Below are 124560 nucleotides of genomic sequence, written 5' to 3' on the forward strand. Positions count from 1 at the left end.
TAATAAAAGCGCTGGTGACCTAGGGATAAGAACGTGCGACTTTCAAACCAGAGATCGCGGGTTCGAACCTCGGTCGTACCAATGACTTTTCGGAACTTATGTGCGAAATGTCATTTGATATTTGCCAGTTGCTTTTCGGTGAAGGAAAACATCGTGAGGAAACCGGACTAATTCCAAAAAGGCCTAGTTACCCTTTGGGGTTGGAAGGTCAGATGGCAGTCGCTTTCGTAAAGCTAGTGCCTGCGCCAAATCTTGGGATTAGTTGTCACAGCGGACCCCAGGCTCCCATGAGCCGCGGCAAATGCCGGGATAACGCAAGGAGGATGATGATGTGGACCAAATTAAATCACTTTATTTGGCAACAGACAGCAAAGTGTTAATTGTAAACACAAAGTTGCAAAACATGCCTAAGTTGTACCTAGTAGGCAGGTATTGGCCCTTTTCAAAATTGCACGTCGTAAGTAACAATCTTGAGCTCATTTACAATGCAGAAAATCTGAAACTGCAATGTCTACAAAGCTAAAGATAACAAATGTTGCCATTAAAACCAGTTTATTACATTCAGATGATAAAAAGATTACAAGTTTTCGAGTCGAATAGGGATAGTTGTAAAATTTTCTGCAGCATCCATTTATTGTGAGAAGTTATTGCTCCTCCTTCCATTTGTTTCTCATTTACCTTTGCAGCTTTGTTTATTGTTGTATTCTATTATGTTTAGGTTCTAGCTGTTCTTATTTAGCTTATTTAGTTTATATACATAAAATAATTATACCTTTTACACAATGTATAATTCATAATATTGAGGGAAGAGCGGTGCCTCCCAACACAGGCATTTATTTGCTTACCGGGTGGCTCCATCCCCCGTGTATGTACGTTTCACAAATAAATAATTTTTGATATATTTTTTTTTATTCTAATGATCATGTTAGAAATGCAGATTGATAACTTGGCTTTGCATTAATTGCAATGTAATTTGAGAATAAGATTATTCATTTAATTATGAAGGCCCGACCAGAAATATATGACTACGCGCCACTCACTGGCGCTGTTACTGTTGACATAGATTTATGGCTCGAAAGTGACACTTGTCTTAACGCCAATCTACAAGTAATCAATGGCAACAAGGCATTTTTTGTGGCGCCATCTATGTGTGGTGTAGTGTATGATTTAATGTGGGATGGTATGATCTTCTTGTATTTAATCTATGGTTACAGCGATTTAGGTGTGTGCTTTAGACTTGCTGTTTTATAACGAAAGTCTAATCAAACTTAGTTTTTTTAGCGAAAGTTTACTTAACTTTCTATTTTCTCCTCTCCATTCTATTAACTCCACACATCAGTATTGACTATCTACTGTGTCATCAAAAACCGCACACAAATATTTGAACATAATGACTAATTAAAGTTCTATTTTAATATCGCGGTCTATCCACAATAAAAAGTGTCTGTGATTCACCGGAAGCCGTGGAAATAGACCGGCGGTGTGTATGTTTCTTTCTATCCGCAACGTTATTCATAGCGGTTAGAAAGCAAATGGCTCAGACCAGAGAAGATTCGTCAAAAATACTAATCTAGAACTAACTTGGCCTTCAATTTTTTCAGAAACCCAAAAATTAGTTTCTTCAACTTCAAATCATGCAAGTTTTATTTTAGCAATGTGTTGTTTGTACAACGTTCATTATTATTGTTTTACAAATGATTACTGTTTGTTAAGTTTATTGATTTCCCATCACGGTTGTAACTTTGCACCGAAAGTATAGAAACGATCTGATGATCAGCTTGAAAGCTTTCACGAAAAGGGAGTTCTTTTGTCTGCATGCCGGCACTTGCACGGATATAGTCTAAAAATGTTATTTAATTTAATTTAGGTTTAATTTTTGTAATTAAATTTAAATTTAATTTTATAATTTAAATCAAATGTAATTTTATAATTTTAATTTAAATTTAATTTTATTTATTGCTGACATTTCTGACATTTTTATATATTGACTTATAATTATAATATATTTATTTGAATTTTAAGTAGCGTAGGACTATATGTAATTCTAATTTAATCTGTGAGTTTTTATGATTTTATCTTTTAAAATGCTATAATATAAACAGAAAAAAAATGTTAGTTTTTGAAACTACTGGTAAATTATGTATTTTTTATTTTGAACTGTGATTTATTTATTTTAATTGTACTGTTATTTTAATTGGACCATATGTTGTCTGCAATAAACGGATTTATTATTATTATTATAGTCGTTTTTAAAGGATACAAATAACCCGCGTTTACTGATGTATGGAGTTAGAATTTTCCCTTACTTATTTCTCTATGACGCAACGCAAGCCACAGGCGATAGTTCTAGACAAATAGTAGTGATGCGTTTGGACTCACAACCCATTTCACTATTAGCTCTGAATTCTGATAAAACTTTGAGAGCGCTTCATTCGATGAGTTGGCAGCGTTGCACTTTTTTTAAATCACTGATGTGATTACTGGCTTTTGGATATTTAATTCAAAATTTTGATCCGGTTCATTTGAAAGAAGGAAATGATATAAAATGTAATAGTTTCATATTACATTTTATATCATTTCCTTCTTTCAAATGAACCGGATTAAAAATTTTAATTAATGCATATTTTATCTTTTACAAAGCAGACACATCTGCAAATGATATAACCACAGAACTTAATTTAGATAGAAGAAACAAATTCATAATATTTGTATAGGGGCCGAGCGTGTCAAATTTTGTACTGAAGTTGATTCTTACCTGTAATTTTAAATATGTCTCAGGCTCTTGATTGTTCATAATTTTTGTGTTGTTGCAATTGAATATCACGTAACGAGGCATTTTTTATGTTTTGGTTGACTTCAACTTACAAAAATTGACGCCCGAAAGCTGCAAGCTGCGAGTAAAGACGGACAACTCAGTGGATTTCACTGAGTTCATTTGACACGCTAAGTAGATACGTTTGCTTGATCTATGGTATATATGACATCTGTGGATATAACGAAAGCCTGGAACGATATTTTTTTGCTGGAATTTATTTTCTAAAATAAGAACACCGTTGAACTTTTATTCAACTTTTAATAAAATTTTAAAACATTAATATATAGGTAATTTGCTGCCATATTTTTGACATATCGAATCGAAAAAATAAAACATATTTTTTTATAATTGCAAACTTCGACAAGCGGGCGATATGAACATCAAACGAATTTATGAAATCTCTATTTGTCTCGAGAGTACATAATATAAGTATAATTATTTGCTTTAGTTAAGTCTAAGCTTTGCTTCTAAGACTGAGTCTTTGAAGCTTAAGAACTTGTTCCATAACTTTCATACTTGTCAAGTTTGAAAGTTGGCTTTAAAATTCTACCAAAACTTAGACTTAGACGCAATTTCCGTTTTTAAATTTTGAGATTTTTTTATTTTTATTTCGATACGATGAAGGAAGTGAATCTTAAGCAGCTACGTGTAGCTCATATAACCCAGCAACCCTAAAATCAAGGGTAAACAGGCACCTTCTGGGCGAGTCTGTGTCCATGAGTAAGCTCATTTATAATAATAAGAAAGGTAACGTTCGGATGCCAAATTCAGTATTACTGGTATGAGATCAATGATGTAGCTTTGAAGCGGACGCATTATTTGAAATCTTAAAATTTTGATTTATACTTTCACGTTTTTTACACATATTAAAATTTAAAACGAAGCAGGCTAACGCCACGGGGACAATGCCGTACTTGAAACGTCGGAAGTAGGTTTAAAAGCATAATTTTACGCGATTAAGTCCGGTTTTTAATTTTAATATCTAAAAAATTGTTTGATGGAGTGACATTTGAACCTGCAATGTTTCTTAATATTGTTATGACATTAAGGCCCACTTGCACTGTCACCACACTTATCTAAGAGATATGCCCGGCTGTTGACATAATACCTAGGGTTCGGGAAAGAATAAAGAAACACCAGTATTTTATACAAAATTCTTTATTATGTACACCCTAAATAAAATCTAACTCAGTAACTTGGTAGAGCAAGATTTGGTTCGTTAAACTGTTATTTACATCAAGTTCAGTTCGATCATAAAACCTAGGAAAAACACAGATCCTATGTGTAACACCATCCATAGATCAAACTAATTTTAAGATAAACCTAATATATAGATTAAACCACCACCAAACAAATTGTTGTAAACAAAAATTATTACTCAGTAAATGTGTGACTCTTAATGCTATACCTAGAACTGAAACTAAAACTGGATCTGGCAAATGTTGCAATCATGAGATAGGCTTTCAAGTATTCATTTTATGGTTATTAACTTTTGAATAGAAAGGTTTTAAATTAAGATTTTAACTGTAAAAAGAAACAAACCAAAAGGAAAAACCAAAAACCAACACAATAGGTACCTGCTATCGCTGAAGTCCCCGAAGAAACACTCCGTTCCCGGCCCCGGATTCATTAGTGAAGTATGAACATTCTCCTCCCCTAGTCCCCTACAATAGAAATAGAATAATAAGAACCACGTTTATAAGCTAAATAATTTCCCTACTTCTTCTAAGATTGAACTACGGTAAGACTTACCGGAAAATACTTCAGCAGACCAGCATTAAAATCATTAGGTCTCGGCACAACCACCGAAACGCCAACGCATCTCAGCAACAGCTGTAGTGCCGGTAGTCTGAGGACCTATTGCTCCTGTCCTCGATGTTGGAACTATGCATTTCCAAAACACCAAATTAAAACTTTTCCTTATTATGCACCTATAAACTTCCTCGAGATGCATATGCCAATAAACATCATTATTATATTATAAAATTAATTTCTGTACATATTTAGTAAGAAAACGCCTTTTCTTCACGTCCAGAATTTTCCATCTCCCTTTATTTGTTCTTTCTCTATCCAAATTCAAATTCCCCACCATAGAGGTAACTAGCCAAAAAGTCCTGAATAAACTAGATGAACAAAACCTTTATGCTGAAACTATAAAATAGACTGAAAGTATAGGAATGTAATTTTATTAATTTAACTAGAACATATTATTTATTTATTAGAAAAATAAAATCATAAAAGTACAAAATTACATACCACGTTAGTAACACTGATACTCACTAGGTGTCGCTACGTGACAGCACCAACCACTTAACTCAGGGTTAGTGGGCTGTCATCTGTCAAATTCCATATAAAATGGTGGGTTAACCCTCGGGTTAACTCTTCTTTTTCGTTGGTGCTTTTTGGTTGGTGTGGTGAGGGTTAACCCACCATTGTATATGGAATTTGACAGATTACAGCCCACTAACCCTGAGTTAAGTGGTTGGTGCAAGTGGGACTTAGACAAATACTTGGCATCAACATTATGTCAAATATTGTAAGTTACCTACTTATCATGTAGGTACATGAATTAGCGGGAGTGAAACGCTTAGGTGAATTATAACAAAATTGTCTTTTATTTACTTATAGACATATGAAGTCATAATATCAAATCTCAAGAATTTATCAAGATAAGATCTATATCAGTATGCTAAAACGGCATCGGATCTTCATTCTATTTCAAGTTATATCTCGAGTTTAGCTTATTATTAAATGCACACATGTCCCAGATGCATTTGTGCCCATTATAGAGAGATAAAAGATGTACACCGCGCTATAAATGTTTTATTGCATGTAATATTTGTGTTGAGATTTGGTTACTAGTGGTACTGATCTAGTTTAAAGATTAAGTTCTTAGTTTTGAGTTATATGATAGTAAAATTAAGGTACTATAAGTATTTCAATATTAAATGTATCCTTTGTGAGTAATTGTTTGTAATGTAAATATTTTTATGATATCGGAGGCAAACGAACAGACAGATCGCTTGATGGTTGACATAATATATCGTTAGCTTTGAACACCTGTTTAGTTATAATAAAAGCGTTATATTCATATTTATTTCTATTATTTGTTGTCTATGATTTGTTAATACAAAATGTTTTCTTCTCTTTAAGCATATACAGACTTATTTACTGTATTTTCATTCAATCCATTTAATGTTTTAGATTTTAATGTTTTAAAAATGTTTATTTATTTATGCTGTTGTATTTTGTTAACTTATTCTAAATTTTAATTTCCTTTGTAATGTGTATACTTTCCGAGGTATCATTCGGTATGGCCCTGACGGAAGATCAGCGTTGGCCACCCAGGCTAACACCATGCTGAGTGTGTGAGTGTGTGTGTGTGTAAATAATTCTCTGTTGTTGATCTGTATTTGTGTGTCTTTTTTGTATTATTTTGCCATGAATAAAAATATTTCTATTTCTATTTTCTATTTCTAATACGTGTTTGTTTAACGGTCTCTTTAGCATTCTGGCTAACTCATTCTGTTAAGCACAACCATGATAGTTTTGTCTTTGTATCATAATAAACTGTCTGATGAGATCATTTGTTTTTGTTACAAGCATTTGTTTAAACCCAAGCCTAATAAAGACTACGTAAACGTAATGAACTCGTCTGAAACTGAACCAAACATTGTAGAACAGACAAACAATCCTTAATATTAGTAATATTCGGAGCGGACGCAGACGCCCGGTCTATATTTACACCGACGCGTGCGCATCGTCACACAAACATCTCACAAAATTGTGAAAGAGGGCCGGAACGCACGTCTGGTGATACTGATACCAGTGATTCAGTGATTGTCTAGCCAGTTAATGTGCTAGAAAGTAAACATATTAGTGACATTTGAAGTAAAGCAAAAAGTAGGACCTAAGGAGATTTAAAAGTGGAATGTGAATCTTTTGGAGATAACAAAAATATACGTGACATATTTGAAAGTAAGCATAAAGAAGCATACTCAAGAAAATATCAAAAAGTGTCTGAAGAGCTTAGTTGAGTAAAAAGTTCAAAGTTTTGTGTTTTTTTCTGAGTTTTAATGGATCTGAAACGGAGACAGAAAAGTGGGTCGTTCGGGATTTAAAAACGCGCAAATTTAGACTGCGGAAGTGAGACGTCTTTACCAAAATGTGTTTTTGTGAAACGTGAAGGAAAAATTTTCAAGGATGATGTGATAGTGAAACTAAGCAATAGATAAACTAGTTTGATATAAAGTGTAAAGTTTGTGATGAAAATAATATGTTCGGAAATCTCAAACTACCCTTGATAAAACAGAAGGGGAGCAAGGAGGAACCCCTGTATTGTTACAGGAGTGTGAAGACGAAACCGCCAAAGACACCAACTTTGCGCTCGAAGAGACATCAAAGACGTAAGTTAATCATATTGATAGAATGAGACCTTGATTACGCGTTATTCTTTGTACTTTTGAGTATTTAAAACGAAGAGTTACATTTGTCGGTTAACCAACCAAATACAGAAACCAAGCGGATATGTCACTTAGCGTACTAACATTAACCTTTTTATTTTGTTGTGTATTGTTTTCGTCGTTACCCTTAACTGGCATAACGAGCCTTTTGATGGTATATTTTGTTTACCTATAAGCAAAATAATTGCAATATCTTTTTTCTTCAACAACTATACCTTATTGAAGACGATTTTTTTATCGTTTCCGTTATCGAACACAATTGTTGACGTTTGTTCTTCGTATAGCTTTATCAGTTTATCACTTATCTCAGTGTTATTTTTTGAGAAACCTTTATTATTTATTTATTATTAATTATCTATCACATACGAATTCTTTTTTGAAAACATGAACATCCAACAGGAGACAGCAATCGAAGCTACAAAATCCTTCTTCATTTCCTGTAGTAAGTATAATATTTTTAATGCATTACCAAGTCAAAGATTTAAGAACATTGCACCCGGTTATTCTGTAGTAGGCAAATTCTATTTACGAAAACAAAATTGTATTACTTATTCTAATGCATGCATGACCATACCAACCCCTCTCAAATATTCTCAAATTCGCATAATCTGTTCAAACTACGCTCACATTCAACGCATCTCATCAAATTTTCATCAAGGTTGACGGCTCTAAATAAGACCTGAATCACAAAGTTTGCTTTAAACTTCCACCAGTATAACTTGACCTTGAGTATCATATCAAATAATATTATACAATCGAAGATCATACTAGAAGTGGAAACTGTAGCATTGCATTGAGAATTAACATTTTACTTACCTTTGTAGAGAGACAAACTCCTTGTAAGTTTATCATTGATATGTGAATTATATTCTGTTCAGAAGAAAGTTCATATCGCAATATTTCGTGTAGTTGCAAAAGACACCTTTGGAGACTACCTCCTTATAGTTCATCTGTGAATTATAATTATCCTGTTCAGAACAAGGTTTATATCGCTTTCATGTACAGTCAATATCAAAAGTAGGCAATCAAACAACGCTTCAGATGTAGAGTGCTTTGCGGTAATTTCGGAGTACAGAAGTGCTCAGGTTATTTCTAAAGGGGAATTTTGACGTGTGATTTTTATGTGACTTTCGAATTTAGACGACTTTCAAAAATGCCCCAATGCACCCTAATTAGCATTTTGTAACCGCTAATCAAAAAGAGCTCATATAACCCGGCAACCTTCAAATCAGGGTGAACAGGCATCTGGGCGAGCTCACTCCATCGTAGGCCACGTCTTTGCTTTTGGCTAGTCTGTGGCCAGACTAAGCCCATTTATAATAATAATAAAAAAAGTTGTTTGAATGATGAACCGCGAACTGCACAGATTTATTGATATTTAGAAAAGTTATTCAGGATGTCAGATATTTTTGGTGCCATGTTTAATCCGCTACTGATGCTGACTGTAGTCATAGATTCACATAGATTGACTGTAGTCATGGATTTTTAATTGGTCCGAAATAAACAATTTTTTTTTTTTATAGATGAAAATAAATATAAGAAGATCATACCATCGCCTAAGAACGCGCATTAACTACACCACACATAGATGGCGCCACAAAAAAAATGCGTGTACCATCGATTACTTGTAGATTGGCGTTCTGAGTACCCACAACACAAGCCTTCTTGAGCTTACCGTGGGCCTCAAGTCAATCTGTGTAAGAATGTCCTATAATATTTATTTATTTTTATTTATTTATTTATTTAAGTGTCACTTTCGAGCCATAAATCTATGTCAAAAGTAACACTTAACGCCATCTCGCCATCTATGTGTGGTGTAATGTATGCACGTTCTTAGGCGGTCGCATTTTAATGTATGGGATGGTATGATCTTATATTTAATCTATGCTGTTATAGTATGAATTTTCTGAGATGAACGTTTCGCTTTTGCCGTAATCTGTTAAACAAAGGCCTTTGTTTCTATTATTCACTGCGGCTAGCTCCCGTTTCCACAGCACGTGCTAAAGTCTCAGTATAGTTAAAAAGCAACTATCATGATAGCAATAAGGTTCAAATTTATTAAACAGTTTGCAGTATGCAAGTAACTTTTTTTGAAGATGACAAAACGTGTTATCTCCGAAAGGGCTTGAACCTTATTACTATCATGATAGTTACTTTTTAACTACACTGAGACTATAGCACGTGCCGTTTAAACGGAAGCTAGCCGCCGTGAACAATAGACACAAAGGCCTTTGTTTAAGAGCGCTATGACAAAAAAAGGCGATATATTGTAAAATGCGCAATATTTATCGACAAAATTGTACACTTTACTCATACTAAAAGACAGAGAAAGTACTTGTTTCAGTTAGAACATCTTATTAACTGTCGGTTAAATAAAAAACATATAAAAAATAAAGCTTTTTCAATTAGTAATGATTGTTTTTCTGATGCTCGTTTAGGAAAAACCGCGTGAAGCACAGAATTCGGAGCTCTTATTATGTACAATTTGATAAGATCACTCTCATAAATGAGGTAAATTTAAGTTCCAAATATCTTGTACTTAAGGCCCATTAAACAATATTTATCATTTAATCCTTTGAAATTGAGAAATTGAAAGTAAAACGAACTCAATTTTGTCTTGAAAATACATCGAAACAAGTGATCATTTCTCCGAAAATCTACATGTTATCGAAGTTATTTTAGTATATAAATAATCTGCACAATGTGCTTAAACTGCTGTTATCCATTTGTCGTTATAATATTTTATCATGATTTTTTGCCAATTTTTTGAAAACTAGCCTTCCTGTCGCTATTTTACCGGCGACGGACGCCTGCGATTTCAGTGCCGCGCCGGAGCTCGAGCAGGTAAGACGTATGTCGCTTTGGTCTCCGAGTTTTCATCGCAAACGTCGAGAATATTTATTGTTGTGTGGGTCGGACGCCTTGTTTCTACACGGGCTATCCTCGCATTGTGTGTGTGTAAACAGCGACCAACGAATTTGATCCTAGATCCGTAAATATTTGCTTTTGTAATACTTTGTTATGTTTGAATGTTAAAGTATTACAACGTTGTGATGATAAAAATGTGAAAATTACAATACGGTCAAGATGATAAGACACATCAAGATGGTACTCGGGATCTGATGATGGAGCCAGAAGGTGGTCACCAGTACCAGTGAACCATGTAAGTAAACGACTTCGTGTTTAGGCTCGTTGGGTTCGTCTCAACAAGACCTTTGACAAGAGGTGGTACTCAGGGTCTGATGATGGAGCCAGATGGTGGTCACCAGTACCAATGAACCATATAACTAAACCCAGAGATGGGGAAATCGTAATCGATTCCGGATTACACGATTACTTGATTTTACTTTGTAATCTGACACTACTGGGTGTCAGATTACTTGTAATGTAATCAAGTGAAACGGTAAATTACCATTACATGTAAAGGAATCACTAATCATCTATACAATCATTACTATTACCAATAACTCGGAATCATAGTCGATTCAAAATAACTGAAATTATTGACTTGATTACTTTCAGATTACGAATATGTAGTACCTCAGATTGCCGACTGTCACTTTGACACAAAAGTCATCATGGGTGTCGTAAAATAGGTTTTAGGGGGTGCTGATTCCAAAATTAATGACCAATATGGAATCTGACATTGCTGACTGTCACTTTGACACAAAAGTCGTCATGAGTGTCGTAAAATAGGTTTTAGGGGGTGCTGATTCCAAAATTAATGACCAATGTTCAATCTGACATTGCTGACTGTCACTCTGACACAAAAGTCGTCATGGGTGTCGTAAAATAGGTTTTAGGGGGTGCTGATTACAAAATGAATGACCAATTTGGAATCTGACAGTGCTGACTGTCACTTTGACACAAAAGTCGTCATGGGTGTCGTAAAATAGGTTTTAGGGGGTGCTGATTCCAAAATTAACGACCAATGTGGAATCTGACATTGCTGACTGTCACTTTGACACAAAAGTCGTCATGAGTGTCGTAAAATAGGTTTTAGGAGGTGCTGATTCCAAAATTAATGACCAATGTTCAATCTGACATTGCTGACTGTCACTCTGACACAAAAGTCGTCATGGGTGTCGTAAAATAGGTTTTAGGGGGTGCTGATTCCAAAATTAATGACCAATGGGAATCTGACATTGCTGACTGTCACTTTGACACAAAAGTCGTCATGGGTGTCGTAAAATAGGTTTTAGGGGGTGCTGATTCCAAAATTAATGACCAATGTTCAATCTGACATTGCTGACTGTCACTCTGACACAAAAGTCGTCATGGGTGTCGTAAAATAGGTTTTAGGGGGTGCTGATTCCAAAATTAATGACCAATGTTCAATCTGACATTTCTGACTGTCACTTTGACACAAAAGTCGTCATGGGTGTCGTAAAATAGGTTTTAGGGGGTGCTGATTCCAAAATTAGTGACCAATTTGGAATCTGACATTGCTGAATGTCACTTTGACACAAAAGTCGTCATGGGTGTCGTCAAATAGGTATCCGGAGGTGTTTGAAAACTAATGACCAATTTGGAATCTGACACTGTTGACTGTCACTTTGACACAAAAGTGATCATGGGTGTCTTCAAATAGGTTTTCATGGGTACTGATCTCAATATTAATGATCGATTTGGAATCTGACATTGCTGACTGTCACTTTGACATAAAAGTCGTTATGGGTGTCGTCAAATAGGTTTCCAGGGGTACTGTGCAATGTCAGGTTCCAAATCGGTCATAACTTTTTAAATCATTTCATTAATTTTGGAATCAGTACCCCTAAAAACTATTTGACTACACCCATGATTCCTTTTGTGTCAAAATGACAATTAGCACTGTGAGATTCCAAAATAGTCGTTAATTTTGGAATCAGCACCCCGGAAACCTTTTTGACGACACCCATGACGACTTTTGTGTCAAAGTGACAGTCAGCAATGTCAAGATTCCAAATCGGTCATTAATTTTCAAATCAGCACCTCCGGAAACCTATTTGACGACACCCATGATGACTTTTGTGTCAAAGTGACAGTCAGCAATGTTAGATTCCACATTAGTCATTATTTTTGGAATCAGCACCCCCTAAAACCTATTTTACGACACCCATGATGACTTTTGTGTCAAAGTGGCAGTCAGCAATGTCAGATTTCACATTGTTCATTAATTTTGGAATCAGCACCCCCTAAAACCTATTTTACGACACCCATGACGACTTTTGTGTCAAAGTGACAGTCAGAGATTCCACATTGTTCATTAATTTTGGAATCAGCACCCCCGCAAACCTATTTGACGACACCCATGACGACTTTTGTGTCAAAGTGACAGTCAGCAATGTCAGATTCCACATTGGTCATTAATTTTGGAATCAGCACCCCCTAAAACCAATTTTACGACACCCATGACGACTTTTGTGTCAAAGTGACAGTCATCAATGTCAGATTCCACATTGTTCATTAATTTTGGAATCAGCACCCCCGCAAACCTATTTGACGACACCCATGACGACTTTTGTGTCAAAGTGACAGTCAGCAATGTCAGATTCCACATTGGTCATTAATTTTGGAATCAGCACCCCCTAAAACCAATTTTACGACACCCATGACGACTTTCGTGTCAAAGTGACAGTCAGCAATGTCAGATTCTACATTGTTCATTAATTTTGGAATCAGCACCCCCGCAAACATATTTGACGACACCCATGACGACTTTTGTGTCAAAGTGACAGTCAGCAATGTCAGATTCGACATTGGTCATTAATTTTGGAATCAGCACCCCCTAAAACCTATTTTACGACACCCATGATGACTTTTGTGTCAAAGTGACAGTCAGCAATGTCAGATTCCAAATCGGTCATTAATTTTTAAATCAGCACACCCGAAAACCTATACTCGTGGTATATGCACTTGAAATGTGAAAGTGAAAATGCTAGAATGACATGTAAACCACGAAGTTGTATAGTCATATTGTTCATTGGTATTGGTGACCACCATCTGGCTCCATCATCAGACCCTGAGCACCACCTTGAAGTAATTAGAATTGTATTTGTCTTATTTTATCATCATATTAATATATACTTTACTCTAATACTTATCATATAACAAAAGCAAATATTTGGGATAGGATCTACTTTTATAATTATTACTTTAATTTTTTAAATAAATTTTAACATAATTGATATTATTTCGCGCTATATTCTCGTATTTTCGTACAAAATAATGTTTATTAGAAACCAAAAGTTTATATCGAGATAGTAGATTGTGGTTGTTATCAAAATTCCATAGAAAGGATCAAGATTGTTTTGTCCATTATTGTAGTGCGAGCGAGTGATAAGACGTGCTAGAAAGGGTCGGCATATTGGGCTCGCGCGGCGGGTAAAATACCTAATTTCGCCCGACGCCGAAATGTTATAACGCTCTTAACACATTACGGCTAAAGCGAAAAGTTTATCTCAGAAAATTCATACTATAGCTGTAGTTGCAAAAGACAAAGTTCCTAAAGGGAGTTCAAATCCGTGTTTGTAATCTAAACGGTATTTCTCTTGGCAACTAATTTTGAGGCAACGACAAATATACGGCTCATTAAGTTGTTTATATTTGCGAAGGAACTACTTGCGTTGATTGGCTGAGAGCAAATAAAAGTTGATAAACTCCAGGCTTGAGTCTGGTTTGATGGCTCATGAAACTGTAAATAGTTATAGACTATGAGAATGTCTGGTATTACAGTCAGGAGCTGCCGAGAGGCTCAAAAATATATAAACATACTTTTTCCCCTCACTAGCTCGGAAACACGTGTTTTGTCCTTTAATACCAGTGGGTAAAAACGCAATTTATCCACTAGAGGGTAAAGTAATTTGACCTTGAATAAAGTCAAATTAACTGCTTTAAAATTGATAAAAGTAGGTGAATCTAGTAATAAAGATGATTTACCACCTGTGGAACTACTGGAAGTATAACACTTTAAGTTCTCGCGCTTTGTACACAAACACATATTTAAAGTCACACACAGGTCGAACGCGATTAATTAACATTATTTTTACCTTTTTTAAAATAATGTTAATTAATCGCGTTCGACCTGTGTGTGACTTTAAATACTGGAAGTAGTGTTAAAAACGCATTTTTTGCGTTATAGTTTCCTCGCTATACTTAGTGAGGGGAAAAGTTTTGTGTTACACTCGGGTGCAAATGTATTTTACTTCTCGTGTGTTAAAAAACTCGCAAGTTCAGGGGAATCCTTTCACTTGCTCGTTTTTCAATTCCACACTCGGCGTTAAAATACAACTTTGCCCCCTTGTACAACAAATAACTATTAACGGATTGTTAATAGACGTGTGATATTTGTTAGTTAGTCGGATGTTTTTATGTGTGTGTGTTTTTATTAGGGTTCCGTAGTGAAATGAAATGAAACGAAATGAAATATTTATTTTTCAAGTAGGCATATTACAATGCGCATATGAACGTCAAATAAAGCTACTAGGAACCCTTATAGTTTCGCCATGTCTGTCTGTCCGTCCGTCCGTCCGTCCGTCCGTCCGTTCGTCCGTCCGTCCGCGGATAATCTCAGTAACCGTTAGCACTAGAAAGCTGAAATTTGGTACCAATATGTATATAAATCACGCCAACAAAGTGCAAAAATACAAAGTGGAAAAAAATGTTTTATTAGGGTACCCCCCTACATGTAAAGTGGGGGCTGATATTTTTTTTCATTCCAACCCCAACATGTGATATATTGTTGGATAGGTATTTAAAATGAATAAGGGTTTACTAAGATCGTTTTTTGATAATATTAATATTTTCGGAAATAATCGCTCCTAAAGGAAAAAAAAGTGCGTCCCCCCCCTCTAACTTTTGAACCATATGTTTAAAAAATATGAAAAAAATTACAAAAGTAGAACTTTATAAAGACTTTCTAGGAAAATTGTTTTGAACTTGATAGGTTCAGTAGTTTTTGAGAAAAATACGGAAAACTACGGAACCCTACACTGAGCGTGGCCCGACACGCTCTTGGCCGGTTTTATTACATAATATCGTTGTCTGAATACCCACAATACAAGCCTCACCGTGGGCACATCTCGGACACCGGCGGTCAAATATAATATGAAAGAGGCGCGTTCCTAGCACACATTCTAAGCTTCGTGTAGGTGAACGCGTACCATGCTTGTATGAGTGAGATATGACAGGTCGACTGTTCGCGTTTTTGACGGGCGGAAACTGTGAGCGATAGTGACCATACTGTACGATAGTACTATTTATGTGTGCGTGATGAATGTCTGAGGTTCAGTGAGATGATGGATGTAATGTTCGTCCTTCTTCTGTGCCATATTATTTTTTGACGTCCGGTCTGGCGCAGTCGGTAGTGACCCTGCCTGCTACGCCGTGGTCCCGGGTTCGAATCCCGGTAAGGGCATTTATTTGTGTGACGAGCACAGATATTTGTTCCTGAGTCACGGATGTTTTCTATGTATATACGTATTTGTATATTATATACATATATCGTTGTCTGAGTACCCACAACACAAGCCTTCTTGAGCTTACCGTGGGGCTCAGTCAATCTGTGTAAGAATGTCCTATAATATTTATTTATTTATGTATTTATTATTTATTTATTATATTAGTATTTATTGTATGTTTACTTTTTCCCGTTATGTATATAGGGGTTATTTATGTATTTTCACAGTGCTTTGGTTTATCTGTCATGCTGTGTTAATTATTATGAATTACAAAAAAATATACAGCTGTTCCGTGGGACTTAGTGACGAATCTGTGTAAAATGTCCTAATATTGAATATACTACCTGTTATCACTTTTAAAAAATCAGAGTCGTTAATGCGCATGTTACCTATGTAGTGCAAGCGTCTATATACTACAAAGACAGCTTACCGGCAGTGAAGCTTGTTTTATTTCGAAAAAAAATCTGTGTGTGTGTGTGTGTGTGGCCCTGAAGCTTTAGTAGTTTCATGTGCTCTGCCTACCCCTTTATGGGATACAGGCGTGATTGTATGTATGTATGTATGTATGTAAAAAATCTGTACATTTTACTTGTTTACGATATTGTGAATCTGAGTGGTCACGATCCATATTTGAAGTTCGGTTTGAATTCGTAATAGGTACTTTCAGTATTGGCAGTAAAACCGACGTGCCGTTCAAACACACATGATATGATTGCACTCTTATCTGTGGCGTTACATACTTAAAGGGTTCTTAATATGTATGTAAACTTTACACGATATAGAAAAGAATAGAATAGAAATTAATTTTATATGTAGGTACATTGTTTACCCATTATTATTGCAAATTAAGACGATACGGTAGGAGTCAATTCTCCATACAAACGCTCTCGACTATTTCCTCCCTGGTTTTTGAAGATAGAGCAATGATTTTTTCAACACAGACTGTTATTATTTTTATCTGTGTCGGACCGTTTTGATTTTTTTGATATTCTGCCTTTTAAAGATTCTAGAGCCAATCAAAAATTTCCAAAAACGGCCTTTTTCATTGTGGCGCAAAAAAAGGTGTGATACTCAAGATTGGTAACAATTAACCAAAAAAGCTAAACGGTCCGACATAGATTATTTCATTGTTATTCAGATTCTCAAATTTCATTCCGATTGATTAAGTTTTGAAGGAGGAAAGAGTCGAGAGCGGAACCTCGATTTTAAAGATTTTTTTGAAATATCTTTTGACTGAGTTGTTCTTAATGGACAATTTTTTTTCGATAAATCTAGTAATAACACTTGTATATTTAACTAAAATTCCCAAGTTGAAAGGGGGGCTCCTTTCCATTTTAGCATTTTCGCTACCGTATCCTCTTAAATCTTACGCGCAAAATTAAATCATCCTAGATTCTGAATTTTCACAAATTCGCGATTTTCTGGACAAATAACCAGACCAGTTAAATAATATTTAAAAATAACAAAAAAAATAAAAATAAAAAAAAAAAAAACATTCAGTCGAATTGAGAACCTCCTCCTTTTTTGAAGTCGGTTAATAAAATAATAAAGTACCACGAAATGGCGCTGGTCTCCGATGAGACCATTAAGTGAGAAAAATCACGGAGGGCAACAAACAGGCAAAAAAAATTACACTTTTATACAAAACAATATACCTGACTATGCACACACAATCACGTCTGTATCCCATAAAGGGGTAGGCAGAGCACATGAAACTACAAGTTTAGTTTCAGTGCTACTCTTAGCAATAAAGGGGTTGAAAGAAAATTGTGACATTGGAGTGACAGGTTGCCAGCCTCCCGCTTACGCCATAATTTACCATTTAACGCAAAATTTACCTACACTATATTTACCCAAAAATCACCCTCAAATTGAACACACACAAGTTACGAACATCGAGTTACCTCAGTTTAAATTCCGTTAAACGCAAAGACAATACGGCAATCAGGCAATTACCATACTTCATTACCCTTCTTGTATAATTTAACCCGGTACTTGCTACGTATTTTCTAACATTTCACTGGGTAAAATTACCCAGTAAATTTTAAGTAATAAACAATGAAATAAATACTTCATTATCATTTTTCATTATTACTACATATTTGTATAATAATTAAACCCGGTACGCGAAGGGTATTTTAAAATAACCCGTTCACTGGGTAAAAACTACCCAGTGACCTAAAATATATTTTTTCAATGTAAAACTTATGTAAACCCAATTTATGTTAATATTGACGATTAATGTGTCATATCAATATGTTTTTAAATTATAAAAGTATGGAAGTAGGAGGCATGTGAGGTAAACAAATGCTTTAAATAATAATCAATCTCTACATTTTCCAAAACGAGGGCTGTTTCGTGTATATAACGAAATACATATACTGATAAACTATGTTTTATTTTTTAACATTCAACATTTGCTGTTATCACTTTTGCGTTCAAAATCACGTCTTTAACCGTATTTGTACCTCTTTCGCTACAAGTGTTTTGCGCTGGCCGCCTTTATACATCAATGAAGATATTTAAATAACATGATCAAAGTAAGTACTAAGTCATCTGCCCTTATCCAAAGTACCTACATGGGGTCGGCGTATCATATTATTTTTCTTCCATACCTCTTTATCAAACGTCATCTCATCATTCACTTGCATTCGTTTCATATTATCTCTCACACAGTCCATCCACCTTTCATGAACAAAATACCAAGTGTGGGGTAAATTTTACCCAGTAGCGCTGCGGTCATGCACGGGTTAAAGACCAAACTCCCGGTACGAATATAACAAAAACGACATTAAGACAATTACCTCATTCCCAGTCCTGTGATTACGAACTTTACGTGCAAAAAAATAAACTTGGAATCCACAATTCAGAGAGACAATTGATCTACTTACTTGCTATGAGTTCTTGACGATTTATAATACGTTATTCGATAGCATAAACGTCACAGAAAATGTATTCATCAGAAAATCAAACCCACGATTACAAGACAGATACCGCTTAAAGGAAATATTCCAAATTTTCAGCGTAAAATATAACATATATCTTGGCTACATATATTTTGATACTTGTCAGTAGGCTATGGTAAAGGTCTATCTATCTATTTATCTATAGCAGCCTTTAAAGCGCCCGTCTTCGGACATAGGCCTCCTCTCCAGTTCTCCACGCTTGTCGGTTCATTGCCATCCGCATCTAGTTCTCGCCAGCCAGTTGGCAGATGTCCATCGTAGGCCTCGTCTTTGCCTTTAGCTAGGCTGTGCCCAAGAGTAAGCCCATTTATAATTTAAAATAAAATTTGTATGGGGATAATGAAAAGTGCTCCTAACCGTTATTTACTACATCCATCCAAGACTTAACTTATTAACTCCGTATGGACAGACAAAGTTGAAGAAAAAAACGTACCTTGGAACCATCAAGGAAAATATAGGTGGCGCTATACTTTTACTCGCCTTCGGCTCATGTCGATATGTCAAAGGAATCGTCGGAGTAATGACATACTTCTCGCACTAGTAACGAATTGTACTGCTTAAGTTATCTACTGAAAAGTGACTTCGATTTGTGAAAATACGTGTCTACTATGTACTTACTAAGTCTACGCAATCCGCTTAAAAAACTGAAGAGGATTTACTGATAGTTTTCTATAGAGGTCAGGCTTAAGCTACTTAGCTTAATTAATTTAATATTCGTTTAGCTTCAAAAGTGCAGTTAAGAAGTAAAAAAGTTTTATGAGTGAGCTAAAACGATTTATTTTATTTCGTTTGTTATACCTACTGCAGTGTAAAAAGGTTCACACACTTTTATTATACACTTTTAGTATGTAGTATATAATGTGCGAGTATTAATGTTGCAAATGTATTATTTCATACATATTTGCAATTAATTACAGCTTTCGTATAAACAAAATTTTTAATTAGGTACGAATTTTAAACTACGCTTTTTGAACTATTACTGTTATTTGCTACTTAATTCCTGTAAAATATGAACTAACTAAATAAATAAATATTTGAGCCTATATACGTCTCACTGCTGGGTAAATGCATACGAGTCCTAAACACAGTATAATGAAGAGTACTATCGTACAGTATGGCCACTCCCGCTCCCCGCTAAAAGTGCCTCCCACCCCCTCTCGGTTACCTCACAGTTACCGCCTGTCAAAACGCGAACAGTCGACCTGTCATATCTCACTCACATAAGCATAGTATAGTCACCGGCATAAAGAAGTGATGATTTATGTACCTTGTCGCTTTTAATCGTTTGACAATTTCGTATGTTTCCAATCCAACAAGACGTTAAGATGACAAGGTACATAAATCATAATTTCTTTATGCCGGTGACTGTACGCGTTCACCTACAGAAGCTTAGAATATGTGCTATGAACGCGCCTCCTTCATATACATATTTGATCGCCAGTGTTCGAGATGTGGCCTAAGCTAGACCAATGCGGATTGAGGACTTCACACTTTTAAATTTCTTCGCAGTAGAACGTACTATTATTATAGCTAAAATTTTATAGAAAAGAAATAAAATTATCTCTATGGGCCCAAAAACTAAAGGTGTTGATCCGCAAAACTCGGCGGACCATAAAATCAGCTGGAAAAAGTTATTGAAGCTTGTTTAGGGTCGTCACATTTTTGGAGGGATTCCAATATTCTGCCGAGGCGAACGACTTTGTCAACTGCCGGCCTAACCGAAACAGGTGTTGACGCCAGACGCCGATCGAAAGAGTCTGGCTCTGTCGCGCCAATATGGAAGAGCAACAGAGATAGGATATATATTATCGTAAACGTTTCTGCTTTTGACTACGTACCCTGGGGAGTTAGCCAAAATGACCATCCTTGATAGAAAACGACAGTCGACATTTATATTTCGTAAGTATAGCAATATTGAAATTTTCGTAGTATTCCTCGTCCGGATATTTTTTTGCTTGGTGTTTGTTGATATACGACGGTCAGGATGGCTACTATTGGTTGGCTCCTCGATTTATGAAGTCAAATTAGTTATGAAAGCAGTTAATTATTGTTAAAGGTCCCATACAAGAGTTTTAAAGTTCCAATTCGATCTTCATAAAACGTTCACTAGTTTCACTACCATCCGGGTTGGCAGAGTTTGATGAAACAGGCATTTAATTAGTTTTTTTAAATTAAATGGCTTTAGTCCATTATTGGGACTATTTCGCAAGTGTCAAGGTGATATGAGCTAATATTAATTAGTGATTTTTGTACGGTAAGTACGACAATGTACGGTGAGTTAGCAATTGTAAATTGATAGTTTGACCATTCACATTGTATAGTTTGACCAGTGATTACTCAGGGAGTACATCTGATAGCTAGATTTTACAAGAGCACGTGGACTACCGGCCGTTGACGACAAAAAAGAGGCTAAACGCTCTCACTACAACATTAGTATACAGCATGATAAGCTATCGATATTACATTTTAAACAGCATAAATGAGCATAGAAATTATTCACGACACGAGACCGCTAAGATGGCGCTCGAACCGGAAGTCCAAAAAAAATAGGCATTTAGGATTTTTGATCTCATTCCATACGTCATGTCTTGTCATTTAATGTAATTTTCATAAAAGTCTATTCTTTTATAAAAAGGTCACGGTTACAACTGGTCACCTAGGCATTAGTTATTCTGGTTATCTTTGACGCTTGGTGGCATTTGGAATAGAGAAACGTCTTGAAGCACGTTACTCACGGGCCAGGGACATTTTTGGATGGATAGGCGGAATAAGGGTGATATGAACGCAGTGGCCGTAAAAGAGGCGTCAAGCGGCCCGGTTCGAACCCAGACACGTTGTAAATTAACTCACACTTTCATTTATAAATTACTAGCTTTTGCCCGCGACTTCGCTCGCGTGAAATTCGAAAATTACGAAATGCTCCATACAAACGTCCACCCCCCAGTTTAGGTAAGTGGGGGGTTAGAAAGAGACAAAAAGTAGCCTATGTCACTCTCCATCCCTTCAACTATCTCCACTTAAAAAATCAAGTTAACTCGTCGCTCCGTTTTGCCGTGAAAGACGGACAAACAAAGAGACACACACTTTCCCATTTATAATATCCCATTTATAATATTAGTTGTCATGTTGTCCTTAATACAGTTAGCCACGACCACATAATTATCTAAAACAGACGTGACTTACGCCGTTTTCACATTATCCGATCCGATATCGGATGTCGGAAGGATTTCCATAGAAAAAATCCAAGATGACGCCTGTAATGTATGGGATATCGGTCCGACATCCGATATCGGATCGGATAATGTGAAAACGCACTTACGATGGCGAGTTTGCCCAGAAGGTGCCTGTTCACCCTTGATTTGAATGTACAATAGGACAGTGTTATGGAATAAGCGATCAAGCGACAGTTAGTTGAAATCGAGAAAATGAGCTAGAAAGATTTGAAATTTGAATCAGTTGTTGTAAGTTCATTTATAAAGTAAAAAAGTTAATTTTGACATTGAACCTATAAAAGTGTTCATAATTTAAATAGATAAAAAAAATTACACCATACCTATTCAAGTTTCGAAGTTATTAACGTTTTTCCGCTTGATTCTTTATTGAACTAATACTGGGATGAGGTTAATTTATTTCGCCGTAGCGTACTATGAGACATATTTTGTCGCTTGATTCTTTAATGCAAATTGTTAGAGGTAAAGTGAATACTGGAATAAAATAAAATTCCATATATTTGAGTAAATAGTGCTATTGTAAATAAATCAACAACAATGTTTTCCTCCACAATGATTAGGACTAATCCGTCTAACAATTTAGTTTTGTTCTCCAATCAACTTTTTTTAATAAATGTCAAAAAAATCAGCATATATGGCAAAATTGGCATTGTAACTAAAAATAATTCATTAGTACTAGCCAGGATTACACATATAAGATATTATGATATAACAAAACCTCTTGTTACTTAGTTCTCATTAAGCGAAATATCCTGCAATTTCAAATATGTAACAACGAATTAAACGACACTATTAGGGCGGTTAAATCGATATTGCGTTTATAAATCATCAAAACTTTAAACCAAAACGAATTAATAACATTTTTATGGCGTTTAACTCGATTTTGCGATTTAGAATATACGCTTATTATAATTTGTAAAAGTAAATTTGGCGTTCAATTGGTTTTTACGTAACGACTTAGTACACAGGGCCATACAAATTTTAACGTGTCGCTTGATTCTACCCCTTAAAATAAGGCTGTGAGCATGATTTTTCAACAAAGAAATAGTCAATACTATAGATTATCACATTTATATCCGAACTGCATTCATAACTTTTTTTTCGGATTTTGGCGCTTAGTTCGCTATTCCATAACACCGTCCAATAGATGCTGGGTTATATGACCTGGGAAATATAGACGCCAGCAAGGAATAAAATTCCCCTCCTTGGCAGTGCGTATAAGAAATACAGCAAAGCGCTTCCTGTGAATTGGTAGAATACCAATTCACGTGAGAGGGTGGAAACCACACCTCGGACACTGGCGATTAAATAAATATATGAAAGAGGCGCGTTCCTAGCACACAGTCTAAGCTCGTGTAGGTGAACGCGTACTATGCTTGTATGAGTGAAATATGACTGGTCGACTGTTCGCGTTTTTGACGGGCGGTAACTGAGAGGTAACCGAGAGCGGGTGGGCGACACTTTCAGCGAGGAGCGGGAGTGGCCATACTGTACGATAGCACTCTTTATTATACTGTGGTGGAAACCGACCCTGCGTCTAAAAGTCCGATGGTAGAATTAGGTCTTCGAATATACCATTATCAATAAGAGTTAGATTATCGTTATCCAATGGATATTTTCCCGTTGAGCCCCTGTTATCCACTTCCTGCGGTACGTTTACGTCGCATGGCCCCTGTCCAAAGTATCCATAATTAAGGTCAGCTATACTTTACGCAAGGGCTATATTTAAAAGCTCTCAGACGACGGGCAACATAATAAATAAAAAAATATATCACAATACTAGTGTAAATGTAAAATTGTGGGTGTTAATATTATAAAAAAATTGACCAAAAGTGCATATAATAATGCATTTAGGTGTGATTCAGGTGATATTTTTTTATAGACAGGTAAAAATAGTACATTACGATACAAGTGCGTAAAAAAGGAAGTTCGAAACGAGTGGCGATAAATTAAAACACGACCGAAGGGAGTGTTTTAAATCGACACGAGTTACGAATTTCCTTTTCGCACGTGTATCGTACGACGTTTTTCAGTACAGATGGCCCTCCGAAGTTTCGACCTGACATATAATGAACCACTTCTCGCACTAGTGCGTAAAAAAACACCATCTGTACTGAAAAATATGTTTTTAACCCCTGACGCAAAAACGACGGAGTGTTATAAGTTTGACGTGTCTGTCTGTGTGTGTGTCTGTCTGTCTGTCTGTCTGTCTGTTTGTCTGTTTGTCTGTCTGTCTGTGTGTGTGTCTGTCTGTGGCATCGTATCTCCCGAACGGATGAACCGATTTAGATTTCGTTTTTTTGTCTGAAAGCTGAGTTAGTCGGGAGTGTTCTTAGCCATGTTTCATGAAAATCGGTCTACTATGTCACAGTCGGGGGTTTTTTCAAAATTTTAATTTTGTGGTTAGGTTATATATGTCACCGTAAAATTGTAAAAACCGTTAGTTTATAATTTCACTAGCGAGATTATGAACTAACGAAATATTGTGAACCGTAAGGTACAGTTCACAATTTGACGGATTATTTTTACGTTAGATTATAATCTAACGAAGCGAACCCGTCAAATTGTAAACTGTCATGGCGTCGGAACGAAGCTAGCGCTCTGATTGGTCGGTTTTATTGTAGATCGTTCTGTGCCCATAGAGTGACACAAATAGACACTGCAATCACAGATGCCAATCAAAAACCTTAATTAAACTTTTACTATCAAAATTCGATATATTGTTTAAGGAAACGGTCGAACTTGCCAAAGGAACAAAATTGACATTTATTTTGCTTGTTATGTGGCGGCTTAATTTGTATATTTCTTGTGGTTTAATATTCAGTTTTAGAAAGAAGTCGTTAGTATATAATCTGACTAGTAAGATTATGAACTGACGAGTTATTGTCAACCGTACCGTTCACAATTTAACGGATTATTTTTCGTTAGATTATAATCTGACGTAGTGAAACCGTCAAATTGTAAACTGTCATATGCGTCAAAAGCTAGCGCTCTGAAGGATCAGTTTATTGTTAGATCGTTCTGTGCCCATAGAGTACTTAACATAAGTAGACATGAAAAGGAAATTCGTAAATACGATTTTCCTTTTTGCACGTGTATCGTACGACGTTTTTCAGTACAGATGGCCCTCCGAAGTTTCGACCTGACATATAATGAACCACTTCTCGCATTAGTGCGTAAAAAAAGACCATCTGTACTGAAACAGTACATTACGATATAAGTGCGTAAAAAAGGAAGTTTTCGCACGTGTATCGTACGACGTTTTTCAGTACAGATGGCCCTCCGAAGTTTCGACCTGACATATAATGAACCACTTCTCGCACTAGTGCGTAAAAAAAACACCATCTGTACTGAAATAGTACATTACGATACAAGTGCGTAAAAAAGGAAGTTCGAAACGAGTGGCGATAAATTAAAACACGACCGAAGGGAGTGTTTTAAATCGACAAGAGTTCGCACGTGTATCGTACGACGTTTTTCAGTGCAGATGGCCCTCCGAAGTTTCGGCCTGACGTATAATGACCCACTTCTCGTACTAGTGCGTAAAAAAAACACCATGTGTACTGAAAAGTATATTTCAGTACAGATGGTGCGATTTTATGGCACTAGTCCGAAATGTGGTTCATTATGTGCCTATGTTGAAACTTTAAAGGGCCATATGTAAGTACTGAAAAACGTCGAACAATACAAGTGTGAAAAAGAGGAAGTTTGAAACGAGTGTCGATGTATCAAAACAATACCGCAAGAAGAGTAATGTACTTATTAATTGACATCTGTGATTGTAGTGTCTGTTCTCTGTTTATGTAAAGTACTTTATGGGAACAGAACGATCTAACCTTACGATTCACAATAACTCGTCAGTTCATAATCTCACTAGTCAGATTATAAACTAACGACTTTTTTTCTAAAACTGAATCACAACACAATCAAGAAATATACGAATTAAGCCGCCACATAACGAGCAAAATAACTGTCAATTTTGTTTCTTTGGAAAGTTCGACCGTTTTTGATTGGCATCTGTGATTGCAGTGTCTATTTGTGTCACTCTATGGGCACAGAATGATCTACTATAAAACCGACCAATCAGAGCGCTAGCTTCGTTCCGACGCCATGACAGTTTACAATTTGAGGGGTTCGCTTCGTTAGATTATAATCTAACGTAAAAATAATCCGTCAAATTGTGAACTGTACGTTACGGTTCACAATATTTCGTTAGTTCATAATCTCGCTAGTGAAATTATAAACTAACGGTTTTTACAATTTTACGGTGACATATACATATTAAAGTCTGATGATAAAGCGTTGTCGTACCTTTTACGTACTGCGCTGGCTCAGCGACCCGAAGTGGATCTTGGCCTCCGACACTGGACAATTTTTTTTTATTTTTTTTTTGCGATCCTCGTTCTGGGTCGTATCTGGTCCAACAGGTCTCCATTGCAGTTCAGCGGGGAAACGCAGCGGGAATAATGGGGACTTTTGAGCCAGGTACGATCCTGGGGGGCTTTAGGTTTTGTTGTGTTTTGTATTATTTACTTATTTATTTATTTTTATTATCTTGTATTAATGACCCACTTGACATTTGTATACTATGACGAAGCCTGCGCTGAGGATTTATTTTGTATGTATTTTTTTCAAAGTTGTCCACTCCACTTTTTTTGGATTTGGAAAGGTTTATGTAGTTTCCACTCAGAATCGCGAGGCCTTTCAATCCTTATAGGAGAAAAAAAGTGTCCCAAGGTTTTTTTCCCATTCCGTTACCATTTTTTCATACATTTTGTATGGCGTTAACGGAATGGAAGGTTTGAAAAATGTATGGAAATCTTGGGACATTTTTTTTCTCCTATCAGTATTGAAAAACCTCGCGATTCTGAGTATGAATTGCGTAAAAAATACCCATGTTACAAAAAAAGATCAGGTCCTGTATGATCTCATGCCATTCAGTCGCTTTTAGGTCACACAGATCTTTCTTTAATAATTTCCTATATTATTTATTCGTAAAGTAAATGATACAGAATGAAATGATTTAATCCCACGGGTACAATTAACCCTTTCACTGCCATTTACGTTTAAAGATGTCGCGAGAACTGACTTCGTCCAGTTCCCGAGGAACAAATTAACGAAGGCCTTCTGGGATACTTAAGTACTTATTGCTGGAAAACTCGTTACGAGGGATTACGGTGTCAAAAGAATTTAGGTACACCTGATCTGTGTCCGCTGGAATTTAAATTTAGCCCAAAAGAGTTTTATCGCTATTGTAAATGTTATAATTACGCTTCATGAGGTAGGGAACCACACCAGCGGATGCTATTTTAGATTGAAATACATCCACTTTATAGAAAACCACAGGTAAAAAATATGCGAACTTTTTAGTCGCACCTGATGGAAAGTGACGACAACGCCGAAGTTGTAGCTCACTGGTTCAGTAATAGCCTATTCACTCTTGACTTGAAATACACCCAGATTTTATTCGGCCGGGAATACAGACCAAACCAAATTATCTACCAAATTGGGGAAATATTGCAAAAAGGCCAGGTTAGATGTACTCGAAACCGAAGAGCATGTATGAGGAACGTTATGAAAGTGCGTGAAGCGACAGTGATTTGTCAGGAAATTCGTGATCTCTGTATACCCTTCTGGGAAACAAGCGTGAGTGTATAATTGTATGTATGAAATTAAAAAAATATGCAGCCAAAAAACTTCCAGACCCAGGCCTAAATAGGTACTCATACTATTCTATTTTCTTGCCGGTACAAAACTCGTAAAGGCATTCTTACAGAGGTTGACTGAGTCCCACGTAAAAACGCTAAATAAATGCCCCTTTCGATATTCTAACCCCGAACCATCGGCTTACCTTCCTCGTGGCCAATATCAAATAATACTGCGTTAAGAAATTTATTTTCAACCATCATTTAAATTTCATCCCAATCTTTTCCCAAAAAAATATTACAATATCCAATTTAAAAGATTACCCAAACCAAAACAATAATGCTACGCCCCTAATTCCTCATAAAGAATGAAACTCACGTATACTCCAACGAATTTCGTTTATTAAATGTATTAAAAATTCTACTTGACGCTCAATTCTCACCTACTGTAATGGACTGGCGAATACGGGTAGAATAAAAACGCAATTTAGGCGGAGTTCGCCGGGGCATGAATTTATTTTGCTTATTTCCGAGGCTGGAGTTAACATTGTCGCGTCGGAGATCAGCTGGTTGGATACAGAACTAGGTATTTTTGTAATATATTTCTGTATTAAATCTTCAATCCAAGAATAATGGTCTTAATAACAAATGTAACTCTTTGGTTGTCATATAATTGACAAATTTATAGAAGTGGTTATATTGTTAAATCAAATTTATTATAATCATCCTGGTCACGGCAACAAATTAACATAACAAATTAAGTAAAAAACGTACAGACCTTTAATAGTATATTATGTACATATGATTTAAGCTAATGAGCAAGCAACATGACGTTATTATGTTCAATTTGGAACATAATTATCCGTAGCTTCAACATTTGCTGGCGTTTCGATGTTTTATACTGATAGGTTGTTTTATTATGCTAATATTTGTTCTTATATGAACGGTCTTTATTTGAATTGTAATGTATTTACATCAAAACATTGTTTTTTATATTTTTCGCCGAGGTGTCGCGCTGCGTGTATCCTGAACAGCCTTGTAAATCTTGTAAATCATTATGTTGGAGTGTTATTCAGACACGTGTGTCAGATGCTTATAACCACGACCGTCTACATGAAAACTCAAATGACGCGATCACTTGTCCCTTTCGGCTGTGTAATGTTAACTAACCTAACCACAAAATTAAAATTTTGAAAAAAACTCCGACCGGGACATAGTAGACTGATTTTCATAAAACATGGCTAAGAACACTCCCGATTAACTCAGCTTTCAGACAAAAAAAAATCTAAATAGGTTCATCCGTTCGGGAGCAGACAGACACACACACAGACAGACAGACAAACAGACAGACAGACACAGACAGACACAGACAGACAGACAGACAGACAGACGGACGGACGGACGGACGGACGGACGGACGGACGGACGGACGGACGGACGGACGGACGGACGGACGGACGGACGGACGGACGGGAGCAGACAGACACACACACACACAGACAGACAAACAGACAGACAGACAGACAGACAGACAGACAGACAGACAGACAGACAGACAGACAGACAGACAGACAGACAGGCAGACAGACAGACAGACACGTCAAACTTATAACACCCCGTCGTTTTTGCGTCGGGGGTTAAAAAGTGACGCTACACACGCTGATTTATTTCCCCGTTTCAACGTCAACAGAAACGCAACAAAACCCAAACGGAACCTTAACCCAGCTTACGGTTTTCGTCTGACGAAATATTTCTTTTGATTTACCCGGACACTCCGCGATGCCACTGTAAATGGATTATTCATTCGATTATTGGAGCAGTGTGGAAGGAATTCAATTTTGGATTCAGCGGAATGAAATTTCTGAAAGCTCCTTTCTGTACAAAATAAATTTATAGCTTGAAAATAGGTTAGTGCTGGAACGAGTTAAGACTTTCAATTCAAGTGGTGTCCGGTTATATTGTTTGGTGAAAAATAGAAATAAAATGCCTTTCTTTTCCATACAACAAATCAAATGACTGATAAAACGTTATTTTAATCATTAAATAAAACACTAAAAATGTCTGGAAAAGATCAAATTCGAAACAAATTCTGGTGATAAATTATAACATAACCACAAAATTTACCCCCGACATAGTAGACCGATTTCCATCAAACATGGCTAAAACACTCCCGACTAATTCAGCTTTCAAACAAAAAAAAAACTAAATTTAAATCGGTTCATCCGTTCGGGAGCTACGATGCCACACAGGGTGTCCTGCCGTTTCGCCAAAAAACGTTTCGTCAAATTTCATTTCCCAATAATCATATCGCAATAGTTTCATTTCCCAAAGTATTGTTTGGCAAAGGTATGTTTCGCAATGAATTTGTTTGGTCAAATTATCATTTGGCACAATTTTACTTAGTCAAATTTTATTTAGACAAAACTTTATTTCGCAAACGTTTTTAATGGCTAAACTTATATCCCAAAAACATGTTTGGTCAAAATTTCACATCGCAAATTTCGAAAATATTTAGGCATTTGCATTTTCATTTCTACGGGATTAATTTAATTTACCGAAGATTTTTTGCCAAATTTAACTTAAAATTGTCAAATGATAATTTCAGTTTTATTCCCAAGGCTTCAGTTGGACAAGAAAAGTTTGCTCAACTTTATTTTTGTCAAATTAATTACTGGACAAAATTATTTTGTCAACAATTTTTTTGTCAATAAATGTTTCTACAAATTACACCATGCAAAACCACGTTTGACAATAAATAATACAAGGCATAAATGTAATGTAATAATTTTATTAGTATTGTAACAGAAAACTCGTGTGCGACAGGGTCAGTTTAGGTGCGACGACGAGCGAAGCAAGGAGGAGCGTGTTAGGTTGACAGTGAGCAAACTGGAAATGGCTTTTTAAAGTAATTAAAAATTAATAGAACATAATGGCCTTGAAAACATAAGGTTTCTTTTTAATAAAATGTATCCGGACATGTAAGTGAAAATGTCATCCTTGACATTTGCAGCAGGAGGAAAAAAAGTACGACATACACATTATTTCACACAAATCTTGGACACAATACTTTGTGTATAAAATCAACAAACAAATTTCTAGTGCGCCATTTAATTACAATATATTGGGAAATGGAAATTTTGCCTAAGAATACCTTTGACTAAATAATATTTGGTAAAATGAAATTTGACCAAGTAAATATTTTGGGAAACAAATACTTGCCAAAAAAAGTTTTGCTAAATGTCAATTTGCGATAAGTTGTTTTGCCAAACGTTTATTTGGGAAATGATAATTTGGGAATAATAGTTTGGGATGTGAAACTTTGGGAAACGTTTTTTGGCGAATCGTCAGTAAACCGCCACACAGACATTATATACGTCAAACTTATAAAACCCCGTCGTTTTTGCGTCGGGGGTTAAAAACACGACTCTTCAAGAAATTCCCTCTTCGCACATTTATCGTACGACGTTTCACAGTGCACGTAATATACTATAAATTACCTAAAAGAGGTACAAAGAAATTAAGGTTAGTATATTTATATGACACTAGTAACTTGGTTTCTTGACTGATACCACATTCGCTTCACTTACTTTCATAACCTTCCTCGTAATTGCTAGCCGGAGTTTCGGGTACTTCGGACTTAGCCTTTGCAATATTTCGCCGAGAAAAATTCGCCTAGGTTCTTCCCTTTCAATTGATCCACAGTTTTTATATACTCTCCTCTTCGTTAATTTTTTATTTTTGCACTTTGTTGGCGCGATTGATATACATATTGGTACCAAATTTCAGCTTTCTAGTGCTTACGGTTACTGAGATTATCCGCGGACGGACGGACGGACGGACGGACGGACGGACGGACAGACAGACATGGCGAAACTATAAGGGTTCCTAGTTGACTACGGAACCCTAAAAACGACAAGGCCCACTGGTGGCCGAGGTGGCTTACGCAGCTTATGATATCTATTTAAATGTATAATTTATATAATTATAGTAGTGTGACAACTTGAAAAAAGAACAAATCGAAAAATATTCAATAAAATAATTTGATTTGTTCCCTAGTTGCACATTAATTTTGTTTAAATAAATTTTCAAAAAAGAACCCCGCCATAGTAGGCAGATTTCCATCAAGCACAGCTAAGAACACTTACAAATTAAAAAAAACTATAAACTATCTAAAGCGATCTATTCGTTCGGGAGCTACGATATGCTACAGAGAGTACGATATGCTAGAGAGAGAGTAAGTTTTGACATAATTACCTAGTTTAAGAAAATGTTTGCAACACCCTACTAGGGTCCATGAGAAACTTATATGTTTTACATTGTAACAACTTTTAAACCATGGTGCAATAAACGATATTATGATGATTATGATTATGAGAGACACACACACAAGCAAACAGATAGACAGACACGTCAAATGTCACGTTTTTGCGTCGGGGGTTAAAAATGAGATTTGCCCGGCCAATTCCCAGCCTCTTTACAATCTGTAACAGACATAATTATGTAGGGTTGCAAATAGAAAAAAAAAAACAAATGTTTTTTTTTTTTTTCAGAATTGTGAAATAAAAACATGAAAAAAAACCCAGCACCAAGGTTTTTTTTTGTAAATATGGTTTTTTTTTTCAGATGAACAAATAATTCGACAATTACGGTTTTTCGTGAATTGTAACGCGTTTCAATAACAATAACGTACATTTTAATTCGATTAACATTCAGTATAAGTACAAACGTTTATTGGGGAATCCCCGATGCGGCGTGCAACGTGGAGAGGCGGTGGTGTTGCCAACAGAAAATAGTGATAACTACCAACTACAGATTTTTTATAAGACCAGAAATTAAAGTTATTTCAATTCGTTTAAATAGTTAACATTAGGTCTAAAAAACCGTATAAAAGTATTAACTGTTTTGCAAATTTTGAGATTTCGTACATTAGAAAAAAAACATACTCCAGAAAAAAAACTGTTTTTATTCACGGTTTTTTTTTTCATGTTTTATTTTTTTTCAAGCCAGAAAAAAAAAACCGTTTTTTTGCAACCCTAACTGTAACGAAGTGTTCGAAGCTCGATGCATATGTTGCATGCAAGTATTAACTGTTTTGCAAATTTTGAGATTTCGTACATTAGAAAAAAAACGGACGGACGGACGGACGGACAGACAGACATGGCGAAACTATAAGGGTTCCTAGTTGACTACGGAACCCTAAAAACGAGAATTAAAACTGGGGTAAGCTCCCCAGCGCACGTTTTCAGCATAATAACTGGAATACCATCAGGCCCATTGGACTTATTGACACCGAAGGCAAAAAGTGCACGCCTAACTACACTTTGAATGAAGCGAACCTCAAATGAGAGTATTGAGAACTTTTTTCTTGGATGAATGATGCTGGATGAATCTACTCTTAGAAAGTATTTTTGGGGAAGTGGGAAGACTCATGAGGAAAAGGGGTCTGAATCCTCGCTGTAGGGCCTTCCTGATGCACATCCATCGCGGTTCAACACGGTAACGCAGCAAGAACACGGGTAGGTACTTTTGCATCGGGATGTTCGTAATTAGGTTAGAGTTGGCTATTATTTTTTATTTATTTAGACGCCATATTAATGTAATTTAATTTAGCTTTGTGCTCTTTTGTCAAATAAATATTTTGGTATAAGGTCCACCGATAAGTTGGCAATGTTCGTCACACCGAACATGCAACCCTGGAATTCAAACACTGCGTAGCTGGCGGTGTTCGCCACACCGAACATGCAACAAACCTACTATTTCACTGTGAAGATGGCAGTGTTCGGTACCACGAACATGACATTTTAAGTGCCATTGTCACTAAATTAAAACTTACACTAAACTAGAAACTCTTTAGTACGATTAATTACCTCATTGGTAACCGATAAATGTCGTTTTTATTAATGTGACAAAATAAAAATCTAATATAATGTCATAAATAACTTGATGATACTTCGCGGTTGCCGTCTTGCTGGGATTTTGCGTGCACTGCTGACATACGAATATTGTGACAGTAGTGAAATAATTTTCTACCAATTAAAACAATACAAAGCTACAATTTGAGTCGAAAGAGACATAAACAAAGATGAAAATGTGACCAGTAGATTTTTTTGAAATGTATGTTCGCCACAGCGAACACTGTCCAATTAAGGGTTAGGGTTGCAAAAAAACGTTTTTTTTTCTGGCTTGAAAAAAAATAAAACATGAAAAAAAAAAACCGTGAATAAAAACAGTTTTTTTTCTATACCTACATGTTATAGTAACTATTCTCTATTAAGTATTTCGTAAGCTTCTTGTTGAATGAATGTTGTATGTAGAAAAATGTTGGTGTGAATTTACAACATATTTCCTGTATATCACTCGGGTAGATTGTACATTACGATACGAGTGCGGAAAGGAGGAAGTTCGGGACGAGTGGCAAACCGAAGGGAGTGTTTTGAATCGACACGAGTTACGAATTTCCTCTTCGCACGTTTATCGTACGACGTCGTTAGCTAAGGTTGTAGTCGGTGAAACATCCTCACAAAAATATCCATTTCCGAGGAAATTGTGACGTTGCTTTACGTGGACCTTGGGGAGAACTAGGTGAGTTGTGACAGAGGACAGTGGTGACAATGTCGATCTTTGGGAACGTACACCTTTAGCAAGCTCGCAACAGCGCAAGTTAACGCGCGACATTGGAAACTTGCTGATAAGTTAATACTCCTCAAAAGTCGACGTTGTAAGAATTAGCCTCTGTCACAACTCCCTACCTCAGATCGACTCGTGTAACCAATGGTAACACAATGTGGACCAATTGGTAACGAGGTTCAGTGCCATATGTCATTTCCATTTAAAACGTGCATGATTTTCAGACGATCAGCTTTACAGTTTCTAAAGATAATAATTTAGGCCTTTCTTAAAAGTAGAATCTAGCCGTAATCCTGAGAAGAGAATTTCAATCTATTTTTTTGGCGTAATGGGAACGTTAGGAGAGGGAAAATAAACGGCGAGTCCCACACATCGTGCGTAACTGCATTCCCACTCCGTCAAGAGAATTTCAATCCTGCCATGTTAGAGGAAACTCCGGCCAAGCTCGACTCGCATAACCAATGGTAACACAACGGACCAATGGTAACACAATGTGGACCAATGGTAACAGGGGTTCAGTGCCACGTCATTTCCATTTAAAACGCGCACGATTTTCAGACGGATTACTATTCATTGCCCCGCCACGCTCGACGTATCGTGAAACGAAACTCGACGGTAATTTAAGGACACATTTTTAAATATTGGGGTTTTTGCTAGTTTAAACGTGAAACTTTACGACGCGTAATTTTTGTGTAGTTTCACTTTCGGGAGTGAGATGAAGATTCGATTTTACTCGCCATCCCGTCTCAAATAAAATCACCTATAACGCCTTTTTTTTCTTATAGGTACAGTCTCGGTAGCTATCAAATATAGATGCGAAACCTAAACGAACGAACCTAAACTTATAGCTCGTATAAGCAATAAAGTCGTGTATACATATGTTTTACACTTTGTCCGCATGTAAATTCCTTGACTGAACCTATTTATTAAGAACTACGAGCATCCCAACAAGATATCGATGATCTTGAATTTATCAATTTTACCAGATACATATCATACAAATCTAAACCACTAGAAATAAATCGTAAAACCTCTTACTTAATTTTGGCAAACTAATTTATGAAATTGAACATTTAAATCGTCGGCATGCGTAGTTTACACGATAAATTTAACATAATTGTACCTAAATCTAAAACCAATTTTACATCCGGCCGAACATCCACTCGACTATTGCCTGAGACAAGCCTTACATTCCAAACATGCTATTCTGATCGCTAGCAAGCCTTCGTTTTTGCTGAATTTGTGATAATTTAACTAAAGTTTATTTGATCCAAAATTTTTAAGTAAAGGTTAGGTTAGATTAATTCACACCTTTACCAGGACTCAAACCTGCGACCTACTGCATTAGTGCAGCCAATCTGAGTCTATTATCGCACGGCAACGCACCTCCAACACTTCTGGCGTTTCGGGTATCCATGGGCGGCAGTGATCGCTTACCATCAGGCGACCTGTCTGCTCGTTTACCTCCTATCCCATAAAATATATACAGGGTGGAAAAATCGAATGCCACATGGATGGCAACTACCTTAAATATTGTAAATAGCACATTTTGTGTAAGGGAGACTTTCCTTTGTTTTTAAAAACAATAAATTCTGCATTTAAGGATTTAAAAATGAAAAATCGCTTGCCTCAGTCGGGACTCGAACCGGTCAAATGTGACAAAAAATAACATGCCAAATAATGTGCCAAATTTTCATGGCCTTCCGTTATTCTGATTGTATTTGTTATTTAGAGAAAAATGAACCTTATCAGTAACCCTTTCAATCTGCATCATAAAATACGGCACGTTATTTTTTGTCACATTTGACCGGTTCGAGTCCCGACTGAGGCAAGCGATTTTTCATAAATCCTTAAATGCAGAATTTATTGTTTTTAAAAACAAAGGAAAGTCTCCCTTACACAAAATGTGCTATTTACAATATTTAAGGTAGTTGCCATCCATGTGGCATTCGATTTTTCCACCCTGTATACATTATATATACCGGTAGTGTCTATTGCACAGAACTGACTTTTTTGTAAAACTTTTGGACTGTTCATTATTATTGAGTATCAATTACTGATGTGCTGACGGAAAGTTTCCAAAATTCTGAAATTTTCACATAGGAAAACTTCGGAAACTTTCCATACTTTGTATGGACAATTGTATGGATGGAAACTTTACATTTCATAAATTTAAATTCCTTTTATTTTTCGTGAAAGTTTCGTGAATTTTTCAAGAAATTTAAGATTTTTTTGGAAAGTTTCCGCAACTTGCACATCATTAGTATCAATACATGGTATTTGTGGCTGAACACTAGTGAACACACAAATGGCATGCAAAATTATATCTTACTAGCTGTTTATCGCGGCTTCGCTCGCATTAGAAAGAGACAAAAAGTAGCCTATGTAACTCTCCATACCTTCAAATATCTCCACTTAAAAAATCACGTCAATTCGTTGCTCCGTATTGCCGTGAAAGACGGACAAACAAACAGACACACACACTTTCCCATTTATAATATTTGTATGGATACCTACAGTAAACAATAAAACTAAAGTAAACACTTGGTGCAGTACCTATTGTCGAGTTAAAGGAATTGTTGATTGGAATTAGTAACAGTAAAGTGAGCTTTAATTAATCATCTATCTAGTAACACATGTATGTGTAATGTTATTTCTACCATGCTGCACCGCAATTGCTGGAAAAGTTACGATGTCTGCTGATGAAGCATACGTTGCTTTTCATTAAAATAAGAAACTGCATCAGTTTCATGCAATTTTCAGATACCATATATAAGGAGAATCTCACCTAAAATCCGTTAATAATGGAGGAAGGGTCATTCCACTGCCCGTCTTGATTGGGTCCACTATTTACGATAATTAGGGGACAGTTCTGTACCAAACTAACGGTAATACCAGTAGTTACGTTAACGTAAGATCTCTAGAACCATGCTTTTACACAGAACAGAACAGTAGTTCTATTTAAATGATATCAAAGAGAAATGAGGAAAAAATTCGCCTGATGGTGAGATATGATTGTCGCATAATATGGATCCGGCAACACCTAACGGGTTGCCAGTGCTTTAGGTAGTACAGTTTTTTTAGATTACTTTAAGCAGGAAATCTGTGGAGAAACTTCCTAAGTATAGAGGACTCGACCACCTAAGTTGTGAATTGTAAATGTTACAGCAAAGCTTTTACTAAGCTCTTAAGGAGCAATCTTCACTGTAGAAAGGAATTTTGATAAAATATGCGGCTACTGATATGTGTCTACCAAATGCTGGAACAATCTGCCACCACATCCATAGGCTGTCCCGTACATACAAACTCATACTATACTAGGACCCTGCACCTACTTGATCTTTCGGTTTAGCCCATGGTTGACTGGTAGAGAATGCCATCTGGCATTAAGTCCGCCATTTGTACTTTTTTGTATTGTGCAATAAAGTTTAAATAAATAAATAAACTCATAAAATTTTGTGTGTTGTGATTTTTTTCCGATTTCGAAGCAGGCGATCGCTTTATGCACAATATTGTAGATAAAGATCCTCTTACACCAGCCAATTTTCAGAAAAAACACTTTTGTATGGGCAACGGTAGAATATTTCATGGAATGCTACTTTTGCTGGAACAACTATATATTACTAGATTTATTTTAGTACCTCTAGATTCCTCAATGGATTATGTTTATTGTGTGTATCATACGATGCTATAGCATACCGAGTCAAATCTTATACTTTTAAACGAGCAATTCTTGTATATTTATTTATTTATTTATATATACATTTATTTACACTGACGATCTCGGAAACCGCTCTAACGATTTCGCAGAAATTTGTTATGTGGGGGTTTTTGGGGGTGAAAAATCGGTCTAACTTATCCTTAGGTCCCGGAAAACGCGAATTTTCGAGTTTTCATGTGTTTTTCTTCGCGCGCCATCTCGTGTGCAGTAGTTGTACTGTTAAGACAGAATTCTTTCGGTTGATGTAAGTACTATTTATTGCAAACACTAGATGGCGACACAGGTCAAGGCTAAAACGAATAGAAAAATACACTATAAATTTGAGTTTTTGTGGCGAAATGCGCGCCATCTCGTGTGGAGTAGTTGTGTTGTTAAGGCTGAGAATTCTTTCGCTCGATGTAGGTACTATTCATTTTTGAACTAGATGGCGACACATGTCAGGGATACGAAACAGAACCGAGCGAAGCTCGGTTGCCCAGATATTGTGATCTTAAATGACATCGTATGCTATAGCATACGGTCCATAGATGGTGACACAGCAGATTCATTCTGTAGAATCATATCAAAATAAACATTTAGTGTATAATAAAACATAATTATGTGACGTTATCTGGGTAAATCTGGGACCTTATTGTCGATGGCGCTTACGGCGTTATGAGCGATGATCGTATACAAATACGACGCCGCGGGACGTAAGCGCCATCGACAATAGGTCCCTTTATCCTGATAACGGCACATATTACTTTCTTTCATACAAAACGAGTCTGTGTAACTTTAAATACCATTCGGTTAGAATACTGTTTAATTATTTTACTGTTGTAATGCTTGAGAATCGTTTCGATTAAATGAAGACCATTTGCATCCAAATATCGGATATCGAAGAAAACTAAATGAACTCATTTTGTATAATTTTGCAGTCGACGAAATGTACGTTATAGTTTTCCATTCTATTCCTATAATTTTCAATATTCATTTCATTTTCAAATGAAAACTTTAATATCACAGACAGTGCTTTTGTTCAGTTTGTATATAAAAACTAAGTACCTGTAACAAAGTCAGGATTCTCTGAAACATAATATTATATATGTTACTTAGAAATGTGAAGCTATTGCTTTCATTGTACTTAGTCAAAACAACAATAACAATGTAGAAACAAAAATAATTATTAAAAACAATCCATTATATACATACATACCTAATAGGTACAGTCGAGTTCATAAATATAATAATATGAGCAAATCCAAGGCTCCAAAAATAAATGCGCATAGAAAGGTACATTTTTATTTGAACAGATTAAAAATTCAAAAATATGTGCACAAATCATGTCAAATTAAACTGAGCAACTCTCACAAATATATGTAAGCATCTAAAACCTCATAAATATATGTACTAATATTTTTCAAAATTATTTAAGCCACTGAAAATACACAAATACCACCAGTTTTTTTTCATATAATTCTAAGCATGTATTGCCACAAAAATATCTGTACTAACGTTTTACAATTTTATGTGAACACGTCCGCCGCACCATCTGACACTGTTTGTCATTTACAACTGACATGGTGCGTTTCGATACTGTTAAGTATCATTTATTATTTGTTTATTTACGGATGCAACATCCGCTCGGTGTACCCCTTACATTTCAATAAAGTGGCAAAAGGGTCTCTACGCGTTGGCTTCGGCTCCGACGCCTCCCAAAGGTCCGGAACACCATTGTTCCGTGATGGGAAAGACATAAAAATGAATAAGGTCGCATACACACTGGATCTCTTGAGCGCTTGTAGCCTAGCGGTAAGTACGTGCGACTTTCGTTCCGGAGGTCGCGGGTTCGAACCTCGGCTCGCACCAATGAGTTTTTCAGAATTTACGTGCGAAATGTCGTTTGATATTTGCCAGTAGCTTTTCGGTGAAGGAAAACATCGTGAGGAAACTGGACTAATTCCAATAAAGTCTAGTTTGCCCTTCGGGTTGGAAGGTCAGATGGCAGTCGCTAGTACCTACGCCAAATCTTGGGATTAGTTGTCAAAGCGGACCCAGGCTTCCATGAACCGTGGCAAATGCCGGGATAATGCAAGGAGGATGATGATGACACACTGGATATTCTGAGCGATACAGTACTGTCGTCTAGCATTAGGAATAGTTCACACTGAGCCACTGAATTAAAGATACCACACGTTCTCTCTGAATCGGATGGATACTTTCAAATCTGATACTTATAGTCTTATCGTCTCCTGCCTGCTAGATGGCCACATCTCAAAAAAAAATATTTTTTTCGAGAAATCGCGTGTCAAAATTTTGAAACTTGTATGTGCGTCAGTAAAATAGGTGTAATTGGTTTAATCATGTTATATTTAGGCTAGGTTTGTTACTAGAGATATTCTATGGAATAAATTATAATATAACGACGCGGTCCCGGGTTCGAATCCCGGTAAGGGCATTTATTTCTGTGATGAGCACAGATATTTGTTCCTGAGTCATGGATGTTTTCTATGTATATAAGTATTTATATATTATATATATCGTTGTCTGAGTACCCACAACACAAGCCTTCTTGAGCTTACCGTGGGCCTCAGTCAATCTGTGTAAGAATGTCCTATAATATTTATTTATTTATTTTTATTTAATATACCTGGGTCATTATAAAAGTTTCTGCAATACGGCCAAAATTAAAAACTAACAGAAAATAAGCTGACAATTTTTGTGCATATTCCAAAAAGGCTGTAAACGACACTTTTTTTTTCGGATTAAGGTCGTAACTTGAATGATTCTGAACTGTAAAAATCTCAAAGATCAATTTTTTGAGATGTGGCCGTTTAGCAGGCACGGGACGTTATACTTGTCGGGGTAACTCTGAACGTCATTGTGAATCTTGTGTGCAATATATGAGGTTTATATTGGGCTGAAGTATAAGCATGTTAAGCTGACAATCAAAGTCAGAGTGAGAAGCATACAGTTCTATTATTATTAAGATAGTGTTAAGGTGGATTTATAGATTTTATATATGATCTTCTTCTACTTTAATTAAGGGAAATTAGTACATTTTGCAACGTTGGGCAGAAGTTAAATATTGCACACGAGAAAAAAATGTTATATTGCGACAGCTTGCAGGAGCGCTTTAAATACTCGAGTTTGCAATTTTCTTACACCCCGAGTTACACACAATGTTTTTTATCATAAAAAAGTGAATGTTAATAACAAAAATGTATTATGATACTTGAAATGTTCATAACACCCTTGAAAAACGGTTTTTGTTATACCTCCCCTGCGCCGGCGTGCAATAGCACATTTAGTGTTCCACTGTGATGAAAAATATACTTATTGTAGATATGTCACTTTGACAATAGATATTTTTAACACCTGACGCAAAAACGATGGGGTGTTATAAGTTTGACGTGTCTGTCTGTGTGTGTGTCTGTCTGTCTGTCTGATTGTCTGTCTGTCTGTGGCATCGTAGGTGCCAAACGGATGAACCGATTTGGATTTAGTTTTTTTTTTGTCTGAAAGCTGAGTAAGTCGGGAGTATTCTTAGCCATGTTTCATGAAAATCGGTCTACTATGTCGCGGTCGGGGTTTTTTTCAAAATTTTAATGTTAAAGTTAGTAGAAGCCGAATGAACGCACGGAACCCGTTCTATTAACAATAATATTTCATTTTACTGATAAATTTTCAATAACCAAATTACGTCCATTCCTGTTACATGTTTATTTGTTCATTTCGCAATCCTAGTTAATCTCCGATAATATATTACCGGGAAAATAGTGTTATTTGATTTATTTCTATATGAATTGGGCACAATCCATATTTGGCTTGAATTGGCTTAATCGGGGCTTGAACAAGAGGGCTTAATGGCGGATGGAAAGTTCGCATACGCTCATGGGGCCACGCCAGGGTGCATAAGCGGGGTGTGGAGCGGAGCGATAGGCATAGGGTAGAATCACAGTCACACAAATAATGACGCACTACGTTTGAAGTCTTACGAGAATCCGGACATTATCTATAACCGCTCGCTTTTACAGCGACAACCCGCTCAGCGGGTTGTCCAAAATCAAAGCAAAGTTCGGCTCTTGGTTGCAAAATTGTTAATGTTTTAACGAAGAGTGTCACAATCAAAATGTCTGTCAGCATCGATTTTTTCAGCACTCCGTTGCGAACGTATCTTGTATATCAATTACTTAAGTTTTTTTTTTAATACTACGTCGGTTGCAAACAAGCATACGGTCCGCCTGATGGAAAGCGGTCACCGTAACCTATAGACGCCTGCAACTCAAGAAGTGTCACATACGCGTTGCCAACCCATTAGAAACTTGACTTGTAGCTTAGCATTGACATAATTTATCATTCTCTCCGGGCTCCGTCGATATCGCTTTGAAGTAAAGATAAAAGGGAAAAATATTGTTGGAATTTTGTGTTCTAAATAGACCGTTTGCTATGTAAACGAATAGCTCCTTCTTATCGTGAAGGGAACACAATAAAACTAGATAATATTTTGACAGTTATCTTGACACCTCCAACCCTCGGGGGGTATCTTATCTTATCTTAAATCTGCGGGGGCCCTTACAGATACACTTCGACCCATCGGGATCTTTTGTGTAATTACCCCCTACGATCCTAAGATCCTTCAGCTATTCAGGAGCTTCTCGACCATTTCCACGTATCGGGTGATGAGGCTCATGGGTAGCTCTCTGAAGTCCTTCGGTGCCAGGTAGCCTGCTCCGAAGTTCTTCATTCTTTGTCTGGCGAGGGCGTGACATTCACACATTAAATGACTGACGGTCTCTTCCTCTTCGCCACACATGCGACAATCAGTGTTGTCGGCGTGTCCCATCTTGGCCAAAATTCCTTTGACCCCGTAATGGCCTGTGAACACCCCCGTTATAATTTGGAGGTGTCTTTTGCCTAGCTTCCCTAGCTTTTTGCTCCATCCAGAGTCTACCCTCTGCATAAAGAGCTTTGAGTGCTTCAGACCAACCAGGGCATCCCACTCTTTTTGGTGACTAGCCTTTGTTTGGTCTTTCATAGCCGTTCTAATGGTTGCTTGTGAAAGGCCCACATAAGGTTCCGGACCTATGAAGTTGTCTTCAGATCCGGCCTTGGCAAGTTCATCAGCGTTTTCATTGCCAATGAAGCCTTCGTGCCCCGGTATCCATACCAGTTGCACCTTGTTTTGCCTTCCAAGCTTGTTAAGAGCTTGAATGCCGTTTAATACCAGTCTAGAGGTAACTCTGGGCGATGTGAAGGCTTTGAGTGCCGCTTGACTGTCGCTGAGTATATCGGGGGGTAGCTTTTATAAGATCTTCTGCAGTGCACTTAGCTGGATACAGGGAACATTGCATCATATGCTGCGTTGTTTTTTATATCACAATATACAATTTCACATACCTAGTGCATCACTAATAGCGATATAGGGAAAGTATTACACTTTGCGTTCTAGATTGTCCGAGATTGACCAAATCAAACCATACACTGAGAGAAATTTGCATTGTGTATTTAACAAGTTCGACTTGTTGCGGTTTATCCATTTGAATCAGCCAAACGTATGTTTAAAACAATATGTGTCAGGTTGTTTTTATAAAATCGACTTGTTGGTTCAAATATATTGCCGATTAAAATGACAAGTAGCTTGTTATTTGAACCAAAGAGCACGTAGGCGCTATTTTAACCAAAAACTTGTTGAACGAACATGAAAACTGGTTGTATTTTCTCTCAGTGTACATTGTAAAATAACCGCTCCGCGTAAGCATGAATGCAGCCTTACCATAGTTTTGAGCTGGTGATTACAGTCGTAATTATAGTGACGTCGTTATGGCTCATGTTAGGTACTTACGCAAATTAGTTGCTATACTTGAAATTCATAATATGATAGATCACTCGTTCATTTAAATGATTTAATATTATAATAACTTATAACGTTCAGTAAAATCAAAGACATATGAATCTATACAACTCCGTACCTATAAACAGATAGTTTTGAATACGTACAGTCAAGTGCAAAAATATGTATCGAAAAAATTGTCTCATAAATATGGTATTACTCTCTTATTACACCGGACTAAGATATGGGACACATTTTTAACCCCCGACGCAAAAACGACGGGGTGTTATAAGTTTGACGTGTCTGTCTGTCTGTGTGTGTGTCTGTGGCGTCGTATCTCCCGAACGGATGAACCGTTTTAGATTTAGTTTTTTTTGTCTGAAAGCTGAGAGTCGGGAGTGTTCTTAAAATCGGTCTACTATGTTTTCTTAAAATCGGTCTACTATGTCGCAGTCGGGGGTTTTTTCAAAATTTTAATTTTGTGGTTCGGTTATTGCCTACTCATATTACTGGATACCAGTAGCGGCTGGTCCATACAAACAGATTCCCACCGGCTTGCCCGAAATTGATTACACAATGTTAAGGTAGGTTTCTTAAAAACACGTATCATTTCGGGATCATCGAACGCAACCTAATCTATCTATGGATGGCCTTAATGAATACCCTGAAAAGTTAACCGTTTCAGAATTATGACTAATGATAATCTGGAAATCATTACATTATGACTTTCAATAATCATGTCAAACAAAGGAATTCGCTGTAACTTATTTCTTACTCACTGACAAGTGACAAAACCCTGAGTAAACCTATTTCGTTTAAATCTGGGAATCAACTACTACTCGCAACAAATCCAGTTTTATCCCAGCTAGCGGCGCATTAGATGTATTGTTACTTGTATCTCGTCCGCGAGAAATTGTTTCTTTTGTGTTTATGTACGTAAATAAAGTTATGTAAGGAGAACCGAGGTGAATTGAGACAGAGGAGAGTTGTGACAACATCGATTTTTGGAAACTTATTAACTATTAGCAAGCTCGCAACAACTCAGGTTTTTTTAGTTCAAATCTCGGGCTAGCGAACTTTCTCAAAAATCGACTTTGTTACAACACGCCTTTGTCACAACTCACCTCAGTCTCCCCTTCCTATTTTTATTTTTAACCCCCGACGCAAAAACGACGGGGTGTAATAAGTTTGACGTGTCTGTCTGTCTGTCTGTCTGTCTGTGTGCGTCTGTCTTTGGTATCGTAGCTCCCTAACGGATGAATCGAATTAGATTTCGTTTTTTTTTTGTCTGAAAGCTGAGTTAGTCGGGAGTGTTCTTAGCCATGTTTCATAAAAATCGGTCCACTTTGTCGCGGTCGGGGATTTTCATAATTTTAATTTTGTGGTCAGTATCTAAGTATAATTCACAATATTGCAGGTAGCCAGCTAAATGTTTTAACGTTCCAATAGTTCTTTCTCAAAACTTTCTTAAAAACTCTAAGGCTGAAAACTCCGTTCACATTTTATCGAATTTGGCTCGTAAATATAAAGTAAGTCGAAAGGCGATAAACGAAACGCTCCTCCGGCGGCCATAAAATATGTGCGCAATGCCATGCTGATATATAATGTATAATGCAGTGAATTACGATCGAAAATGGATTCGAATCGGCCTTTTCCTTTAGTAAATAGTACCAAAGACATATGTAACTCCGTATAGACAGCTAAAGTCTAAGAAAAAAACGTAGCTCAATTCTCAAAACCATACAGAAAAAGGTACGGTGACTTATATGACGATACACTTGGGGGACGCTCGGCTAGATGGCGCTAATATTAATATTTGACATTTTAACACATATCAAGCTAAGAATATGGACTAAATTGTCAAAACTGAGATTCGAAAGTTTTAAGCCTGTGTCGAGAGATGGCAGTCTATGCACTCTGTGATTACACATTTTACTTTGACAGTAACTCTATAATACTCGATCCTCTTTGATAGTACATAGAATACAAGTGCCGAAAAAAGGAAGTTCGAAACGAGTGGCGATAAATTAAAACACCGAAGGGAGTGTTTTAAATCGACACGAGTTACAAATTTCCATTTCGCATAGACATACAGAATGCAATACCTTCTCATTTCGTTGATTTGTGTGTGTGCGAGTGTGTAGTGTGTAGTAACCGCGTATGATATTATGCTATGTCTTATTTGAGGTGAGGTACATAAACACGACAGGGTTAACTGCCTGTACAGTCGACCGTGTGAATAGACCCTAATCTACATAAATTACGTTTCTAGAGGTAGTACGTTACTGGGGTGAAGCATCAATAAAGACTATTCCCGTCGGCCTGTGTCTGTTTGAGCTAACATTACATTTGTAGAAATTGTCTCAATAGGGATGACGATTACATTAAAAAAAATGGCATTCTCTTTAGTCCATCATCGTCAATTAGATCGTCCAAAAATACTAAACACGTATTTTTCACTTTTTCTAATTAATAAAAAAATATAAAGATATAGCATCAAAGTTCCGGAGTGGGGGCTTGTGACGTCACTTCTAAGTAAAAAATGTACCTAGGCGTGACGTCACGCGCAACCGTCGTCATTTTACGTTTATGAGAAAAAAGAAAAAAATATGTGTCCAAAATTCTTTGACAATCTAACTGACGGACTAATTAGTTCTTTTTAGTCGACTCGCCTATAATTTCCTATAATTTGAGTAACAAAACGTACTTTTTAACCCCCGACGGAAAAAAACGTTTGTTTGAAAGCTGGGATTAGTCGGGAGTGTTCCTTATCCACTTTGTCGGGGGTTTATATATTTTTTAGGCTTAAGTACTTGAAAAACAAGCACTGTTCATCATACTCATTCAGCATACTTTGCGTATTGAATTTATAGGCTATACTGAAAAACTTTTAGTGAAATCGCAAAAATTGGCTGGTTCAATATTTTGGCCTTCTGACCTTGTCAAATGATAGTTAGCCTAAGCCTTCGTAGATGATAATAAACGTTTCGTGACTTCGGTGTTAGTCAGTATAATATTCACTTATTCAGTAATATAGCACTGGTGACCTAGCAGTATTTAAGAGCGTGCGACTTTCGATCCGGAGGTCGCGGGTTCGAATCCCTGCTCGTACCAATGAGTTTTTAAGAACTTATGTGCGAAATGTCATTTGATATTTGCCAGTAGCTTTTCGGTAAAGGAAAACATCGCAAGGAAACCGGACTAATTCCAATAAGTCCTAGTTACCCTTGGGTTGGAAGGTCAGATAGCAGTCGCTTTTGTAAAAACTAGTGCCTACGCCAAATCTTCGGATTAGTTGTTAAAGCGGACCCCAGGCTCCCATGAGGAAATGCCGGGATGACGCAAAGAGGATGATGATGAGTAATATAGTGTAAAACATGGAAGATATTTCGATTAGTTTAAATTTACCCTCAGTCAAAATTGCCCCGGTGCAACTCACATCATTTTTAGGGTTCCGTAGTCAACTAGGAACCCTTATAGTTTCGCCATGTCTGTCTGTCCGTCCGTCCGTCCGTCCGTCCGCGGATAATCTCAGTAACCGTTAGCACTAGAAAGCTGAAATTTGGTACCAATATGTATATGAATCACGCCGACAAAGTGCAAAAATAAAAAATGGAAAAAATGTTTTATTAGGGTACCCCCCCTACATGTAAAGTGGGGGCTGAATTTTTTTTCATTCCAACCCTAACGTGTGATATATTGTTGGATAGGTATTTAAAGATGAATAAGGGTTTGCTAAGATAGTTTTTTGATGATATGTATATTTTCGGAAATAATCGCTCCTAAAGGAAAAAAAAGTGCGTCCCCCCCCCTCTAACTTTTGAACCATATGTTTAAAAAATATGAAAAAAATCACAAAAGTAGAACTTTATAAAGACTTTCTAGGAAAATTGTTTTGAACTTGATAGGTTCAGTAGCTTTTGAGAAAAATACGGAAAACTACGGAACCCTACACTGAGCGTGGCCCGACACGCTCTTGGCCGGTTTTTACAAGCATATTATTAATTTACAAAGCAGAATAACATTCCATGGCTAATTTTTCATAACCGGCCCAATATGAGTTTTCTTAGGAAATTCCTAGGATATTAAAATTCACGTTGAGCGCCGGTAACCAACGTTTTCCGTTAAAACGTCGGGATGACGAATGGTTTCTGGCCTCTAGCCAAGAGAACTTTCATGATACGGAGCGAATGATACCAGTTCGACACGACACTGTCCTGTGGCCTGTTCTACCACAATAACAATAGGGATGACGACTAAATAAAAAATGGCATTCCGTTTTGTCCGTCAGTTAGATCGTCCAAAAATACTAATCAAGTATTTTTCACTTTTTCTAATTAATGAAAAAATACAAAGATATAGAGCATCAAAGTTCCGGAGTGGGGGCTTGTGACGTCACTTCCAAGTAAAAATTGTACATAGGCGTGACGTCACGCGAAACTTCAACGCACTGTACCGTAGTCATTTTTCGTTTATGAGAAAAAAAAAAAAAATGTGTTTACTCCTACCATTCGCTTATGAAACGTAACGTAATGTGATTTTGGCTAGGTACCCCAATATTTGTGGTTTTCAGGTTATTTCCTTTTGCCTAATAGCCCGTTGTTCCTAGAATGTTAAGTTGCGCCGTTTGTTTGTAAGCATGAAATTTGCAGGAAATTCGAATTGTCGAATTCGCTATGTAGTTACTTGATTTCTGCGAAAGCGTCTTATATGTAGGTCTTTGGTTCGATTCTCAGAAAGTGGGTAACTATTTGTAAGGTAATTATTTGTGTGATGAAAACAGATTATTATTGTTCCTAGTTGTACCTCTACAGAAGCCTAGCTTAGTTGTTGTATTTACTTAGTTTTGACAACTTGTTCAAAAGTTTACATTGTAAAGTATCAGCACAATAACAAACAAACAATCAGTAGGATTCATCTATCTGACTTACAGACTATGACTTATCACTGAGGAAAAAACGTATTAACTTAGATTTGATTACACTTGCTGCTTTGCATACTTTTGGAGTTTGCCTTAGTATATAAATTATTGAACTTTATTGTACTTCTGTAAGTTTGTCTATCTTGCCTACTTTAATGTTCCTCTCATTTAATCTAAGGTTAGCTGGAAGAGATAGGGATAAGTTCGCCTTTGTACTATCAGCTGCAAAAGTGGATGGCGAATTTATCAATGAATTCATAGTACCTCTGTTGCTGTAAACTGTATATGAATCTGTTGTACACAATAAAGTGATTACTACTACTACTACTACTAAATTTATCTCTAAAGTTATTGCCAGTTGCCTTTTACCTAATTGCCCCGAACTGTGCACTTTTGACACTTTTTCTACGATGGTGGCCAATGTCACAGTATAATAAAGAGTTCAATCGTACCGTAGTTTGTCAAAAACGCGAACCGTCGACCTGTCATATCTCACTCATACAAGTACGCGTTCACTTACACGAGTTTAGACTGTGTGCTACGAACGCGCCTCTTCCATATACATATTTGATCGCCAATGTCCGAGGTGTGCTAAGGTAGACCTTTGTTCGATTCTCGGATAGACGGCGCTACTAATATTTGACAATTTTTTTGTGTCAAGTTGAGAATATGGGTCGAAGTGTCAAAACAGAGATTCTAAAGTTTTAATCCACGAGAGATGGCAGTCTATTCAGTGACTACAGATTTTACTTTGACAGTAATCCATACTATAATATTATAAATGGGAAAGTGTGTGTGTCTGTTTGTTTGTCCGTCTTTCACGGCAAAACGGAGCGACGAATTGACGTGATTTTTAAGTGGAGACAGTTGAAGGGATGGAAAGTGACATAGGCTACATTTTGTCTCTTTCTAACGCGAGCGAAGCCGCGGGCAAAAGCTAGTTCTTTATAAACTCGATCCTCTTTGCTACGAATACATGATTTGTATTTTGTATTTCAAGTGATATTCGTTTTAAAATGAGAACATGACTCACTAGTGTAGATTCTAATCATATTAGCGTACAAAATAAAGCAAAAGAAGGGTGTCCATTGCATTTAACCCCTTTTGTGAGTCACATCGCGTGACTTTAGTGAGTCAGTGCGTTTTAGGCCGTTAAAGTGTGAGGGGGCGCTAAGTTGATCGTTTTGACGATAACCTTAAATATAATTAGCATGTCTGTCTGGAATAGGTAATATTAGCGCGAAATAAGTTATCAAACAGGTAGAATCATTGTATTTTTCAGTCCATGTGTTAATAATATCAATTTCGTAGTGATATCTAGCAGGAAAGAGGCGCCAAATTCTTTTTTCCTTTGTAATTTAGATTTTTTTTTGATAAATTTATTCCTCTTTACGCTTGAATACGACCAAGCATTGAATTTTTCCTTTTTATCTCAATTATTTTTGTAATAAAAAAATTTTGTACAAAAAACTTGTAATGTATCTGTATTAACTTAAGGAAAACTCGAACAGAATCATAAAATGAAAAAGTTTTGCACCTGTTAGTTATTTTCATAAATTTTTTTGTATAGATAGATTTCTCTGTTCTCGGGAAAATTGCGGCTACAGCACATTGCTATGCGTAGGTATAGATGTAGTGCGAAGAGAATGCCTTCGTATTGTTACGGGAACGTACGAACGTGTCATGCTATTTCAGTCAGTCTCATTACAAGATGTACTAACATTGACTGAACTAGCATGACAAATACGAACGTTTCTGGAAGAATACGAAGGAAACCCTTTTCGCACTACAACACAAAAATAGCGAGTCTATTTCTAAATCGATTTTACAATCCTCTGATTTATTTACCTCCGGACTGAAAGCTTCACACTTTAACGACAGCCAGCATCAGATCAACGCGAAAACATTTCAGGACCAGGCCTTATTCTACTTACATCAACTGTCAAAGTTGCATTATTCCAAATTCCAAAATAATTTGCTTGTCTTTATAGCAGTAACTTGGTCGGCGCGTCATGTCTTCTCATTCCATACCTACATCTATATCGTCCGTCAAATCATCATTAACATCAAATCATTTCAATGTCAACAGTGGATATCCTTAAAGTGACACCAGAAGATTTGAGATGGGTTTACGCTCTTTTCTTGAAGGTTGTTTCGGTCCGGAACTACCGCAGCCGACAGTTTATTCCATAGCTGTGCGAGGCAGGAAGTTACTATCGGATGTTATTAACTTTTGATTCGATCAATTGTTCTACTAAAATCGGATTCCATGAACAAAAAAATAACTTTACCGTTTATAATAGTTTGGTTTGGCGGTCACACTGGTCCCCTGATTGTAGATTGCAAATATCTAATTTTGACAGGTGACAATCAGTTTTGGCAAGTCGAATGAAGCTCTTGAAAACATTTGAAAAGCGCTGAAACTGCTGAACCACTTAACTGAGCGGAGAGTCTTGAATTAAAGATCGATCGCTCCTCGAACATGCAGGCGAAAATAGGCGCATTGAGAGAAAACTGCAGCGAGTTCATTTTTAAACGTGAGTGTCGAAATGTGGTTGTCTGCAATATGGAAGGCAAATAATATTTGAGTATTCATGTCGATGTTTATCAACTTACAGAAAGTATTGATAAATAGTTATTTGGTTTACAAGGGGCCAAAATTGTTTAACCGTACGTGCCCGTATTGATACCCGAGCAAGCGAATTCCTTAAACTTGTATTTACTATGCAAGTTTTTGCAACGTGCAAAAGTGTAATTTTTCCGAGCCCTCGATTAATTATTGACTGGGCGAGAACTGGGACAACGTAATTATGCGGGATTTCATTAACTTGTCGCCGTGATTATAAATATTATATAATAAAAGTAAATAGGTATCTCATAGGTAAGCGTGCTCCACCGTAGACCGCATCATCACTTACCATCAGGTGTGATCGTGGTCAAACGTCTACCTATTCATATTAAAAAAAAACTAAGCCATTAAATCTCGCTGTTGACGTTGGGCTCGCCCATTAGCTCTTCCACCTCCAAGTTCTTTCTGACTTTCCAAGAGCCATAAGCTGGTCGTTGGTCGTCTGCGCTGGCTCGGCCATGTGGAGAGGATGGGAGAGGATCGTGCCTTAACTGTGGCGATCTACTGAGAAACGGCCGGTTGGAAGGCCCAGGTATCGATGGGTCGGCGAGGCCCAGAAAACCCTGTGTAACCTTCAAGTGACCGAGTGGCATCAGATCGCACAGGATAGGAGTGAATGGCGGAGTCTAGTGTCCTAGATCCACTTTGGGACACTGAGCCATAGCAGTAACTAAGTAAGCAGACAGTAATTACATTTAAAAATACATGTATAATATCCGGATAAGGCAATCTGCCAAAAATTAAGTTTCTTTCGATTGTGCTTTTTTATAGCCTCTCATTTCAAACTTCCTCTTTTCAGCAATTGTATCGTAATGTACTTATTCTGACGTCGGCGTGATTCCTTTCCAACACACAAGCATGCAATTACAAACACGTATCGAAAAGGCCCATTTACACTACAAACGCCCGTGGATATTCAAATGTTGCTGCAATTTACATGTGAAACGCGGATCGGAATGAATTGATATGCTGTCCTGCGTTCGTGGATCTCGTCTTTGGTGCTAATGTCGTGTGAGCTAGTGCAGATCTGGATAAAATTATTAGTGTTCCGGTTTCCTTACTTGGTATATATTCCGCGAATTCGCACGAAGCACTTTGCTTCTTCTTTTCTTATGCGCACTGCTGAGGAGTGGAATTCCTTGCCGGCGGCTATATTTCCGAGCTCATATAACCCGGCAACCTTTACATCAAGGGTTAACATGCATCTTCTGGGCGAGCTCACTCCATCGTAGGCCACGTTTTTGCCTTTGGCTAGTCTGTGGCCAAGAGTAAGCCCATTTTTTTGGATAAAATGCAATTTGCTCACCGTTTTCGAATAATCAAGAGAGCTTTTAGTTGGTGTAGCGAAAAATAGTTTATTTTGTGGCAGTCAGGGTTGTTTTTATCTATATTACATTTCGTTTTAAGTATAATGTGTCAAGGTTAGGTAATCTCCAAAGTTTTATTACAAATTGTTCTAAGTATATAAATAAATTTATTTAGTAATACTGAATTTACCCAAGCGTCTGACGTCTATCCTTTACCATTACAAAATTTTACAATAAAACTGTACCTATCTTTAAATCCTAGACTTTGGAAACTAAAAAGGTTTCTTTTAGACTTATTCGCCGATAAGCTTTTACTGGCAATAAAATAAATTGTTGTAGAGATTGGGTAACTTGTAATACTCTACAAAAAAGGGACTAATTGCCCGTCAAAAAAGTAATAAATTGTTTAGGTATTGTATTTTTGTGACAGCTTCCAAAATCCAGGCGTTATGATTTACAATGTTAGGTGATGACTGATGTCGGTAATTATTTTTCATAAATCCATTTTTTTACTATAAAAACTTTAAGCTCAAAAATTTCAAGCTGTTTTTTAGTGATAAGCAGAGATCGGACGGATTTGCGACATTCTTAGTGACTTACGTCATTTTAATAACTTTTAGTATGAGATGACGCACAAAAATCCGATCTCATTACATCCGGCCCGCTGTACCTTATCACTGATAAGGTACAGCGGGTCAAATATCGACGGGGGGGCAAATGTAACTGGTCCATTTTTTCCATGTTTTACAATGTTTGTATTATTAAATAGAGTGTCCACCGGTTATATATGGTAGGCGTAATCAGTGGACACATGACTGTAGAACTCAACATCATAGTGTAATAATGGAAAAAATGGATTAGTTACAATTGATCCCCAGTCGAGATTTGCCCCGCTGTTCTTACTCCGCTTAACTTAGTAAATATAATAACTACAATGTGATATATTTGCTCACATAATAGGCATTTACTAAACATAAATAAATAAAAATATGCCGCATATATGCATCCTGACAGATGGGCCAGTACAGCTACCAAGTGGATGCCACAAATAGAGCGCGGACGCGGCAAACCCAGAAGGACGGAGGGACGACCTAGGCACCTTCCTCACTAACTGGCTGGAAGAGGCACTAGAGCGAGTCATGGAGGTTAAAGGGAGAGACCTTTTGCCCAGCAGTGGGTCATTTGACACAAAAATTTAGATTTCTTAAAAACAAAATTAAAAGTTCTTCTTAGGGAAAGACAATGAGCTGTACTAACTACCCTGTAATGAGCTGTAATGAGCTGTATTCTCGACCCATTTCCGTCCCCATCACAATTGGTAGCTACAAGCTAGTAATTACAAATCAGGAATCTCGGCCCGATTCCAATTCTAACATTCAAATATTACCTCATCCCGGCATTCGCCACGGCTCATGAGAGCCTGGGTTCCGTTTTGACAACTAATCCCAAGATTTGACGTAGGCAGTTTTACAAAAGCAACTGCCATATGATCTGAACTTCAAATCCAAAGGGTAACTAGACCTTATTATAACCTAAACCACAAAATTATATAACCATTGAAAAAAGCCCCGACCGCGACACACACACACATACACACACACACACACACACACACACACACACACACACACACACACACACACACACACACACACACACACACACACACACACACACACACACACACACACACACACACACACACACACACACACACACACACACACACACACACACACACACACACACACAAAAATTCATTGGTACGAGCCGGGGTTTGAACCCGCGACCTCCGGATTGACAGTCGCACGCTCCTACCGTTAGGCCACCATTCCTCACAACGGTAGCTACAAGCTAGTGTTTAGTAATTACAAATCAGGACTACCAGAGCATCCTAGTTCCCGCATGCTACATGAATATGAATTGCGGCCAGATTCGAATATTCAGATGTTAGCCCTAGAAACGGTATGGATCGGATGTCGAAAGTGGCATATACGCGCGATACCTCCTAGGTATACTGAGCCAAGTGACAATTTTACGATTTCAAGAAGATTGTCTGAAGCGATAAGAGTGTGCGACTTTCGATCCGGAGGTCGCGGGTTCGAACCCCGGCTAGTACCAATGAGTTTTTCGGAATTTATGTGCGAAATATCATTTGATATTTTGCCAGTCGCTTTTCGGTGAAGGAAAAACATCGTAAGGAAACCGAACTAATTCCAATAAGCCCTAGTTACCCTTCGAGTTGGAAGGTCAGATGGCAGTCGCTTTCGTAAAAGTAGTGCCTACGCCCAATCTTGGGATTAGTTGTCAAAGCGGACCCCAGGCTCCCATGAGCCGTGGCAAATGCCGGGATAACGCAAGGAGGATGATGTCTGAAGAGAAATTGTCTGTGGTCAAGAGTACCTAAGACCATTCATAATTTAAAAAAAAAATGCACTTGTCTCCGTATACCTAGGAGGTATCTATTTGTTAGGTCAACGACGTTGTTGTAAGAATTTTGAATAATTCACGGTTTTTTGTATTAGACTTGTATTGACCGGGATATAGACCGTGATTACCTTTTTGATTTTGCAAGCTCCTCCCACGACTCGCATGATATGCTGCAGGCCGACAGGTGGCGTTTTAGGACGTCCAAGGTCCCTTCACCCTGATAATGGCACATATCAGATACGAGTATAAAAGTCATATTTTGTGCTAAGGGTGACACTGAAGCGGAGCAGTTTCATCAATTTCATGATTTGCCTATCCCTGTTGAGGATACAGCCGTTTGTAATTTTCTTCTTATTTATAAAAAAATCTGCTATTTCTAAATAAAATAAGAACTGTTTGTTTACAAATAGCGCTTGTACGTGTGCAGCCTAAATAATTATTTACATATCCAATGTTTATATCTTTGTAGAGTTATTTAACATATTTTAAGCTCGAATCTAGTCGTTAGACTTGTATAGCCCACAAATTGGCAGGTGTGGGGTATTTAGTACAGGACAGTGGACCAAAGTGGCACCCACTGTGATGCTAGTTAACATTTTGTGCCTATATTAGTCTGTAACTTTAGGTATTCAAATAAATGAAAAAGGCTAGTAAAAGTACCTCGGAACCATCGAGCAATATGCATTGTCAGAAATTGGAGCCCAAAATCAGTGACAGTTGTTGACAAAAATTAACTCGATGTCACTTTTGTGACGACAATTTAAAATAAAATTTGTTTAAAAACCAACTTTTTTCATGTTCTAAATGTAGATTATTGATTATAGTTAATGTAATTAACACAAAAGCAATACTTTTATTAAAATTTCATACTTAATTGTTGTCACAGAACTGACATTGAGTTAATTTTATTAAAAACTTTCACTAATTTTGGGTACCAATTTTTGAATATGCCTATAGTCCTTTAGATGGCTACACACTGATTGATTCTCGGCTAGATGGCGCTAATATTAATATTTGAGTTTAACACATATCAAGTTAAAAATATAGGCCAAATTGTCAAAACTGGTTTTCAAAAGTTTAAGTCCTGTGTTGAGAGACGGCAGTCGATGCACTGTGACTACACATGTCATTTTACTTTGATAGTAACTCTTTAATATAAGTACTCTATCATCTTTGATAATAACATAATTTTGTGCAAATAATATTAAATAATAATAAACAGAAGGTAGTTATTCAAATGCTTCCTTTGCCATTCTCACCTAGTTTAGGCGAAAAAATAACCAATATTCATCGCTTTGACGCCAGAATTTATGAATACACAATTTATGGTAACAACTTTACCCTTACCACGACTTTGTCGATATAACTCTGTGCATCTTGCTTCCACCAATACCAATAAAAAATGTATGAAAATTGGTTTCTTATGTCAAATACTACAGGAAACAATAATTTCTTGTGCCAAATTCGATAAAGTCTAGTATCCTATTGTTGGAATGTATACCTTAGAGAGGGTGGACATCGGCCGTGTGTCTAAAAGTCCGATGATCGAGTGGGGCCCGTTCCCATTAAAAAAAGCGCAACCTATAAAATTGCATCAACCACAGTTAACAGACACGTGAACATCACGCAGCAGAGGCCTATCCCACAAAACTTTACAAGTGTACAATTCGACAAAATTGTAGCATTGTAAACAAACACATGTAACACAACTATTACAAAAAAGTATCCGTTACAAGTTTGAAGTATACAAATAATTTACTTTTGTGGAGGCGTATCACAAAAAAATAAGGTATGTCATGACAACTACAAAATTGTCAAATTGTAGATGTGTAAATATACAAATAAAAATTTGTGAAGTTTGTAATTTACAATTTTAAATATGTACCAATTTATTTAGCTTCTATGATTTTGAAGGTAGTTTCACTCCGTTTATTCGTCAGTGTCATAATTGTAAATTAATTATTTAATTGAAGTGTTCTATTAAGGAAATTAATACTTCAGTTGCTTCGACATCACCATTATCATTATCTTGAAGATCATATTGAATGTCTTGTTCTGCTTCCGCTATCAATGGAGTGTATAAGTCAGTGTTAAGGCCTAAACGCTTTTCTAGATTGTGTAATATTACACATGTCAAAATAACCGTACTTGCATTTTTAGGTTGTAGTCTTAAGTGGTTGAGACAGGGAAACTTTTCCTTTAATATTCCTAGTGCGTTTTCGACCATACGCCTCATCGATTTAAAAGCTCTTAAAAATCGATCTAAAGCTGCGTTTCTTGGTATGCGAGCGGGTATGTTCGGAGTTATTAGCCACTTTTTTAAACTATATCCACTGTCACCTAGTATTATAGGCAATTTATAGCATTGGGAAAAGGTCTCCATCCGTCATCCCATTGCTGAGATAACGATGAGCACCTTAAAACCCGCGAGTCGTGTACGGAGCCAGGCCATCCTGCATTCACATAAAAAAACTCTAAATTAGGTCCACATACAACCATAACATTTATAGAGTGATCTCCGTGTCGGTCAACAAAACCAGCTTCATTTTGACGTGGGGAATCTATTGGTATTAGTGACCCATCAATAATGCCTCCGACCCTGGGAAAATTTACATGAGAAGCTGCAATAAAGTCTTGCGAAATTGAGTTTCCATTGGTTGGCCATCTTACTTCACTCCCCAGCAATTTATCCACTATTTGTGCACACACGGTACGAATAGAGCGACACATCGTCATTTTAGAAACGCCATGAGCATCGCCAGTGACGTGGTATTGGGATCCTGAGCCTAACCATCTTAAAACAGTTAGTAGCTGTTGTTGCGGATGAAGGGCGTGGCTTCTTCGTGTCGGATGTTGAAGATGTCCTCCAATAGTCTGTATAAGGTATTCCACGGTAGATTTACTAACTCTAAATCTTTGATTAAACGTAAAATCCGTAATGTTGAAAGTTAAATTTATCCGTTCTATATTTCTCCTGGGATGTCTTACAATTATTAATTCTGTTTCACTATCACTGTCACTTGAATTAAGCATTTCGTTAAACTTGGGATTGTAAATCGTTCAATATAATGTAATGCAATTACGAGCGTTGGAATAATTGACACACGTTTGGTGAATTGTCAACCTGTAGCTACAATTCTACAAATATGTACAACTATTTCTACAATTTACTGTTGCATGATACAATTGTCACCTACAAATTTGTAAGTTTTCCGGAAAAGAGTTGTGCGATATGTAAAGTTTTGTGATACAACAAATTGTAGGTTTTTTATACAATTTACATATTTGTAGAAATTTTCCAGTACAAATATGTAATTTGTATATTTTGTGGTACGCACACTTGTTTTATGACAAATTTGTAACGTGACAATTGTAGAATTGTAATTGTAAGTTTTGTGGGATAGGCCACAGAAGTCTATGGAAATTTCCATACAAAAATGCTAAGGCTAAATACGGAGACAGACAGTATGGTGCAACTGGCCCTTAACCAGGTTTCCCGTGCATCACGAAGTTTGGGACGATCCACTGTTAAGCCAGATAATACATGTAATAGGCAGTAGCTTTACGCTGCAGTTTGATAACAGCTCGTTTGAACGCGGTCCAAACGGGACGAGTGTGATGTTCGTCACGGCGTAATGATCAGGCCCCGTAGCCGAATGGCATTTCTCCGACGCCAAACGAAAGCGATACGCCGCTGGCTCTGTCGCGCCAACATTCGGCTAGCCACCCTGTTTATACAATACGAGTACCTGTCGTATAAGTGTCGTATAAGGCAATTGATTCATAATTTGTCATTAATAATTATTAAATGCTTAAAAATTTTACTGGCGCATCAAAAATTAGTTATAAACCTAGGCTAGCATAATTACTAAATTTGGCTGCACAATAGTTTACCGGTATTAAATGCTCTCTCGTCTCCTATCTCATAACCTAATATTTGATAATTGAAAACAAAATGGCGACTTACCTTATTTTTTCAAAGATGTCTTTCGCCACTTGCTATAATAAACGACACCGACACCGACGCAGAACTTTGTATGTTGAATTCATAAGAAATAAACTATTTTAACGACCTTTAAGCGACAATTACTCGAAGTCGTATAAAGGTCGAGTATTATACGACCACAAAATTTGGTCGTATATAGGTATAAAGGTTTATACGACCTCAAAATGTTAGTTGGGGTGTCTGTTTGTTTGTCCGTCCTTGACGGCAAAACGGAGCGATGAATTGTCGTGATTTTTAAGTGGAGTTGAATGGACGAAAAGTGATATGGACGAAAAGTGCTAAATTTGAAATTTTATGAAATACTATCCTATTCATACGCGCGCTGTGACAATGCTCGCGTGCATTGGTAATGTAATGAAGTGGTACACTTAGTACAGTCATTGTAATTGTTCTGTCAGTTGTACAGTACATACATACATACAATCACGCCTGTATCCCATGAAGGGGTAGGCAGAGCACATGAAACTACTAAAGTATCAGTGCCACTCTTGGCAAATAAGGGGTTGACAGAAAACGAAACTGTGACATTGCAGTGACAGGTTGCCAGCCTCTCGCCTACGCCACAATTTAACCCATATCCCACAGTCGCCTTTTACGACACCCACGGGAAGAAAGGTACAGTACCTACAGTCAGATACAAATTACATTTTTGAGAATAGAGAATAGAATACAATTCATTTATTTAACGTCACAACATAGTAAACACAAAAAGAAGGTATGCAAACAAAACATACAATGAACGCTAAATAGGACCCTCACTCAGCATGATGCCGCTGCAATTTTTAACACGCTTTTATTAGGTCGTCGTGTATGTAACTATGTATGTAATGGAATCTAAGGAAGCTAATTTAACCATCTTCCAGGAGTCCTAGCGTAATGAAAATTGGCAGCTATATGTAGTTCCGATGACAATACAATAATATGGTAGTGTTGAGCTGATCTGATGATGGAGTCGGAAGATATGAACTGGAACTACATGATGGAACATCGTATCATAGCCGTTTTTGGGTTTCTTAGAAAAGTCTTGTAATGAACTTTGACTACAATTAGGTTTCAAGGTCTGATGATGAAGCCGAAAGATATGAACTGGAACTACATGATGGAACATCGTATCATAGCTGTTTTTGGGTTTCTTAGAAAAGTCTTGTAATGAACTTTGACTACGATTAGGTTTCAAGGTCTGATGATGGAGCCGGAAGATATGAACTGGAACTACATGATGGAACATCGTATCATAGCTGTTTTTGGGCTTCTTAGAAAAGTCTTGTAATGAACTTTGACTACGATTAGGTTTCAAGGTCTGATGATGGAGCCGGAAGATATGAACTGGAATTACATGATGGAACATCGTATCATAGCTGTTTTTGGGCTTCTTAGAAAAGTCTTGTAATGAACTATGACTACGATTAGGTTTCAAGGCCTGATGATGGTGCCGGAAGATAAGAACAGAAAAAGGGGAGTGGGTCGAGGGGGGAAGCATGAAAGAAAGATCAACGCAGTATTTAAAATAAGTTGGGTTAGCGTTTTCTTGTGACCTTTCAGAGCAAACAAAGGGGGCTCGGGGGCGAAGCCCCCCGCATAAAAGAAAGATCAACGTTGTATTTAAAATAAGTTAGGTTAAGGTTTTCTTGTGATCCTTAAGAGTAAAGAAAAGGGGGCTCGGGGGCGAAGCCCCCGCATGAAAGAAAGATCAACGTAGTATTTAGAATAAGTTGGGTTAGCGTTTTCTTGTGACCTTTAAGAGAAAACAAAGGGGGGCTCGGGGGGCGAAGCCCCCCGCATGAAAGAAAGATCAACGTAGTATTTAAGATAAGTTGGGTTAGCGTTTTCTTGTGACCCATAAGAGTAACGAAAAGGGGGGCTCGGGGGCGAAGCCCCCCGCATAAAAGAAAGATCAACGTAGTATTTAAAATAAGTTGGGTTAGCGTTTTCTTGTGACCTTTCAGAGCAAACAAAGGGGGGCTCGGGGGGCGAATCCCCCGCATAAAAGAAAGATCAAAGTTATATTTAAAATAAGTTGGGTTAAGGTTTTCTTGTGATCCTTAAGAGTAAAGAAAAGGGGGGCTCGGAGGGCGAAACCCCCGCATGAAAGAAAGATCAACGTAGTATTTAGAATAAGTTGGGTTAGCGTTTTCTTGTGACCTTTAAGAGAAAACAAAGGGGGGCTCGGGGGGCGAAGCCCCCCGCATAAAAGAAAGATTAACGTAGTATTTAAAATAAGTTGGGTTAGCGTTTTCTTGTGACCTTTCAGAGCAAACAAAGGGGGGCTCGGGGGCGAAGCCCCCGCTTGAAAGAAAGATCAACGTAGTATTTAAGATAAGTTGGGTTAGTGTTTTCTTATGACCCTTAAGAGTAACGAAAAGGGGGCTCGGGGGGCGAAGCCCCCGCATAAAAGAAAGATCAACGTAGTATTTAAAATAAGTTGGGTTAGCGTTTTCTTGTGACCTTTAAGAGCAAACAAAGGGGGGCTCGGGGGCGAAGCCCCCCGCATAAAAGAAAGATAAATGTTGTATTTAAAATAAGTTGGGTCAGGGTTTTCTTATGACCCTTAAGAGTAACGAAAAGGGGGCTCGGGGGCGAAGCCCCCCGCATAAAAGAAAGATAAACGTTGTATTTAAAATAAGTTGGGTTAGGGTTTTCTTGTGACCCTTAAGAGTAACGAAAAGGGGGGCTCGGGGGGCGAAGCCCCCCCGCATAAAAGAAAGATCAACGTAGTATTTAAAATAAGTTGGGTTAGCGTTTTTTGTGACCTTTAAGAGCAAACAAAGGGGGGCTCGGGGGGCGAAGCCCCCCGCATGAAAGAAAGATCAACGTAGTATTTAAGATAAGTTGGGTTAGCGTTTTCTTATGACCCTTAAGAGTAACGAAAAGGGGGGCTCGGGGGCGAAGCCCCCGCATAAAAGAAAGATCAAAGTTGTATTTAAAATAAGTTGGGTTAAGGTTTTCTTGTGATCCTTAAGAGTAAAGAAAAGGGGGGCTCGGGGGGCGAAGCCCCCGCATGAAAGAAAGATCAACGTAGTATTTAGAATAAGTTGGGTTAGCGTTTTCTTGTGACCTTTAAGAGAAAACAAAGGGGGGCTCGGGGGGCGAAGCCCCCGCATAAAAGAAAGATTAACGTAGTATTTAAAATAAGTTGGGTTAGCGTTGTCTTGTGACCTTTCAGAGCAAACAAGGGGGGCTCGGGGGGCGAAGCCCCCGCATGAAAGAAAGATCAACGTAGTATTTAAGATAAGTTGGGTTAGAGTTTTCTTATGACCCTTAACAGTAACGAAAAGGGGGGCTCGGGGGGCGAAGCCCCCGCATAAAAGAAAGATCAACGTAGTATTTAAAATAAGTTGGGTTAGCGTTTTCTTGTGACCTTTAAGAGCAAACAAAGGGGGGCTCGGGGGGCGAAGCCACCCGCATGAAAGAAAGATCAACGTTGTATTTAAGATAAGTTGGGTTAGCGTTTTCTTGTGACCTTTAAGAGCAAACAAAGGGGGCTCGGGGGGCGAAGCCCCCGCATAAAAGAAAGATAAACGTTGTATTTAAAATAAGTTGGGTTAGGGTTTTCTTGTTACCCTTAAGAGTACCGAAAAGGGGGGCTCGGGGGGCGAAACCCCCCGCATAAAAGAAAGACTAACGTAGTATTTAAAATAAGTTGGGTTAGCGTTTTCTTGTGACCTTTAAGAGTAAACAAAGGGGGGCTCGGGGGGCGAAGCCCCCCGCATAAAGAAAGATCAACGTTGTATTTAAAATAAGTTGGGTAATGGTTTTCCTGTGACCCTTAAGAGCAAATAAAGGGGGCTCGGCAAAAAAGAAATACTTAAATTTTGTTTGAATTAGTTGAAATGTGACAATATTTTCTAATCGAGTCAAACAAAATCCCACTAGCTGAGAGCTTCAAAACAATGTATGGCGAAAGTATGTCTCTCTCATGTCTTCAAAAAGTCCGCGATGGCACATGTCTATATTGTCTATCTTTTACGGATAACTTACTAGGTATAAACATTTTTATGATAATACCGTAATAAGAAGGTAGCCGCTAGTTATTATTAAGTAGCAATTAGCAATAAGTACACGTTAAGCCATAAATGGCATGTAAAATCCGCCTACTTGAAATAAATTTATGTATAAATGTTAAAAGTATTTCATTTTTAATGACTAAAAAGTATAAAATAAATTAATAGTTTAAAAAACACTATAAAACACGCTTTTATAAATGCACGTAAAAGCCAAAAATAAATTATGGATCCTTCAAGTTGTCTCTATTTGTGAGCTGAAGTTTAAAAACTATGTGCTTTTAATTATAATATTTGATTGTAAAAGCGTGGGGCGCTGGAACAGGAAAGACTTTCTTGTAAACAAATACTAATCCGAACTTCCTGGCGAATGAAGTTGCATAAGAACATAACGTTTACATATGCCGCCTAAGGGTTACCAAAGAGAACCAAAGATATCTCGTCCACGAACAAGAACTCTGCATCCTGTCACTGTAGACACTTTCCCCTTTTGTACTTTGATTACCGGAAAAAAGCGGCGTTCTTAGTGTCGGCGACTGTCGACTCTCCTCGCTACTAGCGCATATTTTGTCTGAGTTCGACAAACTGGTACCTACTTTGAACACTGACTTTTAATTGATTTGACTGTTTAATGTAGAACCTACTAGTCATGCTGCAACTCCAATTAGCGCGTCAATCTGTGTAACCTCCTTCCCGTAACATAGCATAATTTGATTTATCAGCAAGTTATACAAAAAGTCTTTCCTGTTCCAGCGCCCCACGCTTTTACAATCAAATATTATAATTAAAAGCACATAGTTTTTAAACTTCAGCTCACAAATAGAGACAACTTGAAGGATCCATAATTTATTTTTGGCTTTTACGTGCATTTATAAAAGCGTGTTTTATAGTGTTTTTTAAACTATTAATTTATTTATCTAAGTTAAGTTTGTCTTTATTACTTACTGAGATATGTTGACCGGTCTCTCCTAGTCGGTGTGAACCTGCCTTCTAAAAGTGATAAGCCGCCTAGGATCGATAAAAATGCATTAGAATCCTATAATATTTATTTATTTATATGTGCCTCGGTTTGAACTTTGGTTAGATTTTATGGCTTATTAAAATTTTATCACGTTCTATTTTAGGATATTCGTAAAAGATTTAAGGCCCATTTACACGGCGCGCGAACTCGCATGCGATTTTATTTACACTGTTGAGGTTACATAAAATACAGCACCAACCAAATACCGCAATGCTATAAAATTCGAATATAACTTTTCGTAGGTAACGTGCAAATTCAGTACTTACTTATTGTAGTAACTTTTTTATTTGTACAAATACAAGGAATTATAAGAAAATTGTAACGTTCAAAATACTTAATGAAAATGAAAAATTTCTGCGAAGATGTAAGTGAAGACGCCAACCCGCTTTTGGCTAGAGTGGCGACTATAATCCGAGCAATTTTGAGTCTAACGACGTGGCTTGCGTGGGCGACGGTCGCGCGATGGTCGCGCGACGGCGATGCGACGCATACGAAATCAAACCTTATCGATATGGAAGTATGAGACGCGACGGCGACGGTTGCGCGATGGTCGCGCGACCGTCGCCCACGCAAGAGAAGGCCTATGCCCAAACTGCCCAACAGTGCGACTTATGGCTATTTTTTTATGTACAGTGTGCATTTTTGATATTGCCACATATTTATAAACATATTGTCATATATGAAAAAAAGTAACATTAAAAAAACACAATTATTATTTTTTCGTATAAAATCATTCAGCAGGTAATTTATTTTTGTTCAATACTTTATATAGGTGTACGCAAAAAATTGTTGCTCAATATTTTTTTTCCAGTACAAATGGTATTTTATTTACGCACTAGTGCGAGAAGTGGTTCATTATATGCCAGGTCGAAACTTCGGAGTGCCATCAGATCAGGCCCCGTAGCCGAATGGCATTTCTCCGACGCCAAACGAAAGCGATACGCCGCTGGCTCTGTCGCGCCAATACGCAAGCGCGATAGAGATAGATATCTACTAGCGCTTCGTTTCGTGAGCGATTGTGCCATTCGGCTAGCCACCCTGTACTAGAAAACGTCGTAAGATACACGTACGAAAAGGATATTCGAAACGAGTGGCGATAAATTAAAACACGCCCGAAGGGAGTGTTTTAAATCGACACGAGTTGTTGCTCAATATTTTTCACTTCCTTTTTTACGCACTTGTATCGTAAATATCGTAATGTACTATTAATAAATTGTGCTCTGGTAGTTATGATCAAACTTATAATTACTTGTGTGGAATCTTAGCACTAAAATCTTGGTCTGGTTAAAGTTTGCGGTAATATTCAAAAGAAATGATGTAGGCAAACCTCGGACAATAGATCAAATATATGAAAGAGGCGCGTTCCTACGCACAGTCTAGGTGCTCGTGTAGGTGAACGCGTACCACGCTTGTATGAGTGAGACGCCAGGTCGACTGGTTGCGTTTTTGACAGGCGGTAACTGTGAGGTGACCGAGAGCGGGTGGGCGGCACTTTCAGCGGGGAGCGGGAGCGGTCATACTGTACGATAGTACTCTTCATTATACTGTGCTGTAAGGTATACTATTGAAACTCTTATCAGATATTGCTTCTGACTGTACCGTTCCTGGGAACTAGGTTACCTGTACTGATTAGGTACTCAGAGCCAGGCATGCGTTACTTACAATTAATTAGGCACTTAGTTTTATTGATTACGAACGCATAATACCGCTTTATAGGTATGTTATTACTTCTGTTATTACAACATAAGGTAAGTGGTGATTTCGGGTAATGCTACGCTTCAGGAAAAAATGATTTTAAATGTCATTACAATTTTATTATGACAGTATTTAAAACGTCGCAGGAAACATTATAAAAAGAACACTTGTATTGATGAATTACCAAGAAATAAAATTAAATTTTGTTAAACAATCGCAAATGAAAAATAAAATTCTAAAAAATTTCAAATTACAATTAAATAAAAATAATGTTAAACAATCGCAAATAGAAAAAAATGTGATAATGATAAAATACATTTTTAAATAAATCTGGACCGATTACAGAGTGCAGTAGCCAACGGGTGACTGAATAAAATGATATCCATAATGATTCTGATGAATTAAGAACCTCGATAAACGAAGGTTAAAAACACCAAATCCACTTGGTTGTATATTTGGTTATGTAGTAACGCACCTAATATGTTAATCCTATCGTGTAAAGGGTACTTAATAAATATGGTCTGCTGCGTATGGCAGTTTTTTTCTCTCTCCCTCTGAACGCCGTTCTTGCGAACCACGTCCAAAATCTAGCTCTTCACATAATTAAGTGATTAATTATTAATACAGAAAGTTTGTCCAGAAAAAGGTTTAATTTAAGTCACTAAACTAGTAGAACCTTACAGGTTGGTTAACTAACAAATGTTAATTGTAACTATACGTAAATGTACAAATTATTTGTTTACGTTTTTTCAAGTACTTACCTAAAAGTACTTTGTAAGCTTAACAGGCCCTAACCTTCGCCGTATCCCTAAACATTTTGCCATACAACAAAATAGCGGGACCTCTCACTCCCAGTAACACGTACATAAAACAGAGTACTACCTTCATAAAAGTGCAGAAATGGCTCATAAAATATGAAATGGCACTTTCCTTTGAAAGCTCATTTAGATGATAGTAATATTAGCCGGCGTAAAGCATAATTCGGAATATTTTACAGCCTTTAGCAAGTTACAATGTTGATGTAATAATTGTGACGACATTGTAAGTTTCTAGTTCAAGTCGTTAGGTGAACTTGAGGTATGAAATGATTTAGTTCTAAGCTACGTCTAAGGTGATGTCGAATAGACTTTGACGTCATAAAGTTTCGAAATTAGTTTTGTTTGCCATAATCTAAAATTATTTAATTTTATTCAAGTTAGCTCACAGATATTTGGTATTTCTTACGAATGCAGAGGACATGGAGTTCTTCAAGAAGCAGGTATTTAAGGATTTCAAAGGTCGGCAACGAATAAGTGGCTCCCCTAACAGCGATGACTGCTTCCATTAGCTCGTTTAATACCTATCTCATTAAAAAAAAATATCTCATACAAAAAGGATAGCACGGAACAATTTAAAAAATAAAATTCAGGTTCCATTTCTAATTCACCATGTGGCGAATACGGGATAATGTGATTCCAAACATAAATTAACAATGTAATTTAGTTGTGGGTTCAGCACAACAGTAAACGATCAAAATTTCACATCCAACTAGTCCACGTACAATCCATTATTTATTTGCAAGTTGGGTTCATATATTGTTACCTAATGATTATTTTATCGAAGCGGGAATTGTTACATTTAGAATTGCTAGCTGATTATTAGCCTTTGAAAATACAATCAGCATCATTAGTGGCGTTTGCAACGTGTCAAAAGTATCTGTGAATTTACAGTCTGACAGAAAAGAGTAGGATTTAAAAAGTTATGACGTCTAATCTGTCACTCATTTTATCAAGACCACTGACCAAATAAATCAGTAGCAACAAAGCCGATGAAGTAGCAAAATGTCGTTCGCGATCTGCGACTGCTAACCAATTGTCACCTACAGTAATTATTTTTAAAAATTGGGACTTAATTGCGTATGACTACATTTATTAAACTGACGTCCAACGTTTCAGGGACGGCGTTGTCCCCGTGGTCTCGGAGAAGACTGGCTTGAAATTACATCAACACCTTCTGACAGCCGCGCATTTATGTAGATTTTTAAAAATAATTATGTGGAATAAAGGAGTCGTGAAAGTTGAAATAAGTGTGTCACCTGCGGTGTTCGAGACACTTGTGCAAACTATATGTCGTCAACTTATAAATAAAATAAAAATAAAATAAAATCATTTATTTCGGACAAAATCCATACCAGGTTAATTAAATTACACCTAAATACTAGCACTATGTTAGTTGCCTTAGTACCTAATTACAACATAAGTTATTTTTCAAAATTAGCCAGGGGGAGGTGCAGGTTCGACCAGTGTTGCATATAGCGACTATCAAGCCTGCCCGCTATCGCACTCAGGATACCGGTGCTGCTGCCAAACACTCTGCGGCACCCTTTCTTAATGTGGCATAGAAACCGTCTACTTGAGCGTCCACTTATATCCCCTATATTTAACTTATATTGTATCATGGTCTTCCAAATCATTAATAGTATTAAATTGTAATAAAATTTGTCTTGTTTGTCCCCAGGTCGCTCCGAGCCCGGCATCGTCCCGTCCATAGTCGGCTTCGCAAAAGACTCGGTCGCTCACGAATCGGACCGGCTTGCTCCCGGCGACAGGATCTGCAGTGTGAACGGCATCTCTACCGCTCGGCTTACCAATGAGGAGGTGTTGCGGTTACTCGACAATGTGGAAGAACGAGCGTCGTTGGAGGTGGAATACTATATGCCCAACTATGGTAAGTGCCCAAATACAACCCTGTCTCTTCAGTTTTCTCACGAGGTCAGTTGAGCTGATGGCAACTACCACTCGACAATGTAGAAGAACGAGGGTCACCGGAGGTGGAATACTAGTAATAGTACATACATGCCCAACTATGGTAAGTGCCCAAATACACCCCTGTCTCTTCAGTTTTCTCACGAGGTCAGTTGAGCTGATGGCAACTACCATTCAACAATGTTGAAGAACGATGGTCACCGGAGTTGGAATACTATATGCTCAATGCTCAACTATGGTAAGTGTTCTAAAACAGTGCTGCTCCTGTTAGATTTGATTATCACGTAAAGAGCCAGTTGGTCACAGTAACTCTCTCAGCTCTTGGGTCACAAACAGGGTTTTTCATAAATACTCAGTCGGCCACAAATTGGACCGGCTCGCTCCCGGCGACAGGATCTGCAGTGTGAACGGCATCTCAACCGCTCGGCTTACCAATGAGGAGGTGTTACGGTTACTCGACAATGTGGAAGAACGAGCGTCGTTGGAGGTGGAATACTATGTGCCTAATTATGGTAAGTACTCTAAAAACAATTTTGTGAGTAAGTAAACCCTTTATACCGGGTGCCCGGTAATTAATGGATAACCTTTTAACCACCAAGAGGGCACCTTATACTGGTCCAGAAAATCGACTTTAAGGTTTAGTGGCCCTCTTGGTGGATAAAAGGTTGTCCATTAATTACCGGGCACCCTGTATAAAAGAAAGAAGAAGGAGGAAGTACAAAGTCGAACTCCCATTAATATATAAATACGACCTCGGTCTCTTTAAATCAAGAGTGAAGGCTATTACTGAATCGGCGAGCTCCATCTTAGACTCTGTCTTCACTTTCCATCAGGTGTGACTAGGGTCAACCGCTGATCAGTCTACAATAAAAAAAAACCTATCCCTGATAGGGATCTCTTCCAGTTAACCTAATGAAAATAAGTAATGAAGATGTAACAAGTGTTCTGATTAGATAAATATGTTTTCACTGTTCACAAGAAACGCCTGTAACTGTCACTGTTAACTTTATATGTATTGTATATTATGTAGTCTGGCAACGGCTTTTCTTTTGGGCCTTATGGCAGCAAATTCTTAAAAGGTTAAACCTACCATAGGCCAAACGATACGAGTTGGAGACAAATTGGGTTGAGACTTTAAAATGAAAGAGAGAGAAGTAAAAATCACCAAAAATCACTCTTGTTACTGTTCCAACAAACTTGCGTAGGCTTACGCCATCGCTGACCTTTTTTTTATACTACGTCGGTGGCAAACAAGCATACGGTCCGTCTGATGGAAAACAGTCATCGTAACCTACGGACGCCTGAAACTCAAATAGTGTCACATGCGTGTTGCCAACCCATCAGAAACTTGTACACTCCCTTTTGCTGTGTTAAAAGTACATAGCAAATTGGAGTGTACAAGTAAGTTCTAAGGAGGGTTCGGGTTGTCGACGACTCAAAGGACAATAGACAGAACAAATTAGTTACGTACGTAGGTCCTTCCGTCTGCAGCATACCGCACCCTCGTTGAGCTCTGGCAGCCTTACTCACCGACAGGAACACAACACTATGACCCTACTGGGTCTAGTGCTATTTCGCTGCGGTCTTCTGTAAGCAGCAGTCTTGTCAGCAGACAAATAAAATCATCAAAGACAAATCTTAATAAATATTTTTTTCATTGTCCACAGCATCGCAAAACTCGCTATACATCACAACAAAGCTAGCAGAGGTGCCCATGGAGAAAATCAACGGCTCTCTCGGTATAACCATCCGAGGAGGTCTACCCGAGAACTCTGGGAGTGCAGACCTGGTGCTGAACAGCAGGTCTCTGGACGCGCAGCCGTTGGTGGTGACGCACGTGAGGCCGGGCGGTGCGGCGTATAACACGTCCAGGGTCAAACCGGGAGACCGGCTGCTCAAAGTTGACCATGTAAGTATAGACCATAACAAAGGTGGGAAAATGTGTCTTTTTTAAATGTTATTCAAAATACCTTTGAGGAGAATTGTACTAAACTTTCCAAAGCCATTTTTCTTTTGCAAAATCCTTCAAAATTACAATCATAATACTGTTAGTATTAAGTCCAAGGAACGAGAAGCAACAGGAGACATGTCAGGGTCTTTGAGTGCGAACGGAGCAAGAATCTTGTACTAAGGTTAATTACTAAAATACTTATGTACCTAAATAAACTTTTCAGATTAGTAAAATCACTCCATGTTTACAAGCATAGTCTTATATAACCTTTCATCAAAATGTATAAATATTATTTTGGAATATTTTCATTGTTTCTAATGATAGTATTTTATACAATCGTGATATAATACAAAGCTTTTCAGTCGAGTACCATGTTTAGGCCACGAAGCTTGCCGAGTCTTTTTCTATGAGACATCATCTTCATCAATGGATGAAAAATATCATCATTCAAGTTAAAAATAATGTTAATAGCGTCGTTCACCGTTGTATCCACGGTTGTATCAACATCGAATTACCTGGCAACCAATTCTTTGTAATAACCGTTTTTGATTGGTCTATAACGCGATAGATTAAAAAAAAAAAATGTGTTTTAGATGCAGAAAAATTTGCCAGGTATCGCATATATTAGTATAGAGCTTGTATGAAGTTCTATTTTTGAATTTTTTTCAGTTAACTTAACTGAAGTGTAATAAAATATTATAGTTGACTAAGTGTCAAAGACTATCCAACACTGAAAAGTCAGCACTTATAGTTTAGTCTGTGGTGTTCTAATTGACAAATTAAAGTCGACGAGTAGAAAACATTGTTATAGTTATTGTTAAGATTCATATTAATCATATTTGATTTAAATACAGCGCCCGTTTGCTCTGTTTCGACGACCTTATGTTGTGCCTGTTTCAAGCAAATCGACCAGACGGTGTCTCAGTCAACTAATTCGCAGGAGAGTCTAAAGTGCTCTAATGAATCGAATATACAGTGACTTCCTTAGGGAGTTATGCCATCTATGGCCGGAAACCAAACCATTCCAATGTGCCTTAGGTGATTCATATGACATAATTCCACAAAGCGATGGTACATTTGCAGTTCAATTCAACTGCAAGTGCTGCAACAACTGCAGTTTAGTTAGTTTGACAGTATTAATCGATTATCAGATACGGTGAATATACCTAATAGAAGTAATACATATAGAGTCTTAGTCATGTTGTTGCATCTATAAGAGAAAAATATTATGGAAAATGTATAGGAAAGTGATTGAGAGAAATTTAACAAACTGAAATATTTTGTTAGTTACTCTTAAAGTAAACCGTTTTTTCAGTTGTCATAGACCATCTATTCTCATCATCATCATCATTTTAGCCATTAATCGCCCACTGCTGAGAATAGGCCTCCCTTCGTGTACGCCACTTCCCGGTCCTGGGCTAATCTCACCCAGAAGTGCCCCGCAGTTTTTTGAATGTCGTCAACCCAACGAGCCAACGGATGCCAGGCCCTTCTTACATCTGATAGCGGCCACCATTCGGTCAACATTTTGGTCCATCTGCCATCACTCTGCCTGGCAACATGCCCCGCCCAATTCCATTTGAGTTTAGAAATGACTTCACCCACGTCCCACGCCTTGGTGCGGCGTCGTATCTCGATCCATCGCAGTCTATAGACTGCCATCACTCGACAAAGTCAAAACTGTTTTAAAAATTTTGGCACATACTCTTAACTTGATATAACTTAAAATTATAAAATATTAATATTAGCGCCGTCTAGCCGAGAGTCAACCAAAGCTGTACATCCATCTATGTAATTAAGTCTACCGTGCATTATGCTTGATGCTTTGTCTAAACGGAGTTTAAACATGTTTTTGGTTATAGATAAAATCTTCATTGTAAGATTTTCGGTTCAAGAAATTACTAATCTAAATTTTATTAATCCTTTCATATCACTTCAACCAAAATTATTCATATCTTGATTAAAATTTTAAATAGACATATTTAAAATGAAATTTTAATACTAACCGCAGTAGCTTTCATTTACCTCAGCTTCACATTTTAATACAACAAATATAATTGCTGAAGCCAAACTTATGAAACATGAATTTCAATTATTTTGCTAAACAACAGTAATTATACAACTAAATTAAATTTTGATCCGTAAATTACTTAATAATTTTAGATAGATAGGCATTGAATTTGTTCATTATTATAGTATAATTTGGCCCAAGATTGAATTTTGGAATTTACCAGCTTTATAGCCGTGCAATAATTTTATTGAATTCGTCGCTCCGTTTTGCCGTGAAAGACGGACAAACAAACAGACACACACACTTTCCTATTTATAATATTAATATTGATGAATATTATTTAGTTGACAATTTCGCAGTAGATGTCAAGTTTTGTAATTAGCTATGACAATGATTTACAGCGAATAAACAATACAATCTCCCACCCACCATTTAAGGTAAGTGGGGGGGTTATAAAGAGACAAAAGGAGCTTATGTCACTCTCCATCCCTTCAACTATATCTACTTAAAAAATCACGCCAATTCGTAGCTATTTTTTCCCGTAAAAGACGGACAAACAAACAGACACGCACACTGTTCCATTTATAATATTAGTATGGATTAGTATGGATTATGAGAGATAGTTTTGATTAAAGATTTATCAATATTGCGAAAGCATTTTATATTTAGCGTCAATTAGATCGGTCTTCATAAGAACTCATAGCATCCATGTTTACAGTAAGTACATATTATATTGCTACTACTGTAAGTTCTACCACAGAATATATAATAGTACAAGTACAGAAGGCTCACTCCTTTGATGTTCACATTATGCCGCCATTCTAAATTCTTACCTACATTAACAAACGGACCGCACGCGAGCAGCCAACATTGAATTTTATTGCGCCGCGCGAAGGTCGTCGCCAATGAATGGGCCGCGAACTCGCGGCCGCTGACATGTACTTGTAGCGCGGCGATAGAATCGCGGAGTGAGCCGCCCCTGGTTCTACATCCAGAACCCGCTTGGTAGGCAACGCACTACTGCTCAGCTTAGTTGACAGCTCAATAGGTACATTTACGAAGTGCACACAGTACATTGAATTGTGCAATTGAAAAACGAGCAAGTAAAAGGATTCTATAGTTGAACCACGAGCGAAGCGAGTGGTTCGAGAATAGAATCCTGAACTTGCGAGTTTTTTAACACGCGAGAAGTAAAATACATTTGCACCCGAGTGTAACACAAAACTTTTCCCCTCACTACAGCGAGGAAACTACAACGCAAAAAATGCGTTTATCACTGCTTCCAGTAGTTCCACGGGTGGTAATCTTTATTACTAGATTCACCTACTTTTATCAATTTTAAAGCAGTTAATTTGACTTTATTCAAGGTCAAATTACTTTACCCACTAGTGGATAAAATGCGTTTTTACCCGCTGGTATTAAAGGACAAAACACGTGTTTCCGAGCTAGTGAGGGGAAAAATATTTTTGCAGTTAATTTAAGTAACTATTATGATTTGCTGATATAGGCAACCGATTGCTAATGGATCATATTATTATAATATTGGTTTTAATAAAAGACCGCCACTTTCTTTTAACTTTGTCATTGTCAATTTTTTTTACAAATAGATGTACAATCCACCTGACCAGTAAAATGTAAGCTTAATTCTTCTAGTAGTAGCTTCAAATCTCGATTGGCGTTTAGAGATTTGATCAACTCCTGAGCATAAAAAAAAGTATATCTGCATATACGTTGATTTAGCCTAGTTTGTTAAAATTATTGTCGTAACGTATTGGTATTTGAGGCTTGACATTGGGGGGAATACAACGTTTGTCCTAGGCCTTTGGCGATATCAATTCCCCCGCTGTTCATTGGCGTGCTAAACCTTTGAGGTTTAACGTCTGACTAGCCTAGTCGAAGTGACTAAACGCATACGTCGCTTACCCCCTTCATAAACGTAATTTACTAAAGTTAAGTAGCCGCTAATAATCTTTTGTTCCGATGTATTGGTGTGATGTACAAAAGACTTTTTCAGTACAGATGGTGCTTTTTTTACGCACTAGTGCGAGAAGTGGTTCATTATATGCCAGGTCGAAACTTCGGAGGGCCATCTGTACTGAAAAACGTCGTACGATACACGTGCGAAAAGGAAGTTCGAAACGAGTGGCGATAAGTTAAAACACGACCGAAGGGAGTTTTTTACGCACTTGTATCGTAATGTACTATTTTTGGCTTGTCTTTATTAAACGTTTATGAATAAGGGAGTTAGTATGTATTTCTATTTTATGTGGGCCCATTTAGACGGTACAAGAACTCGCATACGAGTTTTGTTACATTGCGGTATTTGATGGCTGTGCATAATTGTATGTACCTTCAGCAGCCCGCAGTAACTCAAATCGTATGCGAGTTCGCACGCCGTTTAAATCAGGCCTATTTGTAATTATGTTTTGCGCCTTATTTACATATTACGTATTTAAACAAGTGGCAACGGACGTGGGCCACAGACATTTAAAACAAGAATTAGTTATACAAATCAATCATAGATTAGCTTGTAACTACAAGAATGTTAAAGGAAAACAATGATTAAAACCAACTTTTTAATTATAATTTCGAAAGGACGAAAAATTTAATATCGACGCGTCAAATACAACTCGGATTCTTGTCACATTGGGTTTTTACGAACATATTGATGCGTACCATTTACTAAAACTATAAATATTTGTCCACAGATCTCCCTGACCAACAAGACCCTCTCCGAAGTCCACCAGATCCTCCAGAACTGCCCACAAATGACCAGCCTGACTATAGAATACGACGTCTCCATAATGGAGTCCGTGAAGCTAGCAACTGGGCCTCTTCTAATAGAAATAGAGAGGCCTTGCAACGAAGATTTGGGCTTGTTCCTGGCCAACCATAGGTACTCTGATGACGTGTACAGTTCCGGTTCTGACACGTATCAGAGGGTTGGGAACTGTAATGCTGTCTATATTGATAGTATATTGCCGGCGAGTATAAGTGATAGGTAAGTTTATTATAAATGTATTATTTTGTTCATTAATGAAAATCCTACGGTCTGTCAAAAGCAAGTAGGAATTGAAAGTAATGTACTCCCTTTTAAATCAATAGAAAACGGGATGATTTTACGGTGTTATCACTTTTTATTTTTTGCTCTTTTTGGCCAGGTTATAAAGTCTTTGCATTCTTACTAACGTAATATTTTACAAAATATATACAGTTTCGGTTCAAACAGGAGATAATCACGTACTTAATAATGAATACTGTAACTAAATATGGAAATTTCGTGTTAACTTGTTAAAACTAGCCAAATGAAGTTAAAGTTTACTTTTATTGCAAAGTTGCAGAATCTAATTTCAAAATACCTTACTCGTGATACGTAAGAAATAGTCAACATTCGTCGATATACAAACATTTCAAACGCTTCTTGGTACTTTATCGAATATAGTTTTCATATTCATATATTTATTCTTAATAGTTCATATTATATTGTATTTAAATACAATTATTTACAGAATTGATTGTTTTGTTCCACATATCAAATTAACTCTTCAAACTATCCCATAGCACAGTATAATAAAGAGTACAGTATGGCCACTCCCGCTCCCCTTTCAAAGTGCCGCCCACCCCCTCTCGGTTACCTCACAGTTACCGCCTGTCAAAAACGCGAACAGTCGACCTGTCATAATTTACTCATACAAGTATGGTACGCGTTCACCTACACGAGCTTAGACTGTGTGCTAGGAACGCGCCTCTTTCATATATTTGATCGCCAGTGTCCGAGGTGTGCCCATAGCGACTTCATCCGGGATCTACTCATGATGTTTTCTCGTTTTTAACCCCCGACGCAAAAACGACGGGGTGTTATAAGTTTGACGTATCTGTCTGTTTGTGTGTCTGTCTGTCTGTCTGTCTGTCTGTCTGTCTGTCTGTCTGTCTGTCTGTCTGTCTGTCTTTCTGTCTGTCTGTTTGTCTGTTTGTCTGTCTGTCTGTGTGTGTGTTTGTCTGTGGCATCGTAACTCCAGAACGGATGAACCGATCTCTATTTAGTTTTTTTTTTGTTTGAAAGCTGATGAGTTAGTCGGGAGTGTTCTTAGCCATGTTTTATGAAAATCGGTCCACTATGTCGCGGTCGGGGGTTTTTTCAAAATTTTAATATTTTAAACAAATGGTTGCCTCACTTTCAATGCACAAGCACCCCAGATTTCAATTGAAGATTCTTCTTTGTAACTTGTAACCGTAGATAATATGAAATTTAGTTATTCCTAGCAAAGCGTCGTTAAACTCATTTTTATAGGTTATAACACCTTGATTACATTTTGTAGGAAGAATAATCGCTGAACATGCTTTCACATTTTATGACCCAACTCGCGTATTGACGCCTTTGAGATTCTTACGAAATTAAATTCCAAAGAAATAATTATAAAATTAGAATACCTTGGTGAATATTTTGGAATAAAAATATAATATTTGATGGTACCTACTCTAGGAGGATCGGGTATTATAGAGAGTTACTGTCAAAGTAAAATGTGTAATCACAGTGCATAGATTGTCATCTCTCGACACAAGCTTAAAACTTTTGAACCTCAGTTTTGACAATTTGGCCCATATTGTTAGCTTGATATGTGTTAAACTGTCAAATATTAATATGAGCGCCATCTAGCCGAGACGTCCCCCAAAGGTGTAACGCCATCTAGGCCACCGTACCTTTTTCTCTAGGGCTTTAAGGTACGTTTTTTTCTTAGACTTTGTCCGTTTTTACGGAATTACATATGTCTTTGGTACTAATAACTCAACTTCCACCTACTAGATGGCGCTGCGTATTTATGGTTTGGTATATTGTACACCGCATTAAGGCGAGATTTACTTGTATCTTTATATGAATAAACTGACAAAGCGGCTTTATAGCAATCGACAAAGTGGGACATTTTCCCGTGCACACTCACATTTTAAAGTAAATTTTGTACCAGGGGCCCATTTCTCGAAAGGTACAAGCCTTGTATTACAAGTGTGTTTCCATGACAACCCATACGATTTGACAGTTCGCGCACTTGTAATACAAGGCTTGTACCTTTCGAGAAACGGGCCCCTGGTCAGAGTACACTGACACTCGACACAGGATTAGTTTAGTACGTATAGAATGTAAGATCATTAAGTCTTTTATTCGGCTCATATTGAATTGTTTAACTGTAAACGTAGGCTTATACAACGCCACCTTAGGTAAGGCAAGGTAGGTAAGGTATACATACACCGTATACACAATTATTACTTTTTCTTTTCTAATATCTTAAGTCAAATAAGTCTAGTGAAACTATTAGTTTCATTATCTTTGGTATAAACAAATATATCGAAACTGAAAACTAAGTTACATAACTAATAATATAACCAATCTAATTTCACAAATTCGGCTTATTGATAGATTTCCGTAACATCTCATCAGAGGGCGAATCGCTCATCTCAATATTCTCAATCAGCCTGTGACTATTGCCGCGGGGAACTATTCGACGTACAGGCTGGCACTGTTAACGTGACCAAATTCAGAATTCAATATTTTTGGTTGAATCAACTTTTTGTATTTTTACAACCTTCTGTGTCAGTTTTGCAAATGGTTCGTATAGTTTTGCTTCTCCAATGTATAATGCACGATATAATATACAGCGCATTTTAAGACTCTGGGTTTATAGTTCAGTCTATAATTGATATTTTTTTGTTTGTTCAACTAATTTACACCCTTTCAGGTTGTAGGTCAGCCTTTTTGCAAAAGAATGTCTACAAAAGGCTTAAATTCTGGTTCAATGCAATAAAAAAAAAACCGGCCAAGTGCGAGTTGTACTCGCGTTGCAAGGGTTCCGCACACTACAAGAAGGGCTTAAGCGCCTCGACCTGTTTAGTAGGAACTTAAGTCATAGTAGTAGTAGTAATCACTTTATTGTGTACAACAGTTTACGAGTACATACAATTTGTAGGAATAGAGATACAAAGGCGAGCTTATCCCTATAAGGGATCTCTTCCAGCTAACCTTCATTCTTAGTCATTTTTGCGAATAATCGATATTTTGAACAAAACGAAACAGAAATGAGTTTATATGTAATATTCAAACGCGCTCACACAATTTCAAGAGATTTGGTAACTCCTTGCAGCGGCAGTGAGTGAAATTCATAATTTGAGTTTTTTTTCTTTTAAGTCCGACTTACGCTTTACTGTAGATTTCTAATAGGTTTTCCTGAAGTCTATAGATTGAAAAGAATCTCGTGTATTTTTTTGAAAATTTTACGCTTAGTAGTTTCGGAGATAAGGGAGGGAATGGTCATTTTTTGCCTATTTTCTTAAATCACTTGAAAATTACTTTACTAAAAATTATTTAAAAAAATATTTTAGAAATTTATAAAAAGCTCTTTCATTTGATATGTAACACAATGTGTGCCAAAAAAAAACATTTATTATATAGCAGTTATAGTTTATTTTCATAAATTTATATTCCACCTCGGTACATGAACTTCTGCATTTAGAAGATTAAGTATTAAAGTTACTCATTGTTTTTGGAATTTTCTTCAAAAATGGTATACTTAGTTATAAACACATTATTTTCAATTACAAAACTTGCTCACATAAAAACGTCCGTTATTTAGGTTTATTTGTTCAAAGGAGTATTATTTACGATAATTTTCTCATTGTTCGTGTAAAGTAGCAAGACAAGTAAACTTCAATGGATAACTTATTTTGAAACTAAGATATAATACATTACGATACAAAAGGAAGTGGACTTAAAACACGACCTAAGACGTGTATCGTACGACGTTTTTCAGTAGGTACGTATGGCCCTGTGAAGTTTAGACCTATCATATAATGATCCACTTTTCACAGTAGTGCGTAAAACAACACCATCTTTACTGAAAAAAATATTAATGTAAATCGTGTGTACATAATTTTGGCAGTTCGTCCGCATCTATATTTAATACCTTGACTGTAAATTTTGCTTGAAATTAAAGGGCACAATAAAAGTATGTTTTAGTATTTAATTTTTTATAAATATAACTCGAGATCGAGTACAAAATTAGCTTTCAGAATATTAAACCAATTAATGAATATCCATATTATCATAAATTGGTTTTAGGGAATGAAATAGGCTCTTAAAATGTATTATTATCTATTTGTGTAATAACAGTAAACAGGATTATAATGACAATGACACTGTCAACTAGCGTTTAACGCGAGTGTGTTTGCATTACATTGCGGATCGAAATATCTTGTATGGACAATTTTTTATTTAAATTATACTAACCACCGCTAAGAACTTCGCCCGTATTAGCTTTACACGTTGTAAATTCCGATATTCATTCTCTAACATTAAATATAAAAAACCGGCCAAGAGCGTGTCGGGCCACGCTCAGTGTAGGGTTCTTAGTTTTCCGTATTTTTCTCAAAAACTACTGAACCTATCAAGTTCAAAATAATTTTCCTAGAAAGTTTGTATAAAGTTCTACTTTTGTGATTTTTTTCATATTTTTTAAACATATGGTTCAAAAGTTAGAGGGGGGGGGGACGCACTTTTTTCCTTTAGGAGAAATTATTTCCAAAAATATTAATATTATCAAAAAACGATCTTAGGAAACCCTTATTCATTTTTAAATACCTATCCAACAATATATCACACGTTGGGGTTGGAATGAAAAAAAAATCAGTCCTCACTTTATATGACTGTGTGTTTTATTTGACCACTTTGTCGGCGTGATTGATATACATATTAGTACCAAATTTCAGCTTTCTAGTGCTAACGGTTACTGAGATTATCCGCGGACGGGCGGACGGACGGACGGACGGACGGACGGACGGACGGACGGACGGACGGACGGACGGACAGACGGACGGACGGACAGACAGACAGACAGACATGGCGAAACTATAAGGGTTCCTAGTTGACTACGGAACCCTAAAAACGGGCCCCTTGCTATTCTCATCCTGCATACTTCCGATCACGCTTTAACAAGCTACATCGGCTTCGAAAAAGCTTCTTTGCAAGAGCTATTAATCAAGAGCAAAGCCTTTTATAACAAAGTTCTTCATTGCTTCCGGACAGTCTTACAAATCTTTTAAATGTAATATCGAGTTGTATTACAGTTGAAGTTTTTTATTTATAGAACTTGTTGGACTTGATTTATTCGATATTCTTATGTCTTTCAATCTTTTTAGCCCCCGACGCAAAAACGACGGGGTGTTATAAGTTTGACGTGTCTGTCTGTGTGTATGTCTGTCTGCTGTTTGTCTGTCTGTCTGTGTGTGTGTCTGTCTGTGGCATCGTAGCGCCCGAACGGATGAACTGATTTGAATTTAGTTGTTTTGTCTGAAAGCTGAGTAAATCGGAAGTGTTCTGAGCCATGTTTCATGAAAATCGGTCTACTATGTTACACAAAATTACACAAAATATTACACAAAATTAAAATTTTGAAAAATCCCCCGACCGCGACATAGTGGACCGATTTTCATGAAACATGACTAAGAACACTCCCGACTAACTCAGCTTTCAGACAAAAAAAAACTTAATCTAAATCGGTTCATCCGTTCGGGAGCTACGATGCCACAGACAGACACACACACAGACAGACAAACAGACAGATAGACATACACGTCAAACTTATAACACCCCGTCGTTTTTGCGTCGGGGGTTAATGATGCGCATGTATTTCGCAATAGTCAAATAAAAGCGTCCATCTACAAGTGTGTGTGGGTTCTAGAACATGCGACAGGCGTATTCAATTCAAAACGACCGGAATGTCCCATGATCTCCGATCTCCTTCCCTCCTATATCTCTGGCTGTTTCACTACTGACACGCCTCGGACAATGGCGATCAATTTTTTTTTTATAAGTAGTCTACAGAAAAAGAAAAAGCTGAAAAAAAAGCTGCTGATGAAAGTGCTGCGTTCCTATGCACACAGTCTAAGCTCGTGACGTGTAGTGTAGTGTGAACGCGTACCTGCTTGTACGAGTGAGATATCTATGACAGGTCGACTTATCGCGTTTTTGACAGGCGGTAACTGTGAGGTAACCAAGAGTGGGTGGGCGGCAATTTCAGCGGGAAGCGGGAGTGGCCATACTGGTCTTCCACTCCCCCTAGATTACCCTCTTCCCGGTTAATTTCATCATAACCTTACTTCTCTTATATTTCAGATGTGGTGCCCTTCATCCTGGCGATCAGATCCTAGCCTTCGATGATCACGTGATCGATGGGAACAACTATACAGCTGAAGAGGTCATGTGCTACCTGGAAAATTGCGAACACGGGGTGACCAGACTACATGTCGCGCCAAGGCATATAGCTCATGGAGGATATACTAGAGGTGAGTTCCTCTCTTTCTTAACTTTGGAAAATGACGTTTCTGCATCTACCTGGTCTGGAATGTATATTACTATCTTCTTCTTTACTTCCTGTTACCCTCTGCTGGGGTGTAAGGCTCGAACCATATTTCTCCATTTACTCCGGTCTTGGGCAGTTTGGGTAACCTCCTCCTACCTCATTCCTAACCTCTATATTACTATAAATGAGTCCATGGCTACAATCTGTGAATGACAAATGGCTTACGATGGTGGGAGCTTTCCCAGAAGGTGCGTATTTATCCTTGATTTGAAGGTTGCTGGGTTTTACGAGCTAGGATTTTTACACCGGCAAGGAATGTAATTCCTTGATAGCCTCTCCTTCTCAACCCACTAATGAATGCCGACTCCGCCTTAGATGGTTGCCTATTTAGAGTAACTAGATAGATAGAGAGATGACTTCTGCCAACAATCTGGTGAGAACTGGATGCAGATGGTAATGGACCGGCTGTCGTGGAAGAATGGAGAGTAGGCCTATGTCTAAAGACGGGCGCTTTAAAGGCTGTTACAGATAAATAGATAGAAGCGAGGGGGCTAGTTTTAATAGGGGTAAGTATTAACAAGCCTATACGTGACAGAGCATCAATTTCAAGGTTAATTTGTGATGTTACTTAATATTATGTTCATCATCAGTCTCTTGCTCTTATCCCAGTCACTTGGGATCGGCGTAGCATGTCTTTCTCGTTCATATGATTATATTTATCACATATTTAAAGTTCGAACGCGATATTACATGTCTTTTTTCTATGGCCGTGGTCGCGGAAGACTGACGATGACGTCGTCGTCAGTCTTCATTATGTTTTTCGCGTTTGTGACTTTAAATATGTGTACAAAGCGCGAGAACTTAAAGTGTTATATATCTCTATCGCCCATCGTCTCATCATTAACTTGCTTTTGTGAAACATCATGTCTCACACCCTCCATCCACCTCTTCCTCAGTTATCCTCTCCCGTTACTTCCTTCCACATTCATACGTATTATCTTGTTACTAAAATTTTCTTTTAATACTTTCTTCAATCAATATTATCAAGTTAACTTCCGTTTAAAAACTCAGTTTATTAGAAAAAAGTTCTCGTTAGTTTAAGAAGTTTTTCTTTCCAGTCTGAATTTTAGCCAGAGGCTATTTCTTTAGAAGTAATGAATTGGTCTTCGGGTTTGTTACAAATCGTCTTCGCGACTTTTAAGTTGGGAAGTTATTTTTCAAAAGTCGCTTAAATGGAAATCAGTCCTGTGGGATCAGTGGTCTTATTCGACATTTATTAATGACGTCTTGTTTTATGATAATTGACTACCACTTTTTGTAAAAGGTGGAAAAGGGTAATATTATTCTACTAATAGAAATATGAAGTGTAAGGCCAGAGTGGACTCATGTTTGTTATTCTTACGCTCCGAATTGATAAATTCGATGTTTTTAAAATACAAATGCTACAAAAAAACTCATCGTCTATGTTATCCTTCACCGAAAAGTGACTGGCAAATATCAAATGACATTCCGCACAAGTTCTGAAAGACTCATTGGATTGAAAATCGTATAGATACTCTTACCGCTAGGCCACCACAAAATAAAATAAAGATACTTGAAAATATATCATTTTTAACTTCCACGGGAATAAAATAATCTGTAACTGCCTCTACTCCTGCGTGCAATTGGACACTTATTACCCTGAGTCCGTATGATTAAAAAGAGTTTACTCTAGTACCTAATGATAATGAAGCTGACTATTATAGCAAGCGATCAAAGTTACTAAGTTATTAGTCTCTGGCCGGCACGCGTTATAAACATCAAAACTTTAGTCTTTTGAGTTATACGGCCCGAGTTCCCGTTCATACGCTCTTACTTATTATCGTATCGGTACAAAGTATTAGCGATAGCTAGTTTTTTTTTTTATATACCACGTCGGTGGCAAACAGGTATACGGCCCGCCTGATGGAAAGCGGTCACCGCAACCTATGGACGCCCGCAACTCAAGGGGTGTCACGTGCGCGTTGCCGACCCATTAGAAACTTGTACACTCCTTTTTTGAAGGACCCCATACTGTAGTTCAGAGTCGAGTATATTGTCTATTATCATGCGCCTGCTCTTATTCCAGTCATTTGGGGTCGGCGCAGCATGTCTTCCTCTTCCATACTATCGTCCGTCATCTCATAATTCCCTTGCTTTCGTCACACTTTGTTATGGCGAAAATATTGCAGATATGTTTTTCTCAGGCTCCGACATACATACAGTCATATAGATGTGTTACTCCGCGCGAATGAGGGTAGATCGCGCATTGTCAAGACAACCTTGACATATTTTTTGTTTTCCGTGATTAATTGATTATGATGCATGTCGTGCGTCGGGATATCGGGAGCTAGACAAAAATAAAAAGGCAATCACTGTCTATATCCCGGTCAGTTTAAGTACCATAAGTATTTGACGTTTTAAAATTTTAAATTTAAAATACTTACTAATATTATAAATAGGCACAATGGTTGTCGACTTGCGGAAAATGCACAGTAAAACTAACTAACTAACCCGGCCGGCCGGCCGGTTCCTGGTTCGAATCCTGGTAAGGGCATTTATTTTGGGTGTGTAATGATTGGTATAACTTTTTTTGGTATAGAAACATTTGATATAACAACATTTGATATATATTTAAAGGATATAATCACTCATTTGACATAATTAACATTTGGTATAACCACAAAATATCTACTTTTATTTTGTGTAATCATTATTTCGTATAACATTTATAATAACCGTTATATTGTATAACTATCTATTGATATACGACTAGTATAGTATAAATTGCAAACAGTAAAATATTTCTTGAATTAATTTTATTCTTTTTTGAAGGGATCACAGTTCTAACCTAACCTAACCTTTTTTTCTGATAGCAGTACATATGTTTAAGGGTCACAGTTCAAACCTAACCTAACCTATTTTTCTGGTAGCAGCACGTTGTGTGTAGGGGAGTCACAGTTCTAACCCAATCTACTTTTCTGGTAAATGATGGATCTAATTTATTGTACATTATTTTTATTCTGACTGTGCTCTAGAAAGAGTTTGTGTTATACCATTTATTTATTATAGGAAATAAGCATTATACTCAAAGTATGTTAGAATAAACGTTATTCGAAAAAATGATCATTATATCAAATGAGATTTATACAATTTGTTAGTATATTATTTGTTGTTATATGATTCAACAATTATATCAAAATGATCGTTATAACGACTAAAAATATATCAAAAAAAGTTATATCGATCGATACGCACCCATTTATTTTGTATATTATACTAGCTTTTCCCATCCCTTCAACTATGTCCACTTAAAAAATGACGTTAATTCGTCGTTCCGTTTTGCCGTGAAAGATGGACAAACAAACAGACACACACTTTCCCATCTATATTATTAGTATGAATGTATGTATCGTTGTCTTAGTACTCACAACACAAGCCTTCTTGAGCTTAGCGTAGGACTCGGTCAATCTATGTAAGAATGGTCCTATAATATTTATTTATTTTTTAGTTGTAATTTTAAAAAATACATAAACATAATATACATACAATCACGTTACCGATGTAGCCTCAGCTTATACACGTTAAACTTCCGTGAGACATATTCAAATAATTAATTGAAATACGGTTGTACTCACGTTATTAATCGCTATTGCTGCGACATGTTTCGGGCCAATTCGGAGGCCCCTCTTCAGGCGTATAGGAGTTCACGCGACGGCTAGACTCCGCAAACTGAACGCGCCGCTCGCCGCTCCGCCCGCTGCGCGCGCGCTGATAGGACGGGGAGGGGGCGCAGAGCAGTCTGCTGCTGTAGTTGTTGTGTAGAGTTCTGGTAGCGCGGCTGTGTCGACCGATGGAGGTAAGCACACTGCACTCACTGTGTCCAACGATTGTCAAAACACATTTTCCGCTTCACATTAGGTATTACCGGTTTCCATGCTGGTGGCAACATCCAGCCTCCGTCCCGATTGAAATTAGGGCGGCGTCCGATTTCAATGGCCTCGAGAACTTTGCGTGGTACAAAACATTTCTCCCGTACCAACAACCTTGCTCTATCGAAGCGTATATGGGACGCGCCGGTATCGTAGCTCTGCCACTGCGGAATTCCTGGTGTCCATGTTCTTCACGCTTCGTATGTGTTCCGACAACCTCGCGGAGACATTCCTTCCAGTCTCGCCGACATACGCTCTACCACAGTCACAAGGTATCTCAGCCTCAGCTTATTACTTGCGCCACACATCTGTTTTCAAGTTAGTCGCTTCAGAACAGTTTCGCCCGGGGCCGCTAAGAATTAACTCTATAATCATTATAACCCTCAAACAACTGAACATATAGTAGAGATGGGAGTGTTCGTTATTCAGAATATTCGAGTTTTTCAACTTCGTATTGGGCCGAATAGTTAGGGCCCATTTAGACGGTACGAGAACTCGCATACGAGTTTTATTACATTGCGGTATTTGATGGCTGTGCAAAATTGTATGTACCCTCAACATCCCGCAATGTAACTAAAATCGCATACGAGTTCGCACGCCGTCTAAATCAGGTCTTAGGGTACATTAATATTTTACCGTAGGTATCAACAATTTTAGCCACGCATTTCTGAGGCCCAAAGAAAGAAAGAACGTTACGAGGAAATTTTGCAAAATAAACTCTTGCATGTTTTTTTCAGAAAAGTTTATGACATTTTAATATTTATTTTATTTATTTTTATTTTATTGGTATTCAGGATAACAACAGCCGTAAATATAACTAAGACATACTACTGCTTAATATTTATACAGGGTGTAAACCTAATACGGGCGAACCTCTTAACGGTGGTGAGTATAGGACATAAAAAATGCAATTAGATAACTTTTACTTAAAATTGAAATATTTTTTTTATCCATACAACATAATTCGGCCCGCAACGTAATGCAAACACACTCGCGTTAAACGCTCGTTGACAGTTGTCATTGATTGTCATCGCAACCACGTTTACAGTACATTGCTGCTGGGAAATTTTTCACAAATTCATTATGGGGTGAAAATTAAAAGTAACTCAAACACACCTCTTAATTAATGATAACAATATTGAATTATATGCCTGGGTTCATTTATCGCCCTTATTAGGTTTACGCGCTGTATTTTAATCTTTAAATGGAATCAGTAATACGCTGTTAAAATTATTCAGTTTGCTCATGAGCACCGCGTATAATGAATCCATTCCCTTTCATTTCAAAGTTTAAAACTCAACATCAGCTTTAAAAACATGACGCAACCGAATATTCGGAAGAGCAGAACCGAATCTTCTGCCGGATATTCGTATTCGGCAGTTTCTATTCGGCCCATCTCTAAAATATAGGTATTGGCAAAGGTTACCTCTATATCCACATATTTAACTTTATGGCGTACGACTTTAGGTGTATAATTCGCCAGGAGTTAGATTAATATTGAGCTGTGTTTTATCTGAAGACTCATGTATGTATGTTCATATTTATAGATACGTTGAACCGCGGGTCACGTCTCCTGCGGTATGGAAAAGTTTGGTATTACAAATTGAGATTTATAACGATATTTTATTTGTAAATTAGATGTGCAGATTTTTTTATTATTATAATTTATTTATTTTATTTATCAAAAAACACTTGTTGACATGACCTTACAGTATAACCAATTTGTCACGAAACTTAGATAACAAAAACAAATAGAGAAAAAGACAAAAAAGAGAACAAAAAATAAATAAAATTAATCAATTCATTTGGGCGATGACGTCACAAATGTACGACCTTATAAATAGGCTTACTCTGGGCCACAGACTAGCCAAAGGCAAAGACGTGGCCTGCGATGGAGTGAGATCGCCCAGAAGATGCCAGTTCACCCTTGATTTGAAGGTCGTCGGGTAATGAGCTCGGAAATATAGACGCTGGCAAGAAATTCCACTCCAATTTTATTCCAATTTGATTTGTCATGGCTGTCAGTGCATTAAATAGGTATATTTATTAACTCAGTTAAATAATTATGTATACCTGAGGCCCATTTCTCAAAACTGAAAGTTACAAGTTACAATCGGAAGTTCATTTCCAACATTATTCCAATATTTGACATTGACAACCACTTGTAACTTGTAGCTTCGAAAAATGGGCCCCTGTTATTATTGATTTCCGTTACCTTTATGGGAAGGTTCTCTAGGTCAATTACAATTAATTAGGTATTACAAAACTATGGAAATGGATTAAATCGCATATTATCGCGTATATTTCTTGTATGTGGGTAGTTTTTGCACATTGTGTTTTTTTTTCTCAGTCAACGGGACCACGAATGCTGTAAGCTGTTCGAAACGTCGGGATGAAATGTAAATTCATTATACGCGATTTAATCTGTTTCCATAGTTTTATTATATGAGTAACTATCGCGGTAACCAAAGACAATATGTGAGTGTCTTTAGTAAAACATCCCACTTTGTCGGTTACCATTAAGGCGAGATTTACTTGTAATGTAAAATACCCCATAATGGACGGTGATGCTATTATAGACAAAAAACACAAATCCTTAAAAATTAGTTTCTAAAAACTGACGGCAATGTACCATAAACTACAGTTGTAGAGCTGTTTTATTTTGAAGTTTCAATTAATTCGGTTATTTCTGAAGGATTTGGCGACAAGATAAAATTCACCAGTTAATTAACCGTAGAACGCCGTTCGCTAGTTTGCAGGAGGTACAGCGACATCTAACGAAAAATTTGGACATCAAAAAATACTTATACATTTTACGACAACAAGTCATTACCCAGTTTGCGGGGGTAACAGTGACATCTAGTGAACAACTTGCACCACGGCATATAATTGTTTTTCACGCCCTCTATCGTTGATTTTCCTAAACATATCCTTAGTACATCGGATTTACTATTTCCTTTGAATGAAAACACCGTGGTACCTATGACACAGACATATTCCTACAGTCATATCACTCCTCGAACACTGCCGATCAAATACATGAAAGAGGCCCGTTCCTAGCACACATTCTAAGCTCGTAAAGGTGAACGCGTACCATGCTTGTAGGAGATATGACAGGTCGACACCGACAGGTTTTTGACAGGCGGTAACTGTGAGGTAACCGAGAGTGGTCGGGCGGCACTTTCAGCGGGGAGCGGGAGTGGCCATACTGTACGAGTACTCTTTATTATACTGTGCTTACGTGCATATTAGTGCTAGTTTTTGTAATCCAAAATTAGGCGAACCTAATTGACAGGTCATTATGAATACAAAAAATCTTAAGTCCCTTATTGCCATGAATAAATAGCACATACTTAATATCGTAACTTTTTTTTAAATATTTTTTTAGTTTTCATACATTTTTGTTACTCTCCTCTTTTGTTATCCCATACAAACTATATATGGAAATAGTAACACGATAGGAAAAACCGGCCAAGAGCGTGTCGGGCCACGCTCAGTGTAGGGTTCCGTAGTTTTCCGTATTTTTCTCAAAAACTACTGAACCTATCAAGTTCAAAACAATTTTCCTAGAAAGTCTTTATAAAGTTCTACTTTTGTAATTTTTTTCATATTTTTTAAACATATTATGGTTCAAAAGTTAGTCCTTTAGGAGCGATTATTTCCGAAAATATTAATATTATCAAAAAACGATCTTAGTAAACCCTTATTTATTTTTAAATACCTATCCAACAATATATCACACGTTGGGGTTGGAATGAAAAAAAATATCAGCCCCCACTTTACATGTAGGAGGGGTACCCTAATAAAACATTTCTTTCCCCTTTTTATTTTTGCACTTTGTTGGCGTGATTGATATACATATTGGTACTAAATTTCAGCTTTCTAGTGCTTACGGTTATTTAGATTATCCGCGGACGGACGGACGGACGGACAGACAGACATGGCGAAACTATAAGGGTTCCTAGTTGACTACGGAACCCTAAAAATCGTATGTGACACTTGAATTAGGATTGAGAAAGCTAGTTGATAATTTTGAGTAGAAATAACATAATATTTTTCAATAAAACACGTTTAATAAAATGGACAAAAAAATTTAAAGGCTCATCTGTTCTTTTCTCAGTTTTAAAAGTTAAAAAAGTGGCAATGGCTAACCGTTACAAATTGAGATCTCTAACCCCACCGTCACGTACCAACTGCAGCAATAAAAGTAAAGTAAGTAAGTAAGTAAATATTCTTTATTGCACCACAAGGATAACAGATTACAAATAGCAGACATTAAACATAGGTAGAAACAGGCGGTCTTATCGCTGTAAGCGATCTCTACCAGACAACCTTAGGGTAGCAGGAAATAAAGAATAGACATTTTGAAAATGGTAGTGCAAGAAATAATTAAAGGAATAGGAAAATTACACATACACTAAGTTAAATAATTATATACACCAATATTAAAAATAAAATATAAAAATAAATAAATAAAAATAAAATATCATGTACACAAACATACACATATAAGTATTAATACATACACAAATGCATACACACACATACATACATACATAACATAACATACACAGCAGCAAATTAAGGCAGAGATAGGTAATGATTCTTTAGTAAAGTTTTGAAGCTTTCAAGTGATTTAGCACACCTAATCTCTAACGGCAGGCCGTTCCACAGCCGAACCGCTCGAAACGTGAAGGAGTCATTGTAAAACTTTGTAGAGGAAGGAGGAGGAGCAAGTTGATATTTCCGTGAAGGTCTGACGGAGGACAGATAATTAAAACGCTCTTTAAGATAGGAAGGAGTAGAGGGGTTGAAAAGAATATTATAGAGAAGAGCTAAAATATGAGAATTACGGCGGAGACGAATAGGGAGCCACTTGAGCTGGGCGCGAAAGTTGGAAATGTGGTCAAATTTGCGCAGTCCAAATATGAATCTAATACAAAGGTTTTGATAGCGTTCGAGTTTATTAAGCTGGTCCTCATTAAGATCTGGATAACAAGTGTCTGCATAGTCTAAAATTGGCATAAGAAGCGATTGTGATAGCGCAATTTTGGTCGCGATAGGCAAGAAGTTTCGTAATCGGCGAAGTGAACCCATTGACGCAAACACCTTCCTGCTTACCTCGTTAATCTGAGGAACCCAAGATAAATGACAGTCTATTAAAACCCCAAGATTCTTTACCTGTTTAGAAAAAGGAATTACGACATCATCAAACGTTATGGCAGGCAGCGCAGAGAAATCTATCCTAGGAATTAGTTTGGAGCTACCTACAATAATCGTTTGGGTTTTTGCAGGGTTGACTACAAGTCCGTAACGCCTACTCCAATCAGAAATGCAGTCCAAGTCACGATTTACGGTGTCGATAATTAAAGAGAGATCGCCAACTGTGCCTTGGGAATAAATTTGAAGGTCGTCGGCATAAAGGTGGTAAGAGGAAGAAATATTACTTGTGATAGAATTTATAAAAATAGAAAAAAGAAGAGGAGACAACACGCCACCCTGCGGAACGCCAGCCAACGTGTTGCACCACGAAGAAAGGATAGAATCAACTTTAACACGTTGCCGACGACCTTGCAAATAGCTGCCAAACCAATCAATAACCCCGGGAGATATATTAAAGGATCGCAGCATTCCGAGCAGCACGTCAAAATCTACCGTATTAAAAGCGTTGCTAAAGTCTAACAGTGTCAACACGGTGACTTTCCTGCTATCCATTCCGGCTCGGATATCGTCCGTAATTTTTACCAGAGCGGTAGCCGTACCATGACCCTTACGAAAACCGGACTGAAAAGGATTCAAGAGCTCGTGCCTGTTCAAGAAAGACGTTAATTGTTGATGTACAAGGCGCTCAAGGACTTTTGAAAGGAAAGGGAGGATAGAAATAGGGCGATAGTCACAGAAAGAGGAAGGATTAGACTTCTTAGGAAGGGGGATGATATCAGCGTCTTTCCATAGTGCAGGGAAAACATTATGAAGAATTGAGAAGTTTAAGATGTGAGTTATAATAGGTAAAAGGAGATCAAGAAGAGGAAAGAATCATGTTACGGCTAACGTTGTCAACCCCAACTGCATTGGAGGAAATAGTTAGAATATTCTTTTTAACATCGCTTTCTGTGAATTGAGTTAAACAGAAAGAAGGATAATCTGGAAGTGAAATGTTAGAAAGAAAATTGAGAGTGTTTGATTTAGCTGGTCCAGAAAAAGTAGTAGAATTAGAAAAGTGCTGATTCAAGCGATCAACATCAATATTGGTGCTGTTGGAATCTTGTGCAGATTTGCCAACTCCTATCGATCTAAGAAATCTCCAAACTTTAGCAGGATCACCATTCTCAACAGCCCTGTGTATGTGGCGCCTCTGGGCATCGCGGCACACAGTACTGCACCTGTTACGCAATGTATGATACCTGCATTTGTTTTTATCAGACGGGTTTCCTTTGTATTTCGCTTTGGCCAGATTTTTCTTGACTATGAGTGACTTAATATCTTCAGTCAGCCAAGGAGCGGGAACATGTTTGATTTTAATCGGGCGTATCGGCGCGTGTATATCGTAGATGTGAGTAAGAAGAGAGTTAAAAAGAGACACTTTATTATCTACGGTATCCGCCGCGAATATCGAATCCCAATTAACTGAATCTGCATCTTCACGTAGCCTTTCAACATTCATCCGACCAAAACTGCGCTGAAGAAGAATCTTGGGAGACACTTTAGGGGGACGAATCCTATATGATAGAAACAGGAGATTATGATAGGAAAAGGCATCCGCAGAGTATTGATTATATCTAGCAACATGATCAGTAGAAGAGACCAGAGTAATATCCAGAAGCGAAGGAGTACAATTTGGAAAGTAATGAGTAGGATCAGAAGGTAAGATTGTTAAGTTACAAGCATTAGCTATGGATTTAAGAGATTTTGACCGAAAATCATTCTTGAGTAAACATGTGTTAAAATCGCCCATAATAATATGGTGATTATAGGACGGTAGAAGGTCTTCAAGAAGTTTTTCGAAGCAGTTAAAGTAGTTAACTCGAAGAGAGGGAGAATAGAAAACACCAAGAAGAAGTTTTGAGTGAGAGAAGCACAGCTCTAGAAACAAGTACTCTGCGGTGTCGGAAGAAAGTGGTTGAGGCGACATGGCAATGATTGAAAATGGAATGTGCGAACGGATATAAATTGCAACCCCTCCTCCTCCTCTGCACGCACGATCATTCCTTACTAAGCGAAAACCAGGTAAGGAATAGGATGTAGATGGTAAACACGGTTTCAGCCATGACTCGGACACCAGAATTGCATCAATTTTACTAGATTCGAATGTCGTCAAAAAATCAGTGAAGTGTGCGGGAATACTTTGTGCGTTAATATGAACTATATTTAAGTTTTTGGGAACGTCAGAGAGTTGTCGGTCAAGTACGTCATGAAGGGGGGGAGGGAAACTATGGAAACTCTCATTATCTACCTCGGTACAAACTGAAACGAAATCATCACTATCACTATTAAAACTTAAATTACTTTCCGATGACATTGCCTTTGTGTATATAATAAATATGTAATACAATAATATAGAATTAAATATAAATAAATAAAATTTCAATTTATAACTATAAAGATAGATATTTTAACTACCCGCCAGCAGTAAGAAGTACAATTAATCTCATGCAACAACAATAAAGTAATTTTGACGTGAAACGAAACGCTTTCACATAAATGGCAGCACTGCGTATAACGTCAACTGTCAGTCTGTCACTGTCAAAAGTGTCAAAAAAGCCAAGTCAATGATAAAAACACGTTGAACATAATCCCAGTTAACCGGCCAAATAAAGATTACAGTAATAGTGTATTTGAGAAACAAAAAGAAGGTAGAAATTACGCAAATGAAATAACACGGACAAGTAAAGGAGTGAGCCAGCAGTTAACTTATAAGTACTAAGGATACTGGAAGAAAAATCAAACTCTAGGTTTTTGAGCAGCTTGCCGCTTCACCTTCCCAGCCCGTTGGTTTTCAGCTGGTCCTGACGCGCCTGCGCCACCGGTCTGGGGCGCCGACTGCGCAGACGTTGCGGCTTGTACAAGATCTAGATCTTCACGACGAGTTACGCAGCGTTTACCATCCTTGCCCAAAACGAAGATGTCACCGTCTCGTGTAAAGCAGCTCCGAACTCCGAACCGCTCCCTGGCCGCCATAAAGAGTTCATGCCGAGTTGCCGTTAGGAACTCAGACATAACTACTCCGGAACCCTTCAGTTTAGTCTTACTAAACCAGACGTTATTGCGATCAGAGAGCTCGCGGAATTTAACCAAGATGGGTCTAATAACATTACTTCGAGGCCGGCCCATCCGATGACTCCGGGCAATGTCTTCCAATGTCAGCTCGCTCTTGAGGTGTCTCTTCAGCAACTCCACAATGGTAGCCGATGTGTCCTCACCGCTGGCCTCAGCCACGCCATGGAAGAGGAGTATTTTACGACGCGAACGCATCTCTAAGGTGTCCACTTGTTGGGCCAGGAACTCCACTTGTTGCTGCAGGGCCTCTATCGACTTCAAAACAAATGCTCGGAAGGACTCAAACTGTGCCGCGATTGTTGCTATTGTAGGACTACCGGGAGTGGCTTTTCCAATCTGGTCCTGAAAATCTGCCATTCTTGTGTTGAACTGCTCCGACATGTCTGCAATTGTCCTCTTCATTGACTCCATAGTGACAGTGACAGTGGTGTGAAGAATAGGTTGGTGTAGAATTAAGTGAAAAAATCAGAGAACTGCGGGTAGGTAGCTTATATCACCTAAGCATTAAGTTTATACAAAATTTTGACTTTAATAATAACTTTTTCTAATTTAAAATAAAATATTAAAACAGATGATGTGTTACTCGTTTTCTTTGCCTACCCTCATAAATAATATAATTTATTGAAATTAATTTCCGTAGAGTAGGTACCTAGTCATCAATGCATGTTAATTATAAGATGTAATGTTTTGAAAAGAAGTTGCCCGCCGAGTTTCTTGCCGGTCCCATAGTGGATACCCCCCTCCTAACTGAGGGGGGACTGAAATCTTCTCGAGGCTGAGGCGTAGGGTTAGAGCCGGCGTAGCTTTATTTGACGTTCATATGCGCATTGTAATATGCCTACTTGGAAAATAAATATTTCATTTTCATTCATTTTCATTTCAAAATTTCCCGAATATACAGTGAAATAAAAAGGACCGTTAAAATTTTGCATCCTGACTTTTGAGGTCATAATGAACAACTTTTAATATGGGACGAATGCTGAATTCGTTAAAAAAATTTGGCTGTTCCATGGAAATGAGCGGCATCATGACGCTCGAAATGTATGAAACATCCAAATTTCATTTCGCGATTTCAGCATTGGCTCCATAATGAGCATTTCTTTTTTTTTTTTGCCACTTTTATGAAGTGTGATATTCTTGAAAAAAAATATGCTATTTCTACTTACATGATCAAACGAACTTACCTGAAGTGAAGTTCGATCATAATTATCCTGTCTTCGCCGAAGAGATTTAATCTTTGACTATGTAGTAGTAGCCTATGCTACGCGCAAACCTACTCGCACAAGTTTTAGAGGGTAGAGAGAGAAAAAACCGCATTCTTTTCTCCCTCCACTATCCCACCCACAGACCGGACATTCCCAACTGCCAGGCCAACCTCATTCTTTTTAGAGCACGAAGGGGTAATAGGAAATAGTAGCAACATTGATAATTAGGGGAAAAGTGAACAGGTAGCGACAGCAACCTTCCTGGGTAGGGTGGGTAGTTAAATCTCTTCGGCGAAGACAGGATAATTATGATCGAACTTCACTTCAGGTAAGTTCGTTTGATCATGTAATTATCCTGTCTTCGTCCTCAGAGATTTAATCTTTGACTATGTAGATGTTCAGAGAGCAATCAATGTTGCTAAATAAATCAATAGTACATAAATCAAAATAACCATTTATTCATTTGTTCGCAAGGACAAATCTAAAAGAAATCAAGGTAACAAGTACTCTTTTTCAATAATAATTATGACAATCTCATCAATTAACATATACTTATAACGTATAAAAATAACAATTATGTAGTACCTATATATAATAACAATTATAAGTATGGCCCTATTGTGATAACAAAGAGTTAAATAAGCTGGTTTCAGAATTAACTATAGGTCTATTATAAAAATTCGCAAAGGCAGTTGATCGCTCGGTCCAGCCAGCTGACTTTCGAATGACATCGACGCTTAGCCCAGCGCGCGAGGCAGCCGAGGTTGCCGCGTGCCTCGTGCTGTGGGCGGTAAAAACAGAAGTGTCGATGCCACTCTCTGTGAGGGTCTGCTTTATCCAACGCCCTAGACTTTGTGATGAAGCTGACCTGTGCGGCTTCTTATAGGTCAGAATAAGGCTCTCCTCGGTATTAGATCGTAAAGATGATGTTACTAAGACATACTTTTGTAAAGTCGACGCTGGGCAAACACCAGGGCGAGAGCGGAAAAAGGTAAATTTAAAATTGGCTGAGCTCTGCCAATTGACGAGGTTTTAATTAAGTTAGTGATAGTTATAAGTAATCGATCATCAAATTCCTTTATATTTGACATTTTTATAAATGATAGAGTTTGCAATCTCTGTCCCGTGGCAAGGGCTAGCAACATAACTAACTTTTTAGACAACTGCTCTAAATTAATTGCATCATTATTCATGTCCTCTAAGTAATTTAGAACAATATTAACATCCCATGTACAAACATACCGTGGAAATGTTGGTTTTAATCGAAAAATCCCTCTGAAAAAACGTTTAAGACTTAAATCATCACTTAATTTATTTAAAGATATTAAAGAAATAGCTGACCGATGACTGTTTAATGTGCCATATGATGACCCATTTTGAAAACAATTCGTAAGAAATTCTAAAAGGGATGATATTTTGAAATCATAACAATCTAAATGCCTTTGGGAACAAAACTCCCACCATAACTTCAGGCTTGTAGTATACTGAATTCTCGTCTTCTCTGAAATTGACGATAGCATGACCTCTAATGCCGTCTCAGGTACGCATTGCCTACGGAATCCTTCCCGGATAACACACACGCTACCAGGGAAAGGTGACGGTGTAACGGGTGTGTTGATCTGAAAGGAGAGGAAACGAGATATTTACTAGGTGGAAATATTACAGTTTCTTTGATACAAAGAGACATGTAAAATGGGTACCATGGTTGAGATGGCCATTGGGGAACGACAACAATACCTGTTGCTTTGTCCGAGACAACTTTTTTCAACGTCTTTAAAATCAAAGCAAAGGGAGGGAATGCGTAAAAATAAAATTGGGACCAATCCACCGTAAACGCATCAATGTTGTACGCAAAAGGATCTTTTTTCCAGGATATGTATAGGGCACACTTTGCATTTATGCGAGAGGCGAATAAGTCTATACCTGGCTCCCCAAAACAGCGTACAATTCTAGCGAATTCTTGTGAACCTAACTCCCATTCCGTGTCAATATTTAATTTTCTGGATTCGCTGTCTGCCTCGACATTAAGTGATGACCTTATATAAGAAGCATATATAAAAATTTTCCTTGCCTCACACCAACTCCAGATTTCCCTAGTAATTTTGTTTAAATGTGGGTACTGGACGCCCCCCATTCTATTTATGTAAGAAACTGCTGTTGTGTTATCTACGCGCAAAAGTATATGACATTCTTTTTTATTATTAGCAAAAGTCATAAGACCAAAATAGGCTGCCAAAAGTTCGAGATAATTTATATGATTGACTCGTTCTGTGGCCGTCCAGTGACCGCCAGTTTTGTTAGTACCACACGCTGCACCCCAACCTGTTGTTGAAGCATCAGTGTAGATTTCAAGCTCATAGTTTTGATCTCTGATTGGATTAATTGCGACTAAAATGTTATTCTTCCACCACAGAAGATCATCATATAAATTGTCCGCAACTTCCATGAATGAATCATAATTTTCATTATTATTGAGTAAAGCTAAGTACTTAGCTCTTTCTAAAGACTTTGTGTGCAGCCACCCATATACAATTGCTGGACACGCCGCGGTAATGGAGCCCAAAATACAAGCAAAATCGCGAATACGCATTCTGTTTGACGTAAATAACCGAGTTATTAGTTGTAATATTGTTTGTCTCTTTGTGTCTGGTAACTGTATAGACATTGTTTTGGAATCTAATAAAAAACCCAAGAATTTGCATGTAGTTTGGGGTGCCAGGTGAGACTTTTCGTAGTTGATAACAAAACCTAACCTAGTCAAGCAATTAATAGTAATATTTGCATTTTCTAGGCAATTTTTAGCTGAGCTTCCTAAACACAGTATATCATCCAAATACCTAACCGAAATTAGGCCTTGAGATCTTAGATATGTTGCAACAGGTTGTAAAATCTTCGTAAATATATATGGCGCCGAACAGAGCCCAAATGGGAGAGCAACAAATTCAAATAAATTGTCTTCTAAAAAAAATCGTAAAAACTTTGTATGACTTTCATGTATAGGCACTAAAAAATATGCTTCCTTAAGATCTATATTAATCATGTGACAGCCTGGAAACATTAGCTTAGACGCTGTTCTTACATCCTCCATTTTGAAATGTTCTGAATAAACATACTTGTTCAACTTTTTTAAATTTAAAATAAATCTTTTGCTACCGTCACTTTTCGGAATTAAAAATATATCAGATATAAATTGTCCCGCCACGGGATCACAATGCCTTATAGCGTTTATTTGTAGCAAGTGTTGTATTTCATTATTTATGTCAGATAGTTCGTTAGACGTAAAAGAACGACGTGGATAGTCAGAGACGTTTTGAACAGGTTTCATAATAAAAGGGATCTTATAGCCTGACACAGCGGATATTATAAAATTGTCCTCTGTAATTAATTTCCATTCATCAACAAAATATTTTAGGCGCCCTGCATGTACCTGATATTGCGCAGTTAGGTCCGCCGGTTGGTTGAGGATCGCTGCGCAGGAGGAGGTGGTCGTCGTGTTGGAGGTGGAGGTGGAGGCTGACGGCGACTCGGCGGAGGCGGCGGCGGGGGTGCTCGCCTGCGTCCTTGGTATTGGTAGACTGGGGCCTGATATTGGTATGTCGGACCCGACATCGCTGCTCTCGGCCCACCGGGTCTGTGTTGATACGTGTGGCCCCCTCGCTGATATCGCGTTCCCCGGGACGTCGATGGACCTCTGGCATTTAAATTAGGAGTGGTTGATGGTGGTTGGATTAACTGGCCTGTCTTTTTTATGCCACAAGAGTCCTTCACCAACTCACCCAATTTCTCTCCAAACAGAAAAGTATCCCTTTTTCTGTCTTTAAAAGGTTCCGCTAAGGATTTATCTATTAGCGGCATAATGACTGAGCGGCGGGTATCAGTTTCAGCGTAATGAGAATCAGCTAAAATAGTACCCGCGTCATTGAGTGTCCTAATAATATCTGGGATATCCGGAGTTCGTTTCAAGAGGCCAGTCAGAGCCTTGCCTAGCGCTGAAAGCGCTTTGCCAAGTTGGTCCTGCTTTGCAAGCAGCCGTTTATCTCTCAACTTGCATGCCTCGGCCAGCATGGCTCCAATTTCCGGGTTTAGAGACGGGCTTTTTGCCAGAGGAACGTTTTTGGGAAATGGGTATTTTTTCAAAAGCTCCTCTTTCTTTTCTTTTTTAAGGCCGTCCAGCAAAATTTTCTGGAACCTCGCAGCTACTTCGGCCTGCAAATCATCACCAAACTCCAGAGGATCCGCTTCTATATTTCCTAGTTCTTGTAATAAGCTAGGGTCGAACTCATCTTCTACCAAGTTCTCCTGTCTCTCACCAGTTGTAAAGGAACACGGGCTGGTGCACGCTGTGGTTTCAGTGATTTCACTAGCGTCTCCGTATACGACATGCTTGTACGTGTAATCGTCGTATTCCACATCGCGCGTTTGCTGCTCTTCGATGTTGCAGATATCTCGCAAGTCCTCAGTTTCATTAGGTTGGTAGCCATCAAATTGTATAGCTTCATTGTGCTCGGTATGCTCTGGAATCCGAGCGAAAAAAATAATTAATAAATTTAATAAATTTCTACTGAGGGTAGATATTGTCGCCCAATGAATGCAAAGGGCTTAAAAAAAAGGAAGTTATATGTTAATAATATAAATACGGTATTTCCGATGAATGCAACGGAAACAACAAGATGCCCGATGAATGCAACGGGTTTTTGGATAAAACAAATAAATTAGGAATTATATCATCCGAAGAATGCAACGGATATAAAATATTTCCGATGAATGCAACGGAAATATTTGGCTTAAGCAAAAGAAATAGCTCGATGAATGCAACGGCTTTTCCTTTAATCAAAATAATATCACTTTTAAATAGAATATTTTCGATGAATGCACCGAAAATACTTGACTATAAAAAATAAAACAAATCACCTTCGTTTTGCACATCCTGCTCATTTGGAGCTATGTTTTGCGACTGATCAGTGCGCCGTTTACGTTTTTAATTTTCTCATCCATCTTTCTTCTCGAGATTCACCATGCGGTCGCTTCGACATAATTAACTTTAACTTTAACTCAACTTCACTTTTTTTGCACTTGTGCGAACGCCGCGCGCGCACGGACAAGAATGAGGTTGGCCTGGCAGTTGGGAATGTCCGGTCTGTGGGTGGGATAGTGGAGGGAGAAAAGAATGCGGTTTTTTCTCTCTCTACCCTCTAAAACTTGTGCGAGTAGGTTTGCGCGTAGCATAGGCTACTACTACATAGTCAAAGATTAAATCTCTGAGGACGAAGACAGGATAATCAGAATTACTAGCCCTTTCAACCCTAGTAGTTAAAAAAATTGTCCCATACAATTTTTTCTTATTTTGTTACCATTTTCCGTACATGTTGTATGGGGTAACAAAAGAGGAAAGTAACAAAAATGTATGGAAATTCTGGGATACTTTTTGTCTCCCAGTGAGATTGAAAGTACTCGTGATTCTGAGTACAATTGACCTAAAATTCCTTAAAACAATAAAAAAAAAAATATTGGCAAAAAAAAGAAATGCTCTATTAATAAAAGTTGTTCACTATGACCTCAAAAGTCACTATACAAAGTTTGAACAGTCCTATTTATTTCACCGTGTATATTATTGTGTTCGATTCGGTTTAACTTGTATTCGTAAATAGGGAGTTGAATCCATTGTTATTAACTTATTGCTTCTCCTCTACCAAACTTTTCTAAGGTGGTATGTAGGTTCAATACAAGATAATATTTCTTACAAAATGCATTTGGTATGGCGTGGGTATGGCAGCCTACTTCAGTAAAATCCGTAGAGTTCAAGAAAATGTCTATGCTAACCAAGTAATGAAAGATTGCAATACACAAAATTGCTTTCTAAGCGTTTCTAAAAGTATTCGAAGCATTTCGTAAGGAATGCGTGGAATTTAAAGTGACGCACGATATTGTAGACTATACTGTCGGTAAGACCGGTGGAAAATACTGTCTATCAGGTATGATAGACGGTATTTTCCACATTGACTTTAGATCGTCATTTCCTGGGTTCGAATCCCGGTAAGGGCATTTATTTGTGTGCTGAGCACAGATATTTGTTCTTGAGTCATGGACGTTTTCTATGTATATAAGTATTTGTTTATTATATATATCGTTGTCCGAGTACCCACAATACAAGGCTTCTTGAGCTGACCGTGGGGCTCAGTCAATCTGTGTAAGAATGTCCTATAATATTTATTTTTCCTCTGAATAAACTAACATTTCTTTTCACATTCAAATAAAGGAGCATTAACAGCTAAACTTTTTTTTTCTACAGACAGTCAACAAAACTACATGAGCATGGGCGTCTGCCGAACAGATTCCCTGAACATCCAGCTAGAAGTCCCGCCAGGACACAGCAGCGGATTGGCGGTTCATGAGGAGAACTGCGCTCTCCTCATATCACATGTAGTCGCTCAGTCTCCCGCTTACAGGTATCTCTTTCATCCATGTTGCATTTGAAAGAGAAGACAGACTATAGGAGTAATTTAGTAGAAGTCTCGTTAGGACAAAGCAGCGGATTGGCGGTTCATGAGGAGAACTGCGCTCTCCTCATATCACATGTAGCCGCTCAGTCTCCCGCTTACAGGTATTATCTCGCTCATCCATGTTGCATTTGAAAGAGAAGACAGACTATAGGAGTAATTTAGTAGAAGTCCCGTTAGGACACAGCAGTGGATTGGCGGTTCATGAGGAGAACTGCGCTCTCCTCATATCACATGTAGCCGCTCAGTCTCCCGCTGGCAGGTATCTCGCTCATCCATGTTGCATTTGAAAGAGAAGACAGACTATAGGAGTAATTTAGTAGAAGTCCCGTTAGGACACAGCAGCGGCTTGGCGGTTCATGAGGAGAACTGCGCTCTCCTCATATCACATGTAGCCGCTCAGTCTCCCGCTTACAGGTATCTCGCTCATCCATGTTGCATTTGAAAGAGAAGACAGACTATAGGAGTAATTTAGTAGAAGTCCCGTTAGGACACAGCAGTGGATTGGCGGTTCATGAGGAGAACTGCGCTCTCCTCGTATCACATGTAGCCGCTCAGTCTCCCGCTTACAGGTATCTCTCTCATCCATGTTGCATTTGAAAGAGAAGATAGACTATAGGAGTAATTTAGTAGAAGTCCCGTTAGGACACAGCAGTGGATTGGCGGTTCATGAGGAGAACTGCGCTCTCCTCATATCACATGTAGCCGCTCAGTCTCCCGCTTACAGGTATCTCGCTCATCCATGTTGCATTTGAAAGAGAAGACAGACTATAGGAGTAATTTAGTAGAAGTCCCGTTAGGACACAGCAGCGGATTGGCGGTTCATGAGGAGAACTGCGCTCTCCTCATATCACATGTAGCCGCTCAGTCTCCCGCTTACAGGTATTATCTCGCTCATCCATGTTGCATTTGAAAGAGAAGACAGACTATAGGAGTAATTTAGTAGAAGTCCCGTTAGGACACAGCAGTGGATTGGCGGTTCATGAGGAGAACTGCGCTCTCCTCATATCACATGTAGCCGCTCAGTCTCCCGCTTACAGGTATCTCGCTCATCCATGTTGCATTTGAAAGAGAAGACAGACTATAGGAGTAATTTAGTAGAAGTCCCGTTAGGACACAGCAGCGGCTTGGCGGTTCATGAGGAGAACTGCGCTCTCCTCATATCACATGTAGCCGCTCAGTCTCCCGCTTACAGGTATCTCGCTCATCCATGTTGCATTTGAAAGAGAAGACAGACTATAGGAGTAATTTAGTAGAAGTCCCGTTAGGACACAGCAGTGGATTGGCGGTTCATGAGGAGAACTGCGCTCTCCTCGTATCACATGTAGCCGCTCAGTCTCCCGCTTACAGGTATCTCTCTCATCCATGTTGCATTTGAAAGAGAAGATAGACTATAGGAGTAATTTAGTAGAAGTCCCGTTAGGACACAGCAGTGGATTGGCGGTTCATGAGGAGAACTGCGCTCTCCTCATATCACATGTAGCCGCTCAGTCTCCCGCTTACAGGTATCTCGCTCATCCATGTTGCATTTGAAAGAGAAGACAGACTATAGGAGTAATTTAGTAGAAGTCCCGTTAGGACACAGCAGCGGATTGGCGGTTCATGAGGAGAACTGCGCTCTCCTCATATCACATGTAGCTGCTCAGTCTCCCGCTTACAGGTATCTCGCTCATCCATGTTGCATTTGAAAGAGAAGACAGACTATAGGAGTAATTTAGTAGAAGTCCCGTTAGGACACAGCAGCGGCTTGGCGGTTCATGAGGAGAACTGCGCTCTCCTCATATCACATGTAGCCGCTCAGTCTCCCGCTTACAGGTATCTCGCTCATCCATGTTGCATTTGAAAGAGAAGACAGACTATAGGAGTAATTTAGTAGAAGTCCCGTTAGGACACAGCAGCGGATTGGCGGTTCATGAGGAGAACTGCGCTCTCCTCATATCACATGTAGCCGCTCAGTCTCCTGCTTACTATCTTCCTCTTTTATGTTGCATTAGAAATAGAAAGACATTTTTGAGCTTTCACCAGTTTTCATCAGGAGCGGATTAGCTTCAACGCCCATTTATCGGTGACCCCTGTAGCGTAATTATAACCCAAGCACAAAATTTAAATTTTGGAAAAAATCCCGGACACAGTGAACCGATTTCCGTCACCAAATATGTCTAAGAACACTTACGACTAATTCAGCTTTCAAACAATAAAACTAAACCTAAATCGGTTCATCCGTTCGAGAACTACGATGCCACAGACAAACAGACCATATAGACAGACATGTCAAACTAATAACACCCCGTCGACGTCGGGGGTTAATATAGAAAGAAATTAGAATAATACAAAATAGGTAATAAATAGAAATACAGGATAAAGGTAGATATAGGTAGGCAAATCCAGAATCCGGAAAAACAATAAGAGCGGAAGGCTTTTCTCTAGGTAGCTGATTTGACTAGAAGGAAAGCAGCCTTACAATATAAGGGGTTGGAAGAAATCAAATCGTGATATTACTATGAGAGGTTAATTGCCACGTACACGCTTCGCCACAATTGACTCAGCAGTCGACTTCTACAGTCCACGGGAGGAAAGGCATTGAAATTTTAAACCTGTCATCACAAGGCCATTAACTAGAAAAGAAAATATTGATCTATAAACAGTTTATTATTATCCTTATTTACTTGAGCTGTCTTTACCGCCAATAATAAAACACTGACGACAATAGAAACAAGTCATTATGAAGATTAGATCTCAACACCATTAGATTTCCTTGAACATTGTTTATTATTTCTATTTTGCAATTTTTAGTTTATTTTTATAATCGTAGTACATAATAAGTCATTTGGATCTTGTTTATGCAAACATACGTACATATAATCAATTAATCACGCCTGTATTCCCATAAATTCTTGGTATATTAGGAACCGTTCCAGTTTTGATTTAAAGGAACTCGGATTGGTGGTGGAAGATTATTCCAGCACTCTGTTGTGTCTCTTATACTCTTTGGTCCAAACATTTATTCTATTCATGCTGGCCAAAGTGGACATCATAATATACTTCATCATCAATAGTACGTCAAAGGCTTCTATACACGTAACCAGCCGCACAAATTAGTATTCCACCAACTACGAGTCATAGATTTAGAATTATTAAACTAGATTGTTTAGTTAGGTCAAAAAGTGTGTCCACATGAGATGTAATTGTTTGGGCTGGTGTCCCTCTCGCACTTGCTGACAATGTCAACATTATTCAGTGACGTCATCACTGTCATAAATTGGGGATACCAGTCAATTTTCAAAGTTATTACCAAATCTACTAACACCCAATTGAAAGTATTTTTTAATTATACAAATCTTTGATTTACTGGCATCAAAATAATTACATTATAATTATTTTCAAATTTTTTTAAATATATCGAAACCCTAGTTTGAATATAACATTAAAATAAAATAAGAAGTTATAAAGTCGGGTAATATACAGATAAAAATACTACTAATATGGGAACCTCATTAACACTGGCAACACGTGCGAGAGGGACACCAGCCCAAACAATGCCCTCTCATGTGGACCGTTTTCGCTAGTCTGATACGATCGACTTTCTGTTTCAGTAATAAGGTTTAATTTCGTATGGCAAAAAATGTGATTGAGCTGTCCCCTGTAAAGGTCTTTGCTACGAGTATAACGAAAGTTCCAGAAAAATCTTATTAGCTTCGCTTTGATAATACAACTGGCCCGGTTGACAGTTAATCAGTATGTTCCTTATTTGAAAGCATCAATGAGGGTATTAGGATCTATTAGAACTAAAGAGCAAATAACTATACTTTATAAGTAAGTGCAAGATCTTGGCACTGAGAGAAATAACAATGAATAAAATTAAAAGAATGAAAACTTAATTTTTTAGTGGTTTATATAATTCTATCTCACACCTTAAACGTAAGTATTAATATTTACATGAGTGGGAAAGAACAGAATTTAATTAGTGCTTGAAATTGTACGTAAAAGTCACAATTTTATATAGAACTTTGACGTTTAAAGTAACATTTACAGCGGGTCTGTCAAAATAGTGACCAACTCTAAAAATACATGAAAATTTAAATAAATGTTTTATTAAATACCTTTATGAGTTTTTGGTAACAAAACCAGGAACCAACTTTCAATATCAATACATATATATTATGTAGTTTAACAGCAATTTATATAATCATTATTTTCAAATAATTCACTTTCTTTCATTGCATTTTAGATCCGGTTGCCTCCAAATACGAGATCGAGTGATGTCAATCAACGGCCACGAGAACCTGACCCTAGACATAGCCAATGAGATCTTACAGAGACGTAACGATTCGCACAACCCGAAGTACCTGACTCTGAACGTGGAGTTCAGTATGCCGAACACTATTGAGGCATCTAGTGGGGTGTTCAATGTGAAACTGGCTAAGACGACGGCGGGGCTTGGCGTTACTATAACTGGTAAGTTTTTATAATAAATTTCAACTATAATTTAATTATTGATTTGCTTTTCTTTATTTAAGTAATAGTACATTGTGCAACAAGGAGAGGAACTGATATTACTAACGAGAGTAAGTTAAATCGCGGCGGCTTGCCGGAGCGATTTAAATACTTGAGTTTAGTAATATTCATGCTCCCCGAGTTACACACAATGTTTTTCATCACACTCGCAATGTAAATAATATGTAAATAGATGTAAAGAAGTTAAGTACGATACAAGAAATTTCATTATTCCCTTGGGAGAACGATTTTTCTATAACTCACGCTCCGCCTGCGTGCAATAGCACATTTAAAGTGCGGGTGTGATGAAAAATAATTTGTAAGTACGTATGGTGTTTTATTCCCCATTGGTTCGTAAAGTAGCACATTTCTTGTGAGGTCGAAACTTTAAACTGGCATTTCCGAAAAACGTCGTGACACTAGTAACGACGTTTCTCAGTAATGCCAGTTTGAAGTTTCGACCTGACAAGAAATGTAATATTATTATACCTATTTGAGTAAAAATGCCTAATTTTCGAAATCGTCACAAAACCATTTACTCGGTAGGCGAACGTCAAAATTACAATGATCCATTTTCATTTGTCACTTGTCTGAATTTCTCCCTAAATGCCACAAAAACTCTCCCTTCAAGAAATCACTCTGTATCAACGCTAAATACCATCAGTCTTGTTTTTCGATGTGTCAATAATAGTGACGTGTACATTTTCTTTCATTACTGGGAGAGGAAAGTACTTCCAAATTAACTGGGTCGTTGAATCTGATTTTGTTTTCTAAGAATATTACGAACGTTTGACCGTCAATATTTATGGGTGAAAGCAAAAGGAAAACTGCATAAAATATTTTTCTAGCAAGTTGACACGAATTGCTAGTCATATCAATAACAGTAACAATTCAAGTTGTTTTTTAAACTTAGGGGAAAAATTGTAAAAAATATCGCTTTTGGTCTAGAAGTACATGCCCCCTCTAAGAAGACTTTTACGATTTATAACGAACATCGTTGAAATCGCCTTCACATAATCTTAATTTGTTTTCTGGTATGTTTTTCTACCAAAAATCTACATTTTACATTCACTTCAGTCTGCAGACATTTTCAATGACAATATCTTAGACATAAATTACGTCTTTAAATATTTAACGAATAATATTTTCAGGGTGCAAACAAAAACTGTTAAGCAACGAAGAGCCAATGGTGATATCTGACATCAAACCGGGTTCCGTGGCGCATCGCAGTGGCGCCCTAGCGCCAGGCGACCAATTATTGGCCATCAACGGACAACCGTTACATAACTTGTCTTTAGTAAGTACTTTTATATAGCTCTCAATAGGCAAGAGGCTAGTGATTAGTCTTACAGCAAGAGGTTTCCTTTCTGCATTATCTTTTATTGATAAGGATATTTGGGCCAGATAATACCTACCCGATTTAGACTTTTAAGTAGTTGTAAGTTGGTAATTAACAATTCATATTGAAAAGCGTACGTTACGGATGATACACTTAATGATTCAATTTGATTATATTTATAGATTTTGTTTCTCTCGCTAAAAACGAAATACGTAAAATAACGTATAACCATATTGAATTTCAGGACACCGCGTTCAACATTCTTCAAAATTCTCCAGACGATATAATTACACTTAAAATAAGGAAACGTGATTTAACAGAAGATTGGTCAAACATTCATAAACACAACGCAAAACTGGCTTTACAAAGCTTTAGTAACATAGAAATTAAAGCAGTAGTACATAATGGTGATGATTCAGGACACCACACTGACAGTCCTAATAACAGTGCAAAAGAAAGTGAAAGAAGTCACGGCAGTAATGAAAATACAGCAGTTTTTACTGTTGAGTTGATAAAGCAAGAAAATGGACCGCTTGGTTTGACTATTGCTGGAAGCGAAGATGTTACACAGCCAGTATTACTAAGTGGACTTGTTGAAGGTAAGAAAGTAAATAGTAAAGCTGTAAACAACGTACTTTAAGTAAAAATGGACTGTGATTCATTCAATAATGTTGATATTTTAGGTGGTGTAGCAGAGAAATGTGGAAAATTAGCAATAGGTGATGAACTATTAACCATAAATGGAGAAAGTGTTTTAAATAAGCCGCTCTCAGAGGCTATTAAATTGCTACAACAGAGTGGTCAGCGAGTCCAATTACAACTATGTAGGAAAATTACTGGTAAGTTACGGTTTAGCCTGACATATTTGATAATAGTTGTATTAATTATTGGACTTTTTTGTAAGTTGGGTAGGATAAGAGGAAGCCGTTTTTATTTTGTTCAAGTCATAAAAATTACGCTAACTGTGCATAATGTTAGCTGTAAGAAGGCATACAGTTTCCTAATACATTATCTGCGTATAACATATCTTGAAAAGTTGTGGTGGTTGGTAGAATTTTTATAGCTAAGTTTTACCACATCCGATCTGATGTAATTGATGCAGGTTCGGTAGAGAGTGCGGAATCCAGCGCAAGGGATTCCAGTCATTCCACTTCCAGCCCTGGACTATCCAATGACAGTGCTGTTGAATCCTGGGATCAAAACACACCTGTTAGATCTAGCGCAAGTTGTGGTAAGCAAACTTTTGTAAATAAAAAATATCATATACGATTTTAATAGATTTTCTTAACATTTTAAAACAGTTTATATTGTAGGTAACTCAGAAGTAATAGAATACGCTATACCTGACAAAAATAGACTCACCGACAAGCAACCATATTCACCCACCGATGAAGATAAACTGATGGCATCAAACTACAACTCCGTTGCACCGTTCGGCGTAAACGATCTGCCACTGCCTAATTACTCATTAAATAATTCCTTGAAGACCTTCCATTATGAAAATACTTGCATCATCCCGGAAAATACGTTAAAAAACAAACAAAACATAACTAGAGAAGACGATGTACAACAAATAGAAATACTTACAACAAACATGAAGGATTGTCAACTACACAATATGGAGAAGTCTTCTTGCAAATGTGATTACATACAAATGTCCCCATATGGCATTGTTTCTCCTAAAAGTAGAAGACCGAACTGGGATAACGATTATTTAAATAATGGAATTTATACCGTCACAACACCACAGAAATCTCCTTTGAAACCAAATGTACCTGGTACGAGTTTTCAATTTTCTACGAGTCCCGTGTATGAAAATGATGTTCCAAGTAAGTTTAATACTACTACAATTGACAAGATTTCATATTTTTGAGTACTACTTTTTATTGTTTGGTTTGAAAGAACTTAATACTAAAAGATACACGTATTTTTTTATTTTTCCATAAACTGCTATTTTAATGAGAAAATCCCTTCTTATTACTACTTCGAGCAGAAAGAGCGTAAGTTACAAACGTCAAGACACAGCTTCTTGACGCCACATGTGTTGTATCATACACCTAAGAAAACGACAAAATCATTTCTAAAAAAAAGTTTTTCCCCTCACTAGCTCGGAAACACGTGTTTTGTCCTTTAATACCAGCGGGTAAAAACGCATTTTATCCACTAGTGGGTAAAGTAATTTGACCTTGAATAAAGTCAAATTAACTGCTTTAAAATTGATAAAAGTAGGTGAATCTAGTAATTAAGATGATTTACCACCTGTAGAACTACTGGAAGCAGTGATAAACGCATTTTTTTGCGTTGTAGTTTCCTCGCTATAGTGAGGGGAAAAGTTTTGTGTTACACTCGGGTGCAAATGTATTTTACTTCTCGTGTGTTAAAAAACTCGCAAGTTCAGGATTCTATTCTCGAACCACTCGCTTCGCTCGTGGTTCAACTATAGAATCCTTTCACTTGCTCGTTTTTCAATTCCACACTCGGCGTTAAAATACAACTTTGCCCCCTTGTATAACAAATAACTATTAACAGTCAGCTCAAGAGAGTCCGGTATGTCTGACTGTCAAGTGTCACTGTCAACCAATAGTGAATGACTACGAACCATAGACTAAGCCATGAAATTTTTAATATCTTTGCTACGAACTGTGATAAGTGTCACTGTAAAACTCAAGTGACATCCCAACTGGAAGATATTTTTGTTATAGTGGCAGCTCTAAATCAGCTATTTGATGTCACTTCCCCTTTAAACAATTTTTAAGATTTTTTTATACTAAAAATACGGAAAAAAAAATTAAAAAAATATTTATGTTATCTACAAGCGTATATCTCGAAATGGTTTTCGATTTAGGGACATGAAAATTTTGAAACGTTGTCACTTAATACAGTGGTTTAGCTTTTATCAGGGACACTTAAAATTTTACCTACATAATAAGTCAATAAACGTGTATTTCATTAGAAGCATTTCCAAACAAACTTAACGATTTTTAATGAACCTCTGACGAAATAGGTAATGAATAATGCATACTATTATTCAACAAACTGACATTCATGCATGATTTATACATTCCTTTTGTCGCAGTAACTGTAAACAAACTTAGATTGTCCCCCCACTGGGTAAAGTGGTGAAACAACCACTGGGCACAGGCCCGTCCTCTTGATTTGCACCTGAACAATTTAAGTCGTTCCACTATCTCTGTTTGGGCTTTTTTGTTATAAATGGGCTTACTTACTCGTGACTATAGACTAGCCAAGGTGAATGGGGCAAGCTATCCCAGTATGTGCCAATGTGCCTTGTTCACACTTGATTTGAAAGCTGTTTTATTATATTTTTGCAATGTCTGCGCATCATTACGCATAGACCATATTTACAGCTTCACATTTGCTTAAAATTTCATCCATTTTTATTATTTGTATTCTTCTTCCAGATTTTATGTTTTTTTTTTTACTTTTTGTTTTTGTAATGTAATGATGTGTGTTGCCTAAATGAACATTTGCGACATCCACTTGGCTACACACTAAAATATTAATATCTTCTAACAGGTCTCTACAGCAGCGACACCCTTTCTCCAGCCAAGGGCTCCATCCACCACGTGATCTTATACAAAGACGCCATCTACGATGACTACGGTTTCTCCGTGTCCGACGGTTTGTACGAGCGAGGCGTGTACATCAATCGGATAAGGAAGGGCGGGCCGGCCGATATTGTCGGACTGCTCAGGCCTTTTGATAGGATTTTGCAGGTCAGTAAAGTTCACACATTCACTACCATGTTGTTTTACGTTATACGTTATATGTATATATATATTCACGTCTGTATTCCGTAAAGGAGTAGGCAGAGCACATGAAAGTACTCAAGTTTCAATGCCACTATTGGCAAAAAAAGGGGTGCCATTACAGTGATATGTTGCCATCAGCTTCTCGTTTACGTTACAACACAATTTAACCTTAATTTTTTATACGTTGGTGGCAAACAAGCATACAGTCCGCCTGATGGAAAGCGGTCACCGTAACCTATGGACGCCTGCAACTCAAGGAGTATCACATACGCGTTGCCAACACATTAGAAACTCGTACACTCCCTTTTGCTGTGTTAAGTACACAGCAAAAAGGAGTGTACAAGTTCCAAGGAGGGTTCGGATTGCCAACGACTCAAAGGACAATAGACGGAACAAAGTTCCAAAGTTTTAGTTCCGTAGGTCCTTCCGTCATCAGCACACCGCACCACTATTTTTGCTTACTCACCGACAGGAACACAACGCTATGAGTAGGGTCTAGTGCTATTTGGCTGCGGTCTTTGTAACTTCCGCAGTTGGGCTCTGCTCTAGATTCGAGCGAGATTATATCCGCTGTGCTGTGCCCTACCACACAAAGCGAAATATCATTCGCTATGCCCTACCTCTCACAGTCGACTTCTACGACACCAACGGGAAGAAAGGGGGTGTTTTACGTTATTCAACACAAATTCTATAACATTTAATTGTGTTCCTAGGTAAATGGAACCAGAACGGTGGACTACGACTGTTGTCTGACAGTGCCTCTCATCGCGGCGGCAGGAGATCGGCTAGAGATCGTTGTTCAGCGACTTGCTTCCTCGCGAGTAAGTTTTATTTTACTCCAAACTGAAGTAATGTAAGTAACAGTATTCTTACTAGAAAACTGTGCATAACATATGAAATTTAAAGACATAAGGACCGAAAACACATATATGTACTTGAACAGCAAATCTCCAGTTTTGCTTAAATACCACTCATTGAGATATCTGGAAGAAGATTACCCATTATTATTGCCTAAGTACTTAGCTTAAGGATGTCTGAAATTGGCAAGGTACTATTAATAGATATACCTAGTGGAAGTTTAGGTCTCTAATGGTAGACTAAACAATATATTATACTATTGAGACATTTTTTTTTCTACAGTCAAGTTTCAAGATAGTGAGATGCAAGTGCGAAAAAGCTCATTGATTTTATTGTTGCAGGACCTAAAACTGCAGAGGTTGGACGGGAGTTCAAGTCCCAGTGACAGTAACATAGTGACTAAGACCATTTAGTGCTTAACCCGGCTGTAGTGAACTTACACCAAAGGCCTTGACAAAGATAATTTTAAAGACAATCGTAACAGTGTCTAGTTATAATATAAGTAGTGTATATTTAAAAAAAAAATAGAACAAACTTATAAAATATTGGTATACTCTATTCCAAATACAAAGGCCCGATAGTACTTGAAACTTAAAAACTTAAACTTAAAAGAGCTTATTCTCTTTGCATTTTGATATCTCATTAGAAGCACTTGAAACTGCATACAATTAAAACAAAAGTGCATGTAAAAAATGCTACACCAAAAAAGGTTCTGACCAGATATCTTTTGTTTCCATTAATCGTATAATGACCGGCTTAAGGGCTATCGGGCCTTCGTACTTGATATGGAGTAAAATAACAAATATTAGCAAAACGAGGTCTGTTTCAGGACAGAAAACTAACGAATAGAAAAACATCAGGGTTTAACTGATTATAAAATACTAAATGTAGTTAAAAATAAACGTATAATTTTTAAGATTATAGATATAGATGGTGATGCAATCACTTTGTCGATTTAGTGAAATATAATAGATAGGAATGTGTGTTGGTATGTTAATGTGTAAAATTGTTTTTTAATCCCGTATGTGCCTACATAATTTTTTGTACGAGGATCATGCAAAAAAAACTTATTTTAACGTAGAATCTGCGAAAATTATCGATTTGTTAATTTTTATTTACAACACTTTAAATAATATGTAACATTACAAGCGGCATAGGTACAATCCTTTAAATTAAGTCCTAATATTTAATTTTAAGTATCTTAAAGCCCAACATCCTTAAATTAAATTTCTGTTATTGAATGTCAGAAAATTAAATTAATTATTATAAATGAAATAAAGTCAATCAAAATAGGTATATTTCTTCCATAAATTATTTTCAATATTTTTTTCTTTAGCTAATGTTAAAATATGTTGTATAATATTGCTAAAATATACACTGAAATAAATTTTAAATACTTCAACAAACTTAAACAAAGAAAATAATATGGTGGTTAATAAATTTATAAATATTTACGAGTATTACAATTATATTTTTTCATTATTTTCCACAAACAAAGTGTTTTTATATTAAAGGAAAAAATGGAAAAATTTACGCTTCCGGCGGGACTTGAACCCGCACCATTTTTGCAATCCGTGCAATGCTCTTACCAATTGAGCTACGGAAGCCACGCCGGACTTCGCAAATCTTTCCATGCCTTTCCTTTTGTACACACGTCTTGGGGTGACGTCTAGCGCCATCTACCGACAGACTATTACATCTTGTAACGGCACTGGAGTCTCAAGTTATATTGAGAATTCACCAGTAACAATGTGCTAACCCATACTAAATTAATTTTTATTAAGCAGAAACGTCTGCTAACGATTCTAAACATTTTTATATTAAAGGAAAAAATAACGCAAATTTTAATAGCGTAAATTTTTCCATTTTTTCCTTTAATATAAAAATGTTTAGAATCGTTAGCAGACGTTTCTGCTTAATAAAAATTAAACAAAGTGTTTTCGTTCAAAACACTATAATTTTAAAACCTTAAATTTATGCGTTCAAAACTGACACAAACAATTTACCAAAACAACATATGGGCGAGATTTAATACCAAATCTAGATACCGGCAATATTTCCAAATAAAAGTCAACAAGAATTATCTACGTATTTTATTTCTGTTGGAACAGAGTCAAAAATTACTTGCTGATATGCGCAGCCATATTTTATTTCAAGTTATTTTAAACAATATTGTTTTAAGTGGAGATATCGTAAAGTAAATCTGAAAGTTTTAACTCTGTTGAAACAGAAAATTGAAGTTATGTGTGTAGCCTCTTTGGGTGTGTATATTTTGACATTACATACATACCTACCAGTTTACCAGTACAAGTATAATATGTTTTGTAGTTCAGACAGAAACCATTTGAAATATGCACTCTTTAAGAGCACTTCCACTTTTAAAAAGAAGGTTTGACTCTAATCGCGTTGTCTCTCTTGTGTCTGAAGCCTCTCAACTACTACTTTTTATGTGAGCGCAAGTGTTCTGAAAGGGCGTAAATTTAAAAATGTATTATGAAATTTAATTATTGTATTAAACTTATTTAAAATTAACAAGAAATATTGACAGCCATTTTTTAAATCGATAAAATGAAAGTTATAACTGATTTAGTAACAAATGCCGTACTTAAAGATGTATTTTTTTTAAATCTAAAACATATATACCCTTCTTATGATTGGCATTTTTAATAAACCCTTTTTTCACTATTTTTAACGTTCTAAAACACTCAAATATATAACTCCGAAACTTCTAAATGTTAATATAGAGAATGTAAATAAAATATAATTAGGTAGATTTAATGTTGTTGACCAGACTGATAGTAGCTACTGTTATAGTTATAGCTGAATAGATAATACATTTACAGTTTAAAACTATTGATACTAAAACCGAAGTGGCATGAACAAAATGATAAGTAAAAGAAGTGATAAGTAATATGGGATCGGACCCGAATCTTAGTGTTAAAAATCTATATTACATCTATTAAATGAACACTATGATTAAATTGCGTGGAATAAATCCTTAATCATTGAAGTAGCTTACTTGATTAAACAAAAATATATAGTCCTTATTTTATTTTATGAGTATTACTTCTTTGCGATATAATTTAGTCAGTGCAACTCGCTATTATTATATAATTTTTAAATTATTTGATACTTAATAACCGTACTTTTTCTCCAAAAATCGTTTTCCAAATACAGACCTCATTTGCAAACAGTACTATAAAACGACTGATTCAGTTTTAGAAAAAAATCTTCAGAATGTCTATTTCAAAGGTTTAAGGTGATTTCCAGAACGGATCTTTTTGTTCGAGCCACCTTTGATGTTTGTACCAATAGTTCAAAGTGTTTGGTGTTTCCGTATTGAAACGGTTTTAATGTAATTAACAATTAAAATAGGGTTAACGATGTGTTCTGATTTGCATTCATTACGTTTATACGTGACGTATGTTTGACAATTAAACTGTTGATGTTTTGAATCACAAACGAATCAGATTTTCGATTTCGGTTGTTTCAACAAACTGGCACGAATGGAATGAACAATACTTTGATTGTTTGACTCACACCAGTCACACCTGTATACAGATGTATAGAGGCATTTTCAGAATGCCCCCCCCCCCCCCCCCCCCATTAGCGTAAGATCAAGCCTAAAATTTCTATAAAAAATATAGGCTAGATTCCTACTAGTCAAATCAGCTTCTTTTTAAGAACTGTCAAAACGATTTGCTAATGTGGATTTACTATGAAATACCGAGAAGTGACGTCACGGTCAATTTATTTACTTTATATCTTTTTCTTTGACTTATCAAATAGAAATAATTTTTAAACATAACTACTCTCCATATATTTCTTCTAATTATGTGGTGCTTTATTTCGTGCACTGCATAAAATATTTTATTTTAAGTATAGGAAACTAGCCTATTGTTTTCGTGTTAATTACATAAACTTTAAACGATAATCTTCATTCAGAATATATAAAAAGTAATTTTTAGACAAATTTAATGCTTAATTTTGTCACAAAACTGATAGCGAGTTAATTTTTGTGTTAACAAAATCAGAATCAAAATCGAACATCTTACGCTAATTGGGGGTCCCAAATTCTGATAATGCCCATAGTGCGAAAAGCCTTGTTCGTATTTTTTCACGCTCCCTTCGTATTTTTCCGGAAACGTTCGTTTATGCCATTCTAGTTCAGTCAATGTCAGTACATCTTGTACTGAGACTGACTGAAACAGCATGACACGTTCGTACGTTTCCGTAACAATACGAAGGCAAATCTTTTCGCACTACATCTGTACAGTAATTACTGTCAAGAGTCACTGTTTTATTGGTTAATTGTTACATACATAGACAATTAGACATTTTAACTCTTTCGTGAATTGTGCCCGCTCTGTTGAATATACCTGAACATTACATTTTGTTTTTCGCAGAGATGAACTACACGGTAGCGTTATGACCTAATCGCGTAAGCGCCATAAATTATACGGCGCATACGACGTTTTGGTCTTTCAGTGCTAGTTACGATTGAGACCATTTTATTTTCTGTGACATCTCTGGACATTGATCGAGATCGAGATATGTAAATTTTATGTTTCTTAATTATACTGAGTATTGGTATAAGAAACTTCTTTCACTTATTTTGTATATTTGATAACAAAAACTTAGCGCCTATGCTACTATGCCACATTGTCATAATAAAATTTAAGATTGTGACATTTTTGTTTCTTTTAAGTGTGTAACAATTTATAGAATGTAACTTTAAATTTCTAACAATTTATTAACAATTGAAAATTGGGATTTGTGATTTTGGAAAACGCCTATTGTAAAATGAATTTTATAATTTGGTTATTAATTGTAAAATTGATTTATTATTTTGTAATGGTTTCGCGAGCTACTTTACTTAACAGCATTGATCGGGTTAATGCAATAGTGAAACAATAATAAAAATATAACTTTAAAAAAAATGTTTTTTTAGGAATGTGGCTTTCCTGGTCCTAATGCTTAGTGCAATAAGATATGAAATTTCAACAAAATTCTTATAACATGAATCCTATTGTAGGTAAATTAAACGTAAGGACATTTTAGACGTGAAACGCAACAAAACATAGTTCTTTATTTTACCTACTCTGAAAGTTTTTTTACCAAAATAATAAGATTGCTACAAATTGATTGATTGGCCGATGATTTTTAGGAATATTCTATTTCAAATACGAAGGCCCGATACTACTTGAAACGTAACAAAAGAGCTTAATAAATTACTTAATGTTAATTAATGGCCCGCGTCGGTGCAAACTGCATACAACTAAAGCGGAAGTGCGTGAAATGATATCGGGCCTTCGTATTTCAAATGAGTATTCCTAAAAATAATACATCTATTTCGTTTGAATCTTTTTTTTTTTTTTTACTTTGGATGGTAGTAATATAATTATGTTATGAATAATTTTGAGTTGTGACACTATTGCATAACGCCTCCTTTGTTGCCTACCTCATACAATCTCCGAAAAATAGAAATTAATTGCGCGCAAGTTTTGTACGCCTTAACTCAGACGGTTTCTAAGTTATCTACAATGGTATTTTATCATAAGTGTCCTCAGTCGACGCTGCATAAGGGTGGACGCACACTCACCCGCCCCGCTGCACGCCCCGCCGAACGCTCCGCTCCGAACGTCCACTCAAGCCTTACGGCCCAGCCACGACATTGGTCTAAGCGCGACAGCGGTGAGCGGCAGCCATACGTGCGAATGAAAAGTCCCATCGCTGTGTCTCGCTCCAATGTACGGCCGCCGCTCACCGCTGTCGCGCTTAGACAAATGTCGTGGGCCCGTTTCTCGAAAGGTACAAGCCTTGTATTACAAGTGCGCGAACTGTCAAATCGTATGGGTTGTCATGGAAACACACTTGTAATACAAGGCTTGTACCTTTCGAGAAACGGGCCCCAGCCGTTACACTGAGTTGTCAAATCTATTTTATTTATATCGTTGTATTTTATAGTAACAGACAACTAAGTTGTAAACTAAACCTTACTTGACTCTTACCGTCTCAGTTAGGTAGCATATCTATAGATCAGGGGTCCCCAACCTTTTAAACTCCTTGAAATCTACGATTTAATACCGTCTAAACAAAGGTGGGGAACCCCTGTTATAGATAGTCATTTTTATATTTTATTTTTGTACCCCTCGTTGTAAGAGTTACTTATAACTGTCAATTAATGTATTAATTTAACTAGAAAATCTAGAGTTCAGACCTAAATACCAAATAAAGAAATATGCGTGACTATAACTATGTTTTTTACTTAATTCCTATTCTCACTGAATTGAGAGACAAAATCCACTGAAGGGTGTTAAATATAGATGTTGACAAAGTGACAGAAATACATACATAGGTACATACAATCAGGCTTGTATCCCATAAAGGGGTAGGTAGAGCACATGAAACCACTAAAGTCTCAGAACCACTCTTGGCAATTAAGGGGTTGAAAGAAAACGAAAATATCAAGAAATATCTTGAATAAAATTTTACATTTTATTATTAATTTGTTTTGTTACATATGAGAGCTCAAAAGTTGAAATGTTACTAATTTATCACATAAATTGAACTAGTTAAACTAAATACATGTAATTGATAAAAATTAATATACAGATTATTCTTACGAAAAAGAATATTCCGGAAAGTTACAGCAGCTTTCTTTTACTCCATAATTCCTAGAACTTGTATGTCATTTGGCTAAGTTAATAATACTTCACAGCCACTGGGCAGAAAGCGGTGTACACCTCTCGAAACCCTTGAGTTCTCACACCGGTGTTGCCCTTGAGCCATCTTGGATGTCGCTTTTTGTGGGGGCCCATCTTGTGGGGATGAGTCACCGTCTGCCGGAAATAAAATTGGATACCGTTTTATTAGGCAGGCGTCCGATTTTTTATCCATAGCCCAGTATTTAGTCCATCACTTTCATCAAAATAGACCAGTTCATTTTAGATTCCATTAACTCTCAAATAGTCCTTACACCCTGGCGGGTGTTGCCTCTGCGTGTGTCCCATGATACGGGCAAGGGCAACATCCGCTCGGTGTACCCCTTACATTTCATTAAAGTGTCGAAAGGGCCTCTACGTGTTGGCTTCGGCCCCGCGCACGCCTCCCAAAGGTCCGGAATACCATTGTTCCGTGATGGGAGAGACAAGTAAATATACATACATACATACAATCACGCCTGTATCCCATGAAGGGATAAGCAGAGCACATGAAACTACTAAAGCTTCAGTGCCACTCTTGGCAAATAAGGGGTTGAAAAAAATCGAAACTGTGACACTGCAGTGACAGGTTGCCAGCCTCTCGCCTACGCCACAATTTAACCCATATCCCACAGTCCCCTTTTACGACACCCACGGGAAGAAAGGGGTGGTGAAATTCTTAATCCGTCACCACACAGGCAAAGTAAATATACTTCCATTAAATAAATAATATATAATTATCTAGATCAGTAAAATTGCTGCGAGCAACAACTGAATATATGTATATTAATGTTTTCTTGAAACCTTGTACAAGTATTCATTTGGGGAATACTAATTGGCAATATTAATTGGAGAATCGCTTTTTCTTGTCCGTAGTATGTGAGATGCGAGTCCTCATAGGTATATAGTAGACACACGAAAACTAAATAAAATATTGTTCAACAAATTGCTAGTCATGTCAATAACAGTAACAATTCAAGTTATCGTTTTTAAACTAAGGGGCTTAATTTTTTTTTTTTTTTTTTTTTATACTACGTCGGTGGCAAACAAGTATACGGCCCGCGTGATGTAAAGCGGTCACCGTAACCTATGGACGCCTGCAACTCAAACAGTGTCACATGCGCGTTGCCACCCCATTAGAAACTTGTACAAAAATTGTAGAAAATATCGCTTTTCGTGTACTACGTGCCCTCTAACAAGACTTTTCCGATTTATAACGTACAGTACCCGGCTTTAATGATTGAAAATCGGTTTTTCGTCTTCGTAGAGCATTCTCAGCATCTTGCTTATAAATGTGACGTTAATTGTCTCTGTCCAAAAATCGATGTGCATCCATACTAATATTATAAATGGGAAAGTGTGTGTGTCTGTTTGTTTGTCCGCCTTTCACGCCAAAACGGAGCGGCGAATTGACGTGATTTTTTAAGTGGAGATAGTTGAGGGGATGGAGAGTGACATAGGCTACTTTTTGTCTCTTTCTAACGTGAGCGAAGCCGCGGGCAAAAGCTAGTTCTTTATAAAATAATAAATATTGGAGACATCTTATACACATCAACTTAGCCCCAAACTAAGCAAAGCTTGTACTATGGGTGCTAAGCGATGATATACATACTTAAATAGATAAATACATATATAGAAAACATCCATGGCTCAGAAACAAATATCTGTGTCCATCGCACAAATAAATGCCCTTACCGGGATTCAAACCCAGGACCACCACTTAGCAGTCAGACTTATCGCCGGTAGTACTGTACAAGTGTACATCTAATATGAGTTCTTCATTTGTAAGTCTGACAACGGATTTTGCTAATCTAATATTTTTAATTTACTATGAAAATAGGACGAACAATAAATTATGCAATATAATGTTTCCTTTAATTATGATTTTCCTTGTTTTTTCCCTTATAAAAGCCTCCAATAACAGCTGAGCAAGGATTATCCAAAATTTATAGCAACACGAACCAAAAACAATAGCCAGCGGCTTTCCCTAATACCCATAAAATTGGGCGGCGCCTGATAAGCCTACGATTAGGCCCTGTCCGGGTTCGAACGCGCGACTGCGTCAGGCGTATCAGCCCGTGAATTTTGGATGTTGAAAATTTGATTTTCGACAAAGCTTTGGCTATAGGCAAAATCATTATCACTATCGCTCCGGATGACTTTGTTTGAAATAATCATTGCCAGATTATCGTTAGTGATGATTCTAAAATCTTAGGTTAGCTTAGGTTAGGTTTGTTTTATGCCAATCCTGAAAAGTTACGCGTTTTTGAGGAAAACCAAATTAAAAATGTGGACAAACGATACATTATTATTTACTATTTATGACTTAAGACTTCATGGGCACTGCTAGAGACCGCCGCGTCTATGTGTCGTCTGTGTATAAGCGCAAAAACTAAGCCTACTGAACAGATTTTCATACGGTTTTCACCTATGAATAGAATTATTCTTGGGGAAGGTTTAAATGTACAGAAATAGAAATATAAAAAAACTTTATTCAGGACGTTTGTAACAATATAAATTTAAAAAAAAATGTCACAAAAATTGAATTATAACGTCACTGAAAAGGTTTTCACTCAGTTTGTCTTCCGTGGTAACCCTTCCGTTACATACAAACGGAATATATAAATTATATAACACTATTAACACTAACCTATAATTAGATATTGTAGAAAACTTATTTTTATTATATGGATGTAGAAAAGTCGTGTATGTAACTGTAAGGTACAATCAACAGTTAGAACTCTAGGCCACTCTACAACCATGTCAAAATGACAAGCAGTAAGGCATTTCTTACAATCTGATTTATAACGTCACTATGACATAGTTCTACAGTGGCCTAGGGTTGATTGGCTGTACAGCGGGGAAAATCTCGACTGGGGGACAAATGTTACTGGTCCATTATTTTCCATGTTTTTTAATGTTTGCATTATTAAATAGAGTGTCCACCGGTTATTTATGGTTGACGTGTTCAGTGGATACATGTAGAACTCAACGTTATAGTGGAATAATGGAAAAAATGGATCAGTTACTATTGCCACCCAGTCGAGATTAGTCCCGCTATACCTTAGATAGAAAAACTATTCACATTTTTTGTAATGGCTAGAAGGAAAGGTGAAAGGAAGACCCAGGAGGAGTTTTGTTGACCAGCTCAAACAGAAGGCCGGTGTAAAGAACTAAAGAGGAAAGCGGAGAATGGGGAATATGGCGCATACTTTCCACCGACAAGAGTTACATAGGCTGCATAGCTCTTAAATAAGAAGAAGAACTGAAGGCGGTACAAATGATCATAAGGCTGCAATCACAATCACCTTATTAGACCTTGCAACCCATTCGACCGGGGAAAAGTGCCCCGATGCAAATCCGCAATAAATTGCGACCCGACGACGGATTCGGAGCATTAATTTGTGTGAAATCGCGCGGAAAATGGAAATGGAAATTTTGTGACACCGATATTGGTCATCTAATTTTTCTTAAGGCCACACTACCTGCCTCGGGCCTACCGCGGACACCGATATTGGTCATCATCCCTCCCTTCAACTATCTCCATTTAAAAAATCATGTGAATCTGTCGCTCCGTTTTGCCGTGAAAGACGGACAAACAAACAGAGACACACACTTTCCCATTTATAATATTAGTATGGATATATATAAAATATAAATACAAATTTATATAAGTATATCATATCATAATATATGTATGTATGTTTGACATGATTTTTTTAAGTGGAGATAGTTGAAGGGATGGAGAGGGATATATTATTCTAATGGACTATGGATGCACACCACTAAAGGCACTGGTTCCACCAAAAGCGAGCAAGCTATGAGCTTCCGGCGGTTGAAACGAACAAAAGGTAGTCGCTCCCGTGTTAATAAAAGAGACTTGATGATAGCGCAAGCGTGTAGTTCGTCGCCGAGCGATGAACTTTAACCCTTAAATGCATGATTTTTTTCTTTTAACTAGAAATTAATAATGTGATAGACAATGGTTTTCTGACTCTAGGAAAAATAATAAAAAAATATTTAACATCGATTTTAATACTAAATCAGTGTTAGAAGTAAAATAGGATAAATCTTACTTATATAAATATATAATTACTAGTAAAATTTATAAGAAAACTTTTACTACTATTAAAAAGGTACACTATTTGAGAAACCCCTATGATAAAATGATTAAACATAAAATAGTTACTAACTCTGAAAAAATCTGCCTGAATCATGTACTAAAAATCACCATCATCCAGTTTTTTCACACTTTTCCGCCATTTTTTCTTAAATAAAAACATTATTTCCAACCATTTAATAAAAAATGGCGGAAAAGTGTGAAAAAACTGAATGATGATCCTACAGATCTAAGAAAAATAAATAAAAAAGTCCAGCTTATATTTTGGCTAGTTTATTAAATAATACATGCATTGTAGCCAAATGGCAACAATATGCATTTAAGGGATAAATCGCTTGCTCTGTCTATAATTTCTACAGCAACGACTACCTTTTGTTCGTTTCTACACCCTTTTATTGAATTCCGTTAACTTTAAGGGAAGGTTCTTTAGATCAAATACAATTAATTTATCTAAGAAACTAGCGTCTTAACTCTTACGGCTATCGAGTTATTAAAAAAATAAAGATAATTACTGAACACGTGTGTGACAGCCTTTACCAATTCCTAATGTTATTTGTTTTGACATGTCCCGTCAATCACTTGACACTAACTTGAATGTTATTCTTAAGTGTCTTTCACATATAATTCATTTAATAAGTATGAAAATGATGATTTTTTTTTTCTAATTTAACTAAAAGTGATATACAGTGTGGTTCCTGATAATGAACCTAGCTTTGTGTCGAATTTAACGGAAAACAAAAAAAAACACGGTGTATAACCGATATCTCATCGCTTTTGGTGGAACCAGTGCCAAAATGACAAGAATGATGTTCAACTTTACTTCAGTCTTCGCGGTAGGCCCTGAAATCCCTTTCCAGATGAAAGTGAGACTTATTTTAACTGAATAAGGTAAGTTCCTGTTAGTAAGACGGAGTTTAAACGTACTAGCGAGAGACGTGAGGAGAATATGATTACTTTTTAATGAGGATTAAGGTTTATTATTGATAAGGGCGTTTATTTTGACATTATCATTTTGAGACTGTTATGAATGGTTTATACTTGGTTTATTATTATTTTAAACTTACCTGAGGTAACTGAAATAGATTTTTTTTATACTACATCGGTGGCAAACAAGCGTACGGCCCGCCTGATAGAAAGCGGTCACCGTAACCTATGGACGCCCGCAACTCAAAGAGTGTCACACGCGCGTTGCCACCCCATTAGAAACTTGTACATTCCCTTCTGCTGTGTTAAATACACAGTAAAAAGGAGTGCACAAGTTCCAAGGAGGGTTCGGGTTGCCGACGACTCAAAGGACAATAGACGGAATAAGTCAGTTCCGTAAGTCCTCCCGTCATCAGCACACCGCACCCTCGTTGAGCTCTGGCAGCCTTACCGGCAGGAACACAACACTATGAGTAGGAAAATGTCCAAGATGGCGCCTGTAATGTATGGGATGTCAGTCCTACCTACGATATCGGATCGGATAATGTGAAATCTCACTAAGGGCGAGCAGTGTGCTTGCAGCTTCTATATGAATCCTTTGCAGAATTACGATAAAGCGAGATAGATGGTGCTTTTCTT

At 37.3% G+C, this 124560-nt stretch overlaps 2 protein-coding genes across 2 annotated transcripts; one reads left to right on the forward strand and one right to left on the reverse strand.

Annotated features, from left to right (window-relative positions):
• The first annotated feature begins 6622 nt into the window (after positions 1–6622).
• On the forward strand, positions 6623–113414 carry LOC125225980 (glutamate receptor-interacting protein 2). The gene is made up of 16 exons (XM_048129795.1): positions 6623–7221; positions 68224–68433; positions 70139–70380; positions 75142–75434; positions 81594–81763; positions 98654–98803; positions 101502–101658; positions 105938–106164; positions 107355–107500; positions 107787–108141; positions 108226–108381; positions 108645–108773; positions 108856–109371; positions 111080–111279; positions 112029–112136; positions 112515–113414. The coding sequence occupies exons 1-16, from the start codon at positions 7092–7094 to the stop codon at positions 112584–112586; spliced, it is 3261 nt and encodes a 1086-aa protein (XP_047985752.1). The 5' UTR covers positions 6623–7091; the 3' UTR covers positions 112587–113414.
• LOC125226385 lies at positions 95810–99112 on the reverse strand. The gene is made up of 2 exons (XM_048130356.1): positions 98640–99112; positions 95810–96831 (listed from the first exon to the last, which is right to left on the reverse strand). Exons 1-2 carry the CDS (start codon positions 98908–98910, stop codon positions 96794–96796), a joined length of 309 nt encoding a protein of 102 aa, XP_047986313.1. The 5' UTR covers positions 98911–99112; the 3' UTR covers positions 95810–96793.
• Positions 113415–124560: the final 11146 nt, after the last annotated feature.

The sequence above is a fragment of the Leguminivora glycinivorella genome, chromosome 5, assembly GCF_023078275.1.
Source record: "Leguminivora glycinivorella isolate SPB_JAAS2020 chromosome 5, LegGlyc_1.1, whole genome shotgun sequence".
In the NCBI taxonomy this organism is placed as follows: Eukaryota; Metazoa; Arthropoda; class Insecta; order Lepidoptera; family Tortricidae; genus Leguminivora; species Leguminivora glycinivorella.

Coding starts and splice junctions, on each gene's coding strand:
- LOC125225980 (XM_048129795.1), top strand. CDS start 7,092: ATGTTCGGAAATCTCAAACTACCCTTGATAAAACAGAAGGGGAGCAAG. Junction 81,764..98,653: donor TCATGGAGGATATACTAGAG/GTGAGTTCCTCT, acceptor GATATTGCGCAG/TTAGGTCCGCCGGTTGGTTG. Junction 106,165..107,354: donor GCTTGGCGTTACTATAACTG/GTAAGTTTTTAT, acceptor TAATATTTTCAG/GGTGCAAACAAAAACTGTTA.
- LOC125226385 (XM_048130356.1), bottom strand. CDS start 98,910: ATGCCAGAGGTCCATCGACGTCCCGGGGAACGCGATATCAGCGAGGGG. Junction 96,832..98,639: donor ACCTAACTGCGCAATATCAG/GTACATGCAGGG, acceptor CTCTCCTTTCAG/ATCAACACACCCGTTACACC.